The 139249-nt window shown below is 39.4% G+C and overlaps 2 protein-coding genes across 2 annotated transcripts; both read right to left on the reverse strand.

Moving 5' to 3' along the window:
- Window positions 1-5718: 5718 nt before the first annotated feature.
- USP32 (ubiquitin specific peptidase 32) lies at window positions 5719-81852 on the reverse strand (the record flags this gene model as incomplete). Its single annotated transcript, XM_082008464.1, has 34 exons — window positions 5719-5892; window positions 6435-6527; window positions 6866-7299; window positions 7738-8029; window positions 8625-8816; window positions 9485-9605; window positions 10486-10572; window positions 11165-11349; window positions 13331-13542; window positions 14111-14222; window positions 14965-15116; window positions 15498-15672; window positions 16131-16304; window positions 16966-17071; window positions 17356-17494; window positions 18105-18179; window positions 19939-20020; window positions 20729-20883; window positions 23248-23365; window positions 27001-27141; window positions 27881-28056; window positions 29272-29464; window positions 31303-31405; window positions 31526-31587; window positions 33972-34055; window positions 35896-35958; window positions 36334-36449; window positions 37227-37334; window positions 38826-38957; window positions 49383-49542; window positions 52807-52925; window positions 53522-53627; window positions 59407-59534; window positions 81795-81852. 34 exons carry the CDS (start codon window positions 81850-81852, stop codon window positions 5719-5721), a joined length of 4827 nt encoding a protein of 1608 aa, XP_081864590.1.
- A 34749-nt stretch (window positions 81853-116601) lies between these two features.
- Window positions 116602-138289, reverse strand: APPBP2 (amyloid beta precursor protein binding protein 2; the record flags this gene model as incomplete). The annotated part of the gene is made up of 13 exons (XM_082008655.1): window positions 138128-138289; window positions 127892-127980; window positions 126616-126767; window positions 125962-126085; window positions 121281-121449; window positions 120437-120526; window positions 119869-119936; window positions 119677-119782; window positions 119181-119305; window positions 118897-118982; window positions 118302-118492; window positions 117705-117870; window positions 116602-116855 (listed from the first exon to the last, which is right to left on the reverse strand). The coding sequence occupies exons 1-13, from the start codon at window positions 138266-138268 to the stop codon at window positions 116602-116604; spliced, it is 1761 nt and encodes a 586-aa protein (XP_081864781.1). The 5' UTR covers window positions 138269-138289.
- Window positions 138290-139249: the final 960 nt, after the last annotated feature.

Here is a 139249-nt window from a genome sequence, read left to right on the forward strand (position 1 = left end):
GTCAGACACACGTAAAGGTACGTGGGCAAAATTCCAGCACAGCTCATTTCACAATTGCTCCTATCTTACAAAATGGGCTCTGCTGATTTCAGAGTCCTCGTGCGAGACCTGTACAGTTTCAATCTGGGAAGTAAAAGGCCTTCAACAGCAGAAAATGGCTGCAGTTTTTTGGCAGTGCTGTGATCCCTCCATCTATTTACTGGCCCTTGGTGCACTTCTGAATCAATAAAAGCTTTACTACTGAAATCAGCACGTATGTACATCTTTGGTAATTAGAATTTTTAAATTTTTTTAACGGCACTTTCGATAACTAAAAGCCTAGGAAAAACCTAAAAGAGGAAATTCATGATAGAATTGTAGATCATGTTCTTTGATTCAAATTAAATTTTCAATACTAAAAATGCACAAATGACTCAAACAACCACCGTGAATTCTCTGAAAATTTATCACTAGGCAGTAAAGACGACTGCATTGAGCGAGCGTCATCATTTAATGCTGCACAAATGCTCCAATCGCAGCTGATAAATACAGCAAGAGATGGCTTCATTTCCAGAGACACTAGCTGCTCTGGCATCATCCTTGGTGACACTCATGTGTGCTAATCCTTGGTTAAATATCCATTTAGCATCTTCAAGGGCCATAAAATGACAATAGTTCATTTCCAGCTAAACATAACCGCACTGTTTTGGAAACATTCAAAAAACAAACAACCCCAAGCAATATGTGACTCCTGACAGACCAGCTTACTCTGGACTTTGGTCCAGTTGCCAACTCAACCATTTTAGGTCAAGCAGAATTACCTGTTTCCATCAGGTAGAAAGAGCTCTCTCAACATGATTCATACAGAAGCAAAAGGAAAGATGCAAGTTAAAAAATAAATATAGCTTATAATAACAGGCCAAGAAAGAACGTGTATGTACTGCTTCAGTGTAGGTGCCTGGTTGCCTTCAGATAGCGGTTTCCGTAGGTGGGGAATGAAACTTACTTCCTTTTTGGAAAAAAGCATGATTGTAACTGCAGTAAGTGTCTCAGAGTCGGTGTCTGCTCAGAGGAAGTGTCTCAGCACTGCATACAATCAAGAAGAAAATACGTGAGCAAACACTGAGAGATGCAGAAGCAGCAGCAGGAACATACTGTACACCAAGACTGTGCATAAAGTACCTTCAGATCCTTGTTCCAAAGGCACTGTCCGAGAGCAAAACCTTCATGCGCGTAAGGGATCGTTTCGCTTTTGAAATGGATTGTTTTCTAAGAATAAGTGTCATTATTAACAGCAATACTGAACAAGGGCTTCAACTGAGAAAATAGCAAACTTACCTTCTGCAAACAATAGAAGAGTTTCCGACGAAAATCCAGTTCAGGTCCAGTCTGCTTATCACAGTTATTGGAGTTACCGTTTCCTTTCTTCTCAGAATTCCATGAACCAGCAACTGGATTCACCTAATGAAGTTTTATTCTAGTTCTAAACCGCAATCTGTCTGCAAGCGCACATGTCCAAGCAACAGCAAGATCAGTTTTGACCTTTTACTCCTGTATGATTATCCCAGAGTTGTTACCCCTCCAGTGACTAACTGAAAGACTTTTGCCTTTGACTTCCCACTTTGTTAGCCTTAAGTTTTGAATCAACTAAAACCCAGCAGTAGGATACATCTAAAATACACTGGCATGCTTCAAAATAACATCAGCAGACACGTGCAGCATGAACGGGAGAGATTCTAGAAGAACTCTCATTTTCAACTCTCAGTAAAAAGCCCAAATACTTTCTCAAATGGAGTATTCTCTCTCTTCCTTTCCTTTTTAAATGTCGGTGTTATGATCGGACGCATGCAGGGAGCGCTTCCTCTAGCGGCAACACACCAAATGAGCCAGACCTCCAGCAGAAGTTACCTTGCTAAACTCGGTTCACATCCAGTGCAAGATTTTCCCAAAGACTTTTTGCCATTAGCGTTGACCTCACAGTTATTTGGATTCACGAAGTGTATCTTCCTAAAAAGCTATTTTTACTCTGTTTACATAAAACTCCACCTTATTTCTGCAGGTGGTACCAGAACGTGGGCTTCAGGATGGCTTCAAGGTTTTGACCTTCTTAAAGGCGGCACATTTGCAACTACATGTAAAGAAAAATGAAGTGTAACTGAACACACCACCCTCTGTACTGATCACTGCCGCAGCGCAGGGAAGCGTTATGATCCACGGACCGAGGCGTGCTTTCAACAGTCAGCTGGAGCAGGTGACCTCCTTTTTCGCAGCCCAAGTTTTTCTGTGATTCTAGACTTAACAGGCTACAAAACAGCATCAGAGGAAACGATGACCGTCTGCGCTACAGCGTGGGACTCTTCCTTTAGCTACAGGAAAGAATTTCCTTTGCTGGCAAGGGTAGCAGTTTCATTCCCCACCTCTGTGAACTGGTATCTGGAGACGAGCAGGCATCTACACTGAAGCAGTACAGACACAAATTTTCTTGGCCTGTTATTATATTTATTTTTTAATTTGTATCTTTCCTTTTGCCTCTGTCTTTTGTGTGAATCCTATGCTGAGAGCTCTTCCTATCCGACAGAAACTGATACTCTGCTTGACGTAAAATGTCCAGTGATCAATTATACAATAATTAAACAAATGTTTACGTGCAGAATTACTAAGTGTCATTTCCTTCAGATTCTATTTTAACATGCAAAATTTTAACCTCAGAAATTGTTTCCCCTGGTGAGGCAAGCCCCTGAGCTACTGAGCGATATGCAGAAGATGCCCACTGCAGAACAACTTACTTTGATTTTCTTCTTAATGGGTTAAAAGTAAGATTTTTTGTGCAAGGGCTTTATGAAACACGAACGAGTTCTGCTGGCAGAGCGGACAAGGCGGGCAGCGCTGCCGCCGCGTGGCTGTGAGCACCGTTGCACTGCCACAGGTCCAGCTGAAAGCAAAAATTCAGCACATGCCATTAAAAGATTTGTCTCATGACTTCCTATCAAAAGAACTTCCTATTTAAATAGACATTTAATTCTTTTTTCCCCACTTTAATAACCTGCAGAAGGATTCTCTTGGGTAGGTCAGAAGGGATCCCACGTGCAGCCACCGTGCTTCTGCGTCACCGCTGATCTCCTTTTAGATCTCTCAAAATGACACCAGGGAAAAATGCGAGAACTGCTGAATTAACGCGGTTCAGTGCACTAGTTCTTCAGACCGATCTGTAAGAAGGAAAAGTCTCACTCACTCTCGTGTACCCAGGCACACGTTTTAAATAGGATTAAACGGACTAATGCTAAAAACCAGAACAGAATGTTCTTCAAAGGAAAAGTAAAATAACTTAAGAACTAAACTTAGAAGAGCTGAACTACCTTGGTACGTAGAACTAAGGGCTATGCAGGACAAACGGCAAAGAACTGCTCTATGCCTACTCACAGGTTCCCATCTTTTGTATCAACAAATCCAATTAAGCTTAATGAAAATGGCACGGAAACTGCAAAGTAGGAAAACAGTTATTAAAAATTATCTGACAAAAAGTGACACTTCATCTGCATCCACAGTATTTAATTTGTTTGAATAATATAGTTACAGATAAACAGGTTCACTCCATATACAATTACCGATACCTTTTTTTAATACAGCTCATATTCCAGTACATCAACACTATTTTATTTACAAGGTATTTATGTACATTAACATCTTTCTAAAGTCAGTGCATTGTCAATAAGTTTTATACAATAATTTACAAAGTGAATGTAGTTAATAGTTAACTTAATAAATTTACTACTAATTCATGAATTAATTTAATTTAAAAAATTAATTACAACCAATGTAACAAACACAGAAGATCAAATAACATTAGTAGATTGTGCTACCTGCTTAAATAAAACATTTTAAAGTAAATCAGTTGAAAATCTTTCACTTTTCATGGAGTTTGCGTAGGGAGGAACAGACAAGTGGGTACTGAAAAAGCTTCTAACCTAGAAATTCACAAGTCATCTTTGCTTTTCTTCAGTTCTAATGTTTAGGCCAACCACTTTAAAGATAAAAGACCGTACAGGACAGGGAGCAAAACTTTACCAGTAAGACAGTACTTATTTTGGAACTGATCTGCAGTCCTCAAAGAAGCACGACCTCCAACAAAGGCAGGGAGGTTTTTGCCTGAGTAAAGACAGCAAGATCAACTGATATAATTTCTTAAATGGATAAAACTCAGATCTTTCTGTAAATTATAAACTTACTGGTAGGTTTGGCATTCTTGTGAAACACATGAAAATGAATCCAAACATTTCTTTCAGAGATCAATCATGTAAGTATCAATTTTGTTAGTGAAGATACAAAAATCTAAAGAATTTGGAAGATGACATATGACAAAATTAGTAAGCTCCTTAGACTCAGCTGAAGAACAAAAGCCTGAAAGAGTGAAACCTTTATCTTCATTCAGATATGCAAACGATTTAACACTGAAAATGTTTAAAGAAATGCCTACTCAAAAAATAACCATCTTTTCTCCAGTCTCTGCTAAGACTCAGTCATGCTTTCCTTCATGCAATAAACCCCTTGACTTAACAGAGCATGTTGCAAGGGCACAGAAAGCAATTCTGGTTTAACTGCAAGTATATGCATAACCTGTTGCAAAAAAGAAAATTTGAAAAGGCAACCGAATTTTGGAAAAAAAGAAACTCCATTAAATTATGAAACCAATTTCAAAAACCATCCATGAATGCTACGATAGCTACCCGACAGCCACAGCTTCTTATTTGTTTGAAATACACAGTGGATAATTCACAGGAATTCACTCCAGAGCCCTTACAACAAAAACAAACTATGTTTTTGAATTTAATTATATGAATTTGTAAAAGTGCAAATTTAAAAGCAACACCAGTCATGAAACATAAGCTCAAGCATCTTTCCTTCCAAAAGCTGGGAACATTTTGTGCAATGTGCACATTTTAAGACACCACGTGTGTAATCACAACTACTCTCTTCAACCTGAAGCTTCTGCTTGAGGCATCTCAAAAGTTTGAGATCGCACTCTTCAGGCAGAACAGCCATTCCTGAAATACGTTGATCTGCACAGCCAACACGTGGAGAAAACACAATTGTAATAAACCATTCAAGCACAGAAATTAATCTCTTCTCAAATTATGATTTGGTTGTGCTCCCAACATACAGAAAAGAACTGACACACATTGGTGGTGGCAAAACTGGAAACTTCTTCTACTCTTGATGATAATTCTTTGCATTTGTGCACTTTTCATTCTCTTGCTTTCCCTGTTTTGCCAATAAAATGCAATAAAACTGCAGGAAAAAGGAGGTAGCAATATCATGTTGTCCAAAGACAACACTACATTTTTTTTTCCCCATTATGTTAAACCTAAAGAGAGCCTTAGGGGCTTGTTAGAACAGTTGGTAAACTCTACACTACTTGGTTTAGCTCTCGTTTGGACTATTTAATTTAGATTTTATTTGGTCCTCGTTGGCTTTTCTCAAACCATTTTATTTAAAGGCCAATGGCAGTCTCAGCCTGATGTCTAACATCAGAAACGTTTAGAGCATGTAGTGAGATAACAGAACAAAACAATACTATCTTTATATTAACTGCTATTTAATTAGGGTTTTCTTTTTGTGCTTTCAGATCACAGGGTACAATAACTACACTTAGGTTATCTGTTTCAGTAACATTTTCGCCAAATGTAAGTTTCAGGATGTTATCCCTCACATTCTCAAAACAGTCCGTGGAAGATCATCTGCTTACTGTAAAACACAGTACTTCTTATAATCTGACTCAAAATCTTCATCCATGCTGCTCGTGTCTGCCATCTTTTTGCCGTCTACCTTTGGCAGAAATTGTGCATAGTCTACCCCCTGCTGCTCATAGAAAAGAATGTAGGCAGAGTCAGTGTCGATTTCATCGGGATGCAATTCCTGCAAAAGAGAAAAACACATTCTGCAATGCGCAATGGACAACCGTGCCACTGGTTTTTAAGTCACTGAACTTAAAATACACGCAGTTGCCCTAGAAACAGTATCTTTCACTGGCTGTTTACAACAAGAATCCCATTCTCTGTCACCCTTATTATAGTTATTAGGCTTCACTATTTACTTGAAAAGTATGACAAATTTTATAGTGATAAATGCAAATACTTAGAAATGTTGGAACTTAATTATTCAGTAAATGAATACAAAACTGCTAGCATCATGAAAAAATATTCTCGGACCTCCATTTTTAGTATTTTTTCCTTCCTTGTACAAAATAAGCATATTTCCTTAACCATGGTAGCAGCTGATGAACAGCTGTTAACTTGGAAAAAAATCTCATGTACAGTTTCAGTTAACACTTTTAATATTTATCTGATGCAACTTTTGAGATGCTCATGATTTCAAATAACAGTTCTCACCAAATGTAGGTTTCTTTGGCTCTGGGTAACGAAGATGAAAATTATTTGCTACAAAAGTAAATGATTTACCTTACAGCTACTGTCATTGTAGCAGTACCACTTGTTGTTCGGGTTTTTGGCATAAGTGACATAATGACCCCCTCCCATAATTCCTGAATGGCACTGAAGAAAATGGAAGAAGAAAATAAATTCTGGATCAAACATCAAAACTTGGAATTCACAGAATGAATGATTCACAAATTCACAATCTTTAAGTGAGGGACAATTGTTCCTGACAATCTGTATGTCTGGAGCTGACTCCAGCAGCAAAAAACATTATGCAGCGATATACTTCTCAGTTGTACTCAGTTTTATGGCAAATTTACTTTGCTGACAATGGTTCTACTTTGTTCTCCTTCTCAACAGATCCCTACTTTTTTAATGAAAACAATAGAGTTAAAGCATTTAGTCAAAACAATGCCACATAAAGATAGTTTATGTGCATAAAAAAGTCAACTTACCGAAATTGCATATAGATTGTAAATAGGGTTAACACATACTTCTTCTCTTTGGTCATCTGTAATATCGTCCTCGCTGTGGTTATCAATTTGACCATTGATACTGCCGTTACTATACGCATTCTGCTCACAGATGTATCCGTTGGCTAGAGTCATCTCATTGTCCTGAGCAGTACATAGTTCACTCTGGCTACCACCCAAAATCTGCCCTCTGGTAAGAGCATCACCTTGATCAGAAGTAAATCTCTGTTCCTGGTCAGTACCGTTCTCTTTACTTGCATCCAAATTTTCTTTGCTACTTGACAGTTTGTTTTTACCCAGTTGTGGTAGCCGCAGACGCCCTTTACCTCTTCCTAAAGTCCGTGGGCTATTATTTGGGCTACTGTTTTTACTTGAAGGACAGCTAGTTCCACTTCTCCTTCCCAAAGACGGAGATGCTAAAACAGAAAACATGTGAACTACTAAGATAAGTAAACACATAGTCTAGAGTTATTTTTTTTAAAAGTGGTTTTTTAAATAACCAACAGTAAAAACCAGTTTCACTACGGCTAACGAATAGTATATAAAACTATCTTTGCACACACACAGACATACACCTAACAAACTGAAATTTAACGTTTATACAGGAGCACATTTCTCACTCTTAATCCAGCCCACTTAACAAGCAGACAATGCCAATATCTGTTGTCATGGAATAACTTTTTTTTATGGTGAAGCTTCACTAAGCTTTTCAGGACAAACAACAACAGAAAAGGGTGTTTCAAAATAAGTGTAGTGCTTTGGCCAAAGAAATACAAAAATTTCGTTCATAATGTAATTTCTCCCTCCCCTCCAAATATCAGTATGGACTGGAATTCTCCCTAATTATTACCTACCTTTGATATTATTCAAGACAGTAGTGTTAAGAGAGGATGGACTTCTGTTCAGTGTATCTCCTTCTGCTGGTGTGTAAGTGATCTGCAGGTCTGTTTTTCTCGACTCCCCTTGGAGAGTCCGTGGTTCAGGAAGGCTGTCAACCTGGAGCGTTAGATGCTTTCTTTGAAAATGACTTGGATCCCTTTGTACCAAAAAGGCACCTGGGTCAAAATTTTCTCTGGGAAATTTAACAATTTTCTGAGATTTTATCCAGCGACCGTTTACAAACTGAAATCTTTTCAGGTGAATAATCTAAGGAGAAACATGTTAGAGAAAATTAAAGGAGGACAATTACATCACAGTGAGTAATTTCACTGTTTAAAAATAATTTTTCCCAAAACATACACATTTTAGCCTATGCTAATAAAAACCAGCAACAATGCTGTATGTGACAATTCGGATTTTGGGATCAAGCTGGTAAAATATGGAACTAATATTTTCATGGGGAAACGATGGAAAAGGTTGCTTAAATTCAGTGATCAACACTGTGTGTTTTGAAGAACCTACCAAATTTGAAAAGCAACAGAGTTGTTACACAACGAGAGAAAAGATCACGTTACCGGAAAGACTGCCTAAGCATGAATTCCTTGTCAGAACAGATGACACTGAATGCAAAACACCACCATTTCCTGCAATGTATCAGCTAAAAAAGATTTAAAAGGATTTGAGGTTTGTTTTATTTGCCTGCATTACAGAAAAGCATGACGCAAACTAAGTCAACACCCCTCCTGAGACTGAATAAAGCAAATCATCTTATTGAGAACAAGGAGACACACCTAGCAATTCAAATTTGTGATCAATGTACTTTGGTTTTGTTGCTGTAGAGGAAAATTACACAAGATCATACCAAAATAGGGGGAAGTCTCCAAAGATCCAGTTTTTTGGTGGCCAAACAATGGGTCTTGCATTTGGAACAGTAGTACATCTCATCCTCCCCCAGTTCTTCCTCACTGGTGAAGGCTCTAAGACAACTATCCAGATTGATGGGCTCTGCCTGAGCTCGTCGGCTTTGTTCAACACTTTCATGTTCTTCTACAATCTGAAGTGAGATAAAACTGTATCTGACTTGGAAACATATACAAACTGCTCAGAGGAGGGCTCTATTCACAGTATCATACAAATAATCTCATGTAGTTATTTAGGATTAAAGATAAAAACTAGGTGCACTAAGTTTTAGCAGAAATTTTATTTCATTTATGAACAGGTAGCCATACAAATAATGCATTGTCCTTATTCTTGGGTTCTGCTTACAAAATTATCCATAAAGCACATTTTATAGTACCAACTCACAAGTTTGAACAGCTATTCTACATTAACTCAGCTACAGGCTTCCCTTTAGATATGTTTTGTTGACTCAATGAGGAAATAGATTTACTCACATGTGTAACTGTTTACAGCACTGGTGTGCTTAGAAAATGTATACAATTAACAAATTTTGTAATATATTCTCAAGGCTAGATCAAAAGCAACTTACAACAGACAGCAAATATACTGCTGTGGTTTCTTAAAAGTTTCCTTTCCACATTATGGTCCCATTAAGAGGTCTAACATGAAGACATTAATTTATCCAGAATATACTGTTCAATGATTACTGACCTTATTTTGACATTAAATCGACAAAGGAAGCATCAATTGCAAAAACAAAAAAATTGGTGAAATGGATTGTGCTTCAGAGCTATTGACAACAGATTTGTGTTGAAATTTTACCCGTTCTTGCGACGTCTGGTAGCGCAGATGGAGTGCTGTTGGATCCCAGTCTACAGCAATGTAAGCATTCCCAACACATGCTCTATCTTCTGTGCAGTCAATTTTACAGCCACGGCAAAATCTACATCAGAAAGTTAGATGTGGTTAATAACTGTCCAATACCTAAGTTTTACATTACTTCACACTTCCCATTCTGCTCCTCATTTGTAACATATGCACCCCCAAAGTTTCAGGCTTTGCCTTCAGTGTAGAAGAGAGGCATTTTTACAAAACAGCAGTCAGTGTCAGTTTGCTATTTTACTACAAAACTTTAATAGAGTTGAAAAATTGAAGCAGTTGGGTGAGCTCAACTATCTACCTGCATATAATGCTGACCAAGACTACCTATAACACCAAAAAGCTACAATGCTTTGTCTCCATAAATATTTTACAACCTGATAGCTAATGCATTTTATTTATCTAGCTGTAAGAGACTTCTTCTTTAAATGAGCATATGGTCTGAATATCCTCCAGCTATAGGGACTGAAATTTTGATTAGCACATCTTTGTTTAGGGAAAATTCCAAGCGTGATTCCAGGGTGAATTTCTTATTGTCCATTTTAGTTCTTGCTCTTCAAATGGCACAGGTACTAGTGAAAGTAAATGATTTACATCTACAAGTTTTGTATGAAACCCCCAATCATCACCCAAATATGTACACAATATGTGTCTGCATATATACACGCATGCACACAGAATATTGTAAGGGGTTAAGAGGTTTTTGATAAACTCATGTCTGTCTCCTAACTTAAAGTTTCTGTGTTAAGCAGAACTTTTGGCTCTCCAAGTCAAAAGTATTCTACAGTGAAAGTCTGCCATGTGAGGGTTTTGGTTAAATTAGATTTTAGTTTCTTATAGTTTGATATTACCTCTGAAGTCTGAAACGTCTCAAAAGCCCATTACCATAAACTCAATTCCTGCTGGAGTGATTCCCTTCCTTACATCTAAAAAGGATAATTTACCTGTACCATGGACACCAAGCACACGAATTTCCATCCTTCTGAACTACCCTTAGGGTGAATGGATATTGATATCCCATGCTATCATCACTGAAACAGAAGAGAACACAACATGAAACATGGGCACTCGTTCAGGCTGCCGCTTACCTTCCTTCACTATGCTTCCTAAGTTTACTTAAAAAAAAAATATCACCCCCACCCCCAAAATTGTATTTTTGATTAGATTAAGCTATTAAACCAAGACTGGCCTTTGCATTGCCTAAATTTGTCAGATATAATGAATTATCAATCACTGGATGAGAACAAACCAAACAATTTGTGTAAAGTCAACCTTTAAGCGCAGCTAGAACTTATACTATGTTACTTGTATTAAAAGGGATTAAAAGTTATCTTTAATTATTGCCGTTATTAAGTTGCAGGACTCCAAAATGACTTCTCACAAAAATAACCCACTAAATGGAATCTGCAGGCGGAAAGCATCTGGGGTAAAAGCACACACAATTGTTCCTAAAGTTGTTGACATTCGATTATACATTTAAAAAAACATATGTTCATTCAACAGAGGTATTATGAGAAGTCAAAACCGATAAAGATTAAGAAAGAATATAGTTTTAGATCTTGAAAGCAAGTCTACGCCACTGCATTACATCATTCAAGCCAAAGACCGAGATGCCAAACTCACCAGTCTTGAGCATGATTACTAGCTTCCTGAGGCGGGAGAGGGCTAGCAAGCCTGGAAACCTGAATCCACACTGCATCATACAGGTCTTTTTTCCGTGTATGAACTGTACAAGGAACAATTAGTGGCATTCCAAAGAGACTAGGACGATTCTTCTGAGATGAAAGAAAATATAACTCTGTCCGCATCTGCGTACGTGAAATAAAAGAATGACTCAGATATAAGTATGCATTAACTCACATTACCATAATTACTAGGATGCTGACCTTGTTACTTATTTCAGGCTTTGGCAATTAAAATAAACCATTAAGTCTATTAAATGTACTCCATTTCAGCAATTTTTCCAATATTAAATACTGTAAATTTTGATAATTGACTTGAAATTGCCTGAAAATGTTTTTGTATTTTATGATATTATGGCAATGTTTTTTAGGAATTAGACCACATCAACATAAATCTGTATTTCAACCATGTACAATATTTTATATTTCACAATGCATATTTCTTACTTTTCCCACCACATGGTAATATTGTAATGGAGACATGCACCTAATGATATTAATACCTGTCCCCAAATGACCTCTACGCTAGGCAAGCTTACATTTGCTAGAGAAAGAAAACGTTTACATCTAAAGGAGGCACTACAGATTGAACGCAACTTATTCCAAGCAGATAAGCTAACTTGCACGCTACACGTCCCATTTATAAGAAAGATTTAACACATAGACTTAATGACACTGAGGTACAGAAAATGGCTACCACCTTGCATAAGTTGTATACCCTTTCCATTGATAAGAGTTTTGACAATGACAAGTGTTTTGCCCCTGTACTCGGCACTGGTGAGGCCGCACCTTGAATACTGTGTTCAGTTTTGGGCCCCTCACTACAAGAAGGACATTGAGGTGCTGGAGCGTGTCCAGAGAAGGGCAACGAAGATGGTGAGGGGTCTGGAGCACAAGTCTTATGAGGAGCAGCTGAGGGAACTGGGGTTGTTTAGTCTGAAGAAGAGGAGGCTGAGAGGAGACCTTATCGCTCTCTACAACTACCTGAAAGGGGGTTGTGGCGACGAGGGTGTTGGTCTCTTCTCCCAAGTAACTAGTGATAGGACGAGAGGAAATGGCCTCAAGTTGCGCCAGGGGAGGTTTAGATTGGATATTAGGAAAAATTTCTTCACTGAGAGAGTGGTCAGGCATTGGCACAGGCTGCCCAGGGAGGTGGTGGAGTCACCATCTCTGGAAGTGTTCAAAAAACGTGTGGATGTGGCGCTTCAGGACATGGTTTAGGGGACGTGGTGGCGCTGGATTAATGGTTGGACTTGATGATCTTGAAGGTCCTTTCCAACCTAGTGATTCTGTGATTCTGTGGATTCCTGGAACAGCTTCCACAAACAACTTCTACTGTTTTTTAAGCAGTATAACTAGCAGCTTGTAATGGCTTAAAAGCATTTTACCAGTCACCTACAATATTCTGCAAAATTTCAATCAAAACAGTGATGACAGCAGTTAGTGGCTACTACCTGAGAGAATAAAGGAAAAAACCTCATACAAACACATAGAAAGAGGCAAGTTTAACTATGGCCTCCTGGCCCATACCCACCAGACTCTAAACATCAACAGACTCTAAAGTCTGGACACAGTGTGCACAGAATGCGTGGCTATTTGAGGTGTTCAGTCATCCAGCTTTGTCATTTAGCGTTCAACTTAACTACACATGCTTTTACAAAGAGTAGTTCACGCTAACAGAACGACCCAAGAAGGTACTGGGTTTCTGTATATACACTGTTTCCGTATAAGAAATAAAGCTTTGCCACATAATGGGAAAGAAATGCCTATCTAGCAGCTCCTCTAATTAGAATTTTTTCTGCTCAAAGAATCTGGAACATTTAATCAAGGAGTTAGCGAATGCCCAAGTGTGCATCTCAACGTTTAGGAACTGGGAAGCTTGCCAGTACTAAGGAAAGAAACACACACCAACATTAGACGTTACGATTTAAATTTACAAGAGCTGTGTTTCTGTAGAACTTGGCACTCACTTAAGAGGGAAATGTAATTATGCTCCCTCTTCTTAAGAAATAAAGATTAATTTATCATATGGACATTAAAAAAAACCCTTGCTGATTTTCAAAGTATGTTACGCAAACAATTTATAACAAATGCAAAATTTACTAACCATTTTTCTGTGGACTGCAATTATATACCCTGTACACGGGCTGTCAGAAAGCAAGGGTGCATGGCCGTTGGGAGTCCAGTTGGCAAGGTTACGCTCTGTTCCGCATGGCACTACAGTATTTGGCATTCCGTTTGGAATTAGGGTTGGTTTAGGAAGGTCCCCATTCATCATTATGTTTGGTGCTCCATTAGCTGATGGCCCAGTTGAGACATCTGTAAACAGACAATTACGTTCTCGATTATCTGCAATAACCAGATCACAGGATTTTTATCCTTTCTATACTGTTCAATGCGTTTCATGAAATACCTTCTACTCTTCGTAACACCAACACCTAACCTTTGATTTGCCTACAACTTTGCAAAAACAGAGTGTGCGAGAGCAAAGAGTAACAAGGTAGTTTACAACCCATATATGAGACCACAAACAATAACATCGAAACCGAACACCATGCTTCCAATTTTTTATAGGTCCTGCCTTAGAGCCAATGCATTAGTAATAAAATATTGTGCCTGTTTCTTGTGTCTTTAATTTAAGTAAGTATACAGCGACCTCCAGACTGCTATCCTAGGCAAGATCCTAAAAAGGATCACAGACCATCAGTAGATACTGAGACTGCTCACGGCTTCTTTGTGGATCAGAGCTCTAACTTATTTGTCTTTTCTTTAATCCTCACTGTTTACTTCTTACTAAGAAGTAACATTTTCTCCTGAATTCCTCCAGTAGCTAAGCACTGCACATTTTAAATGAACAGGAAAATAAATATGTTTGGTTTTTTTTTACCTGTCTGCACAGGACTTGATGCTGATGTAGGGGATCCTGGAATTGGTATTTCAAATGCGCACAAAAACCCACTCACTGATAGCCGGACTTTCTGGTTGTCTTGGGGAAAGTTCTTCAGTAAAAAAGGGAAAGTTAGTCAGATGTGTATATATTTCTATCTGTGACTCCAAACACGTTTTATCCTTTTGAAAACAGTGTATCTGTCAGCCCATCTTTCCCCTCCCATCTGCTTTCTTACATCTTTCTAGAAGGTAAAAAGGGAGCCAGCAAGCACACCCCTTTGCAGATCTCTGCAGCCAGACCTCAGAGAGTTAGTTATTAATGGTTCTGTACACAGACAGAGAGCACCTAGTTTCAAGCAGTTCTAATCCTATTCAGTGACAGCAAAAAAAATTATATATACACACACATATACATACACACTATATAAAACTAAGCGAGTCATTACTTATGCCTCCAACATCTTGACAGCGTTTAAACTCATCACAGCACTCTAACTTGAGATTTATTACCTCAAGATGATTTTATCCTTTTTTTCCTAAAAATATAATTAGTAATCAATTCAATTAAACTTCTGCAAGCTTCTACATCACTATTAATTTTGTTTGCAAGTGGCTTATTTTGGTTCAGTTTATTTTGTTTTTCAATCTATTGAAAGCAAGCCAAATTATGGTTTAAGAATGAAATGCAAGTTCATATAGAGATCTCACTAAGCTGACTTTTTTTATCACACTTTTATTTAGATTTGCTTGTAAGCAAAGCTTAACGTCCAAAAGAATGAAGAAGTATGCTGATGTAACAAATAAAAATACCAAAAGTATGTTGCAGCAATAATCAATTTTGTTTCTTCTTACCTTTATATTGGAGCTATGTACTTCTGCAAGTAGAATCTGTTCTGGTTTTAACCCACAGAGTTCACTTAACTGTTTTTTCAAACCTGTATACTTTTCATCCATGTTCAATCTCAGGCCGTATCGAACAGGAGTAGTACCATCTAATTTAATTACTTTAAAGGAGAAAACAAACACAGTGGTCAGCAAACCGGGAAGGTTTTAATGAGAATAATACATTACAGCTATTTATTTATTAGAAAGTTTTTTTTCCCCAACTTTCATCGGCCAAATTTCAAGGTCTGCAGACAAATGTCACAAAACCCCCTGCTACACAGACAGTAGAAAATGGTTTCAAAATTTTTTTCACTTTTTATAATCTTTCCTTTTGCCTCTTTTCCAAGAATACAGGGGTTTGTCACAGTATAGTTCATGACCCATAAAGTATTTTTTGTACTCTTATATTACAATGGTAGTACTATTTTTATGCTGTTCTACATGAAGAATTTTTATTTTAGGAATGACAAGTGTATAGGGAGTCAAACACTACTACTCACCTGTAATTTCTAGGTGCATGTAGCTATCCATTGGCAAAGGCAAGGATAAAAAATTAAAAGGGTCAAATCTAACACTTATATGTCCACAAGTTTTACATTTTACTTGTGACTTCAGCTGCCCATGAAATAGATCTACAACGATGGATCTGTTTCTTCTCAGATGGTTTTCCCAGGCCTAAAATGAAGTGCAAAAAAACCAATGCAAAGTTAGAAACTGAAGACAACTTGCTTGAACTACAGGAAGGAGAATATGCTGGAAGACCTCCAAAGTTTCATTAGCTTCATAGAAGTCAAATTATTTCCACAGAAGTTGGGTATGACATAATTTAAAGTAGTTCTGAAAGGATCATCAGGTATCTTGAAAAATTTTGATACTCCATACTTCTAAGTTGTTGTTCAAAGTGATTCTGAAGTATCATCTTTACACCTTTCTTAAAACTCATTTTCAGTTCAAACATGAAACTGACCCCTTAAATCACAGATCTAACAAGTTCCAAAAGATGGTACAGTCCTGAAACAGTATTGCCACAGACAGTCTCATCAACAACTTAGCAGGTTAGTACTGTAAGGAAAAAAACACCTCAGCAAACAAACAAACAAACCAACCCTAAACCGAAAAACTTTAACCCATACCTCTGCTGCTACTTCCCAGTCTGGTCGACCATCACTGTCTTTCAATTCAACATATGGCTTATCATGAACTCTGTTCAAATCCTCATGAAGACCATCCAAAAGAAAAGCCAGAAGCTCCTGTGAGTCTTGCTGCTGAAAGCCATTAAATCTTGGAGCATATTTTGCTATTGTCCACTAAAAAAAAAAAAAAAAAGCCAGAAACTTATTTAACATCATGTAACAGAATGGTAACAATAAATCAAAATATTGTAAAGACGCATGCTGTCAATGAGCACAAATTAAATTGCCAAGAGTTAAAGGTAAGCCTCTATGCTTTCAGAACAAGAGACCATTTACAGGCAAGTGCATAAAACTTTTGTCCCTAACAAGGCCTATACAAGCCACATCGTATACCACAACCTCCGACTCATATTGGGTAACTCCTCTGATGTTACTGCCACGAAACCGTGACTGCATTCCACAGAAAGCTGCTCAAGTTCTGAGCACCAGGACTGATGCACCCTGGCCTCCTCCAGATGTGCATCTTGCCCCTGCACAGCCCCTTCCTGGACACCTCCCCTATATTCCTCACAGGCAAGAAAGCAAATTCTGTAACCAGTTTGGAGTAACATATGTGATGACTGACTGCCCAGGATAAGGTCACTGGCTTCACAGCCAACTTCTAACTCGTGAAATGTATGTCCAAGTTTCCCTCCCTTTCTCTAGGGGAGATCCCAGTTTGAGTCCCAGAACCATTACAACACAGGTAATGTCAAGAAGAAGTGCATTAAAACATTTCTGCTATTCAAAGAAATTCTTGCTTTCTACCTTTAAATAACACACATCACAGACTCACCCGCAGCTTTAATGGTGCTATATTCTTCTGAGTTCCACTCCACAACTCCTGAACCAAATCCCCGTAGCACTTGGCCATGTGTCCTTTCATTCCTATTGGGTTTGTCCTAGAAATCGTAAAGTAATTAATACCATACTAAAATTTAAACAAAGTTCAAGCATGGGGATAAACAAGGAAGTGCAAAGGCTTCTTGCTGAACTGTTTTAACTCTCCCAGAAACAAAAGCGGTTATATGTTCATGTATCTAATCTAGTATCTGCTGTATAGCTGATAGTTGATAACACTGTACTTAAAAGGATTTATTCATACTGTCTACTTCTGAAAGCTGAAACTCATTTTAAAGAAATGTTACAGCATCTAAAATGTCAATCATCTCAAATAGAAAATTACCTGTTAAGTTCATAAAGATGTCTTCCTGAGATGAAATACCGTGTTAAAGGTTGTGTATTACTGACACATTGGATACTGGAGTTCATAAAACATGTGTTACCCAGATTGCTTAATCCAGTAGCACCTTTTTCAGTAGGAACTGAGAAAAAGAAAACATAATTATACCCATTGTGAAGATGTCAAAAATTCAGAATGGTATATAAGCTAAGAATATGACCTTTCCACAGTAACCAATTCAATTTATCTGCTCCCAATTATGAGACTACAGCTAGCACAGATGCAACAGAGGACCAGCCTGTTCAAAATATCTGCTCTCTTAACTCTACTTCAGTTAACAGAAATTCATGCGTTTTGTTGGATCTGATCCACGACGGACACCAGTACAATCCATACAAACTATTTTCAGGTAAATAATTATGGTACTGAAATTTCTGGATTAATTTGTTAAAATCTTAGCTATTCCTTAGCTTAAAAAAAAATCCAAGATTATAAACACAAAATTGAGAATGTGCTATGTCCCATTTGCTACTGATGCATCTGAACAGCTACAAATTTATCTATCTATATATCCAACCCCCCCCCCATTTCCAGCATCTAAGTTAATAAAACAGAAAAGAACAAGCCAAGCAGCACAGGCATAAAAGACTTTTTCAATGTTAAGATCACTTATATTAAAAAGAATTGTTTCAACATAATATAGCCTCTTGGATTTTTTCTCTTCAATTCAATTACTATGCTGAAACACTTACCTTTATGTCTGTCTATTTTGCTGCTGTTTGCTATAAAAGACATCTCTTCTGGCCAGCTCATGTCTTTGTTTCGAACTAGAAAGAGATATGGTATAAAGATTTTAAAAATTGTTTGTTACTTACTCCACAGAGCTTATACAGCTGAAGAGGAAACTTTCAAATATTGAACTGAGATTAGACGTTTGCTTATTTTTAGTTATCAGTTTTGCCAGTTTTCATTTTAACGTTTCCATTCATTACTGGAAGTCATTCTAATACTGGCATCATTCCAACCACACCAGTAACATCTTTAGAAAGCAACCTTGAGATGTTTTTCCTGTTGGATAACAAATTTTTCAGTACTTATTCTAATACTTGATAAGGATCCCCCAGATTTGAACAAATCTGTTCACCTCATGAGCAATCACTAGTATTTTTTCGTTCTTACTAACCAACAAAAGATTCAAGTGCATTTCAAAATAGGGACAAAATACATGTGTTTCAAGATAAGTGAAACAAAAAAATGCAAGCTTTCCTAAACTAGCTTTACCACCACCCCACAGGATCCCTCTGTAAACCTCTATCTCGCATTGACCCAAGCCATACAGCAACCTGGCTTAAGGAACCTGGCTGAAAAGAGGAAAAGGGAGTTATTTTTCACTAGACCACTTCTCACAGCCAGTTCCTCAGGTAGGTGTCAAGTAGTTGCCCACGGGTAAGGCAGGTGGCATAATACGGAGAGGAAGGGCGGACTGGTTCTTTCAGTGGCAGTATTGATTAATGCTGGTTTGTTTATTGAACTGCATCCTCAGGGTTCTGTTTCACCTGCTACAGCAAGGTGCAGTCCTTCTCCCTACATATAAATTCCCATTTCTTCTCGAGTCTATAGCGATTGATGCAGATACACAGCCAACTGCATCAGCCACTCTGCCAATTTTAAATTGATTAAATATGAGCTGAGCCAAGTAGCAAAAAGAATGAATCCATCCAGCACACCGACGTGAGGTGTAACACAAAGCTACGCTAAGTAGAAACTTGTACAGAAACAATGCAAGACCCAAATTTCTATACAGCCTCTGTGATGTGAGTGGATTAAGTACGTACACTTCTGCTTCTCATATTAAAAAATTAGCCAAAAAGGTCAAACTAGTTGAAAACTCAACTGATCCTTGCACCTGCTACCTTGACAAAAGTTTCATTTATCTGTGACTGGTAACAGTGCCTAGCATAGTAGCGCATGGAAGGAGGACGAGACACAACAGACGTAAATAGAAACAAGAAAGGTTGAGATTGTTTATGATGCCTTTTCACCACCACAAGAGGCAATCAAGCAGTCAAGTCCAAATGCATTAGGTTCTCTCCAGATGTGAAAATAAAAGCAGCTTGTAATGAAACATCTTAGAAATGAACCTGACATACACTGAAACATGAAGTTTTCTTTGCCTTTTGCTTTGTGAGTAAGAATGTGTTCATGCAAATATCATAACCTGAAGTCTTGTAAAATTAACGAAAGAAAAATTATCTCATGAAAAAGCCTCAGACGCCTCAGCCTGATTTTGTTAAATTTCTTGTATTTTAGTTATTACTGTAGGGGCAGTGGATTATTTGAAGCTTCGGTATTTCTTCCTTTATTTCTTTCGATACATATATACATACACACACAGACGTCTGTTTACACGTACTCTTCTTTCTCAAAATATATTACCAAAAATAAAACATTCGGGCAGTAGGGCTATATATTTGTATAGTTTGGGCAATTACAGAAATGGGTATTACACCCAATTTATTAACCATATATACTCATCTAAAACTATTCCGTTTTCATGTGTAAACCAATTATAGGCCCTTTTTGTACCTTCTATTACTAAATGCTGCTCATCTTGGATTTTAAGATACTCCAGTCTGTGATCTTCATCATCCAGCAAAGTAAGGTAGTTCTGCAGCAGAAAAAATACTTCATATAGTTATAACTGCTAGATTTAAAATTCTCTGAGGATATTTTAAACTTGAAGCAATGCAATTAAAACAGCATTAACAATTTGTTCACAAAAATGAGACCACTAGTTTTCCACCTATGTTAATTAAATACAGTAGGTCACTGATCTCCAGAAGCATCTATTTCGATGCTTTGATTTTATGTGGTATTTCTTTAGAATGAGGGAATTACATGCACTTAATGATTTGGAGGAACACATTCGGCTTGTTCATTGCGATTTGTTCCCATACACATTTGAAAAAGATCCTGGATGGCTGCTGGCTTCTGTGCCAACAGAAGCCTACAGTACCATGAGTGTCAATGAAAGCATCTGTTTTTATTTCCATTTAAAACAGTTTCCATGAAACTTCCTATCAAGACTTTTAATAGGTCAACCAATTGCCAATTTTTAAATACATCATAGGACAATTTAATGTTTATCAGGCTACTAGGAACCAAAATCTAAATTTCACTGCTTAGAGTACACAAAGAACTCTAGAAAATAAGTGGCAAGACTTAACCTGGGCGGTGAAACTGCAGAGGAAACTTACTTTTCTTTTTTTTTTTTACCCAGTGCATGTGTATTTAATAGTTTCCAGTAAAGAATAAGATTTACGATACCCAATAGCTGATTAAAAAAAAAGAAAACATTAGAAAAGACTGACATTACCTCACTATTGTACAACCAGAGGCGCATATCTTCTTCTTTTATACGTAGCCTCTGGGAGAGATATTCATGTATCTCTTTAATGGTCTGCATTCGACTAAAGCAGCCGGTGTAAGCCAACACTCTTTTTAAAGGAGCATTCGGTGAAGGTACATTCCCTGGATTCACAATCATAAGAAAAGCGTAGAAGATAACGTATATACCTATAGGCCAACTGAAATCAGGTCAATAACAACTTATACACTACATATATTGTAAGTACTTTCTGTGAAAAGAAGTATACAATTCTACTGGTTTTGTTTATGGATAAAATAATGAGTTAGATTGAAAGCTCGTTGTTACTAACCCTTTGGGACAACAAACTTGCTATCACAAAGCAGATAAATTTACCTCACTTCTTACCAAAACCTATTAAAAAATTGCTCCCCTAAGATTCTCATACGAAATAAGTAATTTAAAAGCAGTTTTAAGAGACTGGACTATTCTTTTTTTCCCCTCTTAAAGACAGAGTATCAGAGACAGTGGTAATTATCAAAATAAAGGACCTCAAAATTTCATGAGAATTTTCTTTTTGAGAGCACATTGTAAGTGAAAAGTAAGGTCAAAAAGTCAGTCTGATTGTTCTTGGAAGTAGCATAACTTTGCTCCCGCTCTTCTATGGAGATGAATGCTGACCTGCGAAGATTAAATCAGCCTGACAGTTTCACAATTAAGTATTCTTAACAACTAAACTCCTCAAAACATATTCTGTGAAGATGTCTAGGATTTTCACCAGAGTTTTTCAACAATCTCATGTTTGCAACACAAACTAATTCCATCAGTCGAGATTATTGCTGTTTTCTATAATATGAGCTCATCTACAAATAAAACATTTGCACAAGCTCAGTTTGAAAGAGGTGAGACCAACTTTCCATGCTTTATTTTTTCAGCTTCTTTAGTTTAAACTTGGGAAGTTCCCCACTCCTCACAGAGACAGGTCTGTAACATATTCATGTAAAGTTTTTACTATACAGCCAAACCCAACTGGACAGCTGCATCACTTAAGTAACCAGAGAAGTGACATTGTTCTAGTTTCACTGTCAAAAGATTAAAACAAAAAGCACCATATGAAAAGACGCAATATTACATGCAATTTGACAAGGAAGTAAAACTATACTGCAGTCATCTTCTAAATCAGCAAAGCATCAGTTTTGCTTCAGTATACCAAGCAAACTATTCATTTTTTTTTAAAGCATTTTTAAAACAAAAAAAGCATTTTCTGAGATTAGGGATCAGAGGATTAGTTGTAAGATTACAGCAAGAAAGCATATTTGAAAACTCAAAAAGATTAATAACTGATTGGACAAATAAATTAGTGCAGAGCAAAATAATTCCAAATTGAGATCAAATTTGGCACATCAGAAGATTCTTTTTATTTGAATCTGGGCATTTTAAGATGTCCAAACAAAGCAGTTTCCATTTTTAGGGCTAGTAGGAAAAATGAATTTGGGTAGCAGGCAGTTTCTATAGCGGAACTTGATCAAGCAGGCAGCCACTATCTACACGTTAAGTTTGAGATTCTACCAAAGCAGTGAAAAATTGAGCCTCTGCATGAGATTTTTAAACACAGGCTAACACTAGCAAGGCTGAAGGATTTAATTTTCAGTAGTCAGGTGAGCCCATTTCTGGATATACGTTACTGTGGATGCATACTGGATACACACGTCTATGTGTATCCAATGCACATGGCATGTGAACATCAATATTTCTTCAAATCTATTGTGCAACGCAAGTATGCGACTGTGCATACAAACTGGTATCTGAAAACAAATCCTCTAACACTTTTCAGCTGAAATGTGAAGCTGCAGTCTAAAGATCATTCTTTTAGCCCATGACTTACACAATTTTTTGGTGAGCATTACCACCACAATTATGGCACATATATTTTAGTTGATGCTTACACCTTCTACTGAATTGTCTTTCCGAACTGCATCAAGTAACAGTCTTCATAATCCATTAATTCAATCCCTTTCTAAAGGGCATTAAATAATTTTGGGCATTAAAGTCTAGCTGCCCAAGCAGCTCAGAACCAGTTGGCTGAACAATGATTTAATTTATTGTACCACTGTACTATCAGATACGCACACCCACCCCGATGCACAGATGCATCTATTCTATGGCTACAAAATTAACTACCATCAGGATTAATCAGATCTGCCCTTCTCAGCTGTTTAGCTTATGCAGTGCTCATTTCTCACTTTCAACTCACCAATCTATTTGCAGCAACTATGTGACTTAACTGACTTCACTGAAAATTCTCCCTCATGCCTCTTCCTTTCAAGAGAAGATAGAAGGAAAGCCTTTAAATCTTTACCAAATGCTGATTGTGCCTTACAGTTGATTAGCTGGTGTACAAGCACAGTGGCAGCAAGCTTCTACAGCTGTGGGTCTTGCTTTCCTAGAAACTGCGCACTTGTATTCTTGCTGCATTCTTAAGTTACCTCTAGGTAAATGCTGAGGAAACATTCTCAGGCTCATCATACCCATATTCACCCAGATGTTTGACTGCTGTGTTCGAGTGGCAGGCTGCTGTCTCAGGAAGAGCAGATAGCGAGGAAATAACTCTAGTTCAGGCACATTTGTTTTGCTGTTTTTGATCACCTAGTAAAGACGTATAAAACACATTTTAGACGCTGCTGTTCCAAACGTGTAGGAAATCCCAATAGGAACAGAAAGTAATGATTAAAGCAGATGGTTAAAAAAATAAACTATGTTTTACTAGGAAATGAGAAATCCTCTGAACTTCTTATGGGGTCTTAGGCAAATATCCACAGGAATAACAACTTACTGATTTCTAAGCACTTTGAAGCTTATTAACTGCAGATTGTCAAAAGCAAACACCTTAGTGGGGCATAGCTTCCTGCACCACACGTGGAAAGAGCATTTTTATAATTCCTGAAATATATATGAATTTACAATGAACTTCATTAAGTCTACTCAGTATACACTTCGATATAAAAGTTTCACAACTTTTTTTGTTGAAAAAAACTCACACATGCTGAATAAAACAGCTGTTCTGAGCTTTCTGAACCACAGGACTGAATTAAAGCCTTCATACTGTAAGAGCAGACTGAAACTTACTTTTGTTGCATTTTGATATGTTGACAGAAAAAGCTGGAATTACCCCAGAACACAGCTTGCAGCTTTTCAGTCACCATTTCTACAAAGATTTTGCCATCTAGATCAGCCCAAACATAGACATACATAAATGACAGGAATGTTCACTCTTTTTGCGACCGTGTGAAGCAGATGAAAACACTCGGCTTAAGTTGTGAGAAGCAATAGAAGGCACTAAAGTGCCACGGTATTAAACTTCAGTTACAACAAAAACAAGAGTGATGACATTTTCTGCAAAGAAACGACATAACAGTCCCTGCTGTGGGGTGGGAGATGAGGCTATACGTGCCTGTATACATGGTTGCAAGTAATCAAATGGTCTTCAAGAATTCAAGTGTTCAGATAACTAAGCGTAAAAATGTTCCTTAATTATGGACTGAAAAGCGACAGTTTATACATCTATTATTTGTATTTTTTTTGTAGACAGGATGCCCAAACTAAAATTCTCTCATTCTGAATAGAAGTCTCTTTTATAATGACCCACCCGCTGCCCCGCACCCCCCCCCCCAAATCACACACACAGTACTTTGTATATAGAGATGTGGCCTTTTCTGGATCATGAAAGGTGTTTGTTTCCATGGAGAATGTGTGGGAGGAGGGTAACAGAAGCCAGTGATTTTTCACTGTAGAATAATTGCCAGTACTATGGCAAACAGACCAAATCATCAGAAATCATACAGCTAATTCTCTCCCATTTGCAACACTGAATATTTATGACACCAACCACCTAATCTCTATTGCCACCATCAAAAAAAATCCCCTCGCTTCCTTTTTTGAAGTGTAGGTCCTGTAAGAGACTGTCTGACACAGAATAAACCAACCACTATATAGAATAAATATACTCAACAGAAATTGAAGAAAGTTTCAAATGCCTCTAAGTGAACAAAGCAAATTACTTCAATTTTCCTCGCGTCTAACATCAGCCTACATTTTATAAATTCAATACTAATAGTTCAAGGCATGCCAACTGTAGCTCCAAATGATTATGACCTGTTAATCCTTTTGCAATATTACACACAGAGAAACAGAGAGATAGCTCAATAAATTCTGAGTAAATCATATGATTCAACAATGGCTACTGCTATATAATTACTGCTTCTCTTTCAGAAATACTGTTGCTGTTTCAACTACAGTAAAAAAAATCTCATTGGAATAACACAGACTAATTATTAGTCCACTTAGTCAAATACATTTAATATATTGCAGTTTCACATTTGAAAATTATATTCTGCAACACAGTCTGCATTGTACCCAAAATTAATTTTTAATTGAAGATATTACAGTTTAATATAGAAAATACAGAATCACAGAATCACTAGGTTGGAAAGGACCATCAAGATCATCAAGTCCAACCATTAATCCAGCGCCACCATGTCCCCTAAACCATGTCCTGAAGCGCCACATCCACAGGTTTTTTGAACACTTCCAGAGATGGCGACTCCACCACCTCCCTGGGCAGCCTGTTCCAATGCCTGACCACTCTCTCAGTGAAGAAATTTTTCCTAATATCCAGTCTAAACCTCCCCTGGCGCAACTTGAGGCCATTTCCTCTTGTCCTATCACTAGTTACTTGGGAGAAGAGACCAACACCCTCGTCGCCACAACCCCCTTTCAGGTAGTTGTAGAGAGCGAAATATTAGTGTTAGTTACAAAAAGTCATTTTCAGTTCTTCAAGGTTTTATCTTTTCTTTTTTAAACAAAACTTTTATGCAAACAAGTACAAATACCACCTTATCTTTGATAGCTCTTATTAATTAGTTAATTCTATTGCTAGGTTTTAAGTGACTACAGGCAATTAAATAATTGTTGATATAAACCCACACTATTACTGATTTGTAATGTTTTTATTACACAATGGAAACACATGTTAATTGTTTGTAAAACTATTTCACAATTTTAGTGTGATTCATTGGCTTTTCTGCTTACTGTCAGATGCAAGAAATGTGAAAATTCACTACATGTGAATTATTTGCTGACAAACGAGTATTCCGTAAGTTTGGAGGACTGCTACTGATTTTGTGCTGAAGAATGAGAATGACCATCACTTGCCTCGCCAGTTACTCCTTAGAAAAATACAGACAGTTATCGTAATACAGGAAGAAGAATGACACAAAAAAAAATATTTATTTTGAATATATGATATGTTCAAAATAACAATTGGTATTCACACGGCCACTATACATAATCCTTGCAACAAAAACCAAAACTGCAGAATTAAAACAAGAGCAGCCTGACTGGATGAGTGTATCAGGTGAGATTACTGGTCTTTGCTTTTAGCACCGAACATAGCTGACCAGAATCATGATGATTTAGCCTTAGATAGTAGATGCCAAATCAGTTTTGGCATCCATTTCTGTAGGAACTGCTTATGGCAAATGCTTTATTGAAAAACCTTTGACTAGAAGCTGAACAACTTAACCAGTCTGAGCAGTACTCAAAAGCTGATATGCTCATACACAAATTCTTTTTGGAGTACCTACTCTGGCAGCTTGCAGCTACAGCTCAGAAGCGCTTCCGAGCAACCATTTTGACAAATAGTCTTTGCCTGTTTTCTTTACTGGGATCACCTATTGCTATCTGCCGTTTAGCTCTTCACCAAATCTTGCGCATTGTGTTTTCTATGACACTGAACTTGAAGGACAGCAATGGTACTTCTTTGCCACTTCATGAAATTGTAAGAGAGAAGAAATGCATTTTCAAAGCTGCAGGTGTCCTAGTTTTAATTTTATTGGTTTTGCAGACCAGCTGAAAATTTATCTCAGCTTTTAAAGGTGAGTGTTTTGATGACAAGTCTTTTAAACTGGTCTCGAGTTTACATTTCTCTGCTTTAACAATCCTTATCAGTTGAGCAGCACTTCTGCCCTGCTGCAGTATCTCCTGGGGTTTGTGCTGCAAACCTCCCGGTAAATATCCACAAATTTCTATCCATGACCATTTCTGGGACTGTTTTTTCCCACCTTGCTCTTCAAGAGTTTTCATTTAGACTATGCATTTTGGATGAAGTGGGAGATGTCCATAAAAGATTACCTTGTGCAACTGGCAGAAGCTCAGACACATTAGGTTGTTTATATTATCTCTGTGGTTATAGAAAGGAAACAGTGTCTAGATTTGCAACTTACCGGCCTGGGCAAGGACAGATTTGCTCCATACCAATGGTAAAGTGCTCTCCAAACTGGTTCTGGTACCATTATGTAGTCCTTTCCTTCAATCAACTGTGGAGATCGCTTTAATCTTCCACCCTCCATTGTTAATGATGTAGCCTTTAAACAAAAAGGGATTTTGTCAATCTCAAGTCGAAAAAATAGTATACAGCTACAACAATTTTAGTTCATGAACACAGAACACTTAAATTATTAAAAAGCTTTTAGGTAGCAATTAGCAACTGCTTTTCATACTGAAAGATGGTATTTAAATGCAACAATAATTAACGCTCAAGTTTCACTACTTACTATTTCTCTAAAAGGCTGTCCAATGTAAAATTTGTATTACGTTTCTCTCGTGTTACGTACTCCAACAACTTCAGATACTGCACAGAGAAATCCAATCTATACTCATTATTGATGGTGCAGGTCTGCGCTTTACATTTGGTTTGCATGAATAGTGGAAAAACTGTCAGTTTTGTTTTACTATTTAATTAACTATTTTCTGGTTTTATGCAATACCATATCTTATATTTAGACTGAAAACACTGAAGGACAGTATTTAGTTATTAAAATATTTTACAGTTAATGCCGAAAGTTGTGTTTTCATAAATGCCTTTTTCATTCATAAGTTTTGAATGTTTCTAGTCTCACAAAACACTCAGTAGTAGCGTCAGAAGTAGAACACAATTTTTTCCTCTTAAAATAAAAGTTAAGAAACACAAACTTTGTTATATGACAAAGCAGTGTTCAGTTAGAATTAAGCCACTAGCTAAAAAAAAAACACCACATAGAAAGCTGTGATAAAAGTATGCTAAAAGATACTTTTCCTATATTCATATGACTCAGATGCATTTACCTTCACTGGCTCTTGTGTTACTAGTGTTTGGTTATCAATAGCTCCTGGTTTCTGAGGATTAAGTTGTAGCAAAGTATTCCCACTGGTTCCAAGGAAACACTGGTTATTATTGTCCGAAGTATTATGCTGCCTAGCAAAACATACATCAGTCCCTGGTGTGCCAGGGTAAAGAGCATCTGTAACAGAATGCAAGAAAAAAACAAACACAACAAACCAATTCTCTATTTCAGTTCGTGAGTCCATAAAAGAAATAAGTTAAACTGTTGTATCCTTTTTTTTGTTTTTTTTTTAAAAAAGGCTGTTGAAGAAGTATGCTATCCTGCATACTTCAGGAAAACATGCAGCTCTTCCAAACTAGAGTGTGACAAATATTTTAGTACTCTCACAGGAAAGGTAAAGAAGTGGGTGTATGAGATCCAAAAACCAAAGCAGATATTTACACAAGTAGTGGTTTGAAAACAGCCTAATTAGGTTTGCATGAGCAAATGTATTTGGCATTTGCTTGTTGTCTGGATGTTTGAATATCAAACTCTTGAAAATCTTCCATACAAAATTGAATATATATGCAGTAATGCCTTATTTTTTTCCTCTTGAAACAGCAAATATTTTTGTTCTTATAGAACCTCCTTTTGTTATGCAGCACACTAAATCTAAATTTCAGGTTAGGGGAAAAAAAAAAAAAAAAAAAAAGAACGAACCTTTAATCTAAAACTTGTCTCCCTTCCTGCCCTCCCTCTATTCCCCAACCTGCATCCCAAAAATGATCACAATCATTTATCTACTTTAAATTGAAGTTTCAGTTTTAAGATACAGCTTTTAAAATACCAGATGCAACATTCAGCTGTCTTAGAAGGAAAAAAATATCATCTCAAATTCTCACAAGAACTGATTGAAAATCACCACTAAAATCTCCCATTCCTTCACAAAGACTGCTCCTAGAACCTGCAGAAACTCACTTAAATCACATGCCCTGTAAAACTGTAAGTACGTTTTTCCTATTTTTTTCTGCTTCTTTCCTGTTTGCAGTATCCGAGATCACCTCACTGCAAGACATAGTACAATACCAACTAGGTATGAGCTAGAAACAACTTTATGTGAAGGGAGGGGAAAAAAAATCCACTCAGAAAATAAATGATAGGACAAAAACTATCTTGAAAACAATTCTGGAGTCTAATCATAGCATAAAAGATAAACTGCTGTTTAAACAAGACCGTTTCTTGTTTATCCACCACAGACTAAAAAAATCTCAGTAATTCATCGACGTCCACATGTAGGCCACTTCTGCAATCTAAACTGCTTTATCTTTTTGCCTGGAGGAATCCATGCAGTACCTAGTTTTCTCAAAACCTGCTCTACATTAAACCTCCAAGTAAGTAAGATATTATGCTTACTGCTGCTAGTAGTCTCTGAGGCTTCTGATGCAGTAGAAATATTATCTGAAAACTTTTCTTCTGATGCACTGAAGTAATTAAGACCTCCCATTTTGTCTTCTCCCTGTTCTGAAGTACTGGCTGCAGCAGCTACGAGTGAATTCTTACCTCCACTCAAGACAGATGAAGGCTCTATCACAACAGGGTTTGCATCCTGAAATCGGAAGGCAAGTAGAAAAGTTAATTACAAGCCAGTATCAAAGACATTTAGCATCAGCCAAACCAATCACCAAAAATTCACAGCTGTGTGATCACTTTGACATATCACAATGAGCTTTACAGAAAAACCACCACCTTTCAACATCTACTGATGAAAAATCCGCAGAAACAAACAGCCAAAATTGTTAAACCAATCAAATGAATTCTTCTGCACAATATAAAAATTGTGAAATACTAGAATTATCTTCTCCATCTAGATACAGAAGACAACCAATAAAAAGACAATCATTTTAGACAGCTATAATTACAGATTGAAGATTAATTTGAAGATTTGTCCTTATTGAATTTCATATGGTGAAATGAGAACTGAAAGCACAAGTCAAAAAACATTCTTTCCTCAAACCTGCAACATTTTAGTGTTCCCTAACTTTGTTTTGAAACAAAGTTCCATTGTTTCCTTTGGAGAAACAGCACTGCAAATACAATCTGGTTCACGCTTTGGCAAGATAAAGGTGGAGAAAAAAATTTGCATCCCCCCAAAATCATAATTTGCCTGCCCAGTACAGACAAGATGTAAGAAGAATCCTATCTGATTTACAGCACCAGTCACAACAAGAAATGGCAGTAAATAAGAAAATAGAAGGAAAAGGGAATTAACTGAGCCTTAGAGAAGAAAAAAGAACATCCATGCAATGAAAATCACTGTAACAAAACTGGAACAAGGGATATTTCCTGGTTTATGTTGTCCCCTATTTAGCACATCACTAAACATAGTTTCTTGTCAAGTAACAAAACTGTGCAGTAAAGCTCAAAGTATAAAAATAAGGCTAAAATGTATGTTGGAATTACAGTATTCATTATAGAGTTTCACAAAAATTCTGAGTGTTCTTATTGCTCAAGAGGTAGACACAGAGTGACTAATAGCATTGTGCTATTATGCAAAGAATTAGGTATGAAATCATGTGCACGTCTGAGTACTTATCCTATGACAAGGATCAAATTACCTCATATTTCAGGCATTTAAGCCATCATTTGTCAAATTCATTGTGCACAAAGAATAACTAATTACATGGTTAGTTAATGCATGCATTGCAGTTTTCTGAATATTTTTAGTTATTTGTATTTATAAACCAACTCAAATACTTATGTGATAACTTATCGCTATATAAAACTCTTTGGATAAATAGTTTATTTCGCTTAATCTACATTCTTGGTTGTGTAACCTGCAAAGAATGTTTATCTCCACCTCTACTGAAATTTATAAAGTCAATGTTATTAAATATCATTTCTTTTGTAAAATTCACAGTGATGGTTTAACTTGAGCATTTTAGTCGGAGGGTGTTAAAGAGCACCCTATAACTATAAGGTTTTAGTAGGACTCCTTTGATCACCTCAGGTACTGGACTACTTCTCATCATTGCCTATAAATCAAATTATACCAATTCCCTTCTTTATTTGTCCAGAAAATGCAGTCTGTATTTATGGCCCAAGCAAAGTCAAAGGCAAAACAGGTAGCTTTATTATCAAATGGATCAAAGGATTTAAGGGAAGTACTATTGTGAGAGTATGTTTTTATTCAAAAAAGTATTTTGACAGGAATAATGAAACAAAGTACAGAAATAGGTAGCAGCTTAAGGAAATTACAGTGAAAACCTCACCATGTGACAACGATTCAAGAAAACAATTATTTTCCTTAGTGGAAAGACACAGGAGCTGCTTAATTTCAAGCATTATTAGTTAAGCAGTCATTCACTCCCCACTCTTTTTTCATCAAAACAATCACATATACAAAGAAATCACTTATTCAGTATGCATTATTCTTATTATACTTACGTATTTGACATATTCTTTCCACTGGTGCCACCATGGCATTGCAATAAGAAACCAGTTGTGCCCTGGCTGAAGGCCATACCTGCTTTCTCTTTCTAACCAGCCTCTGCACATAAAGAATGAACAACGTGAAGTATTAGTAGAAACGGGGAAATTACAGTCCTTCTTTTGAAAATATGAAAAGGTGATTCTGAATCCTATTTAAGCTTCTGAGCAAAACACACACCTAATAATCTGTCCTTCCTCTTCTGGAGTGGCAGGTCTTAGCCCCAAAACTATATGACACACCTGGAAAAAGAAAGGAATTCTTATTAAGAACTATACCACTATGAAACACGCACTAGGTAGATGAAAGAAGAACCGTAATGTGACTTTTCAGAAAATTCTTTTTAATTATGTAGCAAGGTGACTTAAAATTGAACAAATCACAAAAAAAAGAAGTAGTTTGAGCTGTGAGATTCACAACCTGTTCCCACTGTTAAGAAAAAGACACCAAGAATGTCAAATGCCCCAAGGCAAATTAAGGTGAACAGAAAATGAATTCTCATTATTTTCATATCTGAAGCAGGCGCTATGAAAGATCACAGTAACTGACACGGATCAGATATACAAGAAGTTAAGATGTCTGTATGTACTGGACAGAGGGAATGTAGAAAGTTCTCTCAATGTCTGATGCCTTTTTTTTTTTTTTTTCCCCCTTTTTGAAACAACTGCAGAAGAAAAAGGCACCATCCCCTAGATGGCTACTCTATATCTGTGGGGTTTTATTCCAAGCACAAGACAGCAGTCCCAGATGGCCAGTATTTTACTCCTCTCTTCCTAGTAAAACCATCCTGGCCTTGGCTGCAGTGACGTCTCCGGCAGGTTTCTCCCAGCAGCTCCCCAGCCACGGGGCATGCGGCAGGGAGCCATGAGTAGAGGGGAACAGACTCTGCAGGAGTCTTTGTTTCCCACCGCAGGGAGGAGGGTCAGCTGGCTCATCCCCCAGACAGCTCTCAAATTGGTTGCTACTCGTAACATGATTTATAGCCTTTTCCGTATGTCTCTTTTGAGGCTATCAATTTGCATCTCAGCTGGAGATTTCTAATGACTGGTGAGATATCTTATTCAAATTTGTATTACAGTCTGAGAGATCATTTCACATTCTGAGTAAAACAAAGGCCATTAGCTGCTGGGAAGCAACAGATTTTCCAGCACACACAACACAGCTGGTTTCTTTTTAAACTCATGTAACACTGCGCTAGTATCAGATTCTTCATATAAACTAACCCTGCTGCAAACAAACCAATTTGTTGTCAAGCTTTCCAAGGCGCTCCACTCAGACTACTTAGCTTTTCTGTCTGCAGATGAGACACACAAGCCCAAGACAGTTCAAACAAATGCCCAAACACATCAATGGTAGACTCCGTCTTGGGCAAGTATCTTATTGAGCCTGCAGCATGAGATGAGGGTGCCTCATATGATAAAGTTATCAAAGGAAATAAAAACCTAAAATGAAAATGTCAGAAAAACTATTGTAAATGAGACCTCCAACAACCAACGTGTGCCAATTGTGATGTGTAATAAAAATAAAGACACCTTCTTGAGAAGATTGCAATGTAAGCAAACCCTGATGTAATTAGAGATAAAAAGAATTTGCAGAACTTTCCAATTTTGTTCTTTTCAGTTGTGGTGTAGCTGATGGCCTCAAAATACTCTCACTCAGTCCCCATGAGGTTCTTGGAAAAGTATAGCTCAAAATACAACTTACAAAGTAGTCAAGAATCATAAACAGGAGAATCAGTAGTATGCTATTCACATAGCCTCTCACAATAATTATTTGTTTTAAAAACCACACAGAATCTTTCTGATGAAATATTTTCCTGCTACAATCTGACCCTGTAACTGATTAAGCTTCACTCATAAGATGAGAACAGAGCCCACTGGTTCTCCCTGGCCCTCCCTGGAAGAACTGAGATTGTCATAATGGGCTGGAGGTGAATACCACATTAGGGCAAATCTTCAAGGCTCCATTAGGATTATTATTATTTAAATTGAACGTATCAACCTCTACAGAAAACGGTTAAGGAACAAACTGCAGTGAATGTAAATACTCTTAGGGGGTCATTTTCTGCACAAAGTGAGCCAGCACTAAAATATGACTGTTTTAAGGATTTATAAAAATCCAATTCAAGCTCAATTAAAAGCATATTCAGTACACACTTAATCCTCAGCTTCTGCAACACAACAGTGATATGATATCACAGCTTTCAAGGACCAGAAAGCAATGAAAGGTTCCTTAGACTGCCTTAACAGAAAACGTAAAGGGAAAGTGGTTGTAAAGAGTTAGCAATACCGTTTCTAATTTCCTGTGTCACTTTCTTGGCAAAGATTTGCAAGAACAACTGTTTAGAAACACAGCCTTTTTCTAATGGAAAATGTAACTGCTGATACACTTGAAATTTCATAAACAGTACTCTACATTCACTTTAACAAATTATGCTTTAGGCATCTCCATACACGAAAAAGAAGAGAATCATTCCATCAAGGTAATGCACAACTGAAAAAATATGTAACTTGTAACAGATGAAACTGTAAGCATGTTGACACAAATGCTGATGTTGCGCTTTGTGGCCATGCAAAAAGCTCATGAGTTACCATAATTTTCAAGTTTAAAGTTCCTCTAAACATACCTGAAAAAGTAGATTTAAAAATTCATTGGCAAGTGCACTCTTCACACTCCATATCTGGTAGTCCTCCAGAGTGAGGTGTCCAAGCTTAGTTAAAGGGAGGAGAAGCAAAGGGGAAGGAATAAACATGAAACCATTAAGCTTTTTCTATTAAAATGCTCACCAAATGTGTCATACAAGGCATGACAAAGCCCGTGATTTGCTAAAAATTAGCATCTACCACTCTGATAATAAAATCTGATCCAATAAAAGAAGAAAAATCCAGTTTTAGCATAACATGCAAACTAAAGAACGAAAAAGCCTTGAGAGTACAGAGCACGAACTGTGCACAGCATGTAACCTTTGCTCCCGCTCTCTATCATTCAGATTCAGTATTCATGCTCAACTGCAGCACTCATACTTTCTCAAACCATGAAACCAGCAGAAGCAGTATGTGACTGGCGAGCGCAATCACACTGTCAGAAACAAAACAAGACTAAGACGATCTAAGACTTTGATTGTCCAAATAAGCTCTGCACATATATAGATACTTGCATCCATTCAGAAACCCACCATCTTCCTCTGTGGGTTGGGACAAACTATTCTGGTCCTTATGATCTTCCCTTACAACATAAGTCCTACTAATTCTTAATCACTTGCAAAGTTATAGTAGCGTAACACTGACCAATGTCAGAGGAGCTTCTGATTTTCAACAACTTAGTGATAGGATCAATCTGAATTTTTTATACTGTAATGTAATTCATAGCCATTTTTACAGCAGTTACTCCACCTCTTCTTACAGACCCTTTTCTCCAGACTTCACACAAGTCAAAGCTAACTTAGGAAGAGAGGTTAATTATGTAATTACTGTACCATCAGCTCTTTCCAGCACTACATTCATGATGCAACTATGAAAGATTTTCTGAAGACTTAGTCTTCTTTTTTAATGCTTTGTGGAAACAAAATTACTATACATTTGCTTATAAACTACCCTTTTTTAAAAAGCAAGCACTAGAAACCTCAAAGGATGAAAGACAAAGCTCACTGAAGTTGTATTTTCTACGCTTGGGTAATGAAAGAATTTGCCCACCACTTTGTTGGAGTACAAGCAAGCAAGGCAACTATTCAAACAAGTAATTCAGCATTTCTCGACACTCTTTTATAGTTTTTCTTAAATTACTTATAGTTTTCAGACACTCTTCCTAATTAGTGAAGCAAAGGATGAAATAATAGAAACAACTTCCCCTATACTGTTTGCAGATAATAGCGCCTATCTCAAAAAAGTATGAACATAGTTAGGTCTGTGTAAATCTTTAATTATCAAGCATGATACAAACTATTAAGACTTTTTGCTGTGAGTCACGACAGTCCTAACAGATGCCTCCATAGATTCATGGATACTTAGCTCTGAAACAACATCGTCGTATATAGTTCACTGGTTGGATATAATATTATTGCAAACAAAGTAGCTTGATAATGCAAATGCGTAAGTTACTATTGAATTAATACAGCTCTGTTCCAGCATAGGAGGATAATGTGTCTTTACATAGCATTCAATATAAGAGACACTAATGCGCTAACCCTTTTTTCGTAAGATCATTTTTAACATGAAAGAAGAGTTTCTCCAGAACAAAAGTCAAGCATCAGATTTAAAACTGGTATTAATTACGTACAGCAAAGCCCTGCAAACAGTATATGCTTCAAATTAATTTCGTCTGGTTATGTATTTTTGGCTTAGTTTCATATGTAAAATGGCTTATAAAATTCAAACATGTTCTTCCTCTCACAGAGCAATGTGGAAAATTTTAATGGAAAACCGACATTTCTTGAAAGAGATTCTTTTATTGACACATCTCTGCTTTAAAGAAAGCACAAGATTTTGCTTTCTTATAAATAAACTGAAGATATGAGGGTATAAAAATGACAAAAAAGAACAGCAAATTCCTACCTTTGTGGTATCATGCATATTCAAAATATCTTCTACAATTTCAGACAAATCCATGTCCAATTCCTTAACAAACAAAAGGATGGGAAAACAGTTAAATTCTCACAGCGCTCTCTGGAGCTGCATGTGTTCAGAATAAAAATATAACTGTAAAAAATGTTGATGATACCTCTATATAATTCTCAACTGAGTGCTTCCAGATGGTTGTACTTTTGTACCTAAGGTTTCTTTATATGAAACAGCATACATTATCGTCAAATCATTCTGCTTTGGTTAATGGAAATTAAAGTTACGCAAGTTAAGTTACGTCCAGTTATCAGTACTACTCAGCTGAGGTAGTTCAAGTATTTCACTGAAACCAGGTTCCAACAATATTCCTACTTTTGAAGGATGACTTTAAGAAACAGAAGCAAACAAATAAAAAATCCAAATATAACTTACAGGTATTTTATCAGTACGGTTATCTTTCCAGACCTCTAAAAGTGCAACCACCATTTCTTTAAGTTCAGTGCGAGACAACACACCATCCCGGTCAATGTCAAAAACCTTGAAGCAAACTGAGAAAAAAGGAAATTACTTTCCTATGTTACAACTACTCAAGAACTTTTTCTTTCTTGCAGAATGTAAGTCTTCAGAGTCACAAGAACATGATTTGGTGCTGACAGTTTTGATGAGGCAGGATGCATGTGTGGTAGTGAGGAAATGGAACAGCTGTGTTTAATAAACTGAAATCTAGATTCCTGCAATTCTGTGCTGTGTTTTCTGATGTGACATAGCAGGGAACATATGTGCATCCAGAAATTTCCAGTGAATGATAGCTTTTAAGTTGCAGCAATATGGCTTTGGAAAAGTATGGAACAAAGGTATTTCAAAAGACAAGAACCTTGCAGGGAGACAGCTAAAAACTGGACAGTAAACAAGCCACAACATACTATTTACCACAAGACAATCTGATAGGACATGTGTTTTATATTATATGTAACGAATAGATAGGTGTTTGCACTTTCTATACTGAGATACACACTTCTGCATCATAATGCACAACACTGCAAAATAACTTGTGAATTTTTTTCCCCCCCCCCAAACAGGCTGATAATTTATATGAAGCTATGGATAAGCTATAAAATATACAGAATTAGGTTTAATCATCCTTTATAAAAGGAAGCCTTGATATTTAAAATTCCTTTAATTTTTTAACTTCTAAAGTCTGTCATCTTTCACAGCCACACACTTGTTCAGTGGAAAAAATTTCTAAAAAGGTGGAAACAGCTAAATTTCATTGCTCAAACTGAAAAACTTCTCTAAAATTAGTAGTTAACATTTCGCATACTTACACTTCTGTCTTTCTGCCAAGGGTCCCCTGCAACATGCTGAGAGCCCACAGGAAATTTCTTTAAAATCTATGTGATTGTCTCGGTTTTCATCAAAAGCATTAAACAAACCTGCAAACCAGAAAAGCATCTCTTGTTACAGCATCTGTCTAAGAGAGATGACAATCATACTTAGCATTTATATGAAGGGTTAAAGGTTAAAATTTGCAAGGAGAAGTACAAACACTTATAACTAATTCTTACTAAGCGTAACAAAGATAACTAAGCACTACTAAAACCATTTTAAAGGTGAGTTAGATCACTCATGTATGGCTAGACAAAGCTGGGGGTGGGGCAAGGGAGGGAATCAAGAATTCTGAGCAGTAGCCTTATCCTCATGCCTTCCTTGTAATGACTGATTTACAGACTGTGCATCTAAACCGGTATGGTCAGGACAAGCGTTTTTCATAAAAGCTGAAGGACAAAAATAGTAAAGGTACTCGGATGACAAATGCTTTGGCTTTTCCAAAGTGCCTGATAGAAACTCCTATGAAAATCACTGAGTATCTTTGCAAATTAGACCCTAAGCGAGTTAGGAGTTTTAGTTACGACCTTCAAAGGATTTAAGAGTTCTATTCATTCAGCACACAGAACTTTTTTTTAATCCCATAATTTTTTTTTTGTGGCAATGACTCAGTTGCGCTATCCGCAGAAGACATACAGAATGACCAGAAACCATTCACGTTTCCCCATCGCAGCTGTGTAAATTTAGATCACTAAGCAGATAAACCACACTTACGAGCAAAAGGATATGGGGATATAGCCCTATTGAACTGAACATAAGTTCTGGTGTTCTAACAGCTTACATCCACTGCAGACAAATTTTCCATTTTGTACTTACTGCTGCCACTTGTCAGTAAAGCTGACCATTTGGTGATAAAAAACTGTCACTCTAGGACTGCGGGGAAAAAAACTAGCATGTCAGTAGAATGTTACTCAATATCCTTATGTTGTGTAGTAAATGGCAATTAGAGAATTGCAGCCTCCAGTTATTACCAGAATGGCTTCAACCTGAAAGACCAGCTTGGTCATTAATGTGTCTGCGTTGCAACACACAAATCTCCTGACCAAGTCTTCTGAACAAAATCATCCTTAATTTACACCATTAGGGAAGGCTGTTTCACCGACTGCATGACACAACTTCTGACTTGTGTGCTGGATTGTCATTTAATAGATTAAACTCACATTTGTCAGTTTAAGAATGGTCTCTATTTCATTCAAGGACAGCAGTATATTTCGTCATTACTGAATCTTAAGGAACCCAACGAAAAATATTAAGCAACTACAGGGCAAATTATATGTAAAGTTTGACATCTTTCCTGACAACTAATAAGAATGCAACACACAGAAGCATCACTTCATCATTCCAGGTTTCCCAACAAATAGAGATTTCTCAGACATTTTTTCTCATTTTCAAACATTCAGAACGCTGTACTTTAAGCTTAAAATAAATTTTTAAATAGGCCTGCTTTTAAAGCCATAAAATCTGTATGTCAGCAGATCATCAGGTACTGAACACCACAGCAACATCATTTCCTCCCACATTTGATCAAAGTTCCATACCTTCACTCAGAGATGGATGAATAGGAGGGGAAACTAAGGGGGCAAATGTTTCTAAATCAAAACGTCCAGTTCTTGATTGAGCTTTTAGCAGCCAGTATCGTTTTTCGAGATCGATGATATCAGATTCTTCCACTGTATAATCAACACAAATAGAATAATTTTTTTCCAATATCTAGACCATGTTAGAATTCAGCACCAAATAAAAACACAGCATTATTTTGTCACAAAGAGAAATTATGTTAATTTTTTTATGCCTGACTCCTCGATATAAAAATTTAAAATATGAGCAGTGGAGAAACAAAGGTTCCATCTTAGCTTTATCTACAGAATCATCTTACCTATTCACCATCTAGGAATTCAACATCAGTAACACATCATCACAAGTGTCTAGAAATACAGAAATGAACTTTTCCCACTGCTAAGGGCTCCAGCAGTCTCTTCATTTTCACATATTTCTTCTTGGTGAATTGAACAGGTAGCTTATATGTGCAATATGTTATTTTCCCAAGGTATTCAGTATCTAAATACTCAAAAAGGACATGAAGTAGCATTTTAAAAAAACAAAGCCCTAACTTTTACGGGGAAAAAAAATGTAGTACTTGGCTGCTCTTGAAAAATTCCTATTTGAAATTTTCAGCCTTCTTATACAGTAATAAGGCTAAATTTTAATGTGACATTTACACACTGCATCTCAGCATTAATTTTTTTCCAAATATAGTTTGTTTCACTTTACTATTTATACTACAGATGCACTTAGAAAGCCAGACAACATTGAGGAGTGGTTACACAAACCTAGAAGACACATTACATTGAGGAACCTACAAGCTAATTCAAAGGAGGGGAGACAAAACGCCAAACCCAGCAATGAGTAAAACAAGGTGCTAGGCAAAGGTGAATAAAAATAGCCAGAGAAAGAACTTGTATTTTCTTTCAAAACATTATATACAAATGCCAGTCTCCTTACGTTTTATCCTTGGAATTAAATATATATATATAAAACTAAGTTTCTGCTCAACAATACTTTTAACTTTTTGTACATATGCAAGCGTGTCACAACACTGCTTTAGGTCAGCGCAAATTAATTGGTTCTCAAATGGATATGTAATGACAAAGCTGTCTATATTAAGAACCACTACGTGTGATCCCATTCCCAGATGGTTCTGAGTCTTTAAATCCATCCCAGCGTTCTAATAGGTTTAACTTGAGCTATTTGGCCTGGTTTAGTCTACAGAAACAATAATAATCCTGTAAGGCTTAAGAACAGCAGAGACCCCAAAAAAGTTGTATTCAAATTAAAATTTTATTGATTTCTTTTCCTGTTTCTGTCATTAGGAGTAGTAATTTCATCAGATTAGTAACTTAGGTAACCTACAATCAACATGAACTAGTTGTAACTACCCAGCAGGCACATCATATAACGCATCAAAAATCATACAATACCCTACCTTCATCATCAGAAAGGTTGGAAAAATTTTAAAAGATTAATATCTGAAGTAGGGTTGGAGGAATGAAAGGGGTTTGCATCTTCCTGTAAAATATTTTTAAACAGTCTAACTAGAAAAGTAACATCAGTGAAAATAAGTCCTCCTTTTCCTCTATACATTCAGTACAATCACTAGACAGGCCATACACTAGGATGCAGACCACCCTCACCAAAGTTGCAGTTCTAGGGTCATGTTAAGCTAACATAATTTTAGGCTCCACAGAGAAACTTCAACTTCCCCCTTAACCCCAGGCACATGCTGCAACATCCTTGCTTGCATCGTTATCGGGTATTGTGCATTTACATAGTAAGTGAGATAAAAGAACAGATCCAGAAGAGAAACTAAACTGATTTTCTTTCTCCTCTCCCTCTCCTTCCTAGATGGATCAATTGCTTTATCTGGCTTACCATCTCCTGACTCTTGGGTGTGTTGTCATCACAGAATCATTTGGGTTGGAAGGGAGCTTTTAAGGTCATCTAGTCCAACCCCCGTACAGTGAGCAGGGACACCTTCAACTAGACCAGGTTGCTCAGAGCCCCGTCCAACCCGACCCAGAATGTCTCCAGGGATGGGGCATCTGCCACTTCTCTGGGCAACCTGGGCCAGGGTTTCACCACCCTCATCGTAAAAAATTTCTTCCTTACGTCTAGTCTGAATCTGCCCTCTTTTAGTTTAAAACCATTACCCTTTGTCCTGTCGCAACAGGCCCTGCTAAAACGTCTGTCCCCCATACATAAGGAAGCAGTAATCTATAAACATATGAAGGAACGCTATTCCGCTAGAAATCAAGAAAGAGAAATAGAGCTGTTACTTCTTTGAAGATCAGTATATAGAAATATCTTAGGTGCTTAGGACCGCCGTAGACGTAAGCAGCTTCACGGTCCTAAGCAAAATAGTCAAGTGATGTAGAACTGTATCTGGGATGTTCCAAAAAATACAGGGATGTCTTGATGATTTAACCTGCCCCACAACGGTCAGCATATCAACAGATGAGAAAAAGTCTAGCAGATAAAATACACTTTTCCTCAACCTTGTTGCCTCTACAAGTATCAGGGTGCTACAGTACTGATAAGAAAGAGATCACAAGACGTGACATTAGACCTACAGTACCAGTGTTCTGCAGGAAATACAGGAAAAAGCATATTCATGGAGTTTCAAGAACAGAAATAAACAAAAAAGTAACAAATTAAAGGTAAAAGCCACTCTGTGAGATAGAACCTTAAGTAAATGAAGAGAATCACAGCACTATTATCCTACCTAAACAACTGCACATAAAGGGTAAGTTTGCACTGTCACTTAGAACTGCACATACACGTTCTTCCTCTCATTAGCAAACACAAAAGCACTATGCTAACTCTCTTGAGCATGAGCATGTAAATCACTTTGTTTCCTTTTAATCTACCTCTGTGATGAGAAAGAACAACAAAAGTGCTAGTTGCATTTCATTCTTGAGATGATGCAACACTAAGAGTATTTAAAAAACGTAAGGAAGCTCACATTGTCTTCACTGAAGAGTAAATCTGCAGAAACCTGCTTTCACTGCCAGATGCATTATTTATCTGTATTAATTAAGAACTGAAAGATGGTTTCATTTTGCCAGAGAACTTTTCTTGAATACCTACAGCAGAAGCTAGTTGTACTCCGTTTTTTAAATTGTACTTCACAGTTTCTACAGTGCTAACTTCATTGCTTTGGGATTTTCATTTCAGAAAAGGAAGGTTATCAGCATCCTATCTGCCTTTCTGTCACGCAGTGGTTGAAATTACATGATGATATATTATAGCCAAGGCAGGCCCAGTGTATTGGCTTTCCGCAGAAGAGCCAAACATTTTAGGAAATAAAACTGACCAAGTAGTAACTAACTGATTAGACTTGCACAACTTAGGTTGAATACAAGTAAAAATGTGACGAAAGAGTATTTCTCTTTCATAGTAACAATGAATTGTAGCTCACTGCAATAGTTTCACTTACATAAGATACAGAAAGATTTAGTGGATTACAGCACACGTGAAAGTTTAACTCTGCAGTTGAAAAGCCAGCTGTTACATAATTTGATCTCTCCAGTGTGATTTTTTGCACATAATCTTGTAAATCAGTCTCAGGATATGTAGTGCACCATCTATTCTTCCGTAAACGTACACTTAAAGAGATCTCTTGCAATTTATGATACATACATACAATCATATTTGTTACTGAAGTTTAAAGGAAGCATGATAAAAGCAGACTGCACTTATCATCCAAACATACTGATGTGTATGAAAAAATGCCATATTTTAAAGAGGTTTTATATAGATAAAGGATTTTACCTTTTCAGAGTGTACATTTTTTTCCTAATGCCTGTTCAAATCACATCACAAAGTGTGAACTGGGCTTTCATTCAGTAGTTCAAATTTTAAATAACTTAACATTATTTTTAAAATACGTATCTTACATATACAATATAGTCCAAAACATCAGAACAGACTGGCTTCCTAGGCCAAGTATTCATTTTTGTCAATTAAATACATATGATCATTTGAGGTCACATGGAGATATTATCCACCTGTGAAATTTAACCATATACTACCAGTTTACTAGCGTATGCTATTTTATGTCTCCCTCATCACTCGTACATTACAAATATGAAAAACTTTCAGATCTGTAAAGTTACGAAGAGCGGTTCTTAGTTCAATTCTCTAAGAGCTAGACAAGTATAATCAGAGGAATGGTAATATCAAGCACACCTCAAGCTACAGTCTTCATACTGTAAAGGAAGAAGAGGGAAACATTTTCAGCAAAAATATGCATCTGAGAAACTGTAAATCTACTAAAAGTGAGTTAATTTAAAACCAGCTGCCACACTCTGACTGACAGTTAGGTTGCATGACAGTGATAAACGTTAAAGAAAAAGCATCCTTCATTTCAATGCCTCTTCCATGAAATGTATGGCCTTCTTAAATATTACATAGGCAGCAAGCCATTAGTAATCTTCTCTCTTAGAAAAAAAATGAAGAACATGTTTTCATTTCAGGCACTATTTACTACAATTCTTTCTATGACCAGAATTAAGTAAGTATTTCAATATATTGTAAAATTTTAATTTTTACCCACCGATTGGTACAATCCTCTCTGGTTCACAGCAGTAGAAGCATACCATATTCCCAACATTTTAACTGAAATTTGCTTTGTTTTACTGTTTACCATGATATCCTCCACGCAAAACCCAGTCCCCGGTCGCAGGGAGAGCTCTTCATTGCACAACGGCTGAGTCAGAACCAGAGACCGAACGACTGCGCACCAAACAGTGATTCTGACTAAACACACTTGTTTGTCGCTGTCAAATTAACACACGGAAGACTCTGGGACCTGGGCACAGAGAGCTGCTTTGCAAGACATAAAATAGCCCGGGACCTAAGAGGATAACAAAGTGGCAAGATGCGGATTAAGTGACACTGAGGCTTTTTCTTATTGGCCTAGTCTGCTGTAATACTTTCATCTTCTTTTTTCCCCCTCTCTCCTTCTAATTGAAAAACGGACACACACAGAAGGAATACTGTAACATGAACCAAGATCCTTGTGTGTGTCAGACACGACCATCCAGGCGTTCATCTAGCAGAATAGAGCGTATCGCTGCCTTGAGAGGGGAACCCATACAGAAGAGGTATTAAACACTACAGTTCCTCTCAAAGTACAAGCGTTCACACACTTGGAAGAAAACAGCACAGAATGAAATGATGCTCTTAAAGGCACCTTTAATAAATCCAAAATCTTCAGAATTGTCTTCCAGTGGCCTTCTATACATCAGTAAGAGATGGTGTTTCAAGAGTGGATACCACAACTGAAGTGGGCAAGCTACAGAACATGTATTTAACATCCAGACAGCCTTTTTACGTGAGCAAAGTTAAATGCCCACTTCATTTCACTTTCCTTTTACAGGCTCACATCTTCATCTTACCATGAAGCCCCACACATTTATAAATCCATCTCTGACAGGTTACTTCCACAACATTCAGTTTCAATTTTATACTGTTTCAAAACCTCACTTTTCCACTTCAACCATGCTGTTTGGTTATCCAGGGCTTCTCTCATTTATTATGTTAAATTAGCAATAACTGTATGTTCTAAAATATAATTATTATACTGATTACACACAGTCTTGCTGCATCTCCATATGTAAGAGCTGTCAGAAAAAGCAGGAGCATTTCAATGAATTTTTCTGACAACAGAAGAGAGTCTCTTCAATTCAAAGGAGAATTAAGATGCTATTTAATAAGAACTCAGTGACACAAGAACTGGATAACAAAGAAGTACAAATTACACGGTCCGTCAGTTCGAAACCAGCAACCCCTCTGATAAATGGGATAAATTGGGAAAGGACTGAAAACCTGAGTATATAAGCCCAGCACATGACACTGAGACACACTCATAAAAAAAGGCAACCACCACCTGTGTTGCAGCAGCAGAAGTATTTCCAGTTGAATGAAGGAAACCAGTAAGGCCTCACCTGGAGTCACTATGACAGCAATCACCCAAGTCTGAGATGGAACAGGGGATGGAGGCACTTGGTCTGAGACAGACCTGAACTGAGCTCATTTGGCTTTGGCAAAAAGGTCAAGAAGAAGCATAAGAGTCATTTGCATTTACACTGAATGGTAGAAAGGAAGGAGAGCAGAGACTGTCTGAAACTAAGGACAATGCTGACAGAAAATTAAGACATAAATTGCCCACAAATACATGCAGATGATGTACTGGAATATTTTTCCCCAACTGGAGAAAAGAAAATTAAAACCAATAAGCCTCAGTATCTTATGAAAGGAATGATACAGTGACTCCCCCCAGGGTCTGCACTTGGTGGGACATGTGTCTTCCTTCCACGTGTCTCATGTTCCCATTCATCTGTCAGCCGAACTAAGGCACAGAAAGCTGTACTTTGCAGGCAGGATGGAACCTGTTCCACTCTGATATTCAGAAGAGTGCAAACCAACCACCATAGGCAATAAAATGACATCCTGCGGTGGCCGACAACTGTTGTATTATTGAATTACTGTGTCAGACTTAAGAGTACCAGAGAAGATTAGGTGTTTAATTAAAATTATTAATTTTAATTAAATTAAAAGGTTAAATTTAATTTTTTTAAATTTTTTTTTTTTTAATCTTGAAACGTACCCAATCATACTACCAAACTGAGAAAATCCAAACGAGTGCTAGTTGGTCAGTACTCAGGTGTAGGAGAGACTTATATCCCTGAAACTGGGTTTTTTTTTAACAAAGGTCCAAGAGAAACTTAAGTTATTTTGGTAGCTTTCAAATGAAATTATTCGTATTTATGATTTAAGTGAAATGGAACAAAATTTTATTAAAAGCAGCAAGTGTGTGCAACTTCCTGTAACTTTAAAATTTCATTTCTAATTATGTGTTGAGAAATATAATTAATCTGCATACCAAAATAAATGTTATTTACAAATGAAAAATTAGAATTCCTTTGTTTCCCTGATAGCTTGGCTCATTAAGCAAATTTAAATGGAGTCACTGATGCTTTGCAATAAAATATTCACTGTCTGTCCCTAAATCGATGTTAATAACTATTTTTACCAACTGCAATTCTTCATGTCTCTGACATATTATTCAAGATGCTCAGTGGGAAGCACACTGAGGGGAGGTAAGGCTTAGCAGGAGGGTCTGAAGCTGGAGCCAGGAGAGGGCGCGCTGCGACCCAGCCGGAGCCCAGCAGCCAGGTGAGAGGTCTGTAACTGCACTAGCAAATTACACAAACTAGTTTTCCTTCTACAGTAGAAAAAATTTTAAAACCCTTCACTCTTTCACTATATTCTGCTAACAGTGTTTGCCTAGGTTTACTAAACATTATTTCAGTTACTTTTCTCCCAAAAGGCAACCACTACCCTAGCTAAAAGTGTTAAAAACAAGCCTTGGTTTAGAGAAAAGGAACTGCCGTAACAGCTCTACTGTTTTACACATTCAGCTGTGTTTAGAGTACTTCTGTACTAAATTTCTTATTCTTTAGATTGACCTGATTAGACTGCAATTACTAAACCTAAAAAATGAAGCTGCAAGGCCCCAAGTACTCACACTTTACTGTAATTACTTCCAAGTGCTCAAGCATTTGTGTTTTCCTTACTTTTGCATCTGTTGCGTGAGAGTCCTATACTGCCTCAAATCACAAGGGAAATCATCGGATGCATTATACAGAAAGTATTTGTCCAGACCTGGGGGAGGCTGGTTAGTTCACCAGCAGGTTAGTTCACCAGTTCATCTTCCTACTATCTTAAATTCCTGTCCAAATTTTCCACGTGTGTCATTTGAAAGATACCGGGCTGCAGACATCGTAACACAGCACAAGTACTTTCTGTTTTTCTTACTACAACATTTAATGGGAAAATAACAAAAATACAGTAAAATTTAATTTTATCTAGAGGTCCCAACTTAGCTGTCATATAAGCTTCCCAAATTTCATTAAGTATACTGATCCTGTGGACAGTGCAGTTTGAAACATTCTACTGATTCAAAAATACATGTAAGCTACACAGTTTTCTGGAATACAACGAAAAGCTCAACCCCAGATCTGACATGCACTTGAAGATTCAATAATTACTTCAAACACTCTTAAATATTTTATTTCAGCTTTTTAATCCTAACAATGGAAAACTTAACTTCTCTCTCAGTCTACCTTCATTACACTCAGCCAATGGCTTACAAAAGTAAGCTGTCAGTAAAGAAACAGAGAACACCACCAGCTCCTAGAAAACACTGAATTTCTTAGTAGTCTCATGAAATACATAGCAACAGAAATTAGTTGTTTTTTCCCCAGAAGTAATTTTTTTTCCCCTGAGACCATAGGTTGTGTTGAAACACCCAGCAGAGACCCAAAACTCTTCAAACACATTTCACAAGGCATTAAAAATCTGGTAACTTCTGCAACAGAACATGTAGCCATATGAATTAGCAAACATAAAAGAGCAATCATGCATGCATGTTTCCTAGAAAAGAAAGAAGACTAAATACTTCCTTCTGTAATTCTGTTTACAGTATCAGATGGCGCAATACACAAGAATGTTATGAAATTATTATAAACCAACTTGATCATAGAAAGGTTAAAACCAAATACAAGAATATTACTTGAACTTCTAACCTTAAAATATGAGGCGTTACAAGATATAGCTAAGAGGCAGAGCGAGCTGATTTCAGGACTGACATTTTCAAAGATGATGGCTATGCTGAGGTAGGATCACTGCGGCTGCTATGAAAATTTAAACAGGGAGCAATACCATTGCTTCCTGAAGCAGTCAGTATCCGTAAGAGCAATTAAGCAAGATTTGAGACTGTGCAGTTGAAGACGTCAAAGAGGTAACTGGGAGCTAGAGGGGACAACAGTCCTTAAATGGGAAAACAGACTATGCTCCTGCAGGAGGAGTGCTCAGGAAAGGGTTGTAAGGCTGAAATGGCAGCAGAGATACTGTGATTAGTTGATAGGTCCCTGCACTCAAAAAGGCTGAAATGGAAACTGAGGTACTGGAGGCAATTTGATTTGACAGAAGAACATAGATGTGGGTTGGCTAAAGTAGAGTATTATGCTCTTCAGTCTAAAGACCATTTCCTTCTTGAACATTTATTTTGCTGGAAATACAGTTGAGGGCCTGGCTGCACATGGTAAGTGTGACAGGTATATAAAACACAGAAGTAAGAAGAACATTAAATATGAAATAAAATCTATTAAAACAGTAGCTCTTAATTATTTTTTAAATTATAAACCTCAGTTTCAGTATAAACAAACTTTCTGCAAAAAGCATAGTAAAAACTGTTCAGAAAGTTCAAGTTCAAAGGGGGGGGGGGCGGGCAGGGAATCTAAATAAGCTCTGAGGTAACATCCAGAGGACTGGGGCAAAGCTTTCTTTGAACACTTAGGGCAAAGGAGACTTGACAAGGTTGGAGGCATGTCAGATCTCAATTTGGTACAGCTTGAAAGATTTTTTCCCAGGGCTGAAATCTAGAAAATTCAGAGAGGGTTGTTTTTCTTTTTTTAGCATACTTCTTTCTCTACTTTGTCTATTAGACCTCAGAGTATTTAGTGGTCTTCCGTAACCTCAAGGTCCACTGCAGTCTCTCATGTAATGCAAATAAATTACCTGTCTATAAACTTCTAATTTTATTACGCATTTTCATTTCAGATCATCAGAACAGAATTTTAATGATCATATTTAAAACCAAGAGAAAAAAATGCACATTGCTTTATTCAAGTAACCCACCCATTAAAGAGATTAAATGCCATGCTGACACCAAAGAAAATCTATGAGACTACATAAAACACAACGAGATTGCTCAAATCACTGACATCTCAATAACAAATACCCTTCTCTTAGGGATACCGACGTCCCTTAGATGCTTTACGGTAATGTATGCTTACATTATACTTGCATATCAAGTATAATTTATCAGACTTTTGTTTTTACATTTAATTTAAAAAACAGCTGCTCCTTCTTTTACATTAATATAGACATAAGGAAGCATTCTTTGGAGATTATTCCTAAATGCAAATCCCGAGGAGGCTTCTCTTTAGTTAATTTAGTTTCCCTGACTACATCATATGCCAGGAATAATACTTATTTTACTGCAGAAAGCAAATTAAAAGGTAATACTTATTTTTGAAACAAGTATTACTTTCAGAACTGTCTCAATAGTTTTATGATCCACTGTATCTGAAAGAACAAATATAAAACCAGTATTAATATCAAGTCACTTTAGTCAAATATACTTGTCAAAGAGAAGATATTTTCCTTTTTTTTTTTTTTAATTTGCTTGGTAGCAAACTTCTACTATAAGAAGTGTTGTAATCTCAGTTATTGTTATCTCTTAAAAATAATGACCCCCAGTGTCCTTGTACGTAACAATGTTTTACATGTCACAGCACAAAAAGCAGAGAACAAATTAGCATGGTGAAGAAATTTATCTTGCTGAACAGAACTGCATGTATCTCATCGGGGTTGTGAGATCTAATGAACAACTACGGCAAGGCAACAGTTTGTTTCTGTGAACACTGAAACAGTTTTAAAAACTGCACATAATAAACACGTTTACTTACAGTGTGTGACTCCAGCCAGGGTTTGATAGAAGGTAGGGGTATCACTATCGTCAGTGAGTGTCACATATACACCTCCAGACAGCAGCCAACGGGAAAACGTGAAAGCATCTTTGTTGTGCAACAGCCAAACCCTGAACTTCTCATAGTTTACCTTTTCACCCTGTAAGAAAAAGAAGAAAATGTGAGCTGTTTATCTCTGCTTTCTCAGTACCAGTAGACAGGAACCATCCAGCTGTATGAACAAGAATTGGGTCAATCTCCTATAAAAAAAAGAACTAAAATAATTTTTTTCTTTGGAGCCATGCCTGCTTTTTTCATTTCATTCTGAAATATAGCACCGCTAGGGAAAGTATACTCCTCAGCGCTCTCTGCATTTCAACCACCTACTCAATGTGGCCTTTGGAAAGTCACTTACTCTGAACCTCAGGTTAAAGGGATTAGAAGAAAAATGGTTACTTACAACTCAAAATAACAGAAGTTATTTTTATTAATTTATTATGATAGATAAGAGCTCTTATGTGCCAAATAACAGGTGTTATAAAATCATAAACATTCTGTTATATCTGCACAACTATACAAACATTTAATACAGAAAAATTAGATTTGAGAGTAACTAATAGTATGATTAATCATGTCAATTTTTTGCCTCTATTGACCAAAACCCACTTTGGAGCACACATGTAAACATAACATTCACAATATCTCCTAACTCAGTCTCTCTTGCTGGATGTCTCATGGAACTTCCTGTTCGGAATACATAAAAGCTATAGATTGACAGAGTTTAGATGCTGGAGAGGCTGTTTAAAATAATTAGTTGAACGCTTTCCAAGCTGTGGCCATGAAATCATAGGGATCAGCAGACTAATTTCTACAGGACTCACAAAACTAACTAAAATAAAAGCAAACCTATTATCAGTAGACAAACTCATTATATGGAGATCCTGATCTCCACGGGAAATAAACAGGGGTCTACAATGTGAAAGACGTTTCAAGTCACTGATTATTTAAACTTCCCTAATACCGCAGACCATTAAACTTCACTGAATTACACCTCCACAGAATGCAACCATTTGCATTTGGCCACTGACTACCTGCAACTGCCAACTGCAGAAAATTGAAAATTTACTACCTTTTGCCAGATTGCTCATATGGTTAATCACCATCACTGCTAAAACATTTGCTTCATATTCCAATTTTAATGCATTATTTCAGGATTCAGATACTCATTCTTTTTATGCCGCTTTTTCCTAGACGAGTGTTATATTTTTTCGTCCAACCAATACATGCAGAAACACTCCAATACTTAACAGCTACTATCATAGACTTCCACATGGTTATAATTCAAGGAAGTCAAGACGCTACATTGCTATTCCATCACCAGTTTAATCTGTATATATCCACACTACTGACTGACAGCATGGTCCTAACCTTCCTCTTACCAACAATGTTCCTGATCCTTCATCCCTTCATCTTTTGTGACCGCAGTCACATTAGTGCAATCATGTGGCAAAACACATCTAGCTGAAAAATAACGTACAGGATTAGGAGCTACAGAAAAAGGGCTTACTTCTCAGCCACATCAGTTTCCCAATCCAATTCATCAAGGCACCACATAAATACTTGAGCCAGCACAAAGGTAGGAGAATGAATGGCAGTCAGGAAAAGGGTAACTCAACAACATGGACTTTGCAGGATTTAAGCCATTATGGAACCACTTGCTTCAGCAAAGAAACCTCTACTGCTAAATTAACAGAGAAGAAAAAAGCAGCCCATAATTATTTTTTTTTAATTTCTCTAGCAGTTTGGAGCAGACACAAGATCACTTTCTTACTACCTGTTCCACTCTACTTTCCCTCTACTTTTTGCACTGCTTTCTGTAAACACAGCAAGAGCTGTGTCACATTTCACTAAGATTCTGCATTGTTGCAATTGATTAAAGGAAGGAGAAGGAAGAAGAGGGACAGGAAAACTTTGGACAGGGGAAAAAAGCATGTGAAGCAAGTAATATTTACAGCTGAGCCATGATGGAACTTGAGCAACTACAGCAATACAGGTACCACTGAATTTGTTTCCTGTATTTCAGAAACAAGAGTGAGGAAAACTCAGATATATTTTAGAGTTTATATTTCTAGATGACTACATGCAATAATTCCGAAGAACAGAAGTACTTAAACATCATCCTTAAAAGCATAAACTCATCCACCATACAGCAGGAAGGAAGACTCACAGCAGGAACATTAAACTTTCTCACTCTCCAGCAATGACCTAGTATGATTAACAGGCCAGTAAATCCTGCTGAGTGGGTTATTACACTATTTTCATTTTAAAAGAAAAATCAATATAAAGTATTTTCTTAAACAGGAAAATGGTATGAAGCCAGACTGATACTTCTCTTCCTGCAAGTCTTCATAAAGTATTTCTGGATTTCTTGGACAGTGGGCAATTAACTTTTAGGGTATAATTCATCACACCATATTGATGGAAAATTATAAATAGGAAATACTGAAGTGGGTCAGCTGCAGAAATTGGAATGCATATGATTTATGATCTGAGCCAAGAATGAAGAACGTAACTGTTGCCTACAAAGCCAACATGACACCACGGCCGGGTTAAACGAGTCTGCCTCAGCCAAAGCCCACAACCAAAGTTACCTTCAATACAGTACAATGAAATTTAAGGTAATTAAGTAAGCTGATATCCACAAATAAGGCTCCTAGTCAATGAGTTCTTCAGTGGAATGTATAATGACAACTATATCTCTAGTCCTCTGATAACAAACGAAGCAACCAAAGCACAAAAACCTGACAAATCATCAGGATCACTAGTGCCAAAGCACCTGTGAACATTTAAAAGTAACAATAGCCTGTTTTAGAGGAGGACTTCAGCAAGCTTCATAAAGATTACATCTCTCAAACAACCTAAAGCATAAATAAATGCTGTAGCTCCTGGCAGGCACAATGAGACAAAAGTAATACTATGAAACTATTATTTTTAAGCAACCACTGCTGGCAGGCATTTTTAAATCCAGGATGCAGATTTTCTTTCCCCTCGCAGATTTGTGTTCTAGATTTCTTCCCCGATTGCAATAAAATGTCCACAGTAATGAATACATTTCCACTAGCAATATTAGTATTTAAATGTACTTGATAACGTGATTATCCTTGGCAAATGGTATCTTTCAAACTCGCACATTAAGTAAAGCAGCATGGAGAATGACTATGTTTACATGCCAAACTGCTATTCACATCAGTACAATTTACATGTAATTTCACAACATAAAAAAACTATGAGCTTTTACCCAATTTAAACAAGGTCAATTTGTTCCCATACTTACATGAGCATGTATATGTCAGAGAAAAAGAAACTATCCAATGTAATTATCACTTTTTTATAAAAGCAATAGGATAAAACCTGTATGAAATACCTCAGAGAAACATTTCTTGAGTGACTCCGGGACTTTCCCATCAACCACATGCAGCATCTTCTCCATCTCTTCACGGACAACATAACTCCCAGATTCATTAGAAAAGAGACTGAAAATATCTGAGGAAGTAGAGATATGTTTAAGCAACTCTGGTAGTTATATTTTTCTAATATTGTTTACAACAAGAATGCCAAAGGCTGTGTAACAACTAAAGGACTAAAAACCTACACTGATTCAATTTCAATATAGCTCAACAAGGTTTAGGTCAAGAAGTATCTCCTTTTTCTTTTACCATTGTCCACTAATCAAAAAGAAAATAAATACTACCAAGTCATATTAACAAGGAAGAGAAAACAGCAGAAGTCAGTAGGCAGATGCTTTCACTTGTTTTGAAAAATATCAATGCCGTCCTCCTTCCTTCCTTCCTCTGCCCACATACAGTGATCAACAATCTTTCCGTAGGATCCTAACATTTACGTTCGTGATGACTATCAAATATTTCATTATGGCGAGTATAAAAAACAAAAATACATTGAATTTCAAAATATACAGTTTAAAATGTCTAAAAAATACAAACTTTATTGGCAAATGTATGCCCTGGTTACATATAAAAATAGGGACTTCGTATACCACAATTTATGTTTGCTTTACATAAGTGTATTTTACGCTCACTATCCTCTATCCTGTTGTTACTGTTGTAAGTAACATTACTTACATTTTGCTTTCTCTTCCTCTCTGCCTCTTGTAAGTAGAACTAATCCGACTATCAAGTTATTGAAGTGCAGCCCTTTGGATATTCCTCCAAATGAACAGTAGATAACCTGTAAGAATAAAACAGAGAAGTTAACCAAAATGTTAACAGAGAGAACAGAGGTGTCAGAACTAAAAGCAACAACTTATACTGAGGCTCCGTCTTACGTGGTTTTTAGGCTAGTCACCTCACGTTCAGCTGAACAGACTTCTAATATTAATTCTGTTACACTTTTGTAGCTCTTCTGTACCTATAAAATAGCCTTCCCAGGATCTTTTATTTAGTGGAACACAGGTACTTTTCATGAACAGCAATATTAAAAAAAGGAGTTAGAATCCTCCAATGAAGACAGCTTCTTGCATGCTCACTGGTGCTATTTCCCCAGACTTCTTTATCAAGGTAATGAAAATGAAATCTCCTCCAGACTAGGCTTTGATAGTCTCAAAGACAACACAAGGTTGTTGGAGCACCAAGTGTTTCATTGCCCCAATCACAGGAGATGCACTTCCAGTAAGCCATCAAAAACTACTGCTTTGAAAAGATGTGACACACAAAAAAACCCAACCTTCCACCAACTGTACCCCAACTATCTTAACACTGCAACTGTTGCTACAATGACCATTCCGGTTTAGTACTCTGCTCTAACAATAGTATTTAAGTATTTCTTCCAATAGAAAGCACTAGAAATCACAACTTCTATTCAGAAGTTACTCAAAGATTGAAAGTGGCCAGCAGGAACAATGCGGTCAATGGAAGGGGGCTGCAGCATTTACCTTTCACATGGAAAGTCTGTACACCGCAGCTTAACTTACTCAACGGCATCTCAACAGTGATTCAACGCTGATATATGAGATACGAAGGAAGTAAGTCATTTTTTAGGACAAACAGCAACTGCTTTTAGTAAACAAGAATTATGTACTCGCTTACTGCAAAATACTACTTCACTTTGCCTCTAATACTACAGAGTGCAAATTAAAATATGTACGCTGTACTGCTCTTCAAATATGGACTTCTCCTTTAATCCCAAATCTATTCCTACAAGCCCCAGTACTTTATCAGTATCAGAAGTCAGAAATCTGTATTGGGTATTAGAATTTAAAGCAGTCAGAACTTATAAATTACTCTTACATAGAAGAATTATTTCAGTGTCTATGTCTTTTAGTTTTGTTTTCTTATAGATATCACACTGAGCATCCAATCATAAAGAGATAGTATTAAGTCTAGCTGATGGGGAACTATTACTGTGAAAACCAGAACAAAGTGACTTGTCACTGATCATGGTTTCGATAGTAGACTTATTTGCTGAACTTGTTTATTTTGATGTGGTTTCCATCTCAAGTAAAAATTAAGCCAGGACTGGGAGTGACCAAACAAAACCAGCCATGGACCTGTCAAGGGCACTGGATAGATTTGGCTAAGCCATGCAGTGCTGTAGTGGCAAAAAGAAAAGGAAATACCTAAGACAGACTAGCTACATTAGATTTACTACTGTAACTGCCCTTCATGCTTTGTGTAGAACAAGGTGTGGAAACTATACCACCATTGCCTTCCCAGCAGTAGGAAGCAGACTAGCAGAATTCATTTGCAGAATGTGTTTAGATGACTTCTGAAGAACTATTAGGCAACAAGGTAGTAAAAAATTCCAAATTTTTGTACCCCTCTACTATCACAGTTATTACCAGACATAATGCTGAAGCAGACGGATTCCCTGAAGACACTTACCTCACTATAGTTCTGTTTTACCTTCAGTAAATCCTCTCCTTGTCCACACATCAAGCTATCACTTTTCATTGTTATCCACTTAAGACTATTAAAAGATGTCTAAAGGCAAGTAAATGTAAATGAGGCCAATAATTCAGAAGGATCTAATTCTACATAAAACATTTAGGTAGAACCTGCAGTTTCACTCCACTATAAGACATAGCACTACCCAAATACACTAACTTCCCATAGGGTGCTCAGATCATCCTCTTCTATTACTAAAGGTTAATCCATTTACAAATCCTTGAAGGGCTAAATTATTAAAACTAAATGTGTGCTCTGTTTGGACATAATGATTGTATATGCTTCATGGACAATGTCAGGGCAGACATTTGAATTCCACACTTTCTACTTCTAATCATTCTGATTTCACAAGATGCCTTCAAGGCTACACTGCGTATGTAAGCAATTTACCCTTATATTATATTGAAATAATTACTTTTTAAAAAATACGCAGTTAGCTCTGCTGAACACTATAGTTTAAGTCTTAATATAACTATTTTTGATCAAAAAAACCCAACTAAGAGCACTAACAAGAAAAGAATTATTACATTTCAGATTAACAGTACTTTCATGACAAAAAAAAAAACCAAACACAAATGAGAAATCACTGGATTTCTTTCACAAATTTTAATAAAAGATGATATTTTCTTTACACTTTATTCTCCATCACTCAAATTTAACCTTTTTGTGCTTTCAGACTTGTTAAGAACAGCTACTTTATAAATTACCTCAAATAAAGCTGTCTCCTGCCTTTATCCAAGAGCATATTTCTAATTCATACCCATTTCTGAGTTTTTCCACTCACTTCTGTGGAACTTTGTACATCTCAATTCTTGTATCAGTTGAATGCCAAATATTACATCTATATAGTATTATTTCAACATAACACATTGATTTCAAGATATAAACACAGAAAAGGAATCCTATGGATACTGTCCAATGTATTAGTATTTAACATATGTAATTACAGCCATCGGCAGCTGGCATTACTTTGAGTTTTGCTGCTTAATCATTTTTTGGGAAGAGTTTATAAATGCTGAATAGTAATATAACAATATATAACAGAAATTAGTTTGCACTTCTCAGGAACGAGCTCCACAATTTTTCACATTACTGTGCTATTTGGAAAACTTCTTCTAATAAGATGCACCATCAAAATACGATGCGATTTTGTATTTTCCAAAATTATTTAATACTGTTGCAGTTTTACTTAAAATAGCCACACCCAGACAGTATCATAGCAATTTACACTTCAGAATGTAAAACTTACTATAATTACATGGTACATAGTCATATTTTTTTTTTAATAAATTTTAACTCTGACATGTTATGTTTCATGGATAACTGAAGAATATAACAATATGGATCCTTTTCTGTTAAAAAAAGTCTCAGTCTATACAAACAGCTCCCTTGAGGTCCAAATCCCTGGCCCTATGTCCATACACTCCAGCAAGTCTGCTGTAAGAGTAAGAGAGGATGCTCAATGCATTCTTTAGGCTCCTTTATCTAGAGAGTATAAAATGTCCTGGATTCTTTCCTGATTTTATCCTTATGACTCCTTTTCTCTCTCAGTCCTTGAGAAGTTGGTGTTCTTGTTCTTTTGGCAGCCCCCTCAATGTGGCCTTCATGTCTCTGTTAGCAACATCCCTCTTCTCTTTGCATTACTTGGACTGCAGTTTATTAACCAATCAGTCACATTTGGAGAAAAAGATGCACTGACATTTAACTGCTTAATAAGTATCACAGAATACTGTGTATAAACCATCTCACAGTCATAATATATGTAGGTATATATAAAAGGTATAATCTAATTAGTCATTGAAATGACTACACGGGCTGAAATTAGGGGGGCCTTTCTCAACATTCTTTTCTTCCTCAGTATAAAATACAAAGCTACTTAAAACACTTTCTTGAAATATTATCAGCATTCCGTCCTTCCACCTCTTCTGAGCAATACTTTTTCTATCAAGGTGCCCACAACTGCATACAGTAATTGCATTACTTCCTTAGATTTAAAAATAAATGTTGCGTTCATACACCTCGCCACCTGATGAGCTTTCCTGCAGTTAAAACAAAGCAGACACAGCGCATCTCTTAATTTCATTTTATTAATATCTTCAACTTCATTTTTCTAAGAGATCCTTCAGAACATTACTTTCCTCAACATTTTAAAAATGTTTTGTGCGCATGACAATCATGCAAATTGTTTGACCAAAGTTCCACTGGCTTTAGTTCTCCGTTTTATGTCCCTGCTGCAAAACTCTGTGTTTTTAATTTAATGAATTCCTGAAGGCCTATCATTACTCAGACATGAAAAACTATTATTCAAAACATGCAGAGAAGAGAGCCCAGCAATCTGAGGCTCTAAATGATCAATTTTAATGACTGAAAGGCTGAAAACTCAGAACAAGGTTTTAAGCTCCCTAATGACTTTGCCTGCCTTTCCACATCCTGAAGCCAGGAATTAAAAAGCATCCCTTTACAGTATGAGCAGAATCAAATCCAAATTTTGTCCAAATTTACAGTATTCAAGCTCACAGCTATGACTGCATTGCCTGCATACAAATGCTAGAAGTACACAGTAATTTGTATTAAAACTTTGAGATGTCGATGTGCCAGTTTTGATCAGGTGACATCAAAAAACAATTGATTCTTCCATTAATTTTATTTCACCAACTGGAAACCAAGAACTGCAGTATAACCATAACGAGTGTTAAAAGAGAGAATAATCACCAAAACTGTGTCTAAGGACAAATTTTTAAAAAAATAAAGTAGAAGGTAGCCAGCAGACATTTGAAAACCCAGAGTCTCCATTTGTGACCACAAGTTTACTTAATTCAAATCAGCAATTTAATTCTTAATACTGGCATAAAAGGGATAAAAAAGTACAAGTTAATTCAATGTAAAATTCTCAACATTTTATATTGTTTTAAACCCATCATATACAGTGTAGGATACATTTTTTGTTTAATCTTATGGGCTACTAACAGCCAAAGCATGCAGACAACATATACAGAAATTAATACTGAAGACATGCTTTAAGCTATGGGCAAATCATACACTTTCTTTTAATTTGATAGTGCTAACACACAATGCAATTTTTCCTGTTAAGTGCTTGAATACCCACATAAAAATCAAACTGTTAACTATTACAGAAGCAAGTAATATCATCCTCTTTGTCAACACTTAAGAAAAACAAAAACAAAACAAAACAAAAAAAGAGGGAAGATTAAGCTTAGGAAAAAAAAAGTAACTCTACCGCAGTGTTAAACCTTCTGCAATGCACACTTCACTACTCACATTATTATCTAAATAAAACTGGAAGACTTGTATGCAGCCTGTGAGGTCAATAACACTGAAGATACCAGAAACAGAAACTGTGATTAGAAATGACATGGAGCAAGATATCATTTGAAAGGTCTGGCTAATCTTTTTCTTCTCTATCAACAATATTCTAATTTCTCTCTCAAGACAGGACCAACACTATGAAAGAAAACAGAATTTTTAAACATGCATGTGTACAGGATGGTATTACTGTTTTTAGATATATATATATACACACAATATTTATATCAATGTAGTGTATTTTGATTCTGGCTATTTTTCCATTCATTTATGCATCTATTATACATAAAATTATTTTTAAGAGCTTACAAGGATTAATCTGCACTTCAGAATACAAAATAAAAGCCAATGGAATCTCAGAGAAACCAACAGCAAGTACATCTGCAAACTAAATAAAATCCTCTGTTATAATGGCTACGTCTACGTATAGTGTTAAAGATTCCCAACCTTTTACTTCCCCAAATGCACATCTGCACATTCAGGTTTACTTCCAAGTCATCTACCGCCTATTAACTGTGTTGGAATCAGTAGCTCAGTCAAGCACACATCAGTGACAATCCATGATCCAAGTCTGGAACATTATCTTCAGACAGAGAACATACGTTGTGATATTGTATGAAAAATGGAAAGAAACTGAATTATGTCATGTATCTATATAGGCATATTTGTTGCGCGCATCTATAGGTGTACATTATCAACTGCATATGCCTCCCCAGAAAATCAGCAAGTTCATAGATTACCTCAGCAACTTTTGGAGGGACTCCATCACCAAGAACTTCCCTGATGAAGCACTGTTGAGTCATATAATATGAAAGTCCACAAGTTCTCTTGAAAGCATCTTTCAGTCGCTTTAGCTCTATGTCTGTAACTGTGTTCAGTGAGACGAGAGGAGAAAAAAAAGATTTGGTCAATAAGGACTCTCAAAATGCTACACACCTTACATTTACCTTTACAACAGAAAGATAGGGAGAAATTAAATGCTTGATTTCACCTAAAAAGTGGGAAAATCCGACTACTGGAAAATGAGATCTAATAATCTAATCTTCACCCCCTGAAATGAAGTAGACTTACAGTTAACATCAATGATTACAACAGTTCACTGTCTAAGTTTTCTCTGACTACCATAGTATATTATAATTTGTTGTAAATTAAGCACCATTATTGCCACACGAAAGGAAAATAAGCTAGCCTTATGATCAATTTTACATTGCATGTAAGCCAGAGAAATTATCTGTAACCAACAGTGGTGAATATTAAGAGCAGCTCCAGCAGCATGTTTCAAGCAGTTTCATCTAGCAACCAGTCTATTTTTTCTGTATTAAAAAAAAATAAATGTAATAACCACTTACATGCTCATAAGACAGTACAACGAAGCATGAATTTAACAGAAATACTACAGTTAAACTTTGGACTAAACAGAATTCTTCACCTAAGATTTTCTTGCACAGTCAAAATCTGATTGCCAGCTAAAACCTGTTCAAACTCATTCACAATTTGTAAACGTGAAGAGTTTGATGACATCCCGTTTATACTTGCACGTGAACTTCCTGAAAAGCAGTTCCTGCGTTCAGATTTTACAAGCATAAAGCAACTTTCTAACAAAGTGTTTAAGAAGTGAAGTATCTCACTGAACAAAACAAGTCCTTTGTCAAAAATCACGCTGCAGAGAATAACACACCATGACCTGGATCACATGGAAGCTACCACGTACTGCAGAAAGAGCTATTTGCCATCTAGAAGCTGAAAAAAATGATGCTGTACGTGATAGCTATTTCACTATATTTATAGCAAGGCATTTTCCCTCCCCTGATATAACATGCCAGACAGAAACAACACTGACATGGCCAAAAGCTTGTCAAGCTTTTTGTCAATCAAAATAAAACAGAACACTTGAGAGCTTAATCCAGGACTCTCTTTAAAACTTCCATATTTCAATTAACTCATTCATCAAAAGAAAAATGACTCCTGAAAAGTAAATCACATTGAAACGTTTCTCCCCAATTTTAATTCTAATCAACACTGAAACAGACTAGTGACTTCATTTAACAATTTTGTATAAAAACAGAAACTGGGTCATGTTTCTTTTCAAATTTTATTATAGGTTCTGGGTACTTTTGACCAGAAAAAATTTCAGAGGATCTAAGAAATAAACCTAAAAGGTGACCCAGACAGCATTGGTGCTATCAATTAACATGAATTTGGCAAAAGACATGCTCAAGTTATCATAATCATATATCTTGTTTTAATTTTTATATTCTTTTGTATATCTTTATTTTATATATCTTTAATGATATGGCAGAAGAATGTTGGTATAATAGTGTTACCTGGCTTATATGGGGTTTTCACTATTTCATATTAACATTTGGCCACAGAGTCATTTTCTTTGTGTCTTCACATGTGATGCTTTAACGAAAGCTCAAACACTGTTACGCACACCAGTTAAAGTTTTCTTCCAAGATTTTCCCTAACTAACCGGAAACAGATTCTCAGATACGGTATTTACAACCTTAAGTGACATTCTCCACGCTCCCCAGTTCTTCTGAATTACGGAAATAGGAAGCAAAATAAAGATTCTGCAAAGAAACCGACCCTCACGCCTCAGCCTTTCCTCCAAACGTGCAAGAAATTAACAGAAGTGCTTCACATCAGAAGGATGCTTTGCTTCATCTCCTCCACACCTCTTATGCACAACGTAACTACTGCAAATTTTCAGCCAACAGGAACAACTCCCCACCACATTAATGAGTAAAAGCTTGGGATTTTTAACAGGACATAAAAAGGGGAAGTTACGGGCTTCATTATTTTGTCAAGGTAAAGCAAACAACCTAGATCCTAGACAAAAACGTAGCAACAGTTCTTCAATGAAAATAATTTATTGTATTTTTTTTTTATATGCATGACCACACATAAACTTGTAAGAAAAATAGACTCTGCATTCTGGATTTTTCCCCCACTCAGTTAATGTTTTTGAACTCCTCACCAGTTAATCCAATTTGGTTTGTGGTCATTTGGCAAAAAAGTGTATACACACACAAAGTGTTAACTAACCAGGTGGTTAGGCTTTACACATATATTTTAAGGGACTTGCAAGTAAACTTAATTATTGCTTACTGCAAAAATAAGGTTGAAACATACACAACATATACAGCCACTTAAGCACTGTGTCGTTATCGACGTTTTCAGATTTAGTTTCCTGGCTGCATAAAAAATCCAAATAATTTTGATAAATTATGAGGGAGGTTTTTTTCCCCCCAGCATTCATTCAAAACTACAGATTTTGTGTTCCTTGATCCAATTCCTTAAAGTTTCTCCCCAGCATGGCAGCACAGTAGGGAGGAGCGAAGGAGGCTTCGTATGAACTCGGCTGCACAGTGGCACAGCGCTGCATTCCTGCTACGCCGACAATCCCTGCAATTTCTGGGCAGAGCAGTTTCACACAACTCCGGTTACCTTCCAGCTGTCGTCACTGCTGAGCCCACTTACTGCAAAAGCACTTCTCAATAGGAACATGAGTACAGTCTTGCTGCGTTATACTCGTGCACTATTTTCTTGCAGGAATTAATTAAAAGAAATACAACAGCCCATAGCCATGTAAAACTTCCAATTACTGTTTTAATAGAAAATAATATACATCCAATGAATGTGAACTGACTATATGTAATAGGCTAGAATATAAAGTGATTTTAGTCAGTAAAGTACTTTCACAATCATAAAAAGTACTGGCCATTCCTTTAGGAGACTTACCTGTATTAACAGAACGTAAAGCAATTTATAATCTGACAACCTTAACTGCAGACCATATTAGTACTCCAGAGATATTTTATGTATCACCTCATGTCCCTAAGTGCACAAAACAAGTTACATATTTCTAGGAATCACCAAAATGCAACCACCTCCCTGGTGACAGAACTGCATAGCGCAGTATTTCTTGTGCTAAACTCTGATGTAAAAGAGCAGTGAATTAATTTAACCTTGGCAGAGTTGCTGCTTTGCAATTTCGCAGGACAGAGAATGCCTCTAACTCTAAGCAAATAGGTCTCACTAACACAAGTTAATACAACAAGCACAGCAATGAACTTAGGCCAACTACATCTTGGAGATACACAGTACGCCCAAGAACCCTGCATGCAGCAGTTATTGGTACCTTCTTGAGCACCCACAACTGCCAAGAGTATATTTCAGGCAGTGTTCAGGAATAGGAAAATCCCATACATACATACCTACCATGAAACACAGAAGTGACTGGGGTCCTACCAAAGGATGGGTTGGTGAGCAGAAGATTGGGAAGAAAACTAGCCAACTGATACTACCAACACCTTCAAAAAGACTGTCAGTATATCATTTAATAGTAGATAGTTGATACTGCTAGTCCATGTTACATTTCAAAAGCAATTTTACTGGTAGAGACCACACAATATTATTGTTTGCACGCAGAAACTACAAAACAGGTCATGGAATTACAGGAAAGGTCATTACTTCCATTCTTTCCCCAGGACACATTAAAATGACAGGTCCTGGCCATTTAAAATCACCTGCAAAGCTTTGTAAAAATAGGTTCATTATACATTTAGATCCAGGCACATGAAACTACTACTGAAATGAGCAGAATTTAAATCAAAGATATTATCAATGTTTACGATGAGTCTGGAAGACAATTAAGTATTTGAATACAAAATCCCAACACCACAGTACCAATTATTCAACATCAAGATAGAACATGATGGTGTGTTGAAAGGAAATAAAACTAAGTCTTAAATTATGAGAGTAACATTTCCAGAAGCAATACATCTATTACTATAATAATATTAAAAATTAGAACCCTTACATACCCACAAGCAACCTTTTTTCCCTCTCAATTCTACAAGTCCTATGCAGCAATCATCATAGACCATGGAGGTATTTTTAATCCCACCCTTAGACATAAATGTAGTTAACAACCCTATTTCCTACACTGACTTAAGTTCCTCCATTAAGTGTATTCACTTTTTCCAAAGTCACAGTCTTACCAAACACTTTCAGGAGACAGCTGTCTACAGCACCTAAGAAAAGACCATTCACAGGCTGCTTTCGTTAGACAGACACTACGCTATCGGATACACTGCTGCTGCATTCATAACTTGACAGTGAAAAACAGAACACGTAAGACTTCCCAAAATAAGTTTATGGTAGTCAACACAGCAAAAAACATCTCCACATCGCTCCTACCAATAACAGGTGGCACAACCACCTCAATATTAGGGCAGAGAAAGCAATGCAATTGGAATTGGAACTGCAAACCTAATTCTTTACACCTCAAGACTATAGAAGCTAACTTTTTATTGTGAGGCTCTAATTCAAAATAATTAAAAAAAATTTCAGTAGCTAGATACTGTACTCTAATTCTTAAAATTGTATCTGCCTGCTTCCAGAAAACACCACTGAAACAAATGGTCTTTTCCACAAAAGGAAAAGTCACAGACTACGTCATTCTGTCTAGGCCACTTTTACCAATACAAACCTCCCCAACGCTACTTTGGCTGGGTTTTTTCCAATAAAGTTAAAGACAGTTTAACAGAAGATTAGTGCTGCTTCCAACTCTCCAGGGAATATTCAAGCTCCAGTTTGTTTAATAAAGTTTAAATGAAACCATGCAACCTCAGCTTAAAATGTCACCGCAACTTACGGTAATTGTAACAAATGTTCAGCTCGTTCAACTGCCAAGGATATTTTTAGTCTAATAGCGTTACTTAAACTTAATACTGTTTATATGGATTTACGACTCTATTTTTTTAAACTCACATCTGCCCAGGTAATGATTTGTGCAGTGCCTTCCAAAACAATCCCGTGCTGGAAACCAGCCTCTTTCCACTGCTTTCACTACGCATATTTATCAACAAGTCATCCTGGAGTTTTCCTTTCAGAATAAAACTGTATCTGAAGCTCAAACTATGCAAGCCTCGATGCCCAACTCCAGACTTAAACTTTGTTTTGCCACCCCCATAAAACTGACCTGAATTTCAAAAGGGATCCCCACCAGCTGTGTCACATATAGGGAGCTGCAGGCAATCTGTCTCAGAAAAAAATAGGTTACATTTATGTAGAAGCCTCATGTCAGATACCCACGTTCTGGACATTAGATATAACAGGAAAAAGGAAAGCAGAAAACACAGCTGAAGTTACTCCCTTCATCCTACTTAAAACTCACAGGGATGCATAAAATCACGGTTAATCATCTGAAGTACTTACTGTCTAATACTCAAATTCTGTAACATTTACATCTGCTCTATCAACTACTCTTAAATTTCAAGTCTGTTTTGTATAAAAATTGTAGTCCAATAACATAAATTATTGCTTTATGTATATCACAATTTCTCTTCAGACAGTAGATACTATTCTTTTTGCTTACCTTTAGATGTACCTTAAGTTCTGTTTAATTAAACTAAGGTGGAGGAATCAATCCTTACAGTGGAGCTTTGGCAAGTTTTGCAGACACATTTTCTATTAATTTTTGAAATTTTTTCTTTCCACATCCTGTAGCACTAATCCCACCCCCACCTTCTTGTCTTTACCTTGGAAGGTTTTAAAATGCATTGTGAGTAATGTACAGTTCAACGTACAGCACAACCTCTGTCACTTCAAGACAAAGGTCATACTGAAAAGCACAGGACAACTTTATACAGCAAACATCTGTGCAAAACTCACAAAGATGGGAAGCAAATACCCGTCTCAGCAAAAGTTTCTCTGCTGTTACAAGACTGGTAGTGAAATTCATTACGAACTTTTGCTTGTTCACTTCCTGTCTTGGAAAAAGAGATAGAAGAAAACGGTTATAACAAATCCAATTCTTCACTAATAGAAGAGCCGACATTGCATATTCTATCATACTTCCTTAGACACTATGGAATCTAAGCTAAAGTTTGCACAAATTACTTCAATAGTATGTTTTATTCAAACACTGTAAGAAAGTCGTTAAAGTCTGCCTTTATTTTTATTTTTTTTAAAGATGCTACACTAGGAACACAACTGATGTCATGAATGTAAGAACTGCCATGCACCATAGTCTCTGCTTGGCACCAGAAACTAAACTTCCACCTAAAGCAAGAACTAACAGAGTAACTTATCTTCCCATCTTTCAGCAGATGGCTGGTCTCCAAAACCCTTGCAAAGAAGTTTAAAGATTTACAGATGCATTGAAGAGAAGCAACACCAAAATTTACAAGCAAGCACTGCTACTTAAGATGCAACAGTTCACATGTGAATGCTAAGCATTGTAAGAAACAAATATTCATTTTGAAGGGAGCCTGTCTAAAGGTTAAAAGAAGTGGTTAGTCAGGCTTAAAGGATTTATCACAGCTTATATAACATAATGACTATATACCTTGCCTATGACATGTGCAATGAGAGTGAGCACAGTAAATGCATTTTAAATTCCCATTTAATATTTATTAGGAAATTCAGACCATCCACAAAAAGTACCTTCCTTTACAATGCTTCTTTCCCTACCCTTCAAAATCCAAGCACCATTATGTAAAATGCTGTGGTGATACAGAATAAGATACAAAGTGCAGTTTTCAAAAGCATACATTTGCCTGTTGCAGTAAAGGACAAGAATAAAAGCATAGCATTTGAACTCTTAATACTGCCCAAGACATTCAGGCAACAGACCCTGAACCTCTCCGTGACTTAGTTTTCTCGACATTAAAATGAATATAAATTCTAGTCAACATCAGACAGATGTTTAATAAATGATCCAAGATACCCTGTAAAAGTACTATAAGCTACTACTAAGGAGCTACTTTAATCAGTGAAAAAGACAGAATTAAATAGTTTAACTGAGGGTAGGTGGAGTTCATCTGCCATGGCTACGATAAACTGACAGCCAATTAACATAATTATAACAAACTGGTCACAGAAACAACGCATGTATCTCTTTTCTTTCATCTTACTAGAGAAAAGTAGGGACTGCTGAAAACAAATGAGTGATGTGGTAACCTCTATTTACACCAGAATCACAAAAGTAACATGCAAATTGTCACTTCCATTAGTATGAGTAGCAGCAACAGCACCAAAATGCTGATAAAATCTTTATGTCTCAAAAGCCTAAAATATCTCACTTGGGTACATGAAAAGAAATGGTTTATTCTAGTTTACAGGTGACCAGCAAAAAAAAAAAAAAAAAAAAAAGGCCAAATCAACGCAGAAGACCACAATGTATCAACAATTCTGAAAATCAAAACAGGAAACAAATTACTTCATAAGCAGGAAGGAAAAAACCGGAGAGGCTAAAAAGTTCAGTTAAGGTGAAGGGTCAGGAAACTCATCTGACTGAAGTATCTTCTAATATATCGAGTAGGGCTGGTACTTTTTCCCCAGAATTGTAAGCTTCAAAATGCCTACAATACTCTACAAAAACGCACACGCAAAAAAATAGAAATTTCCAATGTCACTACTGGATGAAAAACAGGTTGCTATGTCAGTGCCTTAAAAAAAAACCCCAAAAAACCCAGCAACCAGCCCTGGAGATCTCAAGTATACAAAGCAAGCAATAATTTGCAACGATCAGCACAACACTGCATTTATTCTTTACTAAAAATAACCAAACCTGAATTTTAATAAAACAGACAACTTGATCATCCTTCATAAAGCATGCAAAATTCACCTACCTCAAGCTCTTCCTGACTTCCAGCTCAGGTTTTAATAATTCTAATATTTTGATTTTTAAGTGACAATTTTACAGCTCCAACATCAAACTCACAGGGCATATAATTCTCTAACCAGACAATCATCTTCCCTGTAATCACTTGCTCAATATTTCCCCCAGGAATCTTCATTCTAGTTATACATGGAAATTTTATTACTTTTTTCATTAGTCTTTATTGTGACTTAATGGCTGCGGTTATGAAGTTGTCAAGAACCAAAGCAATTACTAAAAAGCTTCAAAGAGGTAAAATGTGCAAGTGAACGTAAAATATGTTTGGGAACAACCCCAAATGGGAAGAATAAACTACAAAATACGACTGAGATAAATGAACCAGCTATGACTAAAAAGACAACCTCCACACCCACCCGTTCCTGCCAAAAAGGAATGCACTTGAGAATATTTTAGGGGAAAACACAGACAAAAAAAATCCTGCCTCCCCTAAAGAAAAAATTAATCCACTCTTAAGGAATCTTTCGTAAACAGAATATCAAAAATAGCACCATTCAAATTAAACAGTGCATCTCACTACATATGCAGTCTTAACATGACATTTACCAATAACAGGAATTTAAGGATAATAGCAACACAGTTTTGGTATTAAAAAAGAAAAACAAACCTCAAATTATTCAATCCACTTGTATTTTTTTCCTCCCACCTATTCCTTGGGTGTTGGTAGTAGTTGCTCATCCTGGGGATAAAGCTTTTCTTGGTTCTATCAGACCTAACCATAATGCATATCAAAGGTTTAACATCTTGTGTGCGGAGAGCGGAAGAAGATTTAGTTATTACAATAGGATTTGCCAATTTTCTGTAACATGAATACTTAGCATTTATGTGACGCTTTTAATCTTCAAAGAGCTTACTTCTCACAGTTACCATCCTCAAAAAGAATGCCATTAAATATTCCTAGCCTGTTTTATCCATCTGTAAAGTATCTCCATCAGGGCACACACTGGCACATTGCTATTTGGATTATGTTTGCTTCAAGCAAAGCTAATCAGTACAGGTGCTGTGACAGCCCTCCCCATAAGACTAGTGTGGATAGGAATTGCTACATAATAGCCCCAACAGTGAAATAATCCTCCCACCATCTGAGCACTTAAATCTTATTGGCTATATTTTATATCCTCAGGAATTAACAGAGCCTAGTTTTATATGCTTACCAGTCCAACCCTGTAAGCCATAGAAGAAACCTGAAAGAACCCGAAAATTCAGAAACCTCTGCAGATCGTGAAAATAACATTTCCCATATATACAACCACAACTTTAAGTACAATAGACTGCAATTATTAGAAACAAAACTAATTACTGTTATCAATTCAAAAACTGGTAAACTCATTCTCAGTGCTGAACAAAGTGATTTCTAGCCCCGATTAATGACAGTATGCCACGTTTCCCAGACACAGGCCCCTGACAGAGCACTTATCACTTCTTCCAAGATGAGGTGCTGTTACTGCTCTAGATGCTCTGAATAAATTATTGCTGACCCTGGAGAAGAGAAAACACTCAGCTAGCTGACCAGTACAGCCAGGCATGGAAACAGTGCAGAAAAGTAAAAGGAAAGGAGGCACAGGTACAAGTTCTAAGCGGTTTTAAACACAGAGCATAAGCCATCTTGCAGCAACAGCAACAAGAACCCTGAACTCCCCCCCCAAAGCCAGAAGCATGGACAAAAACGAATCAGGAGTTAGGGAAGCCCTGAAAGTAAACAACCCCATCGGGGATGCTTACCTTCACCTGAGCACAGTCAACGCTCACTGCCCAGTTTCTAACCTCTTCATTCATCATTTTTCTTTCCTTTTCCACTACTATTTTCTTCTGATGCTTGTACATAGTTTCCTAGGATGATGGTTTTAGCTCTCCAACTTTTTAGTATTTGGACTGGATATTTAGTCCAATTCAGATTAGAAACAAAACTCTGCTCTTCTGAGCTGTCTCTGTCAGTTTTTCCGGCAAATACACTGAAGGTTTGTATTGTCAGAGGTAAGCAGAACAGCTTCTGCCACAATTCAGAAAAGCTGCTTCCACTTTATTAACACCATGAAAATCATCTAGACATTTATGCTTGTTAAGATACACAAAATTACATTATATAACTCATTTCCAAGAAATAAACAGCCTATTAAAATAAAAGGCAAAGGCAAATGCCAACTGTGTAAATGCAAACAGCATATAAGGACCTTGCTACAAAATAAATTGTAATTTAACAAATATTTCATATCCTCTCTCCCAGCAGTGTCACAGCTACTAAATGCAGCTATACTAAGGGTTGTTCTTTAACTAAAATAATACAGTCTAAGCCTGAAAGTTAAATATAATCTGCAACTTCTGCATAGGAAGGCACTGTTTCCTAAAGCCTTTACTGAGGAGGAAAGGCAAGGAGTTCTAGTTTGTGACTGCTGGTATAATTTTCATCAAGTATTAGTCTCCGGCAGCAAAAAAAAGCCAACTCTAGCTAAGCATAGTACTTAAATACTACGACAAGTAAAGAAAAATAAAAGATTCGGATAATATTTATACACTGCTAAATCTTAATTTCTAAAGCTAGAAGAAAAATATTACTCGCAAGTCAAGTGTTTTGGCACAAACACATTACACACATGTATGTATAAATACAGCTGATGGACAATAAAAGGCTCTGTATTTCGAGCCTTCCTCTTCTCAACTGTTGGGGATACATCTATCTAAAACATAATCTCAAACTCAGATGCAAAGTGAACTATTTTTGTATCAGGCCACAAATTCTGTTGCACCATTATAACAAGTTTGCTACACAACCTGTGAGTGGCTGAAAACTAAAAGCAGAGTCACAAATAGAGACATTAGCCTATATAGTCAAGAAATAAAATAAAAACTAACGTGTAGTTAGTTCTGGGACCCTATTATATGTTTGGTAGAACACCAAGAACTGAATCAGAGATTTTTTTTTTTTTTTTACCAGACAACGGCAAACAATTAGCGTCACTATTTCCAAACTCCATCTCCACTGCAGCATCTCCTGTTAAGAGATTTCTCCATTAACATCCAAGGACTAATATTTTGAAGAACCATCCTGAAAGATGCCATACTAGTTTTAAGTATAGCTGTGCTCTATTACAAAATTCATCCCCAAAAATATTCATCATTAGATGTGTATTATTCCTAAGGTCCTACATTCAGAAGAATGAAACCGTGTGATATACCACCTAACAGCTGTATGGGAAACCACCTTCCAGTAATTTTACTGCCACTGACCAGTTTAGATTCATGTGATGACTCAAATTTCAGAGTTTCATATAAACACACTGTCCATTGTTTCACAGAAGAGAAGCATAGAAACATAAAAGGTATTAGAGCGGCTTAACGCCAAAGAGCTACGTTGCCCTGAATAGTGTCAGCAGTTGGAATCTCTTCCCTGAAGAGACTCACAAGATATCCCCAAGGACATTACAGTCTCTATTAAAAGCAGTACATTTACATAATAAATTATGAACATTTTATACGAAGATATATTTATCAAATATTTCATATTCTGCTTTTTAACCTCTATTGTTGTTATACTCCAGCTTCTGCAGGTATTTAGCCAGTGTTCTATATTAGAATTAGTGTATATTAAGGTTTCTTCCTCCTTTAACCTATCTACATTGCAATCTCCTCATTATTTGAAGAACAAGATTTGTTCACACAAGACGTTTACAGAACTATTCTTTAAGCAAGGCGATTAAAAGACAACACTGAATGGCAAGTAACACAGAAAAGTGGGGAATTTGTCAGTGGCAAAAAGATCGATTCTAGTTCTTTAGGAAAAGAAAAATCATGTTGCTAGCTGCAAGATTGGAAAACAAGGACCAAAAAGTTCTTATATCACTTTTCCACTGATAACAACCGTTACTAACATCCTCACAGAATACAGAGCAGGCTAAGCTGACAATGCTTCAGCTATGCAAAGTGCAAATCCACTTTTCTGATTTTTAAACTAAAATCCAGGATTTAACTATATCGCACTGTTAGGGAAAACATGGTAAAAATCTCGTTACAAGACTAGGAAAATTCCAGTGCAGAATAAGACTTTCTTTCTGGATACCACCTGACAACTAGAAACATGGACTGAAAGGAAGGGCTTCTTCAGCCCAAAATAGATTCATGATGCCATATTCAAGTTCATTTTTAGAACAAATTTAATCTGCAAAACTGAAGTTCTCATAATTACTATCCCAATACTTTCCGTTCTTTTTGTCTTCATCCACAGACTTATTAAATCTGGCACTTCCTGTTCTGCTTAGGTTTCTGGGTTTCTTCCACTTTTTTTCATTCAAGGTTTCAGAATTTTAAAAGAACAATTTTCCAAGCTAATGCAGCAAAATCAATCATTTAAAACAGCTGTCAAAAAATCCAACTAAATTAGTCTTCTGATCATTTGCAGAGTTCCACTGAGACAGTAGTGTTGTGGTTTAACATATACCTGTTTAAAAGTATTTCAGTTCATGACCTGCTACCAAAACAGTCTGCCATAGGACAAAACCTGAGCATTTCCATTATCACTACAAATTAAGGAATATCAATTCAAAACACAAAAGAAATGTAAGCATACATTCTATATTAAATACTTAACATGAAATTAAATTGTATGAGTGGATGACAACTGAAACACCAGCTGAAAAAAAGATAGACACAATGTGAATAAAAAACACAGCTTGTGAGGAAGAATTCAAAAGGGCTTCTAATAGGTTTTATTTTTAAAGGACGAAGAATACATTTCTATGCAGAATACAATTATCTCTTATTTTGGCCTGGTGACATTGCCTCTCATAACTTCTGGGTCCAATTCAGACTCTAAACTAAGCGAAACAGCTTCAAAGGATTTGGACATTAAAAAAACCCCCAAACATCAAAATAAATGTTATACGAGACACTGAAAAGTATAGCTTCATCTTCCCTTTGCAGTCGATGGTTAGAAGCACGTATGGCACTCTGATGACTGATGCGGCTGCCTCACTCCAGCCCAGTTCCACCCTGCCTTTCTCTGAGGTTCATGACATGCACCTGCAGGAAACCGGCCCAGAAGTCAAATCCCTTTTTAAAGTACAGAATATCTCACTGACTGTTTAAAACCATTCTAAAAGACAACACTGAAGTGTATGGCAATGTGCAAAGCCAGATGATATTCCTGCCCATCTTCTTAGTTTGTCCAAAGTTACCCATTACAAGTAAGGGGCTGCCCTGTTAGTTTTGACAGCACCCTTGTCCCTGTTACTCTGGATGGTTTGCAGTGCATTCCACCTTAATGCATTGGGGAACACATTAACTTATGCAGCTTATGAATACCGTTCCAGAAGAGAGACTGTTATTTTGCCCCAAATACACCGCATGGTAAGCACAATGAGTTGTTAGCCTCATCAGCACATTTCCATGTGACAGAAGAGGTTTGTTATGTGTTGTGATAGGCTAAAAGGAGAACGGAGAGGGGGATTTCAACACCCCAGAGATCACAGCGTGCCGTTTGATATGCCAAGTCACCCTACCTGTGATAGCTAATCACTTTATTGGAGGTAATGATTCAGGTAAGTAACTATTTCAGTGCTTTCGCCAGTTTTACATTAAGTAACATATACAACAGGAAATAAATGCTGGTCTTTACAAACTGCCTTGATTATCATTTGTCCAAACCTTTCTCAGGCATATCCTATTTTGCCTCAAAACTAAATAAAGGCCTTGTTGCAAACGTCAGCATGTTTTAAAAAGAAAGTAATTTTGTTAAACTATTAGATTCTTCAACTAAGAAACACACCTCCATCTCTCTCCCAGAACTCAGCCACATGTCAGTATTACACTAAAATAATTAAGGAATTTTTTTATTGTCAATATAATGAATGACTTAATGGTCTACATAGAAAAATGCAGTGATTGATTATAACTTGCATCAGTTTTTAAACAGATTTGGTGAACCGCTACAAAAACTATATGCAGACACACTTTATTTCAAACCAAGATCTGAACCTAGCTTATATCCATTAAGAATCAGAAATCCAGATGAGCTTCTGCACCAGTTTAATAAAACTGCAGTTGAGATGCACTCCTGCCAAACATGTCCCCACCTCTAAGAAGGACTATGCCAACCCTGCTCAACTGTGAACACAAGCTCATAAAAAAAAACCCCCACTTCTCAGTGGCATTAAAATTCATTATGTAAGAAAGAAATGCTAAGTATTACTACACAGCTAAGCTGAAAACACTAAAGCCGTACAGACACAGTCATCACTAACAAAAGTAAGATGTCCCTGAAGAAATCACAAAAGAGAATGTACATTAGGATTTTGCCACTCTTTAGGCAAGCAGGGTATTTTTATTCCCGTAAGTGCAAGCAATAATATAGTATTCAAAGTTTTGTGAATTAGACCCTTTCAAACTCCTAAGCAGAATCTACCTTAATGGATTTTTCTTCCACATTCATCTTTGCCCAAAGGCTTCATTGTCTCATTATGTAAATGATCTTTTCATATGAAAATCAAATGTTAAAGATGCTTTTTGTAGTTCTTCAATACTGCAAGTATCACACGGACATCACAGTAATTCAGACTAAGTATAACTTAAAAAAAAGCAACTGCTTCAAGCAATATAACAAATTAAAACTTTAAAGAAGAAATAACTTGTTTTTAAATACTTAAAAATTTAAAGTCTTATTTAGAATTAAACTCCAGAACTTTCTTTCCTATACAGAAATTTAAACTGGGAAGTAATCAGTTTTATTATGAACAATACTGAAGACTAGATTGTAAAATGCCATTCTGAAAGCACACGTGCAGAACTTGAAGACCTGCATATATACCTCCAGCACACCTTCCATCTCATTGGTTGTTCCTTGTAGAGCCCAGCTAGCAGTCAACACCCAACTGGAGCTCCCCTAAAGAGAGGTTAGGCTGTTCAAATCAAACGTTGAGTGCTCCTGAGTAGCCTCCACTGAACACCAAGTCCCACATGTTATTCAAAATAAGTCCGTAAGTTGCCACCAAATAGTTTAGTACTGCTAGCTACCTAGGACGCAGTAACAAAGTGGATAGCAAACACGACGCTCATTACAAAGGCGAAGACTTATCAGTCAAGGACAGGCAGAAAAACTCTCATGCTTCTTCTACTGATTAAGAATACAAATTCACTTCACAGGTGTCCGTAAGTACCTTACTCTGTAAGGTCCCATGGCAAGGCACAAAACATTTCTTGGTGCACTCCCAGTCCCTCAGTCAGCAGCAGTGAACCAACCCAAGGAGGAGCACAGCACCTACCCAGCCCAGTAGGACTCAAGGGGATGCACAGCTCCGCACTGAGCAAATCTTTAAAATTAATAGACTACTGTTAAATAACCCAGGAGGCCCTAAAAAACCCAGCTGGGTAGCTCTGGTTTACAACAGTCCTTGAAATAACTTAGTCAGTGGACAGAAACAATTCTGGTATTTGAAAAATGCAACACTTGTTCTACCCCTCCTCCATTTCTTTCCTGTATGCTCACTGTAATTTGAACTTCTTGGACCCAAAAAAGCAGGATGATTTTAAAATAATTAGTAGCCAAGTCATACAGATGACGACCTGATAAGAGCTCAAGGACATACAACTCAGTAGATCTACATGGCACCTCCCATGTACCAACTTAGAACAAATGTATGAATTCACAACCTAACCAAAAATATACTCAATTTTCAGAAGATATTCTGACATTTTTAAAATGACAGATATTAGTAACATCTGTTTTTTTCAAGTACAGAAAAATCATCATCAGTCCTATCACAAAGCAGCAGTTGTACAGTAATCTTAATTTACAGAATTAAATAGACATACCATGCCTCACCTAATCACATTACTTGCTAATGTTGTCTTCTTTTTTATTCTGACAAAGCTCATCATCCCTTCATAGGCCCATTTTTTGAATGTGATTTCATTTTTTTGAGTACTGAAGAACTGAATGCCTTACTTATTTTATGAAATGAGACAGCAGTCTGGCTTCCCTTTGAGCAGAAGAAAGGGGGTGAGGGTTGTTTTACTCCTTTCTCCCGCAGTGGCAGCAGCCAGAAAGCCCAATACTGTTACAGGTTAAGTACACCAGGACTCAAGTAGCCCCCCCACCTTTTTTTTTTTTTTTCTTTCACATTTCATTAGAGATGCTTCATATCATTTTGAAGAGCTTCCTAGTTTCTATTTTTGTCTTATTTTATTTTCTTTGCAAGACACTGTCAGGCAGATTTAGGACCCCAATGTTATATTTCATAAAAACAAGACTTCACGAAATTCAAGATGAACAGAAATATTTCATAGAATATCTCAGGAGGTCACCTAGTTCAACCTTGTGCTTGAAACTGGGTCAACACTGAACTCAAACCAGCTTGCAGAGGGCCTTGTCCAGGCAGGTCTTAAAAACCTCTAAGGATGAAAGTTCAACAACTTTTCTCTGGGCATGTGTATTTAAAAAAAAAAAAAAAAGCCTGCTGTTACAGGAGTAAAAACTAGATACTGATTAGAAAGAGGTGACCATGAAAACAACTGATTTCATTTGATTAAAATACAAGAAATAAAGCAGAACAAGCAACAGTTATATGAGCTATGAGATAAACAGGCATATCATCTATAAAATAAATAAATGTTTTGAGTGCTCAATTTTAGTCTACATCAATATAAGAAAATATATCACGTATATAATAGCCTGATAGTGTACTTTTAGCTTATATAGATGTTTAACACTCAAAATAAGGATTTGTTCAGCTTATCCTTTAACTTCTGGCCACCATGGCTGGAATGATATTATCTATGTACACTCATCTGGCAGCTTTCCTGACCGTTTTGATTTGAATCTCTAGTAACATGCTGACAGGACAAAAATGCCTCTAGTATTGTAAGGCTATTCTTTAGAGACAGGATTCACCTGTTGAAGTGAGAAACCAGAGGACTTCCAACATTTACTGAATCATATTTCAAAGTTTTGACAGCTTTTTGCTTTAAGATGTTCAACTGTTTGTTTATGAAATGCCTACATACTTAAATCCTCTTTTATCAGACTTATATCACTGTGTGCACATCCAACATTTGAGCAATGACTCACCAAGTTATTGCCATGCTTGGTACAGCTGGACTTGGGAACCATCTAACAATTGTTAAAAACCTGCTAAAAGGTATGTGATCAGCTCCCTCGGAACCACAGAAGCCTAAGCAGAAGGCAACATTTTCCTCTAATTTGTAAGTTTTCAACCGGTATTTCGTAAAGAACTTCTGAAGACCACAAAAGGCATCTCAGGAAAGGAAACTTACTGTTGGTTGACTTAAGTTCACTATACAAATGTTCCTCATTTCCAATAGGAAATAACTTGGGCAGTTTTAAGTAAGAAGAGGTTGAAAACCACTGAGTACACTTCTCTAAACTTGGAACCTGAAGTAAAAGAAGAGAAAGTGGTCACTGCAACTTAGCAGGTAAGAATTACAGATAAATAACCTCTCTTCTCATAGTAGCCTCTTTTCATCAGTTCGTGGAAGTTTAAGGAGAATTCCCCAAGTCACTTGTGCACTGTAGTACATGTTCAGCAGAGACTACGGAGGTATCCTCCCAAAACAAGCATCAGAACTGAATGCCAAAGTTGTGAAATAATTACTGCTCTGTGAATTTGAGTGACTACTTGCAGCTCTACAGATTTATAAACAGGAAGTGTGAAGCTATGCATTCATACCTGCTTTAATCATATGACAGAGCCCTAAAGCCATCAAATACTGGCTGACATAACAAGTCTCGCTGTATAATCTCTGTCTCAACAGTGGATCCTATTCATTCCGATAGCTAAAAAAAAAAAAAAAAAAAAAAGCGAGAGAGAGGGCCAAGAGAGATCTAGGCATTTTCATCACGTGCAACCGAAAACTCAAAGCTCCTTAAACAGAAGGACACAGGTTTATACCCCTAGAAAACAACATATCCTGAAGAACATTCACCTACCTATGGTGTTCAAGCACTGTTTTTCAGATATGAGAGAAAAGAAAATGGAACAATTGCCTTCGTGGGATATAGAAAGACAAGAATAAACCAATGAAATGGTTCCATGATCATTTTTCCTAAAAATGCGTGTGGAATTTTAAAAGTTCATTTCATAGTCTGGAGTAATAAAAAGTAGTCTTCTACGGGCTCATAGGCTGAGCCCATAGATTTTTGTCACCAGGCTGAGATCAAGACAACCTCAAATACATGATTATATATTTTGCACAAGCTTTCTATCACCCTTTTGTCAGATTTACTACATCTGTACACTTGAGGATGTTAACAATCAGACACCAGATATATGTATGCCTCGATTTAAATAAAACAAATGTAGCTATTTTTCAAATTCAATCAAGACACAAAAGGTCATTAGCAAGATTTATGCCCATCACATAACATTAGTCACTTTTGGAAAGCATACTAACTAACCTTTTTCTGGATTAAAGCGGGTTTTCATTGCTGCTGTTCTCCGATTGGTACCATCTTTGAGATACACAAATGGGAAAGAAAACTGTCTTCAAAAACTTCTATTTCATGACCTCTCCAGAGGCAAATCCTGTGAAACTAATACACCTGCAGGCTTTGCCTCCATATTAGCTGGCATTTTAATTGCATGCACATTTTTGAAAGAGGGAACCATTTTTGTTCTTTCTTTTTGCTCTTTTTCTCAGAGATCATTGTGCATAAAACAAAAACCAATGAAACCACAGCAGCCACTCATTTCTCCAAACAGTATAATCACTGACCATGCTGACATTGTGGCAGTTCCCCTTTCTTCCACACCAGCATACAAGCAACAAAAATTTTACCTTGCTTTAAGCAGGAAGAAAACCCCATCTTCCTCTCTGGCACAAATGTGACAGATCCATGATTATACACTGACATGTCTTTTGTTTAAGTGGTTACCTGACTGAACATTTAGCACACACAACCTGAAAATGGCTTGAGTTCACATGACCCGCTTTAAGTAGCAGTCACAGAAACTTTGACTATAGATTCTATAATCTCATAATTTTCAAGTACCTTCATAATTTACGCTCAGTCTGTGATTATATTCTGAAAGTTACTTAAGCAGAATACATTAACAGTCACTGGAAAATACAGTCCTCGGGGATCTGAAATAAACTGGCCATCAATATCACATAGCCATCTCTTTCCTGGGGAATCTTTATTAAAATATTCTATACACAACACAGCATAGCACAGGAGCTGCTGTGCTGGAGCTATTACAATAGTAATAGAAAGTTCTTCCTTTTATAAAGTTTTATTGGCCCAAAGACAGCCCTGTAAGGAATCAGGTGTCAAGGCTGTAAAAGATAAGTCAGACTCTAGAGCACCTCCTTGGCATAAGGCATAATTGTCCTAACACTGGACAATTCTCAGATAGAGCGAGCAGCCAGACAGCCTGACTGGTAGTAGAGCAGTCAGAAATCAGAGGCACACATTGGAAAAGGCACCCAACCAAAAAGTACAACTGACTGAGCCTGGCTCACAGCAGTGCCCTAGGAAGAAAATTGCTGCTGGAGCTTAGGGCTAAGAAAAAAAAGCAACAAACTCAAGAGCCACATAACCAGTTTATGCCATCACAAACTTAGTGTCATAAAATAACCAATAATCTTATGCCCAGTTTGGAATGAAGGACTACTTTTACTTCACCTATAATGACCTGTCCATGGATTTCACCTCCTTACAAAGAAGTCACCCACAGAAGGAAATCTACAGGGTCAGGAGGAGCTCTCACTGCAAGTTCAGAACCCATACCTTTTCCACAGCAACAAGCAAAATAGTGCCTCCGCCTACTATAAATAAGATGAACATAATTTGGCAATATTCATAACAAGAGATGTCTAAAATAGCATCCCTTACTTTAACTGCCAAACTACGCAATCAGGTGCAGATTTTACAAGGCATGAAGGAAAAAAGGAGGCTAACAAGACTCAGTGTGACCTGCACTGGTGGACACAAGACAGCTTCATCATGCCATCCACATGGCCACGTCATCCACAGCACAGTCAGCTGTCTGTGCCAATGAGCAGGGGAAAAAAAAGCTGCAGTACTATCTCATGCTCAAGGGTGAAAAAGGCCACTGACACTAGACTGCTCTCACATTTTCATCTCCTTGAATTAGAAGTTACATTTTAGCTACAGTTATTTATATTGTGAGTGTTTAACCACAAAAACTCTCCTCACCTTCACAACCTTCGGTTACTCCCAAAATGGAATTGCAATAAATAAAATTGCAGCCACTCACAACTTACAAGTCAGCCTTATTTTCTGAAGCTGACAGAACCAGTAGCACTCATTGCATTTTTCCAGATAGTCTGAACAACTGAAATTAAAACTAGTGTCTCAAAAATATGATCACAACATTTTGAATGATTACCACTTCTACAAGTATAGTTAACCACTATTGATTACATCGGAAGAATTCACAGCTGAAGAATTTGTACAATATCACCTAACATAAAACTTTCCTGGCATTTAACGACCAGGACACAATGTGAAAGAAAGTAGATCTAATTAAAATCTAATAAATTTGGCTTGCTTTTTTAAATGTTTACATTTATCCATTATTGCTGTTTGCGTCCACAGAAATGCCACAAGTACCAGCACAGTTCTGTGCAAGTAAGAATGGCCTAACACATAATGTTTTTATAACTAGCCTGTTTTATACATACAATGATTCACTGGCTAAGTAAACAAGATAGTTATTTAGCAAAACATCAATTTATATTAGAAAGCCTAAAACAACCTTTCTGTTCTCCTACAGAAAAACAGTATTAAGTGCCTCCTACAGATAGAATAACATCAAAGAAAAATGTTACATTCACAGTGCAAGAAATAATTTTAAATAACTTTAAAAAAAATGAATTTTTATGCCAAGTAAACTTATTATGAAACATCCAGATTAACTTCCTAGATTTTGAAGCAGTATACAAGTTTAAAACTGACTTTAATTTTAAAGACATTTGGTTTTTCTTATTTATGAACTTTGGAATATACGTCTTGACCAAATGAATGTATTTTCCAACAAAGAGCTTTTTTCAAACACATCCTGTTATATTCAACTTCACACCTCTACCAAGCTACGTTTATGACTCCAGCGCCTCTAAAAATACATACACCAATGCTTCTAAAGACTTCCTATACTTTCACTAGAAGTGAAATTCTTCAAGGCTGTTGTGTTCAAAATCTGTACCAAAAGTGAGTACGATGACATATTTGTTTCTTCTGCTTGACAGTATGTTGCTCCATTTCCTATTTTACATGGCATCCCTCAGAGACTCCATCATAAAAAAAAAAAATAAGAAATATTTAATAAAAAACCCATTTCACATTAATTTGTTTCTCCTTCAATTAACACTCAACATTTCCTCCCAATTTTCCCTTATCAATCGTTACGTGCTTCTCAGATGTAAGTAAAAATAAAGAGGGCAGACGTACTGGTTTGAGCTTAAGAATTTTATCAATGCTTTAAATATCAAACAGGTGAACTGTTTTAACTGTCTGTACTACATCACATGAATCCACAACAGACCAGCAATTATAAAAAAACTATCCTCCCTGCAAACCATTTCCTGTTGAAAATTACTGTCCCTCTTTGTCCTTGGACTTGGATATCAGTTCTAGAGCAAGGTAGCTGACAGGGTGTAGCTTGCCTGTCGCCTTGGAGCCCTGCAGCTGCAAGTATTCAGCATTTAGCTTGTTTATGTTTTCCCTTCGCTTGTTCCTCTTTAAATTCTCCAGGAGAAATCTAGACACGGACTAAACAGCTATATATATAATAAACCACGCAAGCTACATCCACCTTTCAACCTAGAGATGCAGATGCGTGCTCCCTATCACGGACAGCAGCGAGTAAACGTGAGGAGCCGGTAGACAGGAAAAAGCCGTGAGCTGACAGGCAGCGCGGGGAGAGGAGCAGCACGGCAGGTCCTGTCACATCGGGATGGCAGCATTTCCCGAGGCCGCGTTCCCGGGTAGCCTGGAGAGCCGGCAAGCGAGCAGGCAAGGGCAAGGCCGAGGGCTGGCGAGGCAGCGGGAAGCTCTGGCGGCATCAGCGCCCGCCGGGTGCCCCTGCCCCTCGCCGCCCTCCCGCCCGGCTGAGCGGCGGGTGCGGGACGGCACCGCCGAGGGCCACCGGCGGCCGCTGCCAATGCGTGGAGGCGGCTGAGAGGAGATCCTCCCCGCGGCTGCTGCCCAGGCCCCATTATTAAGACAGGGCAGGTAAATAAATAAATAAGGGGGGGAGGAAGGGGGCGGGGAAGGAGCCTGAGGTAGAGGAACGGCGCAAGTGCCTCCGCGCCGGGGTCTGTCATGGTGGTGCGAGGAGCCACCAGACACCGCCGCGCCGCGCCGCGCGCTGACAGGGGCAGAGCGGGGCCCCCTCCCGCCGCCCCGCAGGCCCCCGCGCCCCCTCCCCACCCCCCCGCCGCTCGCTGCGCGCCCCCCCTCTCCGCCCTCACCCCTTCGCAGGGCCTCGTCGTAGCTGAGGAAGCCGATGCGAGACTCCTTGGCGCCCATGATGCCCCTCAGTCCATGGCCTCCCCCGCCGGCCGGCTGGGCGCCGCGGAGCCCGGGCTGCGCCGCTAGCGACTCCGGAGCACAGGGCGCGGGCGGGGGGAGGCGGGGCGGGCCGGAGCCACCGGGGGGAGGAGGCGGCCGCGCGCCCTACCCGCCACCGCCTCCATGGCGGGTCACGTGAGGAGCCCGCCCGCCGCGCCGCGTCACGTGACGGGGAAGGCTGTTACGGTCCGGCACCGCCGGCCTTGGCGCCTCCTAATGGACGTCGCGCGCCGAAGCCGGGAAGAGGGCAGTCTCCCTTCCCGCCCCAGGGAAGCGCCCCGCGTCACGTGACGCGGCACCACCCGCCTGCCCCTCGCTGCCCGCCACAGGCGCCGGCGCGCGCCTCCCGCCATCGCGCGGCTTGTTGCCGGGGGCGGCTGACAGGAGCGGCGCCGGCCGCCGGCCCGGGCAAAGCGGGGCCCTGCCCTTGGGATAGCGAGGGGCAGCGGCGGCTCGGGCCCAGCCTCAGGGCCGTTAGGCGCCCAGCCGCACCACACTGCGTATGGAGAGGAAGGGCCTGTGAGGAAGAGCTCTTCCCCCCGCGCACACGCTTCAAAATTTGGCACTTGCGAAACTGTCAGCACTTTCCGTAGGTGCACGCACATGCGCCGAGGGAGAGGCGTAAGGCCACGGTGCAACGGAGCCCCAGGCAAAACGGCCTCTCTCCCCCACGGCTGTGCGAGGGTCGTGGCCCTGGGTCTGCGCCTTGTGCCTCGGCCGTTCAGCCCCCCTCATACCTCACAGGGGACCGCGGCTCCCCTCAGAAAGGCCTCTAAGGAGAAGTACAGCAGGCACAGGGTTACAGTAGGAAGTTCCTGTTCCATTAAAACGTCTTTTCAATGTCTGAAACAAACACTGGCTGAATTGTAAAAGGATCAAAAATACCTCTGTCTTTCGCTGTTCTCCAGCATGTTTGCTTTTAATATTCATTCCAATACTTAACACAGAATGGGAGGATTTCCCAAATGGCTTTGTTACAACATTAAGCCTGGTAACATAGCCTGGGTCACTCCCGAGCAGAAAATAGGGAGTTTGAAGGAAAACATTGATTTCCAAGGGCAGCTCGTTCCAAGGATTGTTCCGGCGCAGAAACAAAGCCTGTGAAAACACCACTTGCAAGCCATTCCCTAAGTTACGGTTTCCATACTGAATGGTCTTACCACATCAGAGCTGGAGAAAGGTCAAGCTGAAGTTACTTTCTCCCTGATGTAAGTTCACACGTACGTATTTTTATAGCAAACATTCCAAACAAATTTTATATCTGATACTCAAAGCCAGGAATGCTGCTTACAGAGAAGCTAGCTTGAAGGACAGATTTCTCATGTAACACTGTTCAAGTGCAAAGACACTATAAATGAATTAAGCCTTGTAAAGCCTCCTTACATTTTTTCCTGCCATCATCTGAATTGTTTATTATCTTAGATTTGTGGCAAAGAAGATAATTATTACACTCAAGCATAAAATATGCCACAAATGACCTTTTGTCTCTCTGGAGTATAGACTATGGGGGTTAGGTGGGAGCTTAAGTGCTTTTTAAAAAATATAAATGAAAGTGTTGGGAACATACTTTACCCACCAGCCACTTGTTACATACTTATCTTTTAAAGAGGATATAAGCTCCCTTATAGTCTCTTATTCCTAGCGTACCTTTACATACCTCTTCTCAATGTAGTCCCTCACCCAAGCAGCTTTCAATTTAGATACAGTATTGACTCTTTAAAATATTTGAATGAATGCAAACATGGCAACATGTCCATCAAAAGCATAAGTTGGCAATATTAAAAACAGCTGGAGAAGTCAGTTTATCATGTGATTAAGTGAAGTACTCCAACCCCTAACGATGGCATTCCTTGTGCCGTGCTCTGTTTGCAATGGATCACTTTTTTAAAGTATTAACTCACAGCTGAGGAGACATGTTTAATTCCTGACTTCACTGTGGTATTTCAGTGTGACCTTATGTCTAGTAATAATCTTTTAGTGTTTTGGTTGCTCCTCTGAATTACAAAGATAACAATACACAGAGAGTCCCATTTTGCTTGGAACAAGCTGCACTGGGATACAGCCAGACCCAAACTGGCAGGGCAGTTACAGAAAGCAATTAGAGCAGGAAGCAAGTGCAGTGGTGTTGTAAGACAGCTTCACACCAATTTCTTCTACTTTTCAGGCTGATTTCTCCATGACTATTTATCCTTGCCTCACCTCCCTTAAGTCCCATACTTTCAGTAATTTATATTATTAAACAGCAACAACAAAAGCCCAAGTAACAAGGCACACCACAGAAGTGACATTACACTCCCGAGCCTGTTTCATCCAGACATATAGGAGTGAAGGAACCTGCCAGCACAATGATTCCGATCCGATGCAATTGCAGCCACCAGAGTTTATAACTGTTGTCCTGCATCTGCTCAATTCCATGTTGCAACATGGATGAATTACTGACATCCCCTTCCATATATTTACAGAAACCCACCTCTCTCTTTTTCAGCTTTCAAAAACACTTGACAAATGAACCTCTTCTGGTTGCCACTCTGTAAAGTACATCATTCCACCAATTCATAGCAGACTCCCTCTATGCCAGTTTCAGATCACTCTTTCAAGTATGGGTAACCAAGCTTTTATTCCATCTTCAGCTGAGGCCTCACCAGCACTTTGCAAAACTATTCCATTTTTATCTGCTATGTCTTGACAGAACCCCTACTTGTAGCATAAACAAACCCTGTTCTCAGGGAGCAGAGATCATTGCGCAGTAGAGGGGTTTTAATGGCAACTGGTTTACTTGCTGAATCATAAAAAAATTAATGTCTATAACTACAAGTTAGATCCTACCACCATCCCAGCTTTAAAGTACAGTCACAAATAACTGACTTGGTATTTGATACAAATGAGGAAGCAGAAACCTCTAGTAAGGAGCTCCTTTCTCTAGAGGAAGGAAAGTGGATTGGAGTGATGGTTAACAATATTTTTAAAAATGCTCTTTCCAAAAATGGGTAAAAGTATGTGTTACAGTAAAACTTGCCGCTTTTCACAGCTAGCTAAGTCGTTTGGACTTACACGGCACTTTCATATGACATTTTAAATGACTCCAAACTTAAGTGACATCTCTTTTATGTCCCACAGATACAAATGATGTCTAACAAGCAGTACAATTTTGTTTGAACAGTCCTTTAAAATAATTTACTTGATCCATTGTATGCACCATGTCTTGCACCAAATTTAATAACAAAGATATTCTAGATTGGAAAATCAGACTGGAGGCTTACGATGGCAGTGTCTTTGTTCAGATTAAATTAAGCATGGTCTCAAAGGCATTGAAGCAGGAACCTAGAGATAAGACTTTGTATGCTAACCATGGATTACATCTGGCAGTAAGTTTTTAATGAAGCCTTATTGGGGACCGTAAGATTATAGAAGTTGCTACAATTTAAATGTAATGCCAAAGGTAAATCAAATTAAGATAGTGAATTTAGACTTGTATTAGGTGAATTGAGCTCTGGTGGAAAAATGCTATATATGCAAATCTAACTGGCCACATGTCCTTTTAATTGCTGTCATTTACTTATTTGCTAATCACAAATTAATTCATAAGCACTTAGCAAATATCTTTAAGTGTCTTTGCATCATTGTCAAGTATCTGTGGAAAAACAGACATTTACTGCAGGAGGCTTGCGGCAACGTTGCCTTCTTGGCAGAGCAGCTGTCGGTCACCAGGAGGGTGGTTGGCAGTCCTCAAGGCTACCAGGGACAGGAAAAAAAAGTCACACAGACTTCAGCTGGGGCTGAAGTGAGCATCTGCTGAGGAGAAGGTGTTTCAAGCTGCACTGAAGTAGTCCTGAACTCAAGAGAGATAAGCCAAGTAATTGTGGGACTGCTGCAGCAAATCAAAAACAATTCTGAGAAGAGCGGTGTAAGTCCCTAGGACTTCCTGATTGAAAATTCACTAAAAACAGGAACCAAAAATGCAAGTTCTAGGCCCTGCTCTACTATTTTCTTCTCAGTCTCTGCCTCTCTTTCCCCAATAGCTGTCTCCTCCCTGGAATATTATTAATTATTAATTTTCCTCATCCTGGAATATTATTAATTTTTTTAAGAATCGGTTGATTTTTGCAAACTAATTCAAACTGCATAAATGGAATATGCTATTCTGTGTGAATGCCTCACTCTATTCTCCAGAATAGTTGCAATCTGTATGTTGAGGATGATATTAAAAAAATACAAAACATTAGGCTACTCTTTAGTATTTGTACTTAGTACGATATCAGGAAATAGGGCTGAAGGGGTCTTCAGCACAAAGATGAAAAAACATCCGGAGCGCCAAAACTAAAGCTGAAACTGCCAGAAGCGTGGCATAGAAACCGGTGGCCCAACAGACAAAAAATACAAAATAGCATGAGGGGATGAGGAATTGATAGGTTAATAGGAAAACTCATGTCCAAGGCCTAGCTAGGTCAAATAGTGCAGAAGGGATCTCAAATTTTGTACTTGGACAGAATAGTAGCCCACAGCACCAAAGATTCTCTGACTCTCCATAACTCATAACTATTTCCCTATAATTATTACAAAAAAAATACAACTAAGTAGCTTAATATAATTATTATGGATCATTTACAAAAAGCAGAATTCTGCTAAACCATGCTGTGGGTCATCTTTAGGGATTTGTATATTAGGAACCCAGTAAGCGAGTTTTCTGGGTTTATATTACTCCAGCAAGTGAACTTCTGGTCATCAAAATCAAATTTGTGACTAGGAAAATACGTGAGCATGTGAATGCTCAGACAATCATTTTGGGCTTAAATTTTTACATCTCAAAGGTCAGCATTTCAATCTGTCCTTTTAAGAGACTGTTCCTTGTCTGTTCTGGTCTGCTCCAAGCAACTGGAGACAAGGAGGGGAAGTCCACCCCAGGCATTTAAACTTGGTAAAACTTTTTTTTTTTTTTTAAAGGAAAAAAACTAAACCTGAACAAAACCACAGTCCCACGCTAGAAGCATGTAGAAAACTTTGCTTTCTCAAATGGTCACAGAGCAGGAACATAAGAGTAGAATTTGTAATTGTGTTTAATGGATTCTGGTCAGACAACTCCTACTCACTGCACTAGGATTTATTCTTTTAAGACATTTATGCGCTTTTGAAATGTAGATCCCAAATCTCCAACACAGAGTGAGCTAACAGAACTATCTTCTTCCCTCAGTCTGGAAGGAAGCGTGGTAAAGGACTCTTAAGAGCCAATTATCATCTGTAATTTGCATTTATTGCCCCCCGTGAGGATTTGAGACACACTGTGCTAGGCACTGTACAAACAGGAGACAACTTTTGCCCCTTGCTGCTTCACAGACAGTCCTGAATGGAGCGCAGAAGAACATATCTCAAATATTTGAAAAAAGCAGAAGGTGGGAGAGAGATCAAGGCGCAAGAAGAGTATTCTTTCACTATAGGCCTGCAGTGTTCGTAGCTAAGTGGTTTCATATCTTTCTAATTATAATGAACTGATGAATGAAAAAAATACTTCGAATCATTATCTGCCAGTCTAATTCTGATGCTATCAGAGGGAGAGGCGAAAATACAAAAGGCTTCCTCAAAGAACAGGACTACATATGCAAATTGCAACTTTTATCACATCCCACATTTTCTAGCAAACAAGTGGTTTAGCATACTAGTCAGAGTATGACATTCGCTACAGATTTATATGAACCAGGGGAAAAAAAAAAAAAAAAGAACAACAGATTCTTACCAGGACCCTTCTATGTCACCTTCTTACCCTATAAGCTGTACTTCCACACTATTGCTGGCATGAACGTTGTAGCGGAACATTGCAGGAGAAAAGGCCATGGCTTTTATGGTCAAAGCTGAATTTTAAAAAAAAAAAAAAAAAAAAGAGAGAGAAAACAAACCCAATGTAGTATTATAGAATTCAGTTTTAATAAGCTCATTGTAACTGGCAGCAGCAGCAAAGAAAATGAAGTCTTAACATTATCTTCTTTCTCAGGAAGCTCCACCCTATTTTTAATAAATTTTGTGTTTACTTTTAAGCCACAAATACACAAACAGGATTTCTGCAAACCCAGTAGTCATCCCCCTTGTTGAAGGTGCATGTTAATGAATGCAGAGCTCACCAGGATTGCAGTGTGGTGTAGCCAGGGGACTCAGGGTGAGATGATTTGGACTTTTCCCCCTTATTTTCAGTATGAGGGTACTTCTCTTTTTACACCTGCCCTATAGATCCCCACTTCCCACCACTCTCATGACTGTTCAAGCGGTTACCCTTCCCCACCTCCCCGATGCTGCTGCCTCTGCCATAACAGCCTTTACCCCTGGGCTGGCAATCGTCCCCTGCTACTTGCCGGCAGCAGCAGGCGTTTCATACCTCCATCTTTCCTGATGAGTCGATACAGTATAAGCAGGGTGGGGAGACAGGAGAGAACAGTGTTTCCTTTGCCCCAAAGGGCAGAGCTGTAGTGACAGTACAGCGTGGAGGTGACAACTACTGCCGCGCAGGCAATGGCGACAGGAGACCTGCTATGCACACCCGCATCTGGCAACCACCATACCTGTATATCAGGTTGCAGCAGATGTAGGAAGAGGAGTTTGGACAGCAGTGCCCAGTCCTCTGCAGTAAAAGACAGCAAGGCAAGTGGAAGCATCCCACAGACCTTATTTGAGCTGTGGACTACCTGTGTTTAATTTCGCCACCCCTTTATAAGAGAATTAATAATTTTGCTGAGCCACTTCCCTCTGGATAATTTTGTTCAAGGAGCTCATGACAGGTTTAAAGCCCTTGGAATTGCTGCTCATATTACTACTCAATACATAATTTCAACTCATGTTATTAATAGTGTTATCTACACAACCAAAGAAAATGAGGTACATCACACACACTCGTAGCTATTTTAAGGTTTGTGGGTAAATGATCCCCCACTTTTACTGCAGTTGCTTTTGAAACACACGGACGAAAACACCATAAGGCATCCTCCACTCTTGATGTTCTCTTAAGTAAAGCTTCCCTGTGCATGGAAGGGTGACACAATCACACTTGAGGCCCACAAAAAACAGTAAAAACCCCTATTTTTGCGGCAGACTTTGCTGACGTTCCTCTAACCCAGAACAACCAAGGTGCCACAGCTAATGAAAGTCAGAAGATAAGTGTAATGCATTGGAAATTTTTATAAATATCCCAACCTTCGATATTCTATCGACCTGTTTGATTATGCCATATATGGGGAAAAGTGTGATAGAATTAATCAGCCTGCTGGAGTGAACGCTAAAGGAACAGATGAGCTTTGGCAAGGCTGTTGCTAGAATTGAAAAAGAAAAACTGTGACAAAAAAAAAGAAGGCAGACCTAAATCCAGAAGCATGTCATTCAGAAAGTGAGACATGCTATGATTTATCAACGTAACAAAAAAACTGATGGGAGCATAGATCTCCCATTTCAAAGTGTTGTCTCTGTGTAGATTAAGAGTAGTATCTGTCATCAGGAAACAATGGGAAAAGAAATATGTTTGATAAAAGCAATTCTTTACTCTCTTGTAGACAAAAAACCACTGTGTCATTGGAATGGAAGTAATGGATTTCTCTGCAGTTCCATCCTCAGCAGCAAAAAAAAAAAAACCAGTGTTGTGACAAGAGGAAGCGCAAATAATTAATAACAGAAGATCAAATGAAAGGAGTGGCTTTGCAAGAAGTGACTAATGTTACTCCATTTCAGAAAAGTCCAAACTGCATTGCAGAAGGAGGATGCTTGCATCACCCGCAGAGTGCGACAGCAAAGCCGGTGCACAGCAGGCAGTGGCTTACCACTGTGGCACAACAGGGCAACTTTCCCTTTCAAAGAGTGAGCTTCTTTCTTCTCAGCTCAACAGCTGCTGCACACAAGGTCTCCAACATCTTAGCAGTTTGATTGTTGTACTTAGAAAAAGCAATACCAAAGCATCAAACGTGTAACGACTTCATGCACGTTTTGCCAGCAGCTGATACAATGGAAAGCACATCTCAAAACAGCAGGGCAGCAGAGTAAAACAAAAGCCATGGAGCCAGTACCGTCATGTCATTTGGCACATCCTTGCGCTTCCCTTAATTCTGTTTCAGATCTTGGGAGGGAAGGCCAAAGCATCTTATTTGCTAATTAAGGTTTCACACGATTCAAACACTGAACAAACAAAGGACATCCCCAAATAGAGAAACCTGCCAGCCTTCATGACCTTGCCAACAGAGTGATGTCTCAGTTCAGTGCTTTCACAACACAGATACTAAAAGAACTTGGGACGACTGCATGCACGAATGTGTATGCACACACACATTTTTATGCTGGTATGCACACACATGCTGATCATGATCCAAAAGTTATACCTCCCTGTTTGAGTTAAGAACACTCCAGACACCCTACAGACAGGGGTAAAAAGAAGACTTAAAATAACAGACCTCTATTTTATGGTGTCAAATGCCTAATGATAGTAATTAAGAATTTTACAGTTCTTTACCAACTAGCATTATCTAAGATAGGATCATGCCTGTAATTTGTCAAGAGTCAATGAAGAACTGCTGATCAAGCCAACATGGCAACAAAAACAGTCCAACAGCTCGCCATCTGCTCAAACCACTACATCACACCTCATTCCCCTAAATACAGCAATAAGCCACAACAGGATGCAGATGACCAGATTGTTTAGTTGTCATTTCAGCTGAGCACAGAGTGGCTGTTGATGTGTTGCAGTGGACTCTCAAAACCAAACATACCGCTGCTGGACAAATGGCTCCTTCAGTGTTATGCCTTGCCATATTTGTTGATTGATTGTACCTATGCAGCAAGGTAAAGCATTGTGGGTTAATCAAAATTTTGCCTACTATATTAAGTATTTGCATGTGTTTTTATTATATAAAACATACTGTTAAATGATCCATGAAAGCCTTTGGCACTCACTCTCTCTTTGGTTAGAAGCCCAGCTACTATAAGAGCTTTTGGCCTAGCAGCTCCTTTTAGCTACTATAATAAAAATTAGGCCTGGAATATTGAGTAGACTCTTGAGCAGATTCGTAGCAGTAGAAGACAAGTTCAGAGTAGCTGGAGGTTGCCAAATTATTGCAGCTTGAAAAAGAAAATTGGTACGTTCAAGAAAGGGAGCAATTTGAAGTTGTTATAAAGCCCTTGGACACCATGATGATGGACAAGAGTTTCTCTTCTCATTTCTGTTATCACTTTCTGGCTGTTTCTTCCACTTTCAGGTAGTTTCAATTTATCCTTCCATTTTTACCCACACAGTTAACAGCCTTCTAGTTGAGACTCTGCAGTTTTTAGTGAGGAGGGACCAGCTGTGCATCCCTGCAAGCTGGTGCATGTATGACCTTGAAATTTTCCATGTAGCCAATCAAAAAATGTCTTTAAAGGGTGTTTTCTATCTCCCAGAGAGCATCTCTCAATTTTTAGCCTTAGATGTGTATCACGTTGTGGCATCCAAAGTGTTGTGCAAACATTAGCCAGCTAATGCCAAAAAAAAAAAAAAAAAAAAGAAAAAAGAAAAATCACTTCTCTCCCATAGCCTGTTATTGTCTGAATAACAGCTCCTCCATTTCACTGAAGCCAGCCTAGGGAGTTCTTTTTGCTTGCTCCTCTGCAGGAATATTAAAACAGAATGAGAATGAAGACAGTAGTTAATTTTATGTCAGAGCTAGGAAACTGAAGGTCTTCAGATCACACTTCTCCTGAAGTCTTTTAATTGCAAAATTATACTTCAAGATCTGATACAAGTTTCTCACCTCCCTATTTTCAAGCTATTAGCAAGCAAAACCAGACAAAAAACTACCTTTTTGTTTCTCCTAATCTGCAGAGCCTGCACAGTGCTTTAATTTCAAGTAGGTGAAATGCTGCTAATTACTAGCATATTCTAACAGTCCTTGCAATTTTACAGAGAGCTATGTCAAACTAAACCAAATTACAGATCAGAATGTGCCAATCTTCATCATTATCACTAATTCCCTTAGTGGTTTATGCCCCCCCTCCCAACATGTGTCTTACCAGGTTCTTTGAGCCTCTGGCTAGCACTGCTCAGCCACTCCATAATTATTAATCACTAGATCCAGCAACAAGACATTCACAGCATGCGCTTCTCACATTTTGTTTAAACATTAGGTACAATAGCAGATAATAGAAAATTGAGATTTTGAGGCAAGAGACACGGGAATTTGGGTAGAATCAGGTAAATCAGGTGACTAACAGAATTACTGCTTAAAAAGGGGAGGGGGTAAAAAAAAAGATTCTTGAGCAGACATGATGACTTTCTTCTTTTTCTGGATAAACACTAATCTAGACCCTACAATAGTCCCACTTCTAGATACGCTGCTTAGTAACCCGTTCCTAATTTCATATTAAATTTTAATTAAAATAATGGGAATGTTCCCTAAATAGGTTAGATCATGACTTTCTGTGATCCTCTTCCAGATCCCACACTTTTTGCCTTCATCAGACCTGCATTAGGTCAGCAGTGCTTTGACCAGCAGTGTCCCGAGATCCTTGCCTGGCATCCCGAGTCGTTCAGCTGCACCGTCCCCTGTAGCCACCCACAGCCTCTTTGCCTGTGATTAGACCACACCGCCTAAGATAGAGACGCATGCCCACATCTGCACAGCACCTAGCACAACAGCACCTTATCATCTGTTTCCTGCCTGGGAAGTATACAAGCGATAAATAGTCAAAACCAAATTTTTTTCTGCAGATTAATGCTATATAAGTTATGCCTGCCATAAAGTATAAACAGCATAAAATGCACCTCTTTGCATTCCAGCGTGTTGTGGAAGATCATAAAAGTACTTAATATATTATTTAAGCCAGTTAAGCTAGATAGCACAATTGCAGTAATTAGCAACAATTCTCCAAATCCCCATATGCCAGACAAAGGATCACATTTAGCATTTTCAGGCTGGTAGGAGGGAATCAGAACATTGCAGAAATTAAATGGCATGCACTGCTTTTTTTTTTTTTTTTCCTTCCTTCTGCCTATCTCAGCAGAGCCTACGTTTCACTACAGCTACCCCGCTGCACTGCACAAGAGACTGAAACCCATCACATAAAGAAGGCTGGCCTTTTTTGGTTTTATTATTTTAAGCATAACAGGGTGTTCAGTGCTTTAAGAAAGAGAAATGAAGCCACTTCTCTGGATGGCTACATTCTGTAGGCTGGAAGGGAATTTCCTTGCTTTTTTCCTCTTTTTTTTTTAAATAAATAAAACCAAAATGAAAAAAAAATACCCCCAAAACCTCACTTCCTCTGGAAAATCCATGAACTGAAGTAAGTGCTAAGTGGAAATTTAAACATGGTCTAAGCACTAGCCAGCCTTCTTGCACCACAGGGTCAGGCACGGGGCAGCGTGACGTGAGGCACAGGTACGGGACCGGGAGAGAGACAGGAGATGCAAGGTGGGATGTGCAGGAAAAGGGCATCGGTGAGAGCAGAGCGATGAGACCTGAGTACTGCCAGCAGACTGAACTTTGTTACCCCTTGCAACCCCGGCACACATCACGTGCCCAGAAGCCTCATCACGCTGCGTGCCAGCGGGCAGCCAGCCCAGTGGCACGGATGGCACTGGGAATCGTAGCCAGCCTGACACTCCTGCGCAAAGAACAAGATCACTGGAGGCAGATATTAAAATCTTCTAAGGGAGCAGGGAAAGAAGATACAGATTTGGGAGCCTCTGCCATAAAGGAAGGCTTTGAAATTGAGGGTGCGGTGATTCCGAGTGGGGAGAGACCTGATGCTGACAGTCTCCTGGCTCTGAGCCCCAATTGCTCCAGCCAGTTGTTATTTTCCATCCCCTTTGTATGCGCAGATACAACACGGCAAAAGTTTTTCCCCATTGAGCTGTTCAGAGAAAAGCCTCAAGCCTGGGAACAAAGCACAGGAGAACCCGTCTGGTGGCCTGACATTTTATTTCTCCATTGCAAAGACAGGGAAATCCCTTTTTATTCCTCTACAATTTTTATTATTTTATTATTTTATTCCTCTCCACTGCAAAGAGAGGAAAAAATCTCATGGGAGAGCAGTTGTTTGCTGAGGAGGATCTGCAGCATGCCCGGGGCAGAGCTGTGAACGTGGGGCACAGGGCACACACAGAAGGAGGTCTGGAAGCTCCTTGCTTCACCTCCTCAGCACAGAGCTGTGCGCAAGGAGGCTGGCACTTTGCTCTCTGAACCAGTAGGGTTTTTCCTAGGAGTTAATTTTCTTTATAACTCACTGAAAAAAAAATCACCATGTTCTGTACAGCCTCCCTAAAGGCATCCTTGTCTTGATGGGCGTTTCTCTCCCAGGTTGTCTCCCTCCCTCTGCTTTTTTTTTTTCCAATTCTGAGACTAGGAGAGCTCTTTCCCTGGCTCCAGGAGCAACTGAGTTTCGCACTTGGTTATGCCCACCTTTCTTCCCTGCTGTTGCTTTTCAAGCCCTCTCTTCCCTCCCAAGCAGTGTTTAGTTCTCCCACCTTTTTTTTTTTTGCTCCCTACCTCTACATTGTGGCTCCTATTAGTTTTATACAGTCAGTGCCTCTCTGCACGCCTTGCTAATCCCGTGCAAACCCCTGCCCCGTTCCGCGAGCAGAGCTGGCCTTTTGGCACAGGCATACCAGTCTCATCGTTTTCCATAGTTACTAAGACGGGGGGTAAATTTGCTAGGGAGGGGGAAGTGAACAAGGCAGATATCATCTACCGCACTTCGTATTACATGATGCAAAAGATTAACAAAAGTTAAATTCTTTTCCATATTAAGAGATACCCAACTTGTTATAGATTTGATTTTACAAGCAGCAGCAAAGGGATGGGCTTATTAACATCTCATTAACAATGCCTATTTCAGTTTGCATAAAAAACTGAAGACTTCTGAAGCACAGTAAGAAGGAAGGCCTTTAACTATCCTGTTTCTCACAGGCTGCAAGTTGCAAAGTATGGAGGAAGCTGATAATGCTCTTTCAGTTCCTGAGGACTTCAGGCAGCTCAGAAAATAGTTATACGGCAGCGGTAAACATCATTAATAAGCTTACTAACAGCTGGCTGAAAAGCTAAAGACAAACATCTACAAAACTGTTGAAGCATAAAATAATGTAGAAACACTTGAAGATACATCTGTTAGACAAGGAGGTGTCCGGCATGTGAGGTTAGTCACTAGTAGCTTTGGGCACTGTGGAGGAATTGGCTAGCTGCGTCTCCCAGTATGGGAATACTTGGAACACACCCGATTAGATTTTGCAAGGTTGACAAAAGAGATGCAGATGTATTTATGGCTTCTACACACCACTGGTCACAGATCGCGTTTGTGTTCTTTACCACAGTAGTTCAAAAAGCGATTAAACGAGCGGCGCTCAACCCTTAGCAAAAAGGGACTCCTATGGTATACTAAGACGCCTCTAGTAATGGCGCACAGGAGCAATAACTAGGCCTAAGTTCTCTTTCAGATCTCTTCCCTGATGGAAGATTTATTAACTTGAGCTGTATTTATTGGCATCCAACTGCAGGGAGAAGACATGTCTCCAGTTGGCTGTGAAAGTTTTCATCATCCTTAAGCACCAGGAAAGGAATTTCCAGATCCAATTAGCAAAGCCTCCGCCCCTACAGTCTGAGCAGTTGCGATGAGTATCATTAATCACTCTAGCAAATGAAGCGTTCAGCACCCTCCTGGTAGGAACAGGTTACTAAAAAACATTCCTCATTACAATTCCTATTTAATATTACATTGCAATACATCTAGCAGTAATGTTTGGGGTTTATGTTTAACTAAACCACGTGTACATGCAGTTGGTTTAAGTATAATGTAAAATACCTGTATATTTATCTGTCTTTATCAGCTCTCCTTCCCCGTGACCTACCAGTAAATAAATATTGCATCGGATGCCTGCATATATTATATGCAACCTGACTCATTGCATCACACATTCATGCTAAACCTGCCTAAAACAGCAAGTAACAAACAGCAGCATAAACAGAGGATCTTCACAACTGTTTCCTTTTTGGCTCCATGCCTACTCTTGCACTGGAAGAGCTGCTGTACTAGAGAAATTCGTTAATGTTTGCTCTTGCACGTCTCATGGCAGACTAAGACACTCAAATAGTAGAAATTAATATTCACAATAGAGCCATCAGGGGAGAAGGAAAAGTCTTCCCTAAGGTGTGCTGTTACAGTGTAGTGTGTTTGACTGGCACTTAGGCTCCCTTTTCTTCACGGGGAGAAATATGAGATGCATAATCTGTTTGTACTCCTGACTTTTCCCCACCTAATTAGAATGTTGTTTCAAAGGATTCCTGCGCTTAAGTAGGCAATATAATCCAATAGCTTTACATAGATATGGTCTGGGTTATACCATCTTCCAATATAATAGGCTTCAAAGTAGAAACTAATGTTGTCTTCCAGAGGGGCAGGAAGGAAAGAATACAACCAGAGACTTCTGAGGACTGAAAGGCATGTCTCACAGCTGATCTCACAGGAGCGGACTCGTCCACAAGACCTTACGTAATCAACAAAACGAACTGAAATGTGACTCAGTGCCACCAAAAAAATTCAAAAGATGGGGAAGGCTTATAGCTTCAGTGGTCAGGGCCCAGCTTTGAACATTATTGTACAGTTGAACAGTGAAAAAAGACATTTTGCAGCCTCAGCTGTTAAGTCTCCTGTTCTGCTACTGTACCGAGTAATGCCAGAGAAGACTGCCGAGATCACTGCTCCGCTGTGAACCAGGTTAATGGACAGCTCCTAAATACAGCGAGATCCTCAGATGAAGACAGGCCAGGGAAGTCCATCTACACCTTCTGCTTGCATATTTATGGCTTTGGCTGAGCTCCGAGTGCAGCGTACCTGAGAAGGTAGAAGAACAAAGACTGGGATTTTCAAGGGGAACTCAAGGCTTTCTCCATCCTCTGAAACAGTGAAGTGTACACATGATAAGCCAAGAGAGCCTCTCCGTGCTGTAGTCACATGCTCTGTGGAAGCTGTAATCTCACAAGGACACAGATATGGCCATGCAAATGTGGGTTATGCCTATACTAACAACTGGCATATGTCCCTAGGGCTCCTAAACGGCTTTTAATCTAGCTGCTAACGTGCATGAAAATTTGTGCTAAAGCAGCTTCATTTCTCTTGTGTTCCTGTTAGCCAGGAGCACACTACCCTTCGATACTCTGACTTGAGAGGTGAGGACATAAGCTAGCAACTTCTTGGTTTAAATCTTTGGAGGTGAAAAGGAGAGGAGCTGCCTGCCACACAGATGCCACAACTGCAGGCAGCAAACACGGCAAGAGGGTGGTTGGTAACAGGCATTGAGAAACCAGCTGTATTTTCAACATACCCTTCAACGAAACCACCTCCAGTATAATCCTCCCAAGAACCAAGCTGAAGCTAGCATCTATGCATTTATTCATGCTATCACCACTGCTTCACTCTGCATAGCTTTTCTTGTGTTAAGTAACACATAACATAACATAAAATCCTAGTATAGGCTAAATAAGTTGTAACATACCTCAGATGGTCAAAGCAAACCTAACTGCAAAGCATTGGAAGATAATTGCCTTTGCATCTGCTCAGCACCAGCCTGTGCAAGGCTTCTTCGTCCTAGAGCTGACATCAAAATTTCAGACGTGGGGGAGGCAGAAAGCAGACACAGGAGAGAAAATGCCGCAAACGTCTTAAGGGGAGGGCTTGTCTTAATGGATCTTTGTCATTATTGGATTCAATCGTGGGTAAAGACCAAGCTTCCCTAAGACAGCCTGGAAATAAGAACCTGCCTCTGTTTCGAGGCCCATCAATAGGTACTTTCCCAAGGCCACTACCTGCGCCAGGCGTTTGGCCCCGCGGGTGCTCAGCGTCGCCGGCTGCACAGAGGAACGCTTGACCAAAAGCACCCGAACTTCTGCCAAGAGCAGTGCCTGTCCCTCCGCACAGCCGTGCCCGGGGGGACCTCAGAGAGAGGGGCCTTTGTACGGCCCTCAAGATGACTCCCGGTGCCAGAAGCGACCTGGCACAGGAGCACAGCTGAATCACAGCTGCAGCAATTACACTAATTGTCCAAGGGACAAAACAATTGCACTTGTCTGACTGGTCAGGGCATGAAGGGAGCCCGACGCATTTTTCTTTGTGAAAGCATTTTGCCTTGAAGTAAATTTCCAAAACAAATTTCCCTTAACTCCAAACATTTCCAGACTTCTTCCTGGCAAGTGTAATTTTTTCTTTCTAAAAAGGAGAGCTTTAAAAGAGACGTTACCCAGGAGAGTAAGATCTCACTGCAGTTAGCTTTCACCACCGTCTGTGGAGGAGATAACCCTGAATTTTCATTACACTGTGATGGGAATTGAGGTCTCAACTCCAACCAGCTCCGTGAAAAACACCTAGGGTGCAGTCCAAGGTCCCTTCTCCTGGTTGCACCTCTGTTCCCCCTCAAATGGGACTGCCTCTGTTACAGAGATCATCCCCGGCCCACGTGAGCCGGGGCTGTCTGGCCCCTGCCTCAGGGCCGGCGCTCCCATAGCACAGCTCAGCCATCTGGAACTTGCTGGTGCACAAGCCGTAGATGAAAATTGCGATTGCTCACACCAGAGGCTGCACCCACACTTGCAGGTAGCCAACACGGTGCACGCGACTCTGAAAGAGCTGCACTTTGCACCAGAGGCCAAAATAATCCAGACTGATGCACAGTTACAGGTGCTGGCCTCGCTGCAGGTGCAAACTCAGCACCATCCAAGAGCCCCAGAGACTCCACCAAGCTCCCACAGGCGCAAACAAAGCAAAGCAAGGGACATTTCCCTCCCGCTGCCCACGGGAGCTGTTGACGGCATTGAACATCCTGACCACTACCAGCAAGGAGAAAACCCAGGGCTTTCTGACTGTTTCTTTAGGACCACGAATCAATGGCAAAACTGATGGGGAGAGGCGACTCTGCCCCAGAGGGCCGCAGTGTTGTGGGGCTGGAGGGCCCCAGCAGCCTCCACAGTTGGCGGAACTCGGAACCGGTGTCTGGGCACCCTGGTCACCTTGGTCACACCCAGCGTGTTTTGGTCCAAACACAGCTCTGTGGCAGTTTCCCCTTCCTACCTGGTGCTAGTGAGGCCCCAGGAAAGGGCGAGGGGGTCTGTGTCCCATGGAGGAGACGGGCTTTAAGGATGAAGTGGACAGAGCCAGGGCAAGGGACGGCAGCGGGGACGGCACAGCCAGCCAGGTGAGCACGGGCAGGGAGATCGGCACATAGCAAGAGCAGAGTCCAGCTTCAATTTCACCTCTGAAATGTGGTTTGGGATCAGATTTGCAGAGAAGGAATCTTCCAAGGGAGCAGAGCATGCCAGAGAGGAAAGGACTTCTCTTCCTACACACTCCAGCATGTTTTAAAAGGCAACATAAGCTTGCATTTAAGTCAGTTATATAAATGTTGCTTTCCAAAAGATGAGTGGAGAAGTTACCTACAGAAATGTTGACACAGGGAAAACAGCCGTTTCCCTTTGCAAGAGAAAATATGAAAATATCCCCCTCCCTGGACCAGGGAGGTACAAGTTCAGTGGCTGAGGATTTTCTTTTGTTTTCAAGCTGGTCAGCCCTGGTACCTTTGCCATCAATAAAAGCTGCGGATGGAGCAGCGTGGTGTTACAATAAGCCCATTGTAACCACATATTTCCATTTAACAAGTGACTGCCAACCCATATTTGATTAATGCCATTAGGAACAAGTAGCCATTGTTTACCTTGCAATTTATTAGAGGTAGCATTTCTAAAAGGGACTTCAAGTAGGCACATAATTTTTATGGACTTTTAATTATAATTGAATACCTAGCTTCATTAAGCGCTTCTGAAAACCCAATCTGAAATGATTTGTCAGGAAGAGAAATGGTTCTGAGCCTTAGGACAGTTTTTTAAAGAGAGGATTCAAGATCTGCATGAACTGGAAGACTAACCTATGGCTTTGGCAATTTGTAGACCGCAGAGAAGGAGCTGGCTGGCACAAGAAAGGAGGCAGCCTTTGTAACGGGCAGCGAGAGTGCTCCACCGTGCAAAATCCCGCTCATCTGCTGCGCAGACGGCCTTGATCAGGACACCTTTAAAATTGTGAGATACTAAGTAGAAAATTTAGCAATAGAAGTCAGTGGCATCTCAGGTTCCTGAGAGAGAGGGAGCAAACAACACCCAGGAGTTTGGCAGAGGGATCAAAAAAGCAGGACAAGACACTTCGTTCCGTAGCTTTCTTCCACATCTGAAAGTTTTTACCTCATCATTGATTTCATTACCTGGACATCACACTTCCAGTTTAAAAAAAAAAACAACAGCATGAAACCACAAAAAAACCCCAAAACAACAACAACATCACATTTCATATACACTGTTCAGTTTTTTGAAACAAGTACTGCTACATTATCATTCCACGTGACGCCATGCTCTCCCTGGCCATGGTGGTATGGTTCCTCTGCATCACTTACACCGCAGCCACAAAGCTCCATCCCATACCATCCTCCCTCACCATGGGATATGACCTTCCCGTTCCTGGTGCATCCTGGCAGAACCCCACACAGCCCCATCACAGCCCAGTACACATAACAAACCAAAAAAAAGAGACGGGTAAAAGGGAGGGCACCCAGACGCAGCATTTGCTCCTGCATCACGTGCAAAAGTTTGCAACACATCCCAGGTTTGGCCACAGGAGAAGCAGAGTGAGAAAAGCAGTAAAGCAGTTCCCTTTCCCACTCCCTGCAGAACAGCAGCTGTTTTGTAGACTGAAATGTATACCTTTTGCCCTACAATGTGAAAAAGGAATTCCCAGTCTTGGAAATTCCTCCATTCCCTTTTCAAGTCACCTTCGACATGCTTCGCCCGGGGTGTCGCCAACCTTGGGACGTGCAGGAGCGACTCCAGCAGAGCGCTGGGAGCTCCTGACAGAGGTCCTGCTGGAGACCCACCTCAGCTCCCCCATGTCCGCACAGACATGCTCACCAAAACGCAGTGCTCCTTCAGTTCTTTCCCAGCCAGCTATTTAATCAGTTTGTTTAGTGAAAAGGAATGCCTGAGACCTGGATTTAAAGTGCTGAACACTTATGCCAACGCTTTCGTTACAGTGCAAGGAGCTTCTGAGACCCTTTAAGAAGTCACTTCGGAAACTGCATTTGCCCCAGCACCTCTCCATCGAGAAAAAACTGAAGTACATGAAGGAAAGTTTGACCATAATCGGGGACCGCATCGATCTGTTTCTGCAGCGGTACTGCAGAGCCTCGGAAGTTGAGCATTGGCAGAAGTAAGGGTCTCCTCTTGCCCGGCAGCGGTGGTACCGCACCGGCGATGCTCCCAGCGGGCCTTTAGATGCCTACTTTGGCCCTACGTTTCCAGGCACTGGAAATGAGATTGGGTGTCAACAGCAGACTTGTGTAGCTTGCTTTAACTGCTGAATGCTCACAGATTTTGCAGATAATTTTAGCAGAGGCCATACGGCACTTACTCCTGCCTAGAACAAGGCCAGTTTTGATGTGCTGTCCATCAGCAACATCCCTTTGCAAGTAAAGAAGCTCCGACATGGCCACCTGAGTTAATGGATAATCCTTCCCATGCTTAGGGAAGAACAATTCTTTAAAAGTTTATACGCTTGGGGGGGAGGTGAGTGTGGAAGAAAAAAGTTGTGGTTATACTTGCCACGCCAGAACTAGGGAGCAGGATGAGGAAGAGGATGAAGTTTGTACTCACATGCATAATCCATGTGTCTGTCTTTTCCCCAAGGATGTTCTGGCGGTTCGTCTCGCTCTTCTCCGTGATGGATGCAGAGCAGCTGCAGAAGCTGTATAAGTACATCAAGAACAATCAAATGGATGAGTTTCTGGTAAGCAAACAGGAAAGTTAATACCCCACAGGGCGTTCTTGCTGGGTTAACTTTAAGGGGATAACTATACCATGCAGCTTGCACAGGTTGATCCAAGTCAAAGGAGAAGCCTGCTACTGAGAAGACTTTATCAAAAGGCCACAAATCCTGCAGATATTGCCAGTTCCTACCGTAACGCAGGCACTGAGCTATCACAGCCGCCAGCAGCTCTCTCTGGCTAGCTCTGGGAAGCCGAGCTGTTGTCCCCAGCACCATGGTTTACAATTTTTGGAGCTGTTTGCCGATCCCCTGTTTCCAGTCACGCTTTACAAAACTATGGATCAGATTTGGTCTACCTGATGGTATAAAAGTTAAACTTTGAAAGAGGCAACTAGTTCAGGTAAAGCCTGTGTTTGCCAAAGCTGAGTTCTGTGCCCCAGCATCAGCTACACAGGGAAACTAATGAACAGTTTCCTGAGAACACCGACTCCGAAGGGTTAACCCATTTAAAGCACACTCATAGCCAACCACAAACATATCTACTGAGCAAAGGCTGAATACACCAGGAAGTTCAAAGGTCCACAAGAAACACATAATTTAAGAAGTTTATTAAAAAGAAATTAAAAACAGACCTACAATTTTTTAAAAAGTCAACTAGGAAATTTTGTGGTGTAAATTAGAAGACAGCAGCAGGCAAGACCTTGTTGGGTTCCCGGAGCATGGCTTGCTTCGTGTTAAAAAGGGAGCTGTGGTCATCCGATAGCTGGCAGTGATAAGGCCATAAATAAGTTTAAGGCCACAGGTAAACAGCTGTCTCCTCCAGTTAGAGAGAAAGGGGGAAGCTGGCCACACAGTTTTTGCTTTTAGTTTGCAGGGAAGCAAAACCATTTGTTTATTGTTAAGGCTCTAAAAAGATATTCCAACAATGAGGAAAATCAAGTCTATTGTAAAGAAAAAAAAAAACACAACACCAAATGCAAATTCCTGTCGCTAGCATGAGACACCCGAGATTAATTGGGAGATATTAAAAAAAGCAACTGGCAGCCCCAGGAGGCAGGCGGTGACAGGCGTGCTTCTCCCTTAAACTCGCGAGCGCCGCGGAGGGTGAATCGAGCTCCGTTTCCAGCATGGCCCTTCCCAGAGGCTCAGCTGAGCCCAGGACACGACCTCGGCTGAGGACAAGCCCCGCTGCTCCCACAGAGCGCGTGGCTGAAGGTAGCTCCCCATAGCTACCTCAGAGCAAGTATTAAAAAGCAAATAACCCCCCAAGCACCTTCCCATCTTCTTGCTCCCCTAAAAAACCACACAACTAAAACACACAGCTTCACATCTTCCTTTCCAAGGAGAAGAAAAAAAAAAAAGATCATAACAAAAGAGAAAAAAAACCCCAAATGGTGGGTGACAAGCATTAGTCACGCTGCGTCGTGCGCTGTCGGGATGCACCGGCGCGTGCCGAGGAGCGTGCACCAACCTGCAGCCAGCAAGAGCCTGCCAGCTGCGGCTGCGCGGCGCTGGGGACGAGGCTGCCTCCAAAAAGGCCGACAGAAGAAGCGACAAATCCTGCCGTTATGTAACGGTTGACAAATGCCTTTTGTTATGCAAGACAAGGGGGAGAAAAATAAGCATCTTTGCCCTTTGTGGGAAGAGAACAGCAGTCGGCTCTCTGCTAGAGCATAAACAACAGGCTGCGGATCCGGGAGGGGGAACCAGCGCGTTCCGCACAACAGAAATAGATTATTTGGAAACACCTCATTATTTAGATGAGTGAGCATAAAAAAACAGAATCAATATGTAATTAGTAAGCGATTGAGGTTGTCAGCACAGTAATTTCATAATTTTGTGAGTTTTGTTAAAGGAGAGAGGCTAGCAAGCAGCTGTCCGCTCTCCTTGCTCACCGGTTATCTCAGAATCAGGGATATATGTCTCCTTCCCTCACATTTGGGCTTTTAAGCCTTTTTTATTATTATTATCAAAAAAATCCCAAAACCCAAAAAACACAACCACATTTGAATTTAAACTTTGGTCCCAACTCTCTGTTTTTAGACTTACTGAAAATACCAGACCACCTTCTCAGAGCTAGAACAGAGCATCATTTTCCTTTGCAACCTGCTGGCTGCCGTACACTGCCGAAAGCTGTAGAAATCAGCCCCCCGTCTCAGTCTGAGAGAGGAAAGAAATAAGTCTTCTGGGCTCTCTGGGGCTCTGGAAGCTTTAAAAAAAAGAAAAAAAGAAAAAGAGCATGACCACCGGCAACACAGAAGTTATTTTTCCCTGGGGTGGCCCAGCCGGGCGCGCGGCGCTGGCGGCCGCTCTCCGTCCCACCGCCTTCAGCCGTTCAGCGCAGGGACCCACGGCCACCCCAGCCATCCTCCCAGTGCACAGCGTGCCACAAAGCGACAGTGACATCCAGTGGCAGCGCACACCCGATCACAGCACCCCCCACCCGGGACAGCGGGGCCCAGCAGCACCCAGGTCCCCGTGACACACGCTTGAGCCTTGGTTCAAACGCAGCCACCGAACGGCACCGTCAGCTACAGCCCATCTCCCCACGGTGCCTGAACAATGACAGTCCTCCCCCTGCGACGGCTTCTTGCTTTGAAACACAGATTTTTAGGTGCTGGGGTAGACTGGGCTGCACAAATAGCTGAGCTGGGCTGAGCATCCACGCAGAGGAACGGAGACAGCACAGAAAACACAGCTTTGCAGAGGCCGGCGGGACTCGCTGCTGGGTCGGATGGAGCCTCGGATCTCAACTGTGAGGAGCAAACACTTCGCAGGGCAAGGTTTCCCACAGACAGTAGAGTCGTTTCTTAGCTTGTTGCTGCTGCCACCCAACAGGACCATGGTTAAGCAAGAGTTATTGCCCAAGCATGAGTCAATGTGTGGTGTTTGCTCATGTAAATATATTTTAAAGTGTTGTTGTTTTGTTTTTTGTTTTCTTTTGTTTCAGCAATTATGCTGTCCTTCAGAAAACCCAGATCCAGTTCCAGGACTTGAAGGAAAGAAACTGAAGCAGCTTTACATCACTTGGGGTCTCTGCAGAGGTACAAGAGACATGCAGGAACGCCTGGGTCAGAGACAGTCACCACCAACACACCCTCAAAGTTACCGCCCAGCAGCAAGGATGACAGATGAGAGGTACGCACAGTAGCCAGTATCACGTTGGCACCAAGCATGAAAAGCATCTTCCTGCTCAAGTAGAGCCACCTACGCTTGGCATTTTTGCAAAAGGATCAGCAGGTGAAGACGTGATCAGTGGCGGAGCCAGAGGAGTTGGGCAGGTTGAACTGCTGTCTCAGAAGAGACACGGGAGTAGGTAGAACAGCAGCCAGAGAAGCTACTATAGCATAAGGTAGTAGTAAGGAAGGAGAAGACATCCCTTTGTTGGCCCGTGTCGGTTGGCATTAATTAGTGTGTCTTTACATAGCAATCTGGCTATGTAAAACATACTTGTGGTTCGCCGTTGGGCCCACCCCAGCAGAGCCACACACGCTTGTCTTCTGGAGCAAAAATGCAGACCAACCTGTAGCAGGCGTGTTTGCTCACCAGAGTCCCTGGCAGCCTGTTTACTCCAGCCAGAACTCCAGCATATGCAAACCCCGAAGGAGGAATGGAAAAGGGACATGGGAAGCAATTGCTGACGAGATCGGCTTTGCCACAAGCAGGTACCACAGTCTGCCTGCGGAAGGAGGATTTGTCCCACATAAGCCTATTTTCAAGCTGCTAAAATGCAATCACATGTCCTGTGGGAGTTCTCATGTACTCATAACCATCTTGCTTTTCATCTCTTTTCTCCCCAGTCTCTCTGTTTACCTCTAGAAAAGTCCAAGCTGGTATTTAACAGCTCTGAGGGAGCACTTAAAATCCAAATTGATAAACTGAAAGTCAAAAAACAAGAGCTAGCTAGACAGCGTGATCTGAGTAGGAGTCCCACACTAACCTGCCGGCTGCGCGGCTCCAGGCAATCCTCCTCCGCTTCTCTGTTCCCCTGTAAGAATGGGGAAAATACCACCCAACCAATTCTTACGTAGATAAATGCACCAGAGGCACAAAGTGCATGAAACGCTAAAAATTAGTGCAACTGAAACGTAATGAACATAGCAAGGGCTTGGGATTGCGGTTGTGTGAGCGCCTGGGTGATGAGCCATCACGAGCAGCCTGGTGTTCCTACATATTTCTGGTGACAACGTATTTGTAGCATTGAACCACACGCAGGATCCACCCAGTAAAGCCCCCAGAGGACAGCTTGGGCATACCAGTATCCGCTCCTGTAGCGGATACATCTTCTCAGAGTTTGGCCTCCCATTTACTTTGTGGTTGTTTTTGTTTTTAAGGTTCTCACAGACAGCTTCGGAGGTCGACAGGAAGACAGAAATCAATTAATACAGTATCATCACCTGAACAAAAAGCAGCGAATAAAGAGTCTTCACGGCTTCCCAAAACCACAAAATACTGAAATACTTGCAGCGTCATAGCAACAAGCTGTGACCCAAGCAAAATGAAAATTATGCTATTTTAAACCGTGTGATGTTATTTATTATTATCCTGGAGTTTCCCAACAGCTGCGCACTAGATCGAGACTTGATCGAGGATGTGTAAGTATCAGACCTACCTTTACCATTTGTAGTATAAACCCCAATAATGGAAGAACAGCGTTTGTAAGGCAACGGGCAGCTGCTCCTTTCCTTGCTACAGCAGAAACCCTCTTCTGACGAGAGCAGGGTCTGTTCCCCGTTCATTTCTACTCAAACATACATGCGCACACAAACCCTTCGCACGGTCAGCAGCCGTACCGACCGGGGAGGAGGGAGCGAAAGAGGAAGGGAAGAGACCAGTGTATGGAATATATTCTCGTAAAAAAAAAAAAATTTCATAACTTTTACACACACACTTGCCATTTCTAACTCTTTTAGGCAAATAACGGCCATGAGCCTGTACACACATCAGTGTTCTTCGCAGATGCAGCAGCTGCCATCCATCGATCCAGACCGAGACGGCTGTAGCTCTGTTTGACTGCTGCTGCAGGACAAGACTCCTCTGAGAGCTAACGCTTCGGGACAGGAATAATAAGAAGTCACAACAGTAACAAAACTGGCTGGTTTGTAGTGTAGGGTTGGCTACATTTGATTGTAAATTTGATGATAGACAACACCAGAAACATCAATAGCTTGGCATGGAAATTTTTTAGTCTGATCAGTAAAAAACCCAAAGATCCTTCCTTCCTACATGCTAAAAATCAGATGGTTGGGTAAAGGGTTTAGTTATTGCCTTCAGATCTGAACTCAAGCAAGAAAAATCCCTCCTAGATCCCTTTGGAAGGGCAGATAACAGCAGCTGCTTTTAGAATCAAGACAACAGATTTCCTTTTTAAATGGCATCTTGGATCACATCCACAGACCTTGGCAAGAGACTAAAGTCCCTGGCTGTGCTGCCCGCGGGGGCACCGCTGCCAAGCGTACGCAGAAAACTGTTCGTGAGAGGTTGTGAAGGAGGATGTTGCGCCTTGCCTTCACCGGGCAACGGATTCGGCTTCTTGCCTCGGGTTTCATTGTACGTAAGAGCAGACACTTGTGTGGTGCAGACCTGGTTCAGCAGAAGAACGTGACGAATTTTCTTAGAATAATAGAATATTTCTTTCAGCTAAAGGTTTTGAACTCTCTCGATAGCATACACTCCAAACCAAGTGTAGTAGCACATGTAGCTGCATCAGAAAAATACTGTATGCCCTCAAAATGTCACACTTGTTTAAGACATAACTGAGCAAGATCAAAGCCTGCTTAAGACTTGGATTATTCTACAATTTTTCCAGTAGGACTTGAGGTGACTTAGAAGCGACAGGAAAGCTCTCAAGGAAAACTGAGCTCTGCCAGAAATAACCTTACAGTTTCCTGACCAGATGACTTGGGCAAAGAGAAAAGATTTCACCTTTGGAGGTCCCTGCTCTAAATGTATGATGAGAAAACCTTTGGTATAGACGACAGGATGCATCCGCGCTACTCCTGCGATGTTACAGGGATTGCTTTTTCCTGCAGTTTAATTTTGGAAGCTGGCAGGCAGCGGTGCTACCACAGCAGACTTGCACAACTGCACGGCTTGTAGCACCCAACGCACATTTCCTAACCCGGGCTGTCTGCTCTATTCCATTTAAATGGAGCATCAGGGAATTCATGGAAATGTTGCACAACCTTAGCTTTGGCTCTTAAAGAAAGTAAGATCTTAATGTGTTTTATAAATTGCCAATGCATAGTGTAGAACCAAAGAAAAAACAAAGAAAAGACACAAACCCCCACCTTCCCCCACCAAACCACAACCTGAAGAGATGCAAGCCGAGGCCACTGTTGACAGCTAAGTTCAGGACTGCAAAGCACACATTTTGTGCCGTAGGAAGCAGAAACTTTGTTTGGGGGGAAACAAAGGATGTCAGGAATAAGCAGAACTTGTACTGGCCACGGCCCCGCAGCAGCGATGCCTCGTGGCAGCCGGTCACCCTGGGACGGGCACGTGTCCCCAGGACAGGAGCCAGCCCCGCCAGATGCACTACGCTTTCTGCCTCTCCCTGTGCTCCAAGGGAGTCCAGGGGAACGTTTCTCTTAATGCTATAAAAAAAGCCCCAAACCACCCACAAACCAAGCAGCCCCCCCCAGCAGCTCGCCTCAGGCCAGTTCTAGGGGCATTGTGAGCACATTTCGCCAGCATGAGGAAGAGCGTGATCCTCGCTATGTCAGCCTTTTGGACTTTGCTCAGATGAACCACGGGAGGGAAGTCATGACTGGGAGGCAGCTCTTACCCACCTTGATTTGTTGCCTCCCCAAAAATCAGCAGTATGGCCTCGTACCTCTGTTTTCGACAGCAAGTTACTTGTACCTGGGCAGGAACAATTTGGGGTTTTGTTGTTAATTCTTCCTTCACACCAGCTGAAGCAAATAGACTTTTTACTGAGTCCCCTGTTGTTGGTTTGTGCTTGGTAGTTTGGCTTCAGCACTCCCAAAATATCAACATTTCCCTGGGGAAAAGGGAAAGAATTGAGAAAGTTGCAGGAACACACGCGGACACCCGGGGACTTGCATCTTTCACCCACTTAATTTGCATCTTTCACCCATATAAATTTGGATGGATACGACGTATCAGGCTAGACAACCACAAAGGGGACTGCCACAGCCCTGAGGGCTTCAGCCTCAGCATCTCTGGAGTCATCCCGGTTTTACAAAAGGTGAACCCGGCACAGAGACCTTACCTGGGTTCCTCAGGGTGCGGCACATTCCAGTTAAACTCGGCCTCCCAACAGCTGGACCAGTGTTAGAAGGCATTTTTCCTTAGAAAACTGAAATTGCAGACTTGGGAAATGAGGGTTGAGCGCACAACTGGAGGGTTGTAGGGCACTTACAGCCAAATCGAAGACAAACTCAAATGACTCAGAAACCTGATGGTATAAAAATAAAAGCTCCGAGAAACGCTGCTTTCCAGCAGCCACACAAGATGCTTTTGTGTGGCGACTGCTCACTTGCACGAGAGACTTTGTGTTCCCGTGGCTACTTTAGGGGAAAAAACCTCAACAAGCAGGGAAGGATCAACGCCCGACAGCTAACACGGGCTCTCACCCTCCCGTGGTTCACACTCCACAGCGACCCGACGGGCTGAGCCGATCGCCGCTGCAGCTCACAACCACCATCTGTAGTGATTTGCCTGTAAAGGCATCTTGACATCTTCACTTTGTACCCACGAGAGCAGCCAAGCGTTAAGGATTACAGCAAGTGCCCAGATGAACGTGGAGCAACTGGCACGTACGGCGTGTCAAAGGTAAGAGTCTTCAGAAGCGACATGAAGAACCAGAAACAACATCATGCCATTTGCTTTCTCCTGGAAATGCTCTCAGACTGCCCCATCCCAGTGAAATGTGGAAGCCTGGGAGAAAAAGGGTTTCCCTGGATCTGGACACCAGTACAAGACACAAGGACCAGCACCCCACCCAAAGTCTCATTCCAGACCTGCTCTATAGACCAGAGCAAATGAGACCCTACCCATCTGCTCCTGAACGCAGGGAACAAACCCGCCTGCTCCTTCTCCCGAGGCCTCGCTGGGTGGTTGGGATACAGCTGCCTTCCAGGAGCTTTTCCGTAGCTGGAAATTGGAGGGAGCCGTGCGGCTCTTCATTGGCAGCGAGCTTTTAGGGAAGTTTCCAGATAAATCTACGTAAATGGTCACTCGAATTATCAACAAGTTGAGAAGGGGAAGAAAACAGAACCCAAATGAACTACGGCACCTCTCCCCATGGAATCGCTCTCGTATTATAGAGGACACGCCTGGAAATCGGGTCTGGTCCATGGAAATAGCCAGAACCACCTCCTCGTTGCAGCTCAAGACGTTTCAGCTTAAAACTGGTGGTGGCTTCACAACGCTGCCGAGCACAACCTCCTCCTCCCTCGGAAGGGGTAGGACATTCTTCCTCCTGGGCATGTGCACGGCTGGTTTTGTTTTTGTTTTAAAAACTCATTACAGTCAACTACCAATAGCTAAAGGTATTCTCACATACAGACATCACCACTCTGACATAGTATAGTCTGAACTAGTGAACTACAAATACCACTTCATCTATTCTGGGAGTGCGTTGTCTGAAGAGTCTCATTTCAATAAATAGAGTAGAAATACTAAATAGAGTAGAAATACTAAAGCCATCAAAACATATAACCCAGTTTAATTAAGTGCTTCATTTTTAATTCAACTGCTGGCATATCAGAAGATCCTAGGTGAAAAGGCAGCCACATTTACAACTCGATGTACAGTAAAGAGGATGAAACACAAAAGGAAGGGGCTGGCTACAATGAAAGCACCCCCAAAGCTGTATGATCAGAGATTTATGGAAACCAGATCATCCTGCTCAAGGAAAATTAGTCAGCTTCTTCCAGTAGTAACAGCAGTAATGGTATCAAAAGTTACCCAACCAATAGTTATTCTGGTTTTGAAGTTAACTGGATAAACCGGACACACTCGCAGACCGACCGCATGACCTGCTCTCCCTACGGTTAATTAATCAAGCCAACAGCGATACACTGTCCTCACGCCCCGGGGGGCCGCGCCGGAGCAAGTAGTCAGGAGGTGGAAGTTGACACAAGGGGGGGTAACTCACTCCAAGGAGGTGTGCAACTCTCCTCCACCTCTACGGAGCCAGCCTGGGCGCACGCCAGGGCTGGGCTCACCGGAGTAAAGGTAACATTGGCAAAATGGCTCAGAGGCGGCGACGAACGCAGACCCGCTGCAAGCCAGCGCCCCAGAACCTGCTTTCAGGTAACTCGGCTTCTGGCCTTGCTCTAACTGACCGCTGAGAAGTAGATACAGCCAAACACCCACTTCTATACATGTTACGGTAAGGCAGGAGTGAAGGGGAGCAAGGGGGCAGGTATTCATCGAAAGCCAAGTTTAATCCAAATTCAATGCAGATACTTCAAAATGCGGGAACACTATATTTATTAGGTCAATATCTCATTTTAGCAATACAATTACAGAATATCACAATGCTGGTTACAAACATAGTATGGTTTGATGGTTACAAATGATGTCGGGCACTGCAGTCTGTGAGAAGTAGGATACGAAACGTTTGCCTTGACACGACACGTAGGGTGATCTCCAACGTCTAGTAATGATCAAGATACTCTCATATAAATGAATGTGGCACTACAGGTAGAGATTCTGGTTTAGAGGTGGTTTTTGTATAAGTATTTCGATTTATACAGTTATACAGTTCAAGCAACATCTCTTTTAAAATGCTATTAAATTAAAATCCCCTGTAGTTCAATAAAGTATAAAAATAGTACTGAACCTGGTAATATTCAATAAAATGTAGAGTTCATTCACATCGTTAAGTAGTAAAGAAACTGTAAAGTTGTAGTTACCATGGCAACATCGCTTCCCATAAAGGAATATACATAAGAGAAAAAAAGTTACACATATGGTACCTGCGACAATTATTTAGCCATCCAACACTGAACTGGTGCACCACAAACCAAGTTTCTAAATATCTCTATATATTTATATAGTATATATCTTTTTCATCTTAAAATTTACTTTCAGAAAAAAAATGTGCACTTCAACAAACTCACTAAGGCCACTCATGCTATAGATACCTAGGATTGCAATGAAATATTGTTAAACAAGACCCTAGAGCACGCACCTTTATATCACCAAAGGGAAATCTGTTTCACTGCCTGAAACATTCCTGAGATTTAGGGACAAGAGCATTACCAGTGCTGCCAATTTTTCGTACGCAGTTTAGTTTATTTCTAGGTAAAGGAAATTTCTTCCCCGCTTCTCACAGAAATCCTCGCAAGGCCAAGGATCAACATGCAACAGGCCAGTCGTGTCAAACATGGAGACGCCCACAACAAAGAGTCAGATTTGCAACTAACAGTTGGCCAGTGATGATCTTATTACAAAACATAAGGGGAAAAAAAAGGGGAAACAATGACCTTGAGATAAAACACGGTTTATGCACAGGCAGCAGAGGGAAGGATCTCTGTTTAAAGACTGATCACAGCAACGTCTCCCCCACGCCATTTGCTGCTAGCCCAAGAAGTCAAATCCGATCCGTATAATTTTATCAAAAGCTTCAGTCATGTTTTAGGCACGATGCGTTTTCCTTTTTGTACTCTACAATACGTAGGACTATAACAAGGAAATCAAGTTAAATGTGCATTTTTTTGTACCAAGAGAAGCAGCGCAATGGCACCTTTAGCAAACTTCAGACCGCAGCACATTTAAAGAAAAAAAATTTAGTTACACAAAAAACATTGTTGTCCTAATAAGTTAGAATTCAACAACAAAACCCCCTCAAAATTACTTAACAAAAACTGTGTGCAAAAAGAAAACAAAGTCTTAAATGATCAGTATCGATAGAGAATACGTATGAAGACTAGGACACCGAGGCAGACACTGGCTGTGATTAATACCTTGTTAGAAAAGTGACCAAACAACTGTTTTGGGCCAAATAGTCACTAGTTGTTTTACTTCAAGTAGCTGAGGGAAATATTTATTTTCAAATATCTTTCTGCAACAAGGCAGCCAGAACAGCCCCCGGCCCAAGAACAGCGGAGGAATCCTGACATCACCTTCCTCCCTCTCTCTACGAGCGTAAAACGGGACATACAAATTACTGATTCAAACAACATTATGCTGAAATAAAATACTAAGGGTTTAATTTAAACAAAAGTTAAGATACTTTTCCTTAAGGTAACACCTGTCCTCACCACTTGTGTCCAATTACTCCGCTGTGATTCAATTACTTACCTTCAAGAAAAAGTCTGAAGATGCATTTCACTGGATTTCCACTCACGGGTCTCCCCCTTTAATGCCAGCACCAAACAGCACCCGCTCAGCTGGCGGTAGGTGCATTGTGCGTCTATAAACGCCAGTACTTAACGTTATCTAGTGCTTCATCGTTGGCCACTTTGGTCACAGTGGGCACGAGCTCTCCCAACGCGCAAGGCTAGCGCACAGCCCCCGTCCCCAGTACTCGCATTCGGACGGGCACCCTGTTCTGGGGGTATGACAGGAGGGGAACCCCCCAGTTCTGGGGAGGGAGAGAGGTGCAGGGGTTGCGTTGGCGAGTTCTGCCCTGGAAAACTGCACAGTATGGAGAACGTAGGGGATTACACCCTCTGCTCCTTCAGCTCTGCCTGGTGCAGAAGGCATGAACTCCTGAAGTAATACTACAAGATCTTCTCCAACCACATCGGCATGGAGGGACATGTCATTTGCCTTCCTCTAAAGTCAGCCAATTTCTCAAAAATACCACACAAAAAACTGTAACAGAGACAGACACAACATCTCAAATGCCCTCCCCAGGCTGAGAACTCAGTTTAGGAGCTACAGAATCCAAACTAGAAAGCTGAGTTTTATGCTATTACATGGAGGAAGTATCACCTGCAGCGAGGACAGCATTAGGCGAAGGTTCGGAGCTACGGCATGCAGAGCAGGCAGAGCGCCCTGTGGGCAGCTGCAGAGCTGTTCTGCAAAGCCCCTGTGCTTTCACAACTTCAGCTATCAGCCACTGCTACCTTTGCCCTGAATTTACGTGCCTTGGCACGACTGGAGTGCTGGAGATGCTACAATGAGAAGTTCAACCCAAGAGTTAAGTCAGGATTTCATTCAGTCACATGAAAAGCATGCTAGTAGTCCTACAAGGATCACTGCGACTGCTCTTGGCCAAGTCACATTTCTTGGCCAAAGTCCATTATGAAAGAGAATTCTGAGTGACTTTTAGGACCTTAATTCCTTCCAGACAAGCCAGCACACCAAAGCATATAACATGCCAGTCAAGCGGCTTCAGGAAAGGAAGAAAAGTACATCCACCCCGCAAGATTAGAGGATAAAGCTATCAATCAAACAAATTGAACTAACACACTTTGTTATCGGAGAGAAGTGTAACACCGCCCTAACCTGCCCCACGTTGGAAGCTCTCCTGGTTGCCCCAACTTGAAGGAAACCACGAAACACATACACGATGCAGAGCTGCAGTAAGAGCAGTGGTTCATGGAGACCACTTTCACCGGTATCTGTCAACTAGCGCTCCTCATCCCAAACGCAGAACCTTGAGATCTTTGAGATTCCTTAGTCAAAAGCTGGAAACGGAGACCCAAGACTGGAAGCCCTGAGCAAATAAATGGTCTCCAGAGAATGTAAGTGAATCCATATACCCAGTTTGAAGCTTTTAACCACTTCTGCAGTACAGAAATTACACAGCTTCTTTAGAAGAATTTTAAGCACACCTTCCTTGCCTAAGTTCTGACACTAGTATTATGTACTTAATTTTAAATAGTTTCAATAGGACTTAAGAATTCGTAAGAACTTTATAATTCGTCAGTGCCCCGCTCTATAGACATTCCAGGATAACAACGTTTTGCCTTGTAGATAGCTAAATTTGTTTGTAGTACCTAAAGCAGTCATAAACAATTGCTATAAATAAATTAGATTTTAAATCCACGCATAATTTTAAGTTGATTTTCACTGATCAGCCATTCAGGATATACTGCAGTCTAAGTCTTAATACCACAAGAGTTTTTTATGCAAATACTACTTTTCACATCAGTGAAGATATTCCAAGAATGCACTCATTAAATTCGCATTCACTAATTACATAACTGCATTTTAAAGTTGGTATTATTCAGCCTTTCCCCCAAAAATATACTTGAAGGCACCAGTATATGAACTATTGGCCTGTAAAATGTCAGTTCTTAAAGAGCCATCAAGCTCAAAGTCACATCTGAAATTTCTGTTTCTTCTCTGCACTCTTTCTTGAAGACCAACAAGCAGCTTTCCCTGTCCCAAACATCATAAACAAATTAAAAACCAGATCCCAAACAAAACATCCAGTCCAAGTCCTGCAGGAACCGTGCTTGCTGAGCCTCAGCCTGGACTGACCTTCCACGGCCAAATAACAAGCCCCTGAAAATAGGGGAGGAAGGGGAAAAAAACCAAACCTCAAAACTGACAGAATCCTAACTACAGGAGCACTGTTTGTGCTGCTATAAGAACTGAGGTAACAACAGTGAGTTGTTTCTAGTTTGCTACATTACACAGACTTTCAAATGAGTATTACAACATTAAAACCAAAACCAACACCCAAACCGAAAAACCACACAACAAAGCAGCCCCCCCCAACAGAAAAAAAAAATTAAGACAAGCTAGTGAGATAGGCATTATTAAAGGATCTTTACAGCTGACTTCTGCTTTTTAAATTAATATAAAGGAATCAGTTTCTGGTTGTACTATTGTTTAATGTAGAAACGAAGCATCACAAAAAAGACCTGTTGTGCTTTTTGGCATTTTCCGCTGACCTCTGCGAACTGTACAGTAAGTTGTGTTCTCCAGAAACATAAAACGGAACTGGACTGTAATACAAAACTATTAACTGGTATAAACAAGTTACTGCCTCAATTATCAGAGTAAGCCCATTCAAAAAGGAAAAAAAAATGGCTGCAGCAAATATTTAAGCATTTCTAGTTTTTGCTTGTGGCATCGACATTAATATTTGTATAAGCTTACTAGGTAAAGACATGCCATCGCAACTGCTAAAGAACGTTCACTTCCTAGTTTTGTATCTATTACATGAATATAATTTTGCACTGATCATACATCTAAATGAAATAATTCTACTGTAAAAGTGAATGCAGGGGCAGAAATATTAAATTAAAGCCACTGGTCCAAAACCTATTTCTAGCAGGCTGGTCCACTTTTGATTTTCCTGGTCCTGTTCAGAAGATTAGCACTCTCGGTACCAGAGAAAACTAGGATTGCTGGTCTACTGGATCTTCTATCACTTACAGATGAACACTGGTCCAGTTCAGGATATTAAAAACAACATACGGTGGTTACTTGCTTAACAACGTATCGCGGTTCACAAAGAGTATGTTGCTCTCTGAAGTGGTTCTTTGCCACTTTTCTTCATAAGGCAGCAGCCAAGGCTAGGGCATTCTCCCTTTTCTTGTTATTTACAATTAGCTTTCCTACAACGCATACAGTAGAAAGACCTTTCTCGTATAGCTTCTTATAGTACAGCATTTATTCTTTCTATATATCAGAAGAAAGCTCTTGATGAAACCTTCCATTCATAATAAGAATGCAACTCTTTTGAACTCAAACAGTTTTATTTAATGTTTTCTTGCAGATTTTCTGCAAAGTAGCTTCTTTTGAAAGAAGAGAGAAAGAAGGGGTTTTCAGGAATACCAAGTTAAAAATGTGAGCCGAACTAAACATGCCATACACATGCTGATAAGAATTTAACACACATTCATCCGTATGGGCACTCTTCAGTAGACTGGACCAGTGTTTCAATGCAAATTCCAGCCCCCAGAGAACTACATGGTTTAGATTTCACAGTATGACTTTTCCCCCTGTAACCTGAGGGAAAAAACCTTAACTGGTTAATTGACCAAGTTCTTAGCTACTCTGTCCATCAACGTTCTGAGACATCAGAAAAGACTGGACCACTTCTTCAGTGGATTGAGGGCTGGTGCTTACGTCCTCCAGAGCATCTGTAACTGAGAACTGCCGATCCCGCAACCGGTTCCAATTGGCCAAAATATTGTGGTATTCAAAAACCTTCTCATAATTGCCAATGGAATTGTACAGTTTAATGAGACCTCTGTAATCATATTCAAGTCCACTGTATCCTTCACCAAAAAGCTTCTTTCCTGAAGAAATCCAAAAAGAACACAAAATTAAAATGTAATCCACCCATACATTGCATCTTGCTTCTCACACCATTTTTACCAACAAAATGAACCTTTTTGTTACAGCAGATCATCAACGTTTTGTTACGTTAAAGCAAGAACACAAGCAACACGCAAGCTTCCTGGATGACGGTTTGAATTCTACCTACCTTCTCCTTTAACATCATTAATTGTACCATAGCTTTACATGCACAGAATCTACCAGTCATATAAAGGCGGCAGTCCTTTTGCGTCCCAATTTCACTCTGAATTCAATTTAAACAGTGAAGTTGCTTTTCGGTTTTCTACCTTAAAATCATAAATTTGTCTGTAACGCACTGTACGTAACTGTAAGTAGTAAGATTGTGCATCTCAAAATTGAGCTACAGCATGGTCCAAAGATGCATTTGATTTGGAATTATAAGTTCACTGCAAATGATAATGGGCAAGAAAAATATGTAATGAGAGTATAGTTAGGCTGATGGGCACAACAGTTTTCCAATTCTTTCCAAATTTAACTACATTCTGCAATTAAGTTCTAGTGACAACTCCAAGACCTAAAGACTAACACCCAAGCTTTCAAGCTTTTAATTAGTCAGTTCCCAGATGCTTTCAATGTCAATTCCAATGCAGCACTGGAAATAATACGATTCCAGAATTCAGTCCCCAAAAGAACACTCAAGAAAAAGCATTATATTTAGATTGAAAACACATAAAATAAACATCTTGCATTTAATTAAATTCTTTACTAAAAACTTTAATACGCTTTTTAACAATGTCTCCTGTAGTATTAAAAGTGCTATATAGTCACACATTTTAAGAATCACCTACCAATTGCTATGGATCTCAAATAAAGCTTTTCTGCATTTTCATACTGATTCATATCATAGTTATAGAGGGAAGCTAGATGACCCACTGACAGGGCAACTTCATAATCTTCCTGACCCAGAAGCTGCTCCTTAATCTGAATTGCCTTGATGTGCATTTCTTCTGCTTCCTATGAGGATCAAATTCACACAGGTCAGTCAGACACCACTCACCATGCCATAAAAAGAGGAAAAAGAAGGAAGATTTAAAGAAACATAACTATGTAGCGGCTAAATAGTCTGTAGTATTTTATAAGAGGCAAAAAAGTAAGAAAGCCAAAGCCAAATCAAGTTCTCCAAATTCTTAGTTAAGTGGATCCGCAAATAGTATCACTTTTTCTGTCATCAAAATTGCTGCCACCCTGTCTGTGAAGGCATTGTGCATCTTAATGGATTATTTTTGCGCAAAGCTTTGGAGAGATTAATTATCAAGTACAAGTTTTCCAACCATAAACCTACCAACTGAGGTTATGAATTGTGGACACTGAAAATCATCATTTGTTGTGATTTATAGATGCCTTGCAGATTTTATATCAAGACCTTTACATCAACATAATCTTACCTTAAACTTTCTCATGGACTGATACAGTCTTCCAAGGTTGCCATAGTGTTTTGCTGTTTGCACATTAAACTCCCCAAAGGCTTTTTTAGCTAACTGGAGTGAGGACAGGTGTAAGTCATGAGCTTCTTGAAGTAGCCTCTGCTCAGTTTCCTTGTTGTGACAGTCTATTGCAATCTCCTCCAGGATAAGTGCTGAGTATAGGAGAGAAAAACCAATGTTACTGTGTTCCAAACACAAAGAGATGGTAACTGTAGGTGGCAGAAAGCCATCTACCCAAGACATCTCGGGAGACATCTAATCAGGCTTTGTGTTTATTACAAACTGTTTTCAAACAGGTATAACCAGATATCAAGCTCCCAACATGTTTTTATATTGTGTATTTTACTCTTTCCCCTGCCCCAAGTCTTCTAAGTTTTTTTTGTATTTTACAAGTGTGTTGACAGAGGACACTGAGGACTACAAGTATTCTAGTGACCTCCATTTGAAAAAAAAAAACACCAAACCAACTCATTACATTTCCTCTCTCAGAGAGCAAGATAAACATATCTGAAGGACTGATTTCAAACTCTCCCAGTAATGCAATTAAGGGTACTACCTTTAACTCTCTTTGAAGACGCCAAGAGAAGATGGTCTTCTGGGAGAATGTGAGTTATAATGCCAATAGCACGTTCAGCATGGAATCTGAAAGAGTTTACATAAAAAATTCAAGATACAGATATGTAAGCTAGCAGCTGACTGACAAAATATTAGAGACATTAATGCAATAAACAGATGCATTTAAATTCTAATTGGAAAGTCTGTATCACTTAAGAACAATTTACTCCATTTACAGCTTAGTTCACTAAATTTGCTGCCAGTACCTCAAACAATTGTACTCACAGTGCATTGTCAAATTTTCCAGAGCTGTACTGGTGAACATATGAAGAGTAAGCCAAGTCTTCATGAGCTGTAGCTACATGTATGTTTTTACCTCCAAATACTGACTGCCGGATATCAAGAGCTGTCTGAAAGAGTTACAAGAATACCATTTCATCAGTTAATACAGAAAAAAATCCCAAATGAATCTCTCTCATTGTTAAAAAGGGGAGAAGAAAATAATCTATTGGCTCTGAAATTCTGTAGGCCTCTACCTACATCCTTGAGACAGTAAATATATAAAAGCCACTTGAGTTAGGGGGAAAAAAAGAGAAAGCAAAACCCCATAGTTGGAGGTGTTTTAGTGGTTTAGGTTTTTTTTTAAAGAGCAAGCATTGCAGTAATTAAATCAACTATTACTTATCTCTATGAATTAACGGTATATGAGTTGCAGTAAAACATTTGAGAGATTATGAATATCAAAAGAAGTTGAAGACAGACATTTAGTCCTGCTCCATACCTGATAGATTGCAACAGATTGGCATATATTGTCTACGTTGAGCAAGTAAAATCCATAGTCTAGTAGAGTATCAGAGTATTTGGGGTGCTTGGCTCCAAAATGCTCCCTATGGAAACATACATATATTACAAATTGAGGCAAGTTAAGCATAATTTTAAAAGGTTTTTTTTCTTTATTTTGAATGCTACTTACCGGGCAAGGTATACTGCATGTTTTATCAGCTGCTCAGCCTTCTTAAATTCACGTTTTACAACACAAGCCTAAACAGGTTGAAATGAAGCATGTGAAGAGGTATATACTCAGAACTCGTCTCCTCCAGATACTGGCACAGTTGGTAACTACTATTTTTAATTTCAAAACATCATCATGTTTACTGAAGGACTTTTCAGTTATTTAAGAAAAGGTTCACAGATAAGATAAACTTAATATTTTATTCTGCCATAAATGCCTTACTAAGGGGCTAGTACTGTACCTAGTCTAGATCAAACAGACCACCTTTTTATGAAATGCTCTCAGGTTAACTTTGTCATGATTTACCTTTGAACAGCTGTAACTCAGTTTCAGAAAAAAAGAAAAAGCCACACACATACCCCCCCCCCCCCGCCCCCCAGACTGAGGTGAACCAATTAAACATAAATAACAAGCCATAAGGCTCATGAAATGGACCTGGTTACCGAAGCGTTCTGGAGGTACTACCTATCCTCACCCCTTCTTGGTAGCAATCTAGCTACAAAAGAAACGTGGGAGATCTTAAACTCACCTTTGAAGCTTGTCGTAAAACATCCACTACTACTTTCACAGGCAGGCCAACTGTGATCTCCTTCATAGCTTCTATACACCATTTATAAGCCTGTTGAACAAAGAGTTACCAACATAACGAAGCTGGAACTTCACTATGTTACAACATTAAGTATTATTTGGCTCTGAAAAATATACTGGTCATTTACATTACAAAATTTTTAAAATACTGTTTAATTGCTTATGTGTAATGAAACTTATACAGCTGTATCTTAAAAGACAGACTTAAAAAGCGCTCTTAAGGTTAATACTCACATATTCAGTAAGTATTTATACTAGCCTAAGGTAGGTATTATTACAATGACTTTTACAGAGAAAAAAGGGTATTTTACAATCTTTAAGTAATCCTCACAATTCCTATTGTGTGGGACAACTTCCTGGTCAGTGTACTTCAGAGCTAAAGGAAACCCATAGTTTATGCAGCAGTTACACTTAAGCCACAGTTTTCAAAAAATAAGTGCAAAGAACATTACCTGTGTTCTGCTATTCATTTTTACCTATTAAAATAAGCTTTTAACACTATTTCATTCACAGATGACCAACACATGCTACGAATCTATCACACATCGCGGCTTAATATTGGTCCAAGTACCGTTAAGAGCTTTTAGACTAACTCAGAACAAGACATAGGAAAAAAAACAGTCAATAAATCAGGTATTCCTCTGGTACTGCCACACAGGTACCAAAAAAAAAAAAAAATCAGGAGCTCCAGCTAGAAAGGTAACATGAATGAGCCAGTCGTGGAACATCCTAGCAGATTTCATAACCAGTTTTCTAAAGAAAAACAAAATCAAAACCCCACTCACCTCATCGTAGTGGCTCTTGGCAAAGAGCAGCGCACACAGCTCCCCATAGAGTGCTGCTTTGTTTGCTTGCTGACCGTGTTTTGCAAGTTTGTCCATGTAAGACTGCGCAAGTTTGAACGTTTCTTCTCCCAAGTGATATTTACAGTTACCGTTTCGAACATGCAGCAACCTTAGGGAGATGTAAAGAGATCTTCTAAACGGTGTCTGAATAAACCATTTCAATATAGAGTAGTACCATGAATCTACAATTTGGTATTATAATAGAACTGGGCTGTCATCCCAACAAAACTGCGCTGTCTGAATTCAGTAACACAGAAGAACCATTTACAGAATATTGTTCCAGTACACCATGCTTTGTCTCTTGCACAGCAAGAATTTTTACTGTTGGAGATGTCAAATGATTTTACATATTGATGCAGTTTTACATATCCAATGCTTGAACCACTTTGGTGTGGTGGCTTCATGTTTTACTGTTCATAAAATCAATTCTTCTCAACACTGCTAAATTCCATTTCAAAACCCTGTAATACACAGTATGGAAACCCTTCTACCTCCTTCCCAAAGTATGGTAAACTGAAACAGACATTAAAGTACAGACACAGCTAGTTTTCATGCATTTCTGCACTTTTTCCTCAAACCTTAAGCAACACAGTGCTTCATAAAGTGGGCATTTTTTGTTTTGGGGGCTAAGGGGGGGAAAAGGGAGGTGTCTTCACAAGAGATTCAATCATATCCATTCGACATGCTAATTCAGCACTGACTTAGCGCCACCAGAAAAGACTACTTTGTTGACCCGGTTCACAACAACTCTAAACAAAAACCTCTCGCCCACGCCTTGCCCCATCTCCTAACCCTGCTGCCTCTCCATCTGAAGGATTAACAGAAGCTTCCCGAAATGACAGCCAAATGCAGACAATAAAACACAGCTCTATTGAAACATACTCTTATTTCTCTAGAGACCTAACAATTTCAGCTGCCGGCATTTATTTAAAACAAAAGTAAAGAAGTTTTTCTGTAAGTGTAAGCTGATGCTTATTTACTTTTAAGAGATACGTTAGAAATGTGTGTGTGTTATCATATTCCAAGCCTAAAGGGCAGAACTGTGTTCCTACCCATTGCAGGCTAAGAAGAGACAGCTGTTCCTTCTCTATTGCAAATGCCTGCCATTTAGCACACATGAAATTTTGTTAAATTAACCTCCATTGTCCCTCCTGGAAATCTGTTATTAGACAATGAGTAATAGAGTTTGAAAAACATCAGGAAAGCCTTTGCAAATCAGGAGGACCACATAACACAGGAAGAGAAATACACAACGTGAAGCAAAGCAGAACATAATGCCGTATTGCAGAGAGGCTGAAACTCTGAAAATGTGAGCTAATGTATAGGTACAGCACTTTATACCTTTTATGATACATTATGATAGATCTTCCAGTAAACTGTTAAGGAGGGAGGAAGGAATAGTGAGGTTTTTGATCAAATGTTTCTCCTCTCTAAAGCTGAGTAGAGATTTGGAAGTTACTATAGCCATGCCTCCCTCAATAGCAAAAAGCAATTCCTTTAAGCTTGTCCTATAAATTCAGCCTGCCCCTAATATAGCCCCCTCCTATACTTTCCTATTGACATGTATCATGAAACTCCAACACTAACAAGAAAAGAAATAAAGTTCACATTTTCACCAGTGGCAGGTAAGCACGCAGCAGATGCATATTAGCCATGCACAGAGAAGATCAAAAGTAAAGACCTTCAAAAAACCCCTGAAACGAGCTACAGAAACACCAGCTTTCCAATGAGAAACACCAAAGCATGGCTGAAGAACAGAAAGCAAAAAGCAACAGCCACAGTTTTCCTTAAATAAGGTCTGAGAACTAAACACGATGTAGAAGTGCATTGTGTTCTTGGTCACAGGCAGCAGAAAACTATCTAACATTCAAGCAACAAGAAGCAGGAATTTTAAAGCAACTAGAGAGAAAGACTAAGCAATTACAGTTTCCCTAAAGAGGGAAACTATTTTGCCTACACCAATGGGAGCTGCTACGCAACATCAAAAATACGAAGCCCAAATCCCATTCGGTGGTGTAAGCCAGTAGAGATAGTGCTGCGATTTAGATAAGCGCCTGGGAACGATAATATCCAGCATCTGGATGCCTCAGTGATAGCGTCTAAAAACAAAGAAATCTACAAAAAAAAGCAGCTAAACCTAAACCAATCCTCTAGGATAAGCAGAGTTTATGTGATCCAGTTCTGAGTAACAAAAAATCCTTTATTAATCCAAAAGAATTTTAGAAGATAAAGCCAAGAGGAAGAATAAATGCCTTAGGACATTTATGCTAATAGCTACGAATCTTCTTTGATGTCTGCAATAATAGCTTTTGGGGAATAACTTGCTCCCCCGCCCAAATAAAATCATTCTCTAAGAGCATACAGACGTAGCAAACAAAATGTTTCAGAGCAGCTTAGGAAGTCTGAAAACATCAGGAAAAAAACCCCAAAGATCAGCAAAACATGAAACAATGAACTGGGAAAACCACCTATTCGTAATATGTATTTGTGCCTTATTGTTTAACATATAATAGTGAGAGAAAGCAAACCAAGAGGAACACAACACATACAGGAAAGCAGTATACAAGCTTGTAGAAATCTCAACTCTCCACATTTTCTCAAGTTTCTTCATATAATTTACCACTGCTACTACAAACACACAACAAATTATGTCCAAATAACACAAAACTTCACATTTTTAAACTGCGTTCTATTAATAATGCAATGTATTAATTAAACTCCCAGAGATTAGATTTTCTAGCTTTTAAGAGTGTCATATTTTCAAGAGCTAGACTTAAATGTTGTTCTCTTAAAACTCCACCTCACTCCAGTGCAAGCACCGTGGTAAGAGCAAGGTATTCTACAGCAAGGATTAGACAGCAACAACAACTAGTTTATCTTACTGCCTCATGACTTTGAAGCCAAGTATAATTACTGCTCTCTCCTCAAAAAGGTTTTCAGATTTTACATACTTAGTGCTTCTGGAAGCATTTCCAATTCTTTCTATTTGATATATTTCCAACTGAATGATGCTGTTTGATTGTTTGGCAGATGCCTGAACATAAAGCAGTGTCTCCTCATGTACACTGTTGTCCAGAGGGACTTAATGCTACATGCAGGCCACCAGCTTTCACTACAAGAACAATGCTTGTCTCTACCCAAACAGAATTAACATCTCCAGTTTAGAAAAGCTCATCTTAATATATAAAGATATAAAGTTCATCTTAACATATAAAGTTTTTTTTTTCTAGCACAAAGCAAAAATCTTCTTTCCACAATTGCGTGGGCTGTACGTTGTTGTCCAACAGAGAAAGAGTTACCTTTTTTCCTTTCTTTACCTTCTTTTCCGTTTTTCTATTTGGAGAAAAGGAAGGAGTTTATTTTAAGGCAACTCCTCCAGCTTGCCAAACAGCCTGATTCAACTAGGAAACTTTTTTTTAGATTAATTAGAAGGCAAAGGACCGAGTACTAATAGTGGGCTATATCCATCATTGCCCTATTCAGGAAGGTGTCTGTCTGCCCAGCCTTCTCCTGGCATCATCTTATTTCTGGAACGAAAGCCAGTGGTAGCTGGCAGGGCAGACCAAGGCAGAGCAGGAACCATTCCCACGGCCCTCTGGTTCACACACAAAATAAGCAGCTACTGGCAAAGCCTATTTACCCTTCATCTTTGCCCAACCATAAACAAGATGCAAGGTTTTTTGGAGCAGTTTTCCAAAACAAGTTTTGCCCTATATTCAAATACAGTACATACGTTGTTGCTCATTACACAGCAGCTAGAAAAAGTAAAAATCCTATTTTAACTATGCTCACCAGTACACAGGTATTCAAGCGCATACCTGTAGCATACAAAAGAGGTCAGTCACAGTGTTACCAACGAAATCAACCTGGGTACTTGCTGCAGACTCATCATTAGAGCACACATGTAGATGCACAGGCGTAAGAGCAGAGCAACTAAAAACTAAGAGCGATAATCTTTGAGGCCTCCGTGAATGGAATTTGAATTGCAACAGACCCTGCTACAGGCCTTGAGAAACAAGCCATATACAAAACCCAAATGCCTCCTAAAAGCAGAAATTCTTTTCCAAATGTTTAAGCTGTGGCTGCAGGTGTCCACAAGAACTGGACATCTAGATATTTACCTATTCACATAGTTAAGTAGCTCAGCATGGGGCAAGAGATCTCACTGCATCTGCAATCAGGAAAGGTATCTTTTCCTTTTATTTCTGCTCAACTGTATTTATATCCTTTGTGTTTGGATTTGGCAAATTCTTCTTGTAGTAAATACAATTTTAGCAAACATCAACGTAACACATTCCTTCATATGCAAAAACGCTTGGAAAAAACCAAGGTGCCGGAGCACTCTTACTGTCCAGCACTCATTACTCATTTCTGCATAATATATATTATACAGAAAGGCAAAATGGTGTTTTTTTCCAATCAACTGTGCTGCCAGTTTACAAGTTGAAGATCCGGGGATCAGTGTAAAACAAGCACCTTCTGATCTTCAGCTCTAGCCAGGAAAGTATTTTGGTGCAGCAGAACGCTAAAGGGAGCATCTGAAGCTTGATGGCTCCAAGGCAGCTGGTAACATATTGATGCGTATTTCACAGTAACATAGAGTAATGAAAGGTGAACTCACCTTACACAACATTCTACAGCACGAAACCAGTGAAGGATTTCGTCATGAAGGGTGCATAACTGAAGGCAGGAAAGAAATACCTTCTCAGCATCGCTGTACCAGCCTGCATCTGATAGGAACCCGCCTAGGAAAAAAATACAAGAACAAATAGAAATTTGAACAGCAAAATACCTTTTTAAGAGAAAAAGGCTTTGCTTGTAAGAAGATTACTTATTTCATAGAACTGCATACTACATATGGGAATCCTGTCAATGATAAACCCTCCAGTTCTGAATTGAAAAGGATGAAATATGAGAGTAAAAGAATCCTCCGTCAGTTGAAAATGACTGTTTGATATTACATAGTTTTCCTACAGTTTTCTGTGAAGAAATACTTACCAATACTAAAATTATGCAAAGTCTTAATGTTAAGCATCACATCTGCAAATTTTAAATCTAAAACATCTGAAATATCAAAGATAAGCCTATTTATTCTTAGATATTAAAATCCAATATATTTTTCTTAAGACATCAAGTAGTTTTTTAAAAATTACATTGCAAAACCACACACATTCTTGAAAAAGGGATCACAGCCATTAACATGAAAAAAAATTAGCATTAGCTTAACTGAAGCTTGCATGAAAGAAACTTTAAACAGCCTATCATCACCAGTTACCTAAAACAAAACCAATCTGGATTGCTTTTTCTTTTACAGCAGAATCCGATTCTGCTATGTAGGAGCACCGTCTACTGAAAGAATAGGCCAGTACAGAAGCAACTTTTACTCCATGGTCCATCAAAGCCTGAAAACAGTGATGAAGCAGATGTCTGAAACAAAAGAAAACAGCATTTGATTACACTTTAAAACACTGCAGTCAGTTGGCTCTTGAGTGCCATGAATTCAAATGAGTAGTGATTCAGAGAAATAACTCCAACCCTTTCTCAAACCAAAACCAGATGAATACAAGCATAGTTGTCAAATCTCAAGGCTAACGGATTACAGTTGTTGGATTATCCAAACACATGAAGTGAGTGTACACAAAGTTCTGTACAAGGACACCCTCCAGTGTAAGCGAAACACAAGCCACCAACTACCAAGTATTGAAACTGGAAAACAAGCTTTTCAGCTAAAAGTTAAGGGGGTGTGGGAAGCCTCAAACCCACCTTTACACTACAACTCCCATAGAATTGCAGATAAACGAGCAGGTACGAACCCATTAACATCACACACATAAACAATGGGAGGGAGGTACGTCTAAAGACTCAACGCTTATTCTGGTTACAAAGAATTTGATCTAAAAAAGTCAAGTTCTGAGCATAACACCACAAATTGGAATATTTAAAGACTGGAAAGCTCTTTCAACAGAGGCAATCCTATCAGCTTGATAACTCTTCACTTAGGATCTGCTACAACAGCAAGAAACAAGATACTTTGCCATTGCTCACGGACTGGCTGGTCATTGATCTGTTGGTGGTGAGCAACTAGAGTTTTTTGCATCACTTGTTTTCCCTGTTTGTGCTTTTTTCCTCACTCTCTCTTTGTTGTTTTCTTTTTCATCTTTTTTAATTATTAAATTGTCTTTATGTCAACCCACAAGTTTTCATGCTTTTACCCTTCCAATTCTCTCCCCCATCGCACTGGGTGGGGGAGTGAGCGAGCGGCTGTGTGGTGCTCAGCTGCCTACCAGGGTTAAACCACAACAACAGGCTGCAGAGCAGTAACAAAGAAAGCGCTATGACTTGGTACATTTATACAGAAGTTCTGATTGTTTTCCTTTTTGAGACAGAAAGACACATCATAACTTAAAAGTTCATCTGTAAATCTAACGAGATATTCTTACAGTTATTAGATGGGCTAGTAAAACCAAGAAAATTAGACGTCTTCCAAATTCAAAACCTAGACCATGAGGTGAGAGCTGAAATGAGAACTGTCAATATATTAAGATATTTACCTTTTATCTAAAGCTCGTAGCACCTTTGCAAAAACTTCTAGTTCACAAAATTCGCTACCCAGCTGGCATAAGCGGCCCTGTTGGTAAAGCTGAAAGAAAAACATAAATAAATTTTAAAATTTAAGACCTATTTCTTCTGGGAAATTTAGCTTAATAGTAAAGATGACTTATGATGAAATCTAGACTTCAAAGTATTGAAACACAGCAGACTGAGAAGTAATTGTTCCACTATCTCCACACAGGAGCACAATTTTCTTGTTTAAAAACTGAGCACACAAGCTGTGAGAGCTCCATAGGCAGTTTCAAGGTTTTTTTAATCTATGAATGTATTTTCAAGTGTCTATGTCCACCTGCATAATCAAAACACTGCAACACATAAGCTAGAAAGCCAAGACAAAACCAAGAAACCCCTACAGTCAACAAAAAAATACAAGTAGTAACTTCTTTGATACCAAATGCTTTGAAAACATTTTTAAATTTAAACATTTTCTAGCATACAGCACTGCAAACAGATTTTATATTTATATGTAAATAAATATATATAAATAAACCCCAAACCCACAAGTTCTGGAAGGGGTGACTCACCAATACTTGGAGCTAAAGACAGGCATAAGGCCCTGACCCCATTAATACCTGTGCTTTCACAAATAATTCCTGCATAAGTAAGAGGGAAAGCTCAAGTGAATCTGTTCATGCATTTATTAAAAGCAATGGCTAGTTTTATGCCCAAACTGATTTGTGTCTGCAGATAAGCAAATATATCAGTTGACTTGTTCATAAAAAACAAAACATGGAGACAGTTCTCTCTGCAATGCATAGTTAAGTTGCAGAACTATCTGCCACATTATGCTATAAATACTACGAATTTACATAGGTAGAGAAATGACTGTACAAATATATGGCAGAAAAAACCATTGCAGGCTATTAATTCCTGATGTCCTGAAGCCCCTGAACCACAAATGACTGAAAGCAGGGTATGTAACCTAAGGAAGCACCACTATACACTTGCCATGGTTGTATGTACCATCACCAACCTCTGAGAGAGGCACAGTACTGGATCACACAGCACCATTGCAGTACGACTCTGCATTATTTTAAGTGTCCCAGAAAAAAACAAACACCCACCATCACCCTTTTTTCATTAAAAAGGTCTTTCCGGGAGGCAGTAACTCCATGGGGAAAAAGGGAGAAGCCAGTAGCTCATGTCTCACAGGCACTTCCCTCTAGAAGCTGCATCTTTTGACACGGGCCATTCAAGACCCATTTCTGTTCTTCTGTGGTACCTGTGCTGTGCGATGCAGGGATCGGAGAACTACAGTTTACCAGTAGACACAAACCAGATGATACGCTGGAGTTTCAGGCCATCGTCAGCACACAGGTAAAGCACTGGTACGTTGCACTCTTAACAGTTCTTCAAATAGCCCTCATTTTTAATCCGTATGTTAGGACGTTCAAACATCTACTGTCCAAGATGGGCATATTCATACCCACAGTAAAACACTCCATGCTAAGTGGGTTTTACGTCTATGAGGAGCTTAGACATGAGGAGTTCAGCTATCCTTATTATGTAAGCTAAGTAAGGCCAAGAGAAAACATTACTTAGAGATGCTCAATTACAAAGAAAGATTTCATGAACATTTTAATACTCCTCCCAGTTTCAATAATTTCTTAAAATACTTTTGTTGACAAGTGTCTTGTGTCTCGTTCACTTTTTCCTCCACGAACACTGAAAGCAGATGAATTAGTATTCAAAACACAGTATGCGAGGACAACTCCTCCAGCCAGAAATTTAGTTTTAGTCAACTCTTCTTATAAAAGCACATGACACTGATTTTACAGCACAGCAAGTTTGTTATTTTAACAGAACCTACAAAAAACCCCCTTCAAAAATACTTTGACCTAATAATGTCAATTGCCAGAAATTATTGTTTTCCTTCTAGTCATCTATTTCACTGAGGAGGAAAAAAAAGGAACTCTTAAAAAGCAGTGCAAGTTGGCATGCAAAGTTACTCCTTAGATAAAACAGTGCCGTCTCCCCGTACTTCAAAGAGATCAGATTTTCTTCTGAAGCTATATTCTGTCTGGCAGTGAAGGAACATCCAGTCTGGTGTATTTAAAAACTACAGTCATGGTTAAGTGTTCTCATTTTCTTCAACACAGCTGTCTAATGGTAACTTCTCTATAAAACCTAAAACATATTTTTCGCACTCAAAGAAAGAGGATTAAATCTTGCCTCATATTCCAGGCCCAAAACTGAATGTGGACATCTTATCAATAATTGATGAGACCATTTCTGGAAGAAACTAAGACACATACCCAAGCTACTTTACAAGAGAATCAAAAGTACTATCACATGTTCAACAATTAGGCTTTCGATCAAGTACATTATCATATCCTCTTATCACCTTGCAGTGCCAACTAAAAATCACAGCGATTACTCCGATACTAGCTTACTAAATACTAACTGTAGTAAGACTTTTAAAAATTAATATATTTATGAGGTTACATAAACTCATCTTGTAATGTGCCCACTGTTTACATGTGATTCTTAAATTGCTAATGAATAAATGCCCTGGTTGGGTGGGAGGGTGCAGGAAGGTCCCAAACTACACCCTCAATTTTGATACATCAATTATTTCAGGCACATGTAAAATTTGGCTTACGGCCCAAAGGTCCAAGCCTGATATCTGCACATCTCTTATCCCAATTCAAAGGTAAACACTTGCACCATTCCGGCATGCAAAAAACCCCCAACCTATTTTTCACTGGTATAACCAGAAACACAATATCCTTAGGACATTTACCACACTATTCACCCCTTCCCTTGACATACTGGCAAACATTTTTAAGGAATTAACTCAGCTTGAAGTCTCTTGAAATTGTTGTAGCTGTTACAGCAATATTTTCAAACAAAATTTGACATGGAAATAGCAAGTGTACGTCAAACTGTGAAGCAATTCCAGGAGATTCAGTAACGCTAATTCGTTCATTGAGAAGCAGTTGCAAGCACTGAAGAAATGGTTTTCTTGTTAAAGCTCCAGAGAGAAAAAATTCCTGACCACAAGCCTTGCTACGTAACACAAAAAAACCAAAACAAAATAGTGATTCAAGGAAAACATGCCCTGACAAGAATGGCAGCGGTTTGGACTTCTGGAGAACTGTTCTTAAGAAACAAATGTCTTTTAGATGCAAACTTAACCTATTTGGAGCTTAACAGAGATTTATTTTTCTTTAACTATGGAAAAAATGAATAAAAGCTACAATATGACTTCCAACTTCATCAGCTCACACCGATACATTAATTCTGGCACTGAAGATCAGAACCAAGGTATAAGTTTAATATATAGGTGTATTATTACACACATGCACAATCAAACTGTTCTGCATAGCTGTGAGAAAACCACCACGATCCTCCTTCAGGATCTAAGGCTTAAATATTTAACTCAAAACACATCCACCTAAACATGCAAAAGGTGCCCATAGTGATGTCCCAAATTAAACACATTAATAACATTAACTTGTAACTTATCTATTACTATATCATCATGCACATGTAATTCTGTTAAAGTTCTTGTCAGATTTCTCTCTCTAGGTACACTAAGCCGAGCTCTAACTGCTTCCTAGCAAACTCCTGAAAATAAAAGACAAAAAGATATGTTAAACTGCTAGCAAAAGCAAAGCCGTAACACAAGAGAAAAAGCTTGATGCAATATTTGTATCACCAGCATTCTGGGCTGTTTCACTGTCTACAAGCACAAAAGACTTTTTCTAAACCTAATGAAAAAATAATTAAAATTTTAAAATAATTTTTTAAAGCAGTTGGAGATTAATTCTAATCAGTTGTAAAAGGACCCTGTAGAAGAGGAACTGTAGAACATGCAATTTGAAAAATATGCTCCTATTGCTGCTGTTTGGAAGAGGACTGAAAAAATTAATATGGGTTTTTCAGTAAGAATTGAAGATACAAGGAATTCCAAGGAGTTCCCCAGCATGTTTAGTAATGTCTACTAATGTAACGTGGAATATCATGCCAAATTTGGGAAGGACTGTATACTTAATCAAGAAACATCAGTATTTGGGGAAAAAGGTAGGCTGTAAGCCACAGTCTTCCTTCCCTACTTAACAAGGAAGGAAAAAGTTTCTTGAGAGTCAACAGCCCACTGAATCAATCTGTTGACAAATGACTCATTATAGATGGGACGGGGGACGGAACAGCCTTAGAAAATAATCAGAAATTTAAGTACATTTGATCATTTTAAATCAATTTCAAAACCATCCACAAAGCCTCTGGACAAGCTCTAGTTCTGTTGGATGTTGTCTAGGGCATTAAAAAAAAGAAAACTTCACAGCTCTTTGAAAATGTACTGCCAATTACAAGGCTGATCTTTATGAATGTCAATCAAATAATCAAGAAAAAAACCCCAACCTTATTCAATAAGCCTAACTTCAGAGACAACTTTTGGGGCCTACTGCTTTCACATACAGCACACTTCTTCACGTCTTCCCACTCACTCCTCTTTCTGTATCATATGAGCAAAGTTTTTTGTTTAAAAGTTTACAGAGTCCGGCACAAGGGATACAAAGACTGAGCCTTACAGTCACACACGCGTACGCTTCTCTGCAGCAGTAAATGGGAAAACCCAGTCTGCTTGGGGGTTAAATCGGCAGGAGCTGAACACCTCTGTTCACCATGTGACCTCGTTACCTAAATTATTATGAATTCTAGTGTCTAAGGCTCAACAAGGATAGTGAAAAAACACTGGGAAGCTAGAGTATACCAGGATTAGAAAACATGCCCCATAATTAAGAGGTTCAAAAAAAGAAAAAGCAAACTGAGTAACATGAAGAACAGCAAGCAAAGGCAAGAAGTTTCAAACCCGTAAAGACATAACAAGGAAAGGTGGTTCAATTCCAGTCTAAATTTAGACTACAGAAATAAGGCACATGTTAAAGAGTAATAATAAATAAATAAACGAATGAAGTGATGATTCTCCTTCACTGTGAGACTTTAATTTAAAAAGATGATACAAGGATATGATTTAATTCAAGCAGTATTCAGTGAAGTCCTACTGCACATACTACTCTGGAAGTCTAAGCAGATGATCAGAATGGCTGTACACGTGTGCACGCACATGCGGAAATCATGATCGTTTCCCACACGTACATTTCATTTCTGACCCCCAAATATACAGCAGCATGAATATAATTGAGTCTTTGTGAAGTCACACTGATCAGTCACAGCAGAAGTCCTACAAAATATGACCCACTCACTCTGGGATTTTTTGCCTCCTTCATACATTACTTGCTTAAGACCTTGTTTGTACTCCTCTGGTCAGAAAACCTCAGAACTAAAGGAGCACAGCTACACTTCATTTCATGGGTAGTTTATCCTCTTCACTCTCATTAAATACCCAGGAGACCAAAGCCTTGGGACAAGCTAGTTTTATTCTAATTTATAGAAATTATGCTTACAATGATTCTTCATCACTAAAAACAATCCCTACTGCAATGCAGAGAATGGACATTCTATTGCTTGTTGTGAACAGTCAGCAAATTCCTGTTTATTCATTTTGTTTGGTTCAAAGAATACCTAGATACGATACAAGAGCTTTTATTAGCCACGCTCGTTCTTTTTCTGATTGGCAGAATACAGTGAGGAGACATGTCAGTGCAGCTATGCTCATTATTAGAGAGGTTGGAGCTATCAGAATCTAAACTCAAAAATTTGGTATTTTGATTCACATCAAGGTAGGAGCAGTTCAGAAGTTGTATCCACCACTTCAAAGAGAAAGCACGATTATAACCTTTTGGATTTGGCCTAAAAATTTTAATGCATAACAAGTTAGCATAGCGCAATTGCTAAAGGTTATAAGTCTGCACTACCTAACTAAAATAAATGAATGTCACCTCCAATTGTTCCTGTGGTTAATGATCTCATCAGAAAACATTCAAAGAACATCGGACCCAAACAATTTTCAAGAAAAATCAATGTAAAAAAAGAAAAACACACAATCCGGAAAAGACATTTCAAAAGGAAAATAAACATTGTATGAAACTCCTTGTTAGCTAATACAAGTCCAACATCAGCCTGCTAGTGTGTAACTGCAACAAATACCTATGATAGAAAACACTAACGAAGGAGTATCTCTTCAAAAACACCATGAGAGCCAAAGAAATTGGATAATTATTTATAATAGAATATAAAGCTGAGGCATGGGTAAAGAACTGAATTCTATATAAGACGCTATCTGAACAGTCATTGGACTAGATAGTTCAAGATATTATTTCTGTCACCAGAAACTAGATTCCTTACATAACTTCCTTTCCTCAAAACACTATCCTCTCCCCAACAAATGACAAAATATAGCAATTTGATTTTCCTCTTTCCTTTTTGAGGACTTAGAGTTTATTTCAGTTGTCACCTACTTTTTAATACAGAATTTCGCTATTTGCAAATGCTGCCTACCTGTCGGGCATGTCCTATTTTAACTGAGATCCAGCATATTTCTTTCTTTGGCTTCTAGAAGCTAGACACACTCTCCCTCTCTCTCTCCCCCCTCCCCCAAAAACCAAGAAAGTGAACCTAGCTAGTATTACTAGGAAACACCACAACCAGGATATACATAAACCTGGCAGAGACACAAAGGAAACAAAATATGATATGTTTGCACTTTTATTCCCCCCGCCCCGTGCAGGTGTTACTTGTAACAACACTAGTTATTAAGCTCTTCAAAATACAGCTGTGATTAATAATACACTTAAATATTTTTTTGCACAAACAAACTTGAAAATTTTCAGGATATCCTTACCAGTATTCTGTTCTGCCTCTATTATTTTTCTAATGGTTGCAAGGAAAAGTCAAATGCCATTTAAAAAAAAAAAAAAATCCAGTAACACTCTGCTGGACCAGTACAGGTTTGCTGTTTTACTACAATCATCATTATTTGATATTGCCTTTTTAAGCTTTAGTCATTGTTTAAGAATGTTACAGAAAGATAAATACGCTTAATATGAGGAACCTGCCCGCTTCTGTCACCTTGTGGCAGAACCTATTTCTTAATGAGTCCACAACATGAAACTACCTGCAACTACCCCAAGGTTTGATTCCTCATTGTCAACTGGGAATGCTTAGGTTTATAAGGCATGTCCTAGAACTTAACAATTCTGGAATACGTAGAATTAAAATTGGATTTGTTAAGAAATCGGAAATAAAGGCAATGTATTACGACAATAGAGCCAAACACTGGATTAGAGCATATCCTAGGGAAAAAATGAAGACCAAGGCACTCTACTAGCATTTTCCTCCCTTTTAAATAATAGCACATTGACTATCCCCGCTGTTGTAATAGTACTGTATCCTGCCCATGTCATCTTAATCAATCTGAACAGGTTGGCAAACTGTGCGAGATTGGCAAAGGTTAAGTTCAAGTGTTCATACCGATGAATATGATAAAAAAAGTTTTGTACAGCCACAGACAATCAACATCTGTGTATCAAATTAAAATTTTCCAAAATCAGTGGCAGTTTCCCCAATATCACAAACTGCGATTAACACATGGCTAACAAACCATTACTTACAAGTTAGATGTGAAAGACTAGAAACATATTACTCCTTTCAATAATCACTGAAAGTGATTCTCAATCTTTTTCAAGATGTAAATGCAAGTATATTCACGCAAATCCTCAATTACACACCACTTTTCCTCAGCCGTATTTAAAGAGTAACTACCATTCCATAGGATACTAACAACTAATTGACACCCCCTCCACACAGCAGCAACCACCACCACCATGTAGTCAGAACAAGGATTTAGAAGTCTTCTAGTCTGTCTTATTTTAAAGACTTAGCGACTTTGGAAATTCTACTGCTGCTTTAAAGAACTTCATAGCTCAGGAACATGAAGTGGTATTTAATATCCACATGATTTCGGAAATAACCGTATGCAGAACCAAAACAGTAAAACAAGCACCATACACAACAAGAAAGGACTGTCCAAAGGTGTGATGCTGTCCTCATTCTAAACCAATTCAGCTATGTCATTTGCATTGCTGTAGCCATCCAAATATAGAAATCAAGAACCAGTTACTGAGTGTTGTACAGGTGCATAGAAAAACGCACACTATTCAAAAGATTCAAAAGATTTGTGATCTGGGCTAGGCTTCGAGGCACTCATTGCACTCATCTCCGTATAAACCACTCTGTACGGGTTGAGTATTCATTTCAGCAGCCCATCCAAGGTTTAGCTGCATTTGTGCATAAGCTAATTTGAACGTGACTATTAAGGACAATACATTCTCCTACACAGAAAAGATATTTGAAAAAACCCAACCAAGTAGTGAAGACATGGAAGATGAGCCTACCATTGGCAAAACACTCCCTACACCCTGTAGCCTAGTTTTATTTATTCTGTATGTGGACATCTCACAGATGTGTATTAGTAAGAGGAGTATAGGTGCACCTTACACATTCCAGATTATCAAAGATTGTCCTGTTGTAACACACGGAAATAACAGGAAAAGCAATACAAACTACCATCACTGACAAGTTATACTGGCTAGTGATTAGTACAACAGAAACATTATTTTGAAGACAGATACTTAGTGTGTTTATTATCATCTGCCCAACAGGATGATGAACCAATGTACACAAGCAGAACAAACAGATTAGAACGTCTCTAGAGAAAGTCAGATATACTGCTGGTTCTTTTTTCATTATGAAGTAACTCCGTATGAATCTGATTCAATGCAACCACTGAAGAGTGCTAATAAAAGGCTAAGAAGTCAATGATCTATTAAGCTCATCTACAGATGAGTGTTTAAACAATCTGGGAATAATATATACTTGAATATTTCTATCATTAGAAGGAGTTTTTGTTTTTATGCTTTTAAAAGCCACAGAGTACCATCCTTTCATCTGAACGAGCATCAGGACAGGCAATGCCAAGAAAGTTTATTTGTCAATGGTCACACCTGCTAACAGTTAAAAATAAACCCTCAAATACTCTTCCATATTGTTAGTCCCATACCTTTAGCCTATCTGATGATTGCCATGTATCAACCACATCATTATCTGCGAGCATGCTCATATGTGGTAGAAAGGGGTTTCCATACTTCTCAACCCATACAGCAGAGACAAATAATAGCAGTATACAGAAAACGTACATGCCTGTTTCAACGCTGTAGAAACAATTTCACTGTCTCTAGTGAAGATCAGCCTTCCTTATAAATATTACTACTCTCTATATATGTGATGGGCCACTACCCCTGGTTCATAAAGATTCATCTAAAGAATGACTTCATTTAGCACATCCTAGATTTTCAGAAATTTATGGGCAGAGGAAAGAAGAGTTATCCCCCATCTTGTTTCTCTCCTGAGGAATGCTCATTTCCAGCCGTTCCTGTACATGGATGAAATGCCTATTTAGTGGACAATAGAAATTAATGGACCATCTCAGTGTACCTTTTACTCTAGCTCTGGGTATTTTAGAGGCAGCTGAATGAGAAACAGCCCTTTCATGAAAGAATGATTTAAGGCTAATAAACTATATCATTAAATGAGTCTCAATTCTTTTCATCTGGTTCCTACCAGATCATTAAAGACTATACAAGAGCATGGAAAACTCCACTCCTGCTAAGACTGACATCACATTCTTCAATACATTAAAAAAAAAAAACAAAAAGGAAAAGGAAAAAATATATTCCAACACAGATAGCCTGGTTTCATCCTGCCCCTTCCCGTTCTCCAGCTCCAAAGGCATCTTCCCCCGCACCCGGGCCCTCACCCCACGGCCACCAAGGACAGGCCTCTTCTCCGGGTCCTCCGCGACGGGGCTGCCCCAGGAGCCTCCTCCGCTCCCTCTCCGCGGCCCCCGGGCGTTTCATGTAGGCCAGGCGCCCACGACTTGTGGGGGGAAGTCGCAGGCCCCCAGCCCTGCCCGAGCCTCCCGCCGGCGCCTCCTCGCCTTCAGCCGCAGCGCGGGCGGCCCCACACAGGCCCTCACTCCCCCCTCCCGTCCTGCGGGCCCTACTCCGCACCGGCGGCCAAGCGGCCCCGGCGGGGGGACGGTGAGAGCCTGCGCCCCCTCACCTCCGAGCCCCCCGGGGAGAGGCCTGGGGCAGGCCGGGAGCGGACCTTCCTTCCTTCCCTCCTCCTCCTCCCCCGGCCCGCTTCTCCTTCCATCTCCCCCAGGCCCAGCCGGGCCCGGCCTCGCTCGGCCCCCCGCCACCTCCCCATACCTTGTAGTACACGTCGAACTGGATGTTCTCGGGCAGTGAGCGGATATCCCGACGCCGGGCCCGCCCGTAACTATCCACCACGGCCGAGATCGCCGTGTTATAGAGCGTCTCGGGCACCCACTCCAGCTCCACCGCCGCCATCTTGGGTGTGCGGAGCCGCCTTCCCCCCACCCACCTCCCCCCCGCCTGCTTGTCCGGCCCGCTCCACCTCCCGCTCCTCCCGCCCCGGGGCTCCCGCCGCCCTGCCTGGGGAGGGAGAGGCGGCAGCGGCTGGAGCGCCGGGGCTGTGGGGATGATGACGGGGGAAAAGGGCGAGGGAGTCATCCGCCTGCGCGGAGGCGCCGAGAGAACGAACGTGGGGCGAAGGGGAAAGCCCAGGGCAGGCGAAGAGATGTGGGGCGAAGGGGTTATATCCAGGGGGTGAGAGGAAATATGGGGAAGGAGGGTGTGGGAGCAAGGGGAATCACTACTGGCAGCAACAGGGAGCAAGAAGTGGGGTGTCGCAGCAGGGTAGGGCTGTGGCTTGTGGCAGGACCATGGCCTGGCCTTCAGGTGACTGCTATGGTGAGGCACAGTGCCTTTCCCCATGGGCCTTGGGGTTTGGGGGCTCTGCGGGCTTTATTTGTACAGGGCAAGCAGGCTAAGCATCCCCAGAACTGGCCTGAAGGGAAGCCATGAGCATCCCCCCTCATGAGCTCCAGGGCCTGTCCAGCACTGGTGCTCCTGTGAGTGAAAATGTTGGTATTTGCAGCTTCACCTGTGGTAACATACTGCTCATATTGGGCTTTCTATGGCCTTCAGGTGTGTTGGCAGCCTAAGGTGAGCGTTGTTTTGGATGCACCCCTCAAACCCCTGGCATTTGAGGGTGTGTTGGGTTTGTGTGGCAAGGTTTTGGTAGCAGTGGGGGCTGCAGGGGTGGCTTCTGGGAGAAGCTGCTAGAAGCTTCCCCTCTGTCCAACGGGGCCAGCGCCAGCCAGCTCCACGACAGACCCACCGCTGGCCAAGGCCCAGCCCTTCAGCAAGGGTGGTAGAGCCTCTGGGATAATATACTTAAGAAGGGGAAAAATGTGCTGTGCAAGGGCAATTGCAGCCAGAGAGAAGAGTGTGAGGGGTCCTTCCCTT

The sequence above is a fragment of the Phaethon aethereus genome (genome assembly GCF_964289735.1).
Source record: "Phaethon aethereus genome assembly, chromosome: 19".
Taxonomy (NCBI): domain Eukaryota; kingdom Metazoa; phylum Chordata; class Aves; order Phaethontiformes; family Phaethontidae; genus Phaethon; species Phaethon aethereus.